At 44.6% G+C, this 141,005-nt stretch overlaps 2 protein-coding genes and 1 pseudogene across 7 annotated transcripts in view; all 3 read left to right on the top strand.

Moving 5' to 3' along the window:
- Positions 1-5,866, top strand: part of LOC112231400 (ephrin-B3) — a 58,462-nt gene extending 52,596 nt beyond the window's left edge. The window contains exons 3-5 of the mRNA XM_024398135.1: positions 3,438-3,530; positions 4,148-4,204; positions 4,320-5,866. Coding sequence (XP_024253903.1) covers positions 3,438-3,530; positions 4,148-4,204; positions 4,320-4,741 — 572 coding nt within the window. The 3' untranslated portion in view covers positions 4,742-5,866. The remainder of the gene's footprint in view (positions 1-3,437; positions 3,531-4,147; positions 4,205-4,319) is intronic.
- A 79,942-nt stretch (positions 5,867-85,808) lies between these two features.
- LOC112228164 (lysine-specific demethylase 6B) lies at positions 85,809-122,883 on the top strand. Of its 6 annotated transcripts, none has more exons than XM_042311356.1 (20): positions 85,810-85,889; positions 90,943-91,096; positions 104,918-105,041; positions 105,146-105,199; positions 105,297-105,519; positions 109,918-110,182; positions 112,773-112,928; positions 113,014-116,198; positions 117,921-118,047; positions 118,316-118,421; positions 118,534-118,739; positions 118,864-119,030; positions 119,147-119,215; positions 119,308-119,456; positions 119,547-119,661; positions 119,815-120,002; positions 120,172-120,313; positions 120,459-120,585; positions 120,863-121,039; positions 121,172-122,883. In XM_042311356.1, the coding sequence occupies exons 5-20, from the start codon at positions 105,389-105,391 to the stop codon at positions 121,193-121,195; spliced, it is 5,334 nt and encodes a 1,777-aa protein (XP_042167290.1). In that variant the 5' UTR covers positions 85,810-85,889; positions 90,943-91,096; positions 104,918-105,041; positions 105,146-105,199; positions 105,297-105,388; the 3' UTR covers positions 121,196-122,883. The 6 variants fall into 6 exon arrangements, 4 of the variants coding, with proteins under 4 accessions (XP_042167290.1, XP_042167294.1, XP_042167292.1 ...); XM_042311358.1 differs by having other exon boundaries at positions 85,825-85,889; positions 90,940-91,096; XR_006080681.1 differs by lacking the exon at positions 121,172-122,883 and having other exon boundaries at positions 85,809-85,889; positions 120,172-120,308; positions 120,863-120,999.
- Positions 122,884-130,609: 7,726 nt separating this feature from the next.
- LOC112231370 lies at positions 130,610-138,397 on the top strand (annotated as a pseudogene).
- Positions 138,398-141,005: the final 2,608 nt, after the last annotated feature.

The raw sequence follows: 141,005 nt of genomic DNA, 5'->3' as shown, positions 1-141,005 counted from the left end.
CTCTCTATCTCTCATTCTTTATCGCTTTTCTGTTTATATAGGGTTCTTACACCTCTCCTTCTCTCCCTCTTTGCACCTTTGCTTCCAATAGAGAGAGAGAGAGAGAGAGAGAGAGAGAGGATCCACATGAAAAAATACTATGGTATGAATACTATAGTATTCACTGTAGTGTTTTTGTGGACTAATACTGTCACGGATACTAAATACTGTTGTAGAATACTTAGTTACTGTAGTGTTGCTGACATGAATGCAGTATACTGTAGTATTAACAATTTACTATAGTATACAGTAAATACTGTAGTAAAAAAAACTATAGTAAACTATAGTAATTAATGTTGTGATATTGCAGACTGCAGAATTTACTGTAGTGCTTTTGCAGATTGTAGTATACTGTAGTATTTACCAGAGGTGTGGACTCGAGTCACATGACTTGGACTCGAGTCACATGACTTGGACTCGAGTCTGACTCGAGTCACAAATATGATGACTTGCAACTCGACTTTGACTTTAACACCAATGACTTGTGATTTAACTTGGATTTAACTTGGACTTGAGCCTTTTGACCCGATTGATACCCTACCCAAATATAAAAAAATATGCTAATATTAAAAATGATTTTAAAAAGTGTCCGGCGCTTCAACACTTCGTTTAACAGATTACAGTTTGAATCGGACAGCAGCCAATCAAATTGTGCCAGCTGAGAAAAAGCTACGTGTGGCAGTGCAGAGCAAGGGAATTCAGATGGAGCCTTTCTCATGGCTACCCATGTATTTCCATGGAAATATAAAGTTTATTTGGAGAGTAATACATATATAGATATTTTTAAAAGCATTCATGATTTGCGTAAATGTAATATACTAACTATTACTCTTGTTAAAAATATGAAATGGTATTACATTTGGTGAAGAGCACATTGTGACAACTCAAAGTTGAGGACTTGAGATTTGACTTGATACTTGTCGGTCTTGACTTGAGACTTGACTCTGACTTGCCTGTCTTGACTTGGGACTTGAGTGCTAAGACTTGAGACTTACTTGTAACTTGTAAAACAATGACTTGGTCCCACCTCTGTTATTTACTGTAGTGTTGCTGACATGACTGCAGTATACTTTAGTATTAACAATTTACTATAATATACAGTAAATACTGTAGTAAAAAGAACTATAGTAAACTATAATAATTAATGTAGTGATTTTGCAGACTGCAGAATTTACTGTAGTGTTTTTGTGGTCTGTAGTACACAGTAGTATTTACTACAGTGTTTTTTTGCAGATAATACAATAGTATTTATTAACTATAGTATTGTACGGTATACTACGAAATTCTATAGTAAGTACTACACATGATCTACAGTGCGTAATACAGTATTCTACAGTATAATACAGTTTACTGCAGTATACTACAGTAAACTGATTCAAGTCTGCAAAATCACTACATTGAATACTGTAGAATACTGTAGTATTTACTGTAGAGTTGCAAACATGACTGTAGTATACTGTAGTATTACCTATAGTGATTTTGCGGACTGTAGTATACTGTCGTATTTACTATAGTATTCTACAGTATACTACAAAAATTATATAGTAAGTACTACACATGTTTGAGGGATACTACAGTGGGTAGTATAGTATTCCAAATCAAATCAAACTTTATTGGCCACATGTGCCACGAATACAACAAGTGTAGACTTTACCGTGAAATTCTTATTTACAAGCCCTTAACCAACAGTGCAGTTCAAGAAGAAGAAAATATTTACTAAGTAGACTAAAATAAAAAGTAAGAATAAAAAGTAACACAATAAGAATAGAAATAACGAGGCTGTGTACATGTACATGTAGGTTGGGGTGAAGTGACTATGCATAGGTACCAAACAAACAGCGAGTAGCAGCAGTGTACGGGGGGGAGGTGGGGGTCAATGTAAATTGTCCGGTTGAGATTTTTATGAATTGTTCAGCAGTCTAATGGCTTGGGGGTAGAAGCTGTTGAGGAGCTTTTTTGTCCTAGACTTGGCGCTCCAGTACCGCTTGCCATGCAGTAGCAGAGAGAACAGTCTATAACTTTGGTGACTGGAGTCTCTGACAATTTTTTGGGTTTTTCTCTGACACCGCCTATTATATAGGTCCTGGATGGCAGGAAGCTTGGCCCCAGTGATTTACTGGGCCATTTACACTACCCTCTGTAGCTGCCATACCAGGCGGCGATGCAACCAGTCAGGGTGCTCTTGATGGTGCAGCTGTAGAACCTTTTGAGGATCTGGGGGCCTATGCAAAATCTTTCCAGTCTCCTGAGGGGGAAAAGGTTTTGTTGTGCCCTCTTCACGACTGTCTTGGTATGTTTGGACCATGATAGTTCGTTGGTGATGTGGACACCAAGGAACTTGAAACTCTCGACCCCTCGACTACAGCCCCGTCAATGTTAATGGGGGCCTGTTCGGCTCGCCTTTTCCTGTAGTCCACGATCAGCTCCTTTGTCTTGCTCACGTTGAGGGAGAGGTTGTTGTCCTGGCACCACACTGCCAGTTCTCTGACCTCCTCCCTATAGGCGGTCTCATCATTGTCGGTGATCAGGCCTACCACTGTTGTGGTTTTCTACAGTATACTACCGCTTACTACAGAATTCTATAGTAAACTGTAGTATTTTGTGGGGATATGTAATACCTTTCCTTACACCTTACCCGCTGGTGTTATGTAATCTATAGCCTCAAGCGATAAATAGAAGTGGTGGTTGATACTGTAGGAGGGTGTCATGTGGTCATGTGATGTGATTATGAGTGATGTGGCATTAAATGGCCACTAGTCTTGGTTTGGATTAATATGACTGGGTTGGTATTTAAACAGTCAGGGGATGTGGCTGGCTTGTTATTCCGACTGTGTCTGGGGAATTGTGTGGGCGATATGGGTCATGTCATAGGCATGGTTGTGGGATTGAGTTCAGTGTTTCTGACAGGGCAATACTTCTGGCTCCCTGCTCTGACCTAGTTCCCCTGACCAGAAGGCTCCACTGGTTTTAGTTTTTTTTTTAACTCAGTCGGGGTCTCAACTTACTGTTGCAAGTTAGAATGGTAGAATACACAAGGTGTAATTTTGACATGTGATTATGCATCAGCAGTTTTTCTCGTTATGTCAGTTACTTATAGTCACTCAATTAGCCCGCCAGCTATCTAAACTTCTTAATCATGGTCAAATGATCAACCGGGTGACCCCCATTGATTTTGTTAGTCAGTCTCACTCAAATATCACATTAAAAACTGCAAACATTTCTCTCCAACCTATGGCAAAATTTGTAGAATTGCACGAAATTAACTCTAAAACATGTATCTCCGCTGTTAAAATGTTTTGTTCGCAATGTTGTAGCCCTCAACCCCATCACAGTTGCCCATCCTTGTTGTAAGGTATCTATCTAACTGTAGTCTTCCTCCCCTCCTCTTCGTCTCTTAGCTACCTCAGATGGGACAAGGCAGGGACTGGACAGCATGAGAGGAGGAGTGTGTGTGACACGAGGGATGAAGGTGATTCTCAAAGTGGGACAGAGTGAGTATTTTCATCAGATATATTGTCCTTGATTTGGTTTCATATCAGTCATTCAATAGTTATCATCCTCATATAGATGAATGCACATGGGGTTTTCAATATTCTTGTAAAGGCCTTATATTCATAATATTCATGAAACTGCCATATGCCAAATCAAATCACAATTTATTTTAAGTGCATTTCAAGAACAAGTTCACTTTTTTGGAACAAACTTACCCCACCAGCAATATACTTACTCATGCTCGTTCTGCAGTTACAGGGTCACAGATAAAACATGAACAAAAGCACACAAAAAAAAAAAACTTTTGAAACAGCATCTTTGCTGTTCTTAACTGACTGGCTTAGTTAAATAAAGGTAAAAATGTAAAAAAAAATGAAAATATGTAATTGCAAAATGTTATCCCCAATGTTATATTCCATTTTGTTGGACTCAAGCAATATTTTCTGTGTGCACTTTCTGAGTCCAACAAAATGGAATATAACATTGTTATATACAGATTTGCTTAGAGAAAAGTGAATTGTCCTTTAACAAAAGCCTCAATTGTCAATACACTTTACAGAAAAGCAAATTCATAAAAATGTTTACAACCCTAAACCAACTGTATGATTCCCCATAGCTGCTTATGGCCTCCCACCCAAACCCAAACCAGACCCAAACCGCTTCCACCCCAAAGGTAAGTCAGTCTACAGTACAGTATCCAGAGGGAGAGGAAACTCACGTCACTGGTTTAATGATACAGTATTTACAGTATTAGTAAGTCATTGATCCTGATCTCTCTACCCTTACAGGGAATGGGACGATACCCAAGGCAGGTGGCGAGGGCGAGGGGAACAACGGGAACAACCCTCCAACCTCCTCTAGCGTGGCGGTGATCGCTGGAGCGGTAGGGGGCGGAGCCTTCCTCCTCATCGTGACCACAGTCATCTGTGTGGTGTGTTACCGCTGGCAACAGAACAAGCACTCTGAAACTCACCACCCCACCCTGACCCTGACCACCCTCACCCCCAAGAGGGGCAGCACCAGCGGGGCCGGCTGCTCCACCGGAGGCAACAACGGCTCAGAGCCCAGTGACATCATCATCCCGCTGCGGACTTCAGACTCGGCCTACTGCCCGCACTATGAGAAGGTGAGCGGGGACTACGGCCACCCCGTCTATATCGTCCAGGAGATGCCCCCCCAGAGCCCAGCCAACATCTACTACAAAGTATGAGAGAGGGACAGCCACACAGCCCGGCTGACATAGACATACAGGTGTACCAACACATAGACTGCTGTTTTCAACATAGAAATAAAACTGTCCCTCTAGCTCCCTCTACTCCCTCACTCACCCCAACTCCCTCTCTATGGCTGACTTTTTGGGATGGCTATCCTCAACCTCCTGCCCCATGGACTGTGCTGTACAGTGCTCTGACACTGTGGATGGATGGATGGAGGGGTGGTTGTCTGGGTGGGGGTATTGATCTGTTCCCTGCTGTGAACCCAATGATGGAGGTCGTGAGTCCTGGACATGTGGGCCATTATGCTGACGGACTGTGGCAGCGACTCAGTCCCCACCTCTCACTCAAAGGGAGGACAGTGGATATGAAATGTCAAACCTTTTCAAAGTGTTAGTGTGTGTGTTTGTGTGTGTGTGTGTGTGTGACGGAATGTGTGCGCGTGCGTGCGTGCGTGCCTACGCATAACCTGTAAGTCTGCTTGTGTTTGGTGTGTAAAACCAGTACCACAAGAACAAATATCAAAGCAAGATTCTGATTTCTACCCACTGTTATTATTTACAGATTGTATAAAATCATTATTTCATAACTCATCTGTAGATTTTTATATTTCCATTCAGATTTCTGTTAGACACAGTTTTTCTTGTATGTATTGTACTGTATGTTCTCTGTTTTAGAGTCTGGATGAGATCTAGGTACTTATTTATTTCAGTGTTTGTGTTTGTCTTCTCTTCTGTTATCCCATTCTCTCTCTCACTCTACAATGCCTTAGCATTGAAATAGTTCACTTTTCTGTATATAAAGTTTCACAGAGGAAGGAGGATAGTACAACGGTACAAAGTGGCGTACTCAATAAGAGGAAGAAAATGACAGTATTGGGAAAGTGTTTGAACAGATGAAGCCACAAACACTGTGATTCTCCCATACTGTGCCTCCAGATGCACATCCATAGCAACAGAACTGAAACCTTAACACAATGTATTGTTCATGTTGCTTCTCTACGCCCGCTGAAAGTGTTTTTTTTAGAGGTGAATTATCTGTTTGGTTTTGTTTCCCACACTGCACTGGTAACTGATGACCTGTGGTTGGCCGCAGGAATTAATAAAGGTGAAAAGGTCGGAGTTCATTGTTGAAATGACACAGGCGATAGTCAACATATACAGTTGAATTCGGAAGTTTACATACACTTTAGGTTGTCATTAAAACTCGTTATTCAACCACTCCACAAATTTCTTGTTAACAAACTATAGTTTTGACAAGTCGGTTAGGACATCTACTTTGTGCATGACACAAGTCATTTTTCCAACAATTGTTAACAAATAGATTATTTCACTTATAAATTCACTGTATCATAATTCCAGTGGGTCAGAAGTTTACATACGCTAAGTTGACTGTGCCTTTAAACAGCTTGGAAAATTCCAGAAAATGAGGTCATGGCTTCAGAAACTTCTGATAGGCATCATTTGAGTCAATTGGAGGTGTACCTGTGGATGTCTTTCAAGGTCTACCTTCAAACTCAGTGCCTCTTTGCTTGACATCATGGGAAAATCAAAAGAAATCAGCCAAGACCTCAGAAAAAAAATATTGTAGACCTCCACAAATCTGGTTCATCCTTGGGAGTAATTTCCAAATGCCTGAAGGTACCACGTTCATCTGTACAAACAATAGTACACAAGTATAAACACCATGGGACCACGGAGCCGTCATACCGCTCAGGAAGGAGACGTGTTCTGTCTCCTAGAGATGAACGTACTGTGGTGCAAAAAGTGCAAATCAATCCCAGAACAACAGCAATGGACCTTGTGAAGATGCTGGAGGAAACAGGTACAAAAGTATCTATATCCACAGTTAAACTTGTCCTATATCGACATAACTTGAAAGGCCGTTCAGCAAGGAAGAAGACACTGCTCCAAAACCACCATAAAAAAAGCCAGACTATGTTTTGCAACTGCACATGGGGACAAAGATCGTACTTTTTGGAGAAATGTCCTCTGGTCTGATGAAACAAAAATAGAACTGTTTGGCCATAATGACCATTGTTATGTTTGGAGGAAAAAGGGGGAGGCTTGCAAGCTGAAGAACTCCATCCTAACCGTGAAGCACGGGGGTGGCAGCATCATGTTGTGAGGGTGCTTTGCTGCAGGGGGGACTGGTGCACTTCACAAAATAGATGGCATAATAAGGAAGGAAAATTAGGTTGATCTATTGAAGCAACATCTCAAGACATCTGTCGGGAAGTTAAAGCTTGGTCGCAAATGGTTCTTCCAAATGAACAATGACCCCAAGCATACTTCCAAAGTTGTGGCAAAATGGCTTAAGGACAACAAAGTCAAGGTATTGGAGTGACCATCACAAAGCCCTGATCTCATTCCTATAGAAAATGTGTGGGCAGAACTGAAAAACGTGTGTGAGCAGGGAGGCCGACAAACCTGACTCAGTTACACCAGCTCTGTCAGGAGGAATGGGCCAAAATGTACCCAACTTATTGTAGGAAGCTTGTGGAAGACTACCCGAAACGTTTGACCCAAGTTAAACAATTTAAAGGCAATGCTACCAAATACTAATTGAGTGTATGTAAACTTCTGACCCACTGGGAATGTGATGAAAGAAATAAAAGCTGAAATAAATCATTATCTCTACTATTATTCTGACATTTCACATTCTTAAAATAAAGTGGTGATCCTAACTGACCTAAGACAGGGAATTTTTACTAGGATTAAATGTCAGGAATTGTGAAAAACTGAGTTTAAATGTATTTGGCTAAGGTGTATGTAAACTTCAGACTTCAACCGTATAGTACCATGTTGAAGTCCACCTGTCAATGTGATTCAGAACTTCCTTTTTCTGCTGGACCCTTTCAACACTTATGTGCACATACTGACTGCTATAGGTGAAATATCTCTTTCATTCTCTTCAAACATCTCTGTGGCTTTTAAACTCAGTCCTCAGGTCCCAGGACCACACCTCATACACAGACATAGATGTATTGTTTCATAAATGTTTTCATACAAAGTAACTGATTTCCACTGTAGTTGTTTTTATGTTGTATGATGGTTTCTATGATGTTGAGGTTCATAGTCAGAGCGTTGAAGGTAGTGACAGAGTGATGGGAAACATCACAGATCAGCTCCCGCTGGGTCTGATGTCATCTCTCTGTGACATTTCATCATCACTCTGGGACATTCTGGACCTCACATTGACATCACAACCCTTTAATAATATTGGACTCTGATTGGACTACAAGCAACAGCACACTACCTGAGACATGGCGGACAGACGCCTCTCACAAGAGAGGAAAATATAGATTTTTTTTGATTGCTTGAATAATCACGTAATGTCCTTGTGTTCCTTTCAAGACATTCAGCTTTCACAGGGACCAGCTGGACTCAGTAAGGCTAGTGTAATTCTGCCGTCCATTCTACCATACCCTGTGTACCATTTTCCATATACTGTAGTGTTTCATTTGGTTTCACCATCTTTCTCACCTGCTGTTTTCCACTCAGTTATTCTGTGGCAATAACCTAATCCAGAGAAGGAGGCGCTTTGGTTTTCACTTCAGAACTGAGGAGAGACAGATCAGACGTCGGTGAGACGAGGGATACTGACATGAGACATTTGTGAGACGAGGGATAATGTCATGAGACGAGGGATACTGTCATGAGACAATGGTGAGACGAGGGATACTGTCATGAGACAATGGTGAGACGAGGGATACTGTCATGAGACGAGGGATACTGTCATGAGACAATGGTGAGACGAGGGATACTGTCATGAGATGTTGGTGAGAAGAGGGATACTGTCATGAGACATGGGATACTGTCATGAGACGTTGGTGAGAAAAGGGATACTGTCATGAGACATGGGATACTGTCATGAGACGTTGGTGAGAAGAGGGATACTGTCATGAGACGTTGGTGAGAAGAGGGATACTGTCATGAGACAAGGGATACTGTCATGAGACGTGGGATACTGTCATGAGACGTTGGTGAGAAGAGGGATACTGTCATGAGACGAGGGATACTGTCATGAGACGTTGGTGAGAAGAGGGATACTGTCATGAGACTAGATGTGCTAGGTAGATTGTAAAGACCTTTTGAGATTGATAAGGCTGACTGTTGAGAGATTGCCAGGAGTGTTGTGAGATGATTAAGTGCAGACTTTGTAGGACACCATAAGATGGTTTATGTTACCTCCCTGGCCTCCTCTCTCCTGTACATTCCAGTTTTTGGGGGGTGGGGATACATAAAAACCTAAGTATGTTATAAAATTCTTGTCTCAAGTGTGTTTCTTTTTGAGCATTCATGTTGACACAAATTGATGTTCTTATGGGGCTCCTGTTCTCCCCTCTCACACACTGCATCTCTGTCTCAGTATGCCACCCTCACACACACACACACACACACACACACACACACACACACACACACACACACACACACACACACACACACACACACACACACACACACACACACACACACACACACACACACACACACACACACACACACACACACACACACACGGTCTTTGTTCTCACAGTTTGTTTGATCTGCAGTCTCATTTGGTTGAATGCTGCTAGGCAATAAAAGGGTGACATCATTGGTATTCGAATTGTCCAATGTCTCGTTATTTTTCTGTCCCCTGTCCGTGTGTGTGCGTGCGTGAGTGTATGCATCCTTTCTCTCGCACACACACACACACACACATCACATGCTAGACTGCCTCAACAGTTGGTGTCTAGCGCCCTGTCAAGTCTAAATACTAAATCAAGTGGGCATGTTGACAGGGGATAGTTAAAATCAGTGCTAACAAAACTAGGATGACCTGAAACAATGCATCCGCACCACTCTCAGTCTTTGCTGTCTTCTTCCATAATCAGCAGCACAGAGGCTTGTGGATAGGCAACATCTGACGGGCAGTGCTGTGATTGAGCTGTCTGTCAGACTATTAATAACATCTCAGAACAGAACAGCATCTCTACAACAACACAACAGTCTGAGACACCAGAAGGAACTCCATCAAACACTCCCAAACACTTGTCATGTAGCGTCTGTCATGAGGCTGCTGATGACAACAGATGTTTGTTTATCCAGCAGGAGGTAATTGTTCTATTTTGGTTGTCATTAGATTTGCTTCTCTTAGCATACACATCATTTTCAAGAATATAGATACACAGTAACATTGACGCTTTACCATCATTGTTATCTAGATACAACATGAGAGAGATAGATCAGGTCTAAACTGCCCAGCTGTAATGACCAGCTAATGACATGGCCATGTGGAGGAGTCTGTCTGTCCGGATGTCGTAGATACTGACTGTAGTGGTGGTGGGTCGATACTGACTATAGTGGTGGTGTGTAGATAGTTGCTGTAGTGGTGGTGGGTAGATACTGACTATAGTGGTGGGGGGTTGATACTGACTATAGTGGTGGTCGGTAGATAGTTGCTGTAGTGGTGGTGGGTAGATACTGACTATAGTGGTGGGGGGTTGATACTGACTATAGTGGTGGTGGGTAGATACTGACAAAAGTGGTGGTTGGTAGATAGTGGCTGTAGTGGTGGTGGGTAGATAGTGGCTGTAGTGGTGGTGGGTAGATACTGACTACAGTGGTGGTTGGTAGATAGTGGCTGTAGTGGTGGTGGGAAGAGAGTGACTATAGTGGTGGGGGTAGACAGTGGCTGTAGTAGTGGTGGGTAGATACTGACTATAGTGGTGTGGGTAGACAGTAACTGTAGTGGTGGTTGGTAGATAGTGGCTTTAGTGGTGGTGGGAAGAGAGTGACTGTAGTGGTGGGGGTAGATAGTGGATGTAGTGGTGGTTGGTAGATAGTGGCTTTAGTGGTGGTGGGAAGAGAGTGACTGTAGTGGTGGGGGTAGATAGTGGCTGTAGTGGTGGGGGATAGATAGTGGCTATAGTGGTGGGGGTAGATACTGACTGTAGTGGTGGTGGGTAGATAGTGACTGTATTGGTGGGGGGTTAGATAGCGGCTGTAGTGGTGGTTGGTAGATAGTGGCTGTAGTGGTGGTGGGCAGACAGTGACAATAGGGGTTGGGGGTAGTAATGGACTTTTGTGGTGGTGGGTAGGTATCAACTGCAGATTTGGGGGGTAGATAGTGACAATAGTGGTGGTGGGTAGACAGTGACTGTAGTGGTGGTGGGTAGATTCTGGCTGTAGTGGTGGGGGTTCGATAGTGGCTGTAGTGGTGGCGGGTAGATAGATGACTGCAGTGGTGGTGGGTAGACAGTGACTTTAGTGGTAGTGGGTAGATTCTGGCTGTAGTGTCGGTTGGAAGACAGTGACTGTAGTGGTGGTTGGAAGACAGTGACTGTAGTGGTGGTGGGTAGATAGTGACTGTAGTGGTGGTGGGTAGATATTGACTGTAAGGGTGGGGGTAGATACTGACTGTAGTGGTTTTGGGTAGATACTGATTGCAGTGGGTGGGGGTTAGATACTGTCTGTAGTGATGGGAGGTAGAAACCAACTATAGATTTGGGGGTTCGATAGTGGCTGTAGTGGTGGGGGGTAGATTCTGGCTGTAGTAGTGGTGGGTACACAGTGACTGTGGTGGTGGTGGGTAGATACTGACTGTGGTGATGTGGGGTTCGATACCGACTATAGTGGTGGGGGGTAGATAGTGGCTGTAGTGGTGTGGGTAGATAGTGACTGTAGTGGTGGTTGGTAGATAGTGGCTGTAGTGGTGGTGGGTAGATAGTGACTGTAGTGGTGATGGGTAGATAGTGACAGTAGTGGTGGTGGGTAGATAGTGGCTGTGGTGGTGGTGGTGGGTAGATACTGACTGTTGTGGTGGGGGTAGATAGTGGCTGTAGTGGTGGGGGTAGATTCTGGCTGTAGTAGTGGTGGGTACACAGTGACTGTGGTGGTGGTGGTGGGTAGATTATGGCTGTATTGGTGGTGGGTAGATAGTGGTTGTTGTGGTGGGGGTATATAGCGACTGTAGTGGTGGTGGGTAGATACTGACTGTGGTGATGGGGGTTCGATACCGACTATAGTGGTGGGGGTGGTGGGTGGTGGTGGGTAGATAGTGACTGTTGTGGTGGTGGGTAGATTCTGGCTGTAGTGGTGATGGGTAGACAGTAACTGTAGTGGTGGTTGTTAGACAGTAACTGTAGTGGTGGTTGGTAGATAGTGGCTGTAGTGGTGGTGGGTAGACAGTGACAATAGGGGTTGGGGGTAGTAATGGACTTTTGTGGTGGTGGGTAGATATCAACTGCAGATTTGGGGGGGTAGATAGTGACAATAGTGGTGGTGGGTAGACAGTGACTGTAGTGGTGGTGGGTAGATTCTGGCTGTAGTAGTGGTGGGTACACAGTGACTGTGGTGGTGGTGGGTAGATACTGACTGTGGTGATGGGGGGTTCGATACCGACTATAGTGGTTGTTGGTAGATAGTGGCTGTAGTGGTGGTGGGTAGATAGTGACTGTAGTGGTGATGGCTAGATAGTGACAGTAGTGGTGGTGGGTAGATAGTGGCTGTGGTGGTGGTGGTGGTTAGATACTGACTGTTGTGGTGGGGGTAGATAGTGGCTGTAGTGGTGGGGGGTAGATTCTGGCTGTAGTAGTGGTGGGTACACAGTGACTGTGGTGGTGGTGGGTAGACAGTGACTTTAGTGGTAGTGGTTAGATTCTGGCTGTAGTGTCGGTTGGAAGACAGTGACTGTAGTGGTGGTTGGTAGATATTGACTGTAAGGGTGGGGGTAGATACTGACTGTAGTGGTTTTGGGTAGATACTGATTGCAGTGGGTGGGGGTTAGATACTGTCTGTAGTGATGGGGGTAGATACCAACTATAGATTTGGGGGTACGATAGTGGCTGTAGTGGTGGGGGTAGATTCTGGCTGTAGTGGTGGGGGGTAGATAGTGGCTGTAGTGGTGGTGGGTAGATAGTGACTGTAGTGGTGATGGGTAGATAGTGACAGTAGTGGTGGGGGTAGATAGTGGCTGTGGTGGTGGTGGTGGGTAGATACTGACTCTTGTGGTGGGGGTAGATACCAACTATAGATTTGGGGGGTTCGATAGTGGCTGTAGTGGTGGTTGGTAGATTCTGGCTGTAGTAGTGGTGGGTACACAGTGACTGTGGTGGTGGTGGTGGTGGTAGGTTATTCTGGCTGGCTGTATTGGTCGTGGGTAGATAGTGGTTGGTTGTGGTGTGGGGTATATAGCGACTGTAGTGGTGGTGGGTAGATACTGACTGTGGTGATGGGGGTTCGATACCGACTATAGTGGTGGGGGGTAGATAGTGACTGTAGTGGTGGTGGGTAGGTAGTGGATGTAGTGGTGGTTGATAGATAGTGGCTTTAGTGGTGGTGGGAAGAGAGTGACTGTAGTGGTTGGGGTAGACAGTGGCTGTAGTGGTGGGGGGTAGATAGTGACTATAGTGGTGGTGGGTAGATAGTGGCTGTAGTGGTGGTTGGTAGATAGTTGCTGTAGTGGTGGTGGTTAGATAGTGACTGTAGTGGTGGTGGGTAGATATTGACTGTAAGGGTGGGGGTAGATACTGACTGTAGTGGTTTTGGGTAGATACTGATTGCAGTGGGTGGGGGTTAGATACTGTCTGTAGTGATGGGGGTAGATACCAACTATAGATTTGGGGGGTTCGATAGTGGCTGTAGTGGTGGTTGGTAGATTCTGGCTGTAGTAGTGGTGGGTACACAGTGACTGTGGTGGTGGTGGGTAGATTATGGCTGTATTGGTCGTGGGTAGATAGTGGTTGTTGTGGTGGGGGTATATAGCGACTGTAGTGGTGGTGGGTAGATACTGACTGTGGTGATGGGGGGTTCGATACCGACTATAGTGGTGGGGGGTAGATATTGACTGTAGTGGTGGTGGGTAGGTAGTGGATGTAGTGGTGGTTGATAGATAGTGGCTTTAGTGGTGGTGGGAAGTGGTGAGTGGTGGTGGGTGGTGGGGGGTGGGGGTAGATAGTGGCTGTAGTGGTGGGGGTTAGATAGTGGCTGTAGTGGTGGTTGGTAGATAGTGGCTGTAGTGGTGGGGGTAGATAGTGGCTGTAGTGGTGGTGGGTAGATAGTGGTAGTGATAGTGGCTGTATTGGTGGGGGTAGATGGGTAGATCTTGGATGTAGTGGTGGTGGGTAGATAGTGACTGTAGTGGTGGTGGGTAGATATGACTGGGGTTGGGGGTAGTATTTTGTGGTGGTGGGTAGTGGTGGGGGGTAGATAGTGACAATAGTTAGATACTGTCTGTAGTGATGGGGGTAGATACCAACTATAGATTTGGGGGTTCTGATAGTGGCTGTAGTGGTGGCGGGTAGATGACTGTAGTGGTGGTGGGTAGATAGTGACTTTAGTGGTGCTGGGTAGATAGTGACTGTAGTGGTGGTGGGTAGATAGTGACTGTAGTGGTGGTGGGTAGATAGTGACTGTAGTGGTGGTGGGTAGATAGTGACTGTAGTGGTGGTGGGTAGATATTGACTGTAGTGGTGGGGGATAGATACTGTCTGTAGTGATGGGGGTCTGTAGATGGGACCAACTATAGATTTGTGGGGGTAGATAGTGACTGTAGTGGTGGTGGGTAGATTCTGGCTGTGACTGTGACTGTGGTGGTGGGTAGATAGTGACTGTAGTGGTGGTGGGGGTAGATAGTGACTGTAGTGGTGGTGGGTAGATCTTGGATGTAGTGGTGGTGGGTAGATAGTGACTGTAGTATGCAGTGGTGGGTAGTGGTGGGTAGATATTGGATGTAGTGGTGGGGGGGATAGATACTGTCTGTAGTGATGGGGGAAGAAACCAACTATAGATTTGGGGGGGGGGTAGATAGTGACTGTAGTGGTGGTGGGTAGATAGTGACTGTAGTGGTGGTGGGTAGATAGTGACTGTAGTGGTGGTGGGTGGGTAGATAGTGACTGTAGTGGTGGTGGGTAGATCTTGGATGTAGTGGTGGTGGGTAGATAGTGACTGTAGTGGTGGTGGGTAGATATTGGATGTAGTGGTGGGGGTTAGATACTGTCTGTAGTGATGGGGGAAGAAACCAACTATAGATTTGGGGGGTGGCTGTATAGGGGGTGATAGTGGCTGTAGTGGTGGTTGTGGTGGGTAGATAGTGACTGTAGTGGTGGTGGTGGGTAGATAGTGACTGTAGTGGTGGTGGGTAGATTCTGGCTGTAGTGGTGGGGGTCTGATAGTGGCTGTAGTGGTGGTGGGTAGATAGCGGCTGTAGTGGTGATGGGTTGGAGAGATAGCGGCTGTAGTGGTGATGGGTAGTAGCGGCTGTAGTGGTGATGGGTAGATAGCGGCTGTAGTGGTGATGGGTAGATAGCGGCTGTAGTGGTGATGGGTGGATAGTGGCTGTAGTGGTGGTGGGTAGATACTGACTGGGGTGACGGGGGTTGACTGATGGTGGTGACTATAGTGGTGGGGGTAGATAGTGGCTGTGGTGGTGGTGGTGGTGGGTAGATACTGACTGTTGTGGTGGGGGGGGTAGATAGTGGCTGTAGTGGTGGGGGTGAGATTCTGGCTGTAGTGGTGGTGGGTACACAGTGACTGTGGTGGTGGTGGGGTAGATTATGGCTGTATTGGTGGTGGGTAGATAGTGGTTGTTGTGGTGGGGGTATATAGCGACTGTAGTGGTGGTGGGTAGATAATGACTGTGGTGATGGGGGGTTCGATACCGACTATAGTGGTGGGGGGTAGATAGTGACTGTAGTGGTGGTGGGTAGATAGTGACTGTAGTGGTGGTGGGTAGATAGTGACTGTAGTGGTGGTGGGTAGATAGTGGCTGTAGTGGTGGTGGGTAGATAGTGGCTGGGTAGTGTTGCGGGTAGATAGTGGTGATGGGTAGATAGATGGCTGTAGTGGTGGCGGGTATATAGTGGTGATGGGTAGATAGTGGCTGTAGTTGTGGGGGGTAGATAGTGGATGTAGTGGTGGGGGTAGATAGTGACTGTAGGGGTGGTTGGTAGATACTGACTGTAGAGGTGGGGGGGTAGATAGTGACTGTAGTGATGGGGGGTAGATACCGACAATAGAGGTGGGGTGTAGATAGTGACTGTAGTGGTGACGGGTAGACAGTGGCTGTAGTGGTGGCGGGTAGATAGTGGCTGTATTGGTGGTGGGTAGATACTGACTATAGTGGTGTTGGGTAGCTACTGACTGTAGTGGTGAGGGGTAGATATTGACTGTATTGGTGAGGGGTAGATATTGACTGTAGTGGTGGGAGTAGATAGTAACTGTAGTAGTTGTTGGTAGATAGTGGCTGTAGTGGTGGTGGGTAGATATTGGATTTAGCGGTGGGGGGGTAGATAGTGACTGTAGTGGTGGTCGGTAGATAGTGACTGTAGTGGTGGTCGGTAGATAGTGACTGTAGTGGTGGTGGGTAGATAGTGACTGTAGTGGTGGTGGGTAGATAGTGACTGTAGTGGTGGTGGGTAGATTCTGGCTGTAGTGGTGGGGGTTAGATAGTGGCTGTAGTGGTGGGGGTAGTAGTTGCTGTAGTGGTGGTGGGTAGATTGTGGGGTAGATACTGTGGTGGGGGGGATAGTGACTGTAGTGGTGGCGGTAGATAGTGACTGTAGTGGTGGTGGGGTGACTGTAAGAGATAGTGACTGTAGTGGTGGTGGACTGTAGTGGTGGTGGGTAGATAGAACTGTAGTGGTGGGGGTGACAGTGACTTGTGTGGGGGTGGCTGTAGATACTGACTGTATTGGTGGGGGGTAGATACTGACTGTAGTGGTGGTGGGTAGAGAGTGGCTGTAGTGGTGTTGGGTAGACAGTGCCAATAGTGGTTGGGGGTAGAAACTGACTTTTGTGGTGGTGGGTAGATAGTGGCTGTATTGGTGGGAGGTAGATAATGGCTGTGTGGTGGTGGGTAGATAGTGACTGTTGTGGTGGTGGGTAGACAGTGACTGTAGTTGTGGTGGGTAGATAGTGACTGTAGTGGTGGTGGGTGTAGGTGGGGGGTAGTGGCTGTAGTGGTGGTGGGTAGATAGTGGCTGTAGTGGTGGTGGGTAGATGGTGGTGGCTAGTGGTTGGGGGTAGAAACTGGGGTGGTGGGTAGATAGTGACTGTAGTGGTGGTGGGTAGATAGTGTCTGTAGTGGTGGTTGTAGATAGTGGGTGGGTAGTGACTGTAGGGGGGGTAGATAGTGACTGTAGTGGTGGGGGGTGGCTGTAGATAGTGGCTGTAGTGGTGGTGGGGGTCTGTAGTAGTGGTAGTAGATAGGGCTGTAGTGGGGGGGTGATAGGGCTGTAGTGGTGGGGGGTAGATAGTGGCTGTAGTGGTGGGGGGTAGGTAGTGGCTGTAGTGGTGGGGGGTGGTGGTGGTGGTGGGGGGCAGATAGTGACTGTGGTGGTGGGGTGGGGGTAGATGACTGTCGGGGGGGGTAGATACTGTCTGTAGTGGTGGGGGTGGGGGGTAGATAGTGACTGTAGTGCTGGGGGTAGATACTGTCTGTAGTGGTGGTGGGTAGATACTGACTATAGTGGTGGTGGGTAGATACTGATTATAGTGGTGGGTGGTAGATAGTGACTGTAGTGTTGGGGGTAGATACTGTCTGTAGTGGTGGGGGTAGATAGTGACTGTAGTGTTGGGGGTAGATACTGACTATAGTGGTGGGGGGTAGATAGTGACTGTAGTGTTGGTGGGTAGATACTGACTATAGTGGTGGTGGGTAGATACTGTCTGTAGTGGTGGTGGGTAGATAGTGGGTTGGGGAGGTGTCTGTAAAATGACTTTGGACGAGCAGAGGTGGGACACGGTTAACAATGGTGCCGGACACACAATAGGTCAATGAGATTTAGAAGACACAGGATAATCACACAGATTAGGGCCTAGGTTCAATCAGATGAAGTGTTAACCGGCGACAGCCGACACATATCTGATGTTTTGGCAGTGTCGGAGGTGTAACTGCGTTGGAGCTGTCAAATCGGTGAGCAGCTGCTCTTGATTATTGTCATGAAGCCACATCCACCCCACTCACGTTAGAAGTTATATAAAAATAATGACGCTCAAATTGAAAATCATTCAACTAAATTATTAGGATTTCTATCAGGCTAATGAAGGTGTTCAGATGTAGGATGTTAATTTGAGTCAGTTTGGTACAGCAGGAAAATAATCCTGCAACATCTGGAAATGTGAATTGTTATCTGGATTATAATTAATGGAAATGTTTTTGTAGGGGTTGATACATTTTTCGTTAAGTCAAATAAAGTCTGACTTTTTAAATTGGAAATTACAAACTTTGGAAGCCTTTTTAAACCTTGAATACTGTACACATTTGCATTTCATGCTGTGATGGAAAATTCTCAGCAACAAAATTGTGATCAAATTAAGATCCTACATCTGTAGATTACATCTCACATTCCTGTGTTCGAACTTGTAAACAAGGCTGCATGGGATTTCTCTTAATGCGACTCCTTGCAGCTAATGGCAAAGTCGGCTTTAGGTATAATGCCAGGAGCCGCTTGTGGATTTGACAGCTCTAACACAGTTCCACCTCAGACCACCAAAACAACCTCAATGTGGATGTCAGGAAAAGCGCAACTGATTTAATAGAGCCGTAGGTTGGTCATATCCTCCATCTGCTCCTCTGCTTGCTCTGCCTGGGTAGTCCACTGACAAACAGTAATACTCTGCCTGGATAGTCCACTGACAAACAGTAATACTCTGCCTGGGTAGTCCACTGACAAACAGTAATACTCTGCCTGGGTAGTCCACTGACAAACAGTAATACTCTGCCTGGGTAGTCCACTGCCAAACAGTAATACACTGCCTGGGTAGTCCACTGACAAACAATAATACTCTGCCTGGGTAGTCCACTGTCAAACAGTAATACACTCTGCCTGGGTAGTCCACTGACAAACAGTAATACACTGCCTGGGTAGTTCACTGGCAAACAGTAATACTCTGCCTGGGTAGTCCACTGTCAAACAGTAATACTCTGTAGTCCACTGTCAAACAGTAATACACTGCCTGGGTAGTTCACTGGCAAACAGTAATACTCTGCCTGGGTAGCCCACTGACAAACAGTAATACTCTGTAGTCCACTGTCAAACAGTAATACACTGCCTGGGTATTCCACTGACAAACAGTAATACACTGCCTGGGTAGTCCACTGACAAACAGTAATACTCTGCCTGGGTTGTCCACTGACAAACAGTAATACTCTGTAGTCCACTGACAAACAGTAATACACTGCCTGGGTAGTCCACTGACAAACAGTAATACTCTGTAGTCCACTGTCAAACAGTAATACACTGCCTGGGTATTCCACTGACAAACAGTAATACACTGCCTGGGTAGTCCACTGACAAACAGTAATACTCTGCCTGGGTTGTCCACTGACAAACAGTAATACTCTGTAGTCCACTGTCAAACAGTAATACTCTGCCTGGGTAGTCCACTGACAAACAGTAATACTCTGTAGTCCACTGTCAAACAGTAATACACTGCCTGGGTAGTCCACTGTCAAACAGTAATACACTGCCTGGGTAGTCCACTGACAAACAGTAATACTCTGTAGTCCACTGTCAAACAGTAATACTCTGTAGTCCACTGTCAAACAGTAATACTCTGTAGTCCACTGTCAAACAGTAATACTCTGTAGTCCACTGTTGTAACGGTCTGAGTGTAGTGGGTGAGGAGTCAGGCGCAGGAAGCAGAGAGTTCAGGGGAGTGCTATTTTAATGCACTGACACAAACGCTGAACATAAGCCAACCCTCACAAAAACACAGGGCGTACTGAACAAACAAATGCTCCAAACAGGGGGACTTAAACCGTCCAGGGAAAACCCACAAAATGGGAAAACACAAAACCCAATAGACGTGCACATAAGTACACCAAACAGACGATCACAATAATTAATCCCGCACAAGGAACCCTGCGGGCCGGCTGACTAATAAAGCCTACTACCTAACTCAAAACAGGTGCACACAATCAACACATAAGGAGGGGGAGGAAATAATCAGTAGCAGCTAGTAGGCCGGCGATGACGACCGCCGAGCGCCACCCGAACGGGAAGGGGAGTGTCCTTCGGTCGGAGTCGTGACAGTACCCCCCTTGACGCGTGGCTCCCGCAGCGCGCCGACACCGGCCTCGAGGTCGACCCGGAGGACGAGGCGCAGGGCGATCCGGATGGAGGCGATGGAAATCCCTCAACATTGATGGATCCAAAATGTCCCTGGTGGGTACCCAGCACCTCTCCTCCGGACCGTACCCCTCCCAGTCCACGAGGTACTGCAGGCCCCTCACCCGGCGTCTCGAGTCCAGAATGGCCCGTATCGTATACGCCGGGGACCCCTCGATGTCCAGAGGGGGAGGGGGGACCTCCAGCACCTCACCGTCCTGTAGGGGACCAGCTACCACCGGCCTGAGGAGAGACACATGAAACGAGGGGTTAATACGATAATAGGAAGGGAGTTGTAATCGATAACACACCTCGTTTATTCTCCTCAGGACTTTGAACGGCCCTACACACTGCGGCCCAAGCTTCCGGCAGGGCACGCGGAGGGGCAGGTTTCGGGTCGAGAGCCAGACCCTGTCCCCTGGTACAAACACGGGGCCTCACTGCGGTGGCGGTCAGCACTCCTTTCTGCCGTCCACTAGCCTGTTGAAGGGATTCCTGGACGGCCCTCCAGGTTTCTTTGGAGCGCTGCACCCATTCCTCCACCGCAGGAGCCTCGGTCTGGCTCGGATGCCACGGTGCCAGGACCGGCTGGTACCCCAACACACACTGAAAGGGGGACACATTAGTAGAGGAGTGGCGTAATGAGTTCTGGGCCATTTCCGCCCAGGGGATGTATCTCGCCCACTCCCCTGGCCGGTCCTGGCAGTACGACCGCAGAAACCTACCCACCTCCTGGTTTACTCTCTCCACCTGCCCATTACTTTCAGGGTGATAACCGGAGGTCAGGCTGACCGAGACCCCCAGACGCTCCATGAACGCCCTCCATACTCGGGACGTGAACTGGGGACCCCGATCAGAAACGATGTCCTCCGGCACCCCGTAGTGCCGGAAGACGTGGGTGAATAATGCCTCCGCAGTCTGTAGGGCCGTTGGGATACCGGGCAACGGGAGGAGATGGCAGGACTTAGAGAACCGATCCACAATCACCAGAACCGTGGTGTTGCCCTGAGACAGGGGAAGGTCGGTCAGGAAATCTACGGATAGATATGGCCGTTGTGGAACGGGGAGGGGTTGTAACTTCCCTCTAGGAAGGTGCCTAGGAGCCTTACTCTGGGCGCATACCGAACAGGAGGAGACATAAACCTTAACGTCCCTAGCCAAGGTAGGCCACCAATACCTTCCCCGAAGGCTCCCTACTGTCCTCCTCACCCCAGGGTGACCCGAGGAGGGTAGGACGTGAGCCCACCAAATCAGTTGGTCCCGAACACCAAGCGGCACGTACCTCCGCCCCGCCGGACACTGAGGAGGCGCTGGTTCAGCCCGTAACGCCCGCTCGATGTCCGAGTCCACCTCCCATACCACCGGTGCCATCAGCTATGAGGCCGGAAGGATGGGAGTAGGTTCGGTGGACCTATCCTCCGTGTCGTAAAAGCGGGACAGTGCGTCCGCCTTCACATTCTGGGAGCCCGGTCTATATGATAAAGTGAACCGGAATCGAGTAAAAAACATGGCCCACCTTGCCTGCCGCGGGTTCAGTCTCCTAGCTGCCCGAATATACTCCAGATTCTGGTGGTCGGTCCAGATGAGAAAGGGGTGCTTAGCCCCCTCAAGCCAGTGTCTCCACACCTTCAGAGCCCTGACCACCGCTAACAACTCCCGGTCCCCACATCATAGTTACGCTCCGCTGGGCTGAGCTTACTGGAGAAGAAAGCACAGGGGCGGAGTTTTGGTGGCGTACCCGAGCGATGTGATAGCACGGCACCCACCCCAGCCTCGGACGCGTCCACCTCCACTATGAATGCTAGAGAGGGGTCCGGATGCGCCAACACGGGTGCATCCGTGAACAGCGCCTTCAACCTGTTGAAAGCTCTGTCCGCCTCCGCTGACCACTGCAACCGCACCGGGCCCCCCTTTAGCAGTGAGGTAATTGGAGCCGCTACCTGGCCAAAACCCCGGATAAACCTCCGGTAGTAGTTGGAAAAACCCAAAAACCGCTGCACCTCTTTTACCGTGGTTGGAGTCGACCAATTACGCACGGCCTTACTGCGGTCACCCTCCATCTCCACCCCGAGGTGGAAATGCGATAACCCAGAAAGGAGACGGCTCGTTTGGAGAACACACACTTCTCAGCCTTGACGTATAGGTCATGCTCCAGCAGTCTACCAAGCACCTTGCGTACCAGAGACACATGCGCGGCGTGAGTGGCTGAGTAGATCAGAATGTCATCGATATAAACAACCACTCCCTGCCCGTGCAGGTCCCTGAGAATATCGTCTACAAAGGATTGAAAAATGGCTGGAGCATTTTTTAACCCATACGGCATGACGCAGTACTCATAGTGGCCTGATGTGGTACTAAATGCGGTTTTCCACTCGTCTCCCTTCCGAATACGCACCAGGCTATACGCGCTCCTGAGATCCAATTTTGTGAAGAACTGCGCTCCCTGAAAGGATTCCACTGCCGTAGCAATGAGAGGTAGTGGGTAGCTGAACCCCACTGTGATGGCATTTAGACCTCTATAATCAATACAAGGACGCAAACCTCCCTCCTTTTTCTTCACAAAAAGAAACTCGAGGAGACGGGTGAAATGGAGGACCGAATGTACCCCTGTCCCAGAGACTCCGTGATATATGTCTCCATAGCCAACGTCTCCTCTTGGGACAATGGGTACACGTGACTCTTGGGAAGCGCAGCGTTTACCTGGAGATCTATCGCACAATCCCTTCCCGGTCGATGTGGTGGTAATTTAGTCGCCTTCTTTTTACTAAAAGCGATTGCCAAATCGGCATACTCGGGGGGAATGCACACTGTGGGACCCTGGTCTGGACTTTCCACCGAGGTGGCACCGACGGAAACTCCCAGACACCTTCCAGAACACTCCTCTGACCACCCCTGGAGAACCCCTGTCTCCACAAAATTTTAGGATTGTGCCGGGCCAGCCAGGGAATCCCCAACACCACTGGAAACGCAGGCGAATCAATAATATAGAGACTGATACGCTCCCTATGATTCCCCTGCGTTACCATGTCCAGTGGGATTGTGGTCTCCTGACCACCCCTGACCCTAATGGCCGGCTATCTAGGGAGTGCACGGGAAAGGGAGAATCTATCGGCACAAGCGGAACACCTAATTTAATAGCAAGTCCGCGATCCATAAAGTTCCCAGCTGCGCCTGAATCGACTAGCGCCCTATGCTGGGAAGAGGGGAAAAAGTTAAGAAAAAAATCAAGACAAACATGTGACCAACAGGGGTTCTGGGTGAGTTTGGTGCTGACTCACCTGGGGTGATCGAGAAATGTTCCGCCTGCCATCTCGACTCCCAGACGGACCCCCAGCACCGATCGGCCGTGTGTCCTCTCCGACCACAGTTGGTGCAGAGGGAGCCTCCTCCTCCGGTACCCCTCGGCAAAGCCCCTCCCAACTCCATCGGAACAGGAGTGGAGGTGCTGGGTGGTGGAACACACAGGACCCTCTCCGAACGCCCGCGGGCCGCCAGCAGATTGTCCAGTCGGATGGACATGTCAATTAGCTCATCCAAGGAAAGAGCGGTGTCCCGACACGCTAGCTCCCTGCGGACGTCCTCCCGGAGACTACACCTGTAGTGGTCGATAAGGGCCCTGTCGTTCCACCCGGATCCTGCTGCCAAGGTACGGAACTCCAACGCGTAATCCTGGGCGCTCCTTTTCTCCTGCCGGAGATGGAATAGTCGTTCTCCCGCCGCTCAGCCATCTGGAGGATGGTCAAACACTGCGCGGAAACGGCGAGAAAACTCGGGGTAGTTCTCCTTCGCTGAGTCTGGGCCATTCCAAACTGCATTTGCCCACTCCAGAGCACGACCCGTGAGGCAGGAAATGAGGACATTCACCCTCTCCGCTCCCGAGGGAGTAGGTCTGACGGTGGCCAGGTACAGTTCTAGCTGGAGTAAGAACCCCTGACACCCTGCTGCCGTTCCATCATAGACCCTTGGGAGCGTAAGACGGAGGGTGCTGGAGTCAGGAGATGGGGAGTCCTGAGGAGGAGGGGCCGAAGGTGGAGAGAGGAGACCGCTTCTCTTCCATCGGTCCATTCTCTCCATCACCAGATCCATCGCCGTTCCAATCCGATGGAGAACGGTGGTGTGATGTAGAACCCTCTCTTCCATCGATGGGAGGGGAGTGGCTGTTGCTCCTGCTGACTCCATTCCAGTTGGTGCGGGATTCTGTAACGGTCTGAGTGTAGTGGGTGAGGAGTCAGGCGCAGGAAGCAGAGAGTTCAGGGGAGTGCTATTTTAATGCACTGACACAAACGCTGAACATAAGCCAACCCTCACAAAAACACAGGGCGTACTGAACAAACAAATGCCCCAAACAGGGGGACTTAAACCGTCCAGGGAAAACCCACAAAATGGGAAAACACAAAACCCAATAGACGTGCACATAAGTACACCAAACAGACGATCACAATAATTAATCCCGCACAAGGAACCCTGCGGGCCGGCTGACTAATAAAGCCTACTACCTAACTCAAAACAGGTGCACACAATCAACACATAAGGAGGGGGAGGAAATAATCAGTAGCAGCTAGTAGGCCGGCGATGACGACCGCCGAGCGCCACCCGAACGGGAAGGGGAGTGTCCTTCGGTCGGAGTCGTGACAACTGTCAAACAGTAATACTCTGTAGTCCACTGTCAAGCAGTAATACTCTGCCTGGGTAGTCCACTGTCAAACAGTAATACTCTGTAGTCCACTGTCAAACAGTAATACTCTGCCTGGGTAGTCCACTGACAAACAGTAACACTTTGCCTGGTTTCTAGGTTAACATTCCATCAGACCAACATGCCACCAGAGACACATAGGTCACACACACAGATCAGCAGCCCCCTAAGGAGACATGCCACATAGATCAGCAGCCCCCTAAGGAGACATGCCACACAGATCAGCAGCCCCCTAAGGAGACATGCCACACAGATCAGCAGCCCCCTAAGGAGACATGGCACACAGATCAGCAGCCCCCTAAGGAGACATGCCACATAGATCAGCAGCCCCCTAAGGAGACATGCCACATAGATCAGCAGCCCCCTAAGGAGACATGCCACATAGATCAGCAGCCCCCTAAGGAGACATGCCACATAGATCAGCAGCCCCCTAAGGAGACATGCCACATAGATCAGCAGCCCCCTGAGGAGACATGCCACACAGATCAGCAGCCCCCTAAGGAGACATGCCACACAGATGTGAACGCACACACACTCATCTGTTTGCTTAAACACACACATATTGAGATGAACATCCAACAGACAGAGTCTTCCATTTCGGCACACATTCAACCAGCTTGGATTCATGACATCAAAGCAGAACAAGGATCTAATGTTCTAAATGAATTAACCTAATAGTGACGTCTCGTTTATTCTGATTCTCTTCTGAATACCAGAGTTCTATTACTCAATATATTGTACCTTACCCTGTGTGATGAGTATTATCTGTCTAAACCAACCCACAACATGTATTTCAATTTCAGAAGCATTGCTCAAAATCTAAATGGTCTATAAACATATCATGTTGCATAGCCTTGTTATTAACTCTCTTCCTTCCCTCCCCCTCTCACTTATCTCTCACTCTCTTTTCTCTCTCCCTCCCACTTCTCTCTTCTCTGTCCCTCTCTAACTCTCTCTCTCCCTCTTTATCACTCTCTCTCCATCCTTTAAGACAAAAGGTCTATGTTTTGTGCTATGAATAAACTTCCAAACCCATCCCCCCTGTTTTGTTTTGATAGCCGTGGCCTTTGACCCTGCCGTTGGAATGTGCATGTGAGAGAAGATGGAGACAGATGGGGGAGAGGGGAGGGGAGGGTTCTCCACACAGCGAAACCTGTCAACCGAAGAGCAAAATCACTGTGGAATCTGACCAAAGGGGCACTGAGCTGTATCAAATGGGTGTGTGTGTGTTAGTGGTGTGTTAGTGGTATGTTTCGGGGGGGTTACATGGTGGATGTAATTAGAATGTTGTGACCAGTGACAAGCTATATTGTGGGGCCCCAGGCCTCTCTCCCCTCCCGGGCCCCTCTGGTACCCTCTGTTCAACCTCAGCACCCCTCCATGGCACCATGATGATGCACCACATCACATAGATGACTGCTGGTAATGTCTGCATTATCAGATTACTGAAGAGGAGATCAAAAGTAAAGTCACCCTGACAGAGCTGTGTAAAGCAGGTCTGCAGGTTATAAACACAATGCCCACCCTCTATGCCCAATGCACGAGCACACACACACAACCCGTCTGTATGTGTGTCTCAGATGTGCCCCCCCACCCCCCAGCCTGTTTGTCTCTGGTGTGTCTGTTTGTCCCACTCTATGCCAAGCACATCCACCCTCAAATCAAATCTACTCTCAAAGGTCAGTAGCCCCCGACAGCACAGACACGCAGAGCCTCACAACACCTTGCCCCAATACTCAACAGGCTCACTCATATCAGCCTGGATGTCTCACTCCATCTCACTCCCTCCTTTTCTCTCTCTTATTCACTTCTTCTCCCTCTCTCTCTCTCCTGTATGCAGTCTTCTCGTTCTGTCTCTCCTTCTCTGACTCTCTCTGACACACACACACACATACACACACACACACACACACACACACACACACACACACACACACACACACACACACACACACACACACTCTCTCTCTCTCTATCTCTTTCCTCTTCCAGCCTTAGAGGTAATAAGTCAATCAGGCAATCTCTGTTCATCTTTCTACTGTACTTTTAATGCAGTCTTACAATTGATTTAATTAAGGCTGACCTGTGACCTCATTAACCTTGTCTGCTCTGTCTCCGTCTCTGTCTTTGTCTCTGCTGTGTGAGCCACAGCTTTAGACTGAGCGGTAATTGCACTCATCAGATTGACACACGTTCCTCCTTTCTCCTCTCCTCTAATCTCTTCAAAGTGTTATGCCATGTGTATTCCCTTTTTACAAGCTGTGTGTGGGTGCATGCTTGCATGTCAGTGTGCTTGTGTGTATGTTTGTGTCTGACTGTGTGTTGATGTATCACTTCCTATGACACAGCTTTCTTTCACTGTACATCTCTCTTAAGCCTCCGTGTGTCTGAAAAGGCCACCATATCTTCCTATCACTCTCTTTCCTATCGTCCCCCATCATGTCTAGCATGCTCTGCTGTCTGCATCTCTCTTTCCTCTGTCACTCCCTCCATCTCTCTCTCACCTTCTTTCTCTGCTGTCTGCATCTCTCTTTCCTCTGTCACTCCCTCCATCTCTCTCTCACCTTCTTCCTCTGTCACTCCCTCCATCTCTCTCTCACCTTCTTCCTCTGCATCTCTCTTTCCTCTGTCACTCCCTCCATCTCTCTCTCACCTCCTTCCTTTTCATCTCTCTTTCCTCTGTCACTCCCTCCATCTCCTCTCTCTCACCTTCTTCCTCTGCATCTCTCTTTCCTCTGTCACTCCCTCCATCTCTCTCTCACCTTCTTCCTCTGCTGTCTGCATCTCTCTTTCCTCTGTCACTCCCTCCATCTCTCTCTCACCTTCTTCCTCTGCTGTCTACATCTCTCTTTCGTCTGTCACTCCCTCCATCTCTCTCTCACCTTCTTTCTCTGCTGTCTACATCTCTCTTTCCTCTGTCACTCCCTCCATCTCTCTCACCTTCTTCCTTTTCATCTCTCTTTCCTCTGTCACTCCCTCCATCTCCATCTCCTCTCTGCATCTCTCTTTCCTCTGTCCTCACCTTCTTCCTCTGCATCTCTCTTTCCTCTGTCACATCCCTCCATCTCCTCCATCTCTCACCTTCTTCCTCTGCTGTCTACATCTCTCTTTCCTCTGTCACTCCCTCCATCTCCTCTCTCTCACCTTCTTCCTCTGCTGTCTGCATCTCTCTTTCCTCTGTCACTCCCTCCATCTCCTCTCTCTCACCTTCTTCCTCTGCTGTCTACATCTCTCTTTCCTCTGTCACTCCCTCCATCTCTCTCTCACCTCCTTCCTTTTCATCTCTCTTTCCTCTGTCACTCCCTCCATCTCCTCTCTCTCACCTTCTTCCTCTGCATCTCTCTTTCCTCTGTCACTCCCTCCATCTCTCTCTCACCTTCTTCCTCTGCTGTCTGCATCTCTCTTTCCTCTGTCACTCCCTCCATCTCTCTCTCACCTTCTTCCTTTTCATCTCTCTTTCCTCTGTCACTCCCTCCATCTCCTCTCTCTCACCTTCTTCCTCTGCATCTCTCTTTCCTCTGTCACTCCCTCCATCTCCTCTCTCTCACCTTCTTCCTCTGCTGTCTACATCTCTCTTTCCTCTGTCACTCCCTCCATCTCCTCTCTCTCACCTTCTTCCTCTGTGTCACTGGTTCTATTAAAAGATGTCTGTTATTTTCTCCCTATATGACTCTTGAACAAAAAGAGATGCTCGTATGTGTTTTGTTTGTGGGACGATAAGAAAATACTTATACTTATGCAAATGAGAGCGAGAAAAGCTTGAATTCATCATTTGCATATATGTGTGTAGTTGTGTGTCTGGTCCATGTTTGTGTTTTTGCCTTGGCACCACAACCGTGGTTTGGGATTGAGTATGTGTGTGTGTGTGTGTGCGTGGCAGAAATGGTTTGGGAGTTTGCCCTACATTCTGTTCTAACCCAGTTCACTCAGCTAGAATGTTGTGCTCTCTGTCTCTCCCCATGGCACATCAGCAGAATTAGCCAAATGTGCCCAACTGAGCTCAGCACACCACTAAACTGTGTCAACTGAAGGGCAGCCATCCCTCCACACTCATACTCAGTGCAGCCACCTAGGACCTGCGTTAATGCGCCTGTGTGTGTGTGTGTTTGTGTGGTTTTTCTGTGATGGGCTTTCTTTGCAGTTCTTTACGTCCCCCTGCTGTCTTTGTTTGGTACTGTTACTGTCATTTGTCGCCCTACAAAATTACGCACAATGTCAAACGTGGATTCACACAATTATGACTCTATTTTCGGGTGGCGTTATGGCGGCGCTAGTGTTAAACTGGCACTTTCCAGCCCTCAGTTTCGGCAATTTAGCTGTCTTATATCAGCTCGCTAGCGCTCAGAATGGCGGGTGGGAATATTTTTGGAGAGTAGCCTAAGGTGTAGCCTAAGGTGCTTTTGGTGCCTGTTTAGAAACATAAAAAACGATCGTTTTTTACCATTTCGTTTATTTTGATAAGAAAAACAAGCATAGCCTCCCCTCCTCTCAATTAAGGTTTTGTTTTTGTCTGCCCAAAGCAATCGCAAACTAGTCAAGACTGTCCAGAAAGGGTTTGGCTCCTGAAACCGCTTGGAAATAAATCTTAATCACCAAAGCTTTATTAAAATATCACGTTTGAGAGGAGTATAACAGTGAACTCACATGGCCATCTATGCATTTTAAGCAGGCCCACATTATTTTAGCCATAGAGGTCCCGTTCTAGACGTTCGTAACCTCCCCCCTCCATGATTTACTCTGTGTCCATGCATATCATGAAACGATAGATGAGAATGTTTCTGCAACCTGTAAAAATGGCTTGTTTTCCCAAGCACATGTTCAAAACCCAAGCACTCCATTAGGCCTGCTTTAACGAAGGCCGGTTCACTTATGTATTTATTGTTGTTGTTGTTTAAAGAAAATTATGTATTATTTTTTGTTTAATTGTATTACAACCAAGCTTATTAGAATGATTCACCTCCCTGGTTTTATGGTGACAACATCCGTGGCGCGCTTGCAATGCAACTTCTGGAGATGTGTGAACGCGATCTGATCTGTAAAATGGTTCTGATTATGCTCAGAAACCCTAGGCCTATTGGGGAGCAGTATAACGCTGGTTGGACATTCTCCCTTTCTATTTATATTGGATATTTTTCCAGCTACTGTGAAAAGTGTGTAAAACCCTCCAAACCCTCCATAGGGTTTTAATCATATATGTCCACGGGAAGCAATTATGGTGCCAGGAAGTGTATTTGGGCCTATTTAAAACAAGTTGTTGTTTCGTTTTGTTAAGAATTTGAGTCGAATTATTCACTCTCTTTTTAGTTAATTTAATCTAGTTTATTTACAACATTTGGAATTTCCATGCTCAGCCATAATGCAATTTGCAGTAGGCCTAGCTCCTATATCCATGTGAATTATATGTATATATTTCAACATGCAATTACTTAGAACAATGAGGATTGCAAACACGTTCAAGTTAACATATTTAGCAAAGATGGGATAGGTCTACATTTAGTTATTTTGTGTCTGTAAACTGTGTAACAAACTATAACAGACTATCAATGGAATTGCTATTCATTCCAATACATAAAAGACCTTAAATACACAACTTGAAGCAACCACATATTTTGCCATGGAGCACATTCTGATTGGCCAGTGAGGGGCCAAGCCTCGACACACCCACAACTTGTTTATTCATCAAAACCCAGATCTTTCCACCAACGCCAGCGTCTTGACTGATAATTGTGCTTGTGAAAATAGCAAAAGAAAATCTGACACTCTGCTGAACCTTTTTTTATTCAACTAGGCAAGTCAGTTAAGAACAAATTCTTATTTACAGTGACGGCCTACCATGGCCAAACCCAAACCCAGACGACGCAGGGCCGGTTGTGTGCCGTTGGATGTGACTCCCATTCACTACATCTGTAGATGTAGTGCACATGAGGTTAGTGGAACATTAATTGGGGAGGATGGGATAGTGGTAATGGCTGGAGCAGAGTTGGTGGAATGGTATCAAATACATCAAACACATGGTTTGATGCCATTCCATTTGCTCCCAGCAGCCTCCACTGATGTAGGGGAGATTGGGGTAAATTGAGCCAAATAGGTAAGTTCAGCCACCCTTGTTTCTGGGAAACCATGCACAAATTGAATCGTTTAAACAAATATTTAGGAAGAGGTCATCATTTCATGGAATCTGTAATGGAAGAAACCACATGGAAAAAGTGCTAAGCAAGTTAGGTCCTCAAATTTTTTTTTACCAAGTCAAATTAATTTATTGTGTTAGAGGTGTCATGATGCTTATTTCTAAACCAAAGTAGATACTTTTAAGAGTGTTCTAAACATCACTTGGGATCTCTATAAGCTACAATATGAAGTCCTAAACCTAGCATGAAAGTGCATCCTTTTAGCTTTGTAACCTAATAGTCAAAATGTTTGCCTTGGGGTAAGTTGAGCCAATGGCCATGGGTTAAGTTGAGACAATTGTTTAGCCAATGGCATGTTGAGCAAATTGAAGTGTTTTCTTCCCAGGCATAATGCAAGGCATTATTTCTGGAATATGAGGTAGCAACAGGGCCTGGCATATGTTAAAACATTTTTTAAAGTGTTTCTTAGATGCGTTTTTCTGGATTTTTTTGTTGTTATTCTGTCTCTCACTGTTCAAATAAACCTACCATTAAAATTATAGACGGATCATTTCTTTGTCAGTGGGCAAACGTACATAATCAGCAGGGGATCAAATACTTTTTTCCCTGTAAATGCGGTGGTTCGCACTTTCAGTGTTGTGCAGATGCTGCTATCTATCCACGATTTCTAATTTAGGTAGGTTTTAATAGTCACAGTGGGAACAACATTCGCTATATACTTCCATGGATTCCGATTCGTAAGACCAGTGTTGAATAGACCTTAGCACGGGTACTTCTTATTTGAGTTTTTGCCTATAGGATGAGCAAAATGGAGTCATGATCTGATTTGCCAAAGGGAGGGTGGGGGAGGGCATTGTAGGCATCCCGGAAGTTGAAGTAGCAGTGGTCGAGTGTTTTAGCGGTGTGAGTACTACAGTCAATGTGTTGATAGAACTTCGGTAGCTTTTTCCTTAAATTTGCTTTGTTAAAATCCCCAAATACAATAAATGCGGCCTCAGGATTTGTGGTTTCCAGTTTGCACAAAGTCCAGTATAGTTCCTTGAGGGCCATCGTGTCATCGGTTTGAGGGGGAATATTCGCAGCTGTGACTATAACCGAAGAGAATTCTCTTGGGAGGTAATACAGTCTGCATTTGATTGTGAGGTATTCTAAGTCAGGTGAACAAAAGGACTTGACTTTCTGTATGTTATCACAATCACACCATGTGTAGTTCATCATGAAACATACTCCACTGCCTTTTTTCTTCACGAAGACTTCTTTATTCCTGTCTGCGCAATGTACTGAGAACCCAGCTGGCTGTATAGACTGGGACAGTATATCCGGAGAGAGCGGGCGGCAGGGTAGCCTAGTGGGAGCGTGTGACTAGTAACCGGAAGGTTGCGAGTTCAAAACCTCCGAACTGACAAGGTACAAATCTGTCGTTCTGCCCCTGAACAGGCAGTTAACCCACTGTTCCTATGCCGTCATTGAAAATAAGAATTTGTTCTTAACTGACTTGCCTGGTCAAATAAAGGTATAAAATAAAAAAAGAGCCATGATTCCGTGAAACAGAGTATATTACAGACCCTGATGTCTCTCTGGAAGGAGATCCTCGCCTTGAGCTCATATACTTTATTGTCCAGAGACTGAATATTAGCAAGTAATATACTCGGAAGCAGTGAATGGTGTGTACGCCTTCTGAGTCGGACTAGAAGTCCACTCCGAATAACTCTTCTCAGCCGACGGCGTCTTGGAGCAGCCTCTGGGATAAGTTAAATTGCCCTGGGGGTAAGAACAAAGGATCCAATTTCTGAAAGTAGTATTCCTGGTCGTAATGCTGGTGAGTTACCGCCGATCATCTTAAAGTTATTTCCGTCTGTATGTAATAACACAAAAAATAACTCACAAAAAAACTTGCTGAGGAGCTAGAAGCAGAGCTGCCAGGTCTGTCGGCGCCATCTTGCAATGACAATGCCCCCGTGTACAAAGTGAGGTCCATACAGAAATGGTTTGTCAAGATCGGTGTGGAATAACTTGACTGGCCTGCACAGAGCCCTGACTGCAACCCCATCGAACACCTTTGGGATGAATTGCAACGCAGACTGTGAGCCAGGCCTAATCACCCAACATCCGTGCCCAACTTCACTAATGTTCTTGTGGCTGAATGGTAGCAAGTTCCCACAGCAATGTACCAACATCTAGCGGAAAGCCTTCCCAGAAGAGTGGAGGCTGTTATAACAGCAAAGGGGGGGACCAACTCCATATTAATGTCCATGATTTTGGAATGAGATGTTCGACGAGCAGGTGTCCACATATTTTTGGTCCTTTAGTGTATGTAGATATCTTTTTATGGAAAGAATACTCTATTTCCCTTGACAGGGTGATGCTGAATGTAAAAACAATGGCTCAACATACCCCACTCCCCTACTAAATCATTGATACACAATTGTGTGTAAGAGCATCGAGTTTACCCACAGCTTTCAAAATAGGTTTCAGGCATAAGTCACAAAAACAGAGAGAGATTGGCAGGCACTGTGAGGGAGATAGGGACATAAAGAGTGAATGACAGACAGAGATAGAGAGACAGAAAAGAGACAGGAAAGGCCAAGAAAGAAACTGAGAGATTTATATCAGCCGTTCAACCGGCAGCCGTTTGGATTCTATGACTGCCGTTCACCTGGCAATGGCATAGACAAAAGCTTGGTAACCTTGGCAACCAGATGTGTCTGTCTATCAGTCTGAGAGGAAAATTGGTAGGGGGTGATGAAGAGTGTGAAACAGAGGGGTCGAGAGGGAGAGAGACAGGACTCACAATTAGAAAACACTTCAGTTAAAAATGTACAACAAAACAAAGCCATCTCTTCATCTCTTCAGGTCCACCTCTTCAGCCTCTCTCTCTCTCACTCAATTTTTCTGATAGGTTGTTTTTCGATTACTGAAGGGGCTGTGTTTGTTACACTGCTGCAGGCTGGAGATGTCCGGTCTGAGTGAACATTTTTAATGTTTGATGAGACAAATCATCCTTGTGGGGATGATTGGCATGAAATCCATTGAACAAGCAGCCCAAGGCAGAGAGACGGGAACAGACACACAGGTTTCTTTCTGCCCTGTGTTTGAATGTGTCTTTGTCTATAGTAGATGAGTCTGTCTATTTGCCGGATGGGCCTGTCTAGGTAAATCTGTCTGTTCTTGTGTCTGTCTGTCTGTCTATATCTCTTTCTCTGTCAGTCTCTCTCAGCCCCTTGGAACAACTGTATTCCCACTGCTCTGCACTTTGCTTCAACCCCACATTTCCTGTATATATTGCTAATTCATGGTCTCTAAATCATTGTACCTATCTTCAAGTAATGGTGGTGCTTTGGCCTTAAAACGTACAACACCTCCAGAGGATTTAGTACAGTGGCAGGATTTAGTACAGTGGCAGGATTTAGTATAGTGGCAGGATTTAGTACAGTGGCAGGATTTAGTACAGTGGCAGGATTTAGTACAATGGCAGGATTTAGTATAGTGGCAGGATTTAGTACAGTGGCAGGAGTACAGTGGCAGGATTTAGTACAATGGCAGGATTTAGTATAGTGGCAGGATTTAGTACAGTGGCAGGATTTAGTACAGTGGCAGGATTTAGTACAGTGGCAGGATTTAGTATAGTGGCAGGATTTAGTACAGTGGCAGGAGATGCAGTGAGAAAACTGTGACCTAAAGCACTTCACTAAAGTTTCTATTACACTCAGAGACTGGAGATGTCTCACACAGATAGTTAAACAAGTCCTGAAAGAGAGAAAAGAAAGAGAAAGAGAGAGACAATATTGGAAAGAAAGAAATGACATTTTCTCTCTGCTTCACTTCTTTGCTCTCCTTATCTCACACTCCAGAGTGATTATTTACTGTTGGGCATAAAAAAGACTGCATTTCTCACAGGGCTGGGAGAGAGAGAGAGCGAGAGAGAGAGAGAGAGAGAGAGAGAGAGAGAGAGAGAGAGAGAGAGAGAGAGAGAGAGAGAGAGAGAGAGAAGAAATAACTTAACAGCAGAGAGGAATAAAAGAGAGAGAATACATTGCATGGAGGGAAAGTGTTCATTTCTTTACAGTGCTTCTCCACACAACAATACAAGTAGCAGACAGGCGAGAGAAAGAGGGGGGAAGCGGGGGAGGTGGATGTCAATATTTGTCCTCTAGTTCTACTGGTGGTGACAGACACATTACACAGTGTCTGAAGCCAACTCAATAACCCAGTAACACACACACACACACATAAATACACACAGCCATGTATGCACACTCGCTCGCTGTCACACATGCCCACACACACACATACACACAGACACACCGTTGCCATGCCCTCGCCTGCCTGTACAGTCTGTGAAAGAGATTCTTTGAGGATGACCTCCACCAAACAATACCTGTGGAGGAGGAAAGAGGTATCCTGCTAAAATGAAAATACAATTTTAAAAGCATTGAACCATCTCTTAGAAGAAAGTGACATCGTATAAAACCTACTGTATTTCTTTCCACAACCACTACACATGTCAGATTGAAAACAGAGACTTACTGAACACACATACATGTACCGTATGTAAACACACTTCAAATCTGTACTTCAAAATCTATGATACTCCCCCACTTAACATACTGCTTGACTAGTTGGGCCCAAGCTTGTTGTACAACATTAAGACCTATTCAGTCTGTCTACAAACAGGCTCTCAAAGTGCTTGATAGGAAGCCCAATAGCCATCATCACTGTTACATCCTCAGAAAGCATGAGCTCCTGAGTTGGGAAAATCTTGTGCAATACACCGACGCATGTCTTGTATTCAAGATCCTAAATGGCCTGGCTCCCCCTCCACTCAGTATTTTTGTCAAACATTAAACCCAGACATATGGCAGCAGATCCACAAGGTCTGCCATGAGAGGTGACTGTATAGTTCCCTTAAGGGAAAGCACCTTTGGTAAATACGTTTTCTCTCTGAGAGCTTCCCATGTCTGGAATACACTGCCATCAGACACACATAACTGCACCACATATCACACTTTCATAAAATGCTTGAAGACATGGCTAAAGGTCAATCAGATTTGTGAACATGGTCCCTAGCTGTGTGTTGCCGCTCTCCATGTTGTCTGTTGTCTGTAGCTTGTGAGGTGTGGAAACACTTTGTTGCTTTTATGAATTTTGTCTTGCTGCTTTTTGTTCTATGTTGCTCTGTCTGTATGCTACGTCTTGCTTGTCCTATGTTGCTCTGTCTGTATGCTACGTCTTGCTTGTCCTATGTTGCTCTGTCTGTATGCTACATCTTGCTTGTCCTATGTTGCTCTGTCTGTATGCTATGTCTTGCTTGTCCTATGTTGCTATTGTCTATATTGTAATTGTTTTTAATAACCTGCCCAAGGACTGCAGGTTGAAAATTAGCCGGCTGGCTAAAACCGGCACTTTTACTGAAACGTTGATTAATGTGCACTGTCCCTGTAAAAATAAAATAAAATAAACTCAAACTCACTATCACTCATACTGTGTAATCATCTTTCTCTCCTCTCTTTTCTCCCTCTCTTTCTTGCTCTGTCACACACTGTCAATTCAGTAGAAACTAATTTCTTACCATCAACAAAGCAGCGCCCACCTGTTCAGTTCTCTATAATTGATATAGGTTCAGCAATTAGAGTCTCTTGAACAATTAACACAGACAGGGGGAGATCCACATGCAAATTGGAGTGCACATCCTACAACCATGCCCACAGTTCATTTAGCGTCATTATGGAGGCCCTGCGGCCATATTGTTCTGGGGGAAGAGTCGGCTGTCTGATGTATTTCAAAGGATCTGTTTGTGTTTAGAGGGGGTGTGTGGCTGAGGGTGAGCAGCAGTAGGCTGTTTTATCTTGGGGTTAAAAGAGAGAGGAAAAGGGGCATGGGGAAAGACTAGAGCTTTCAGCCAGTCAATGATTATTAGCATCTCCTCTGGCATCTCGCTTCACTGAGAGCACATTTGTAGAGACATCAGAGTGCTCCTCCATATAGTACAGTACTTGTGTTAATGGAATTACACTGCTATGAAGCCAATTAGTAGAAGCAGCATGTACATGAAAACTGTGTGTGTGTATGTTTGTGTCCCCAGGAGGACAAGACTATTTTAGGCTTAGGGGTTAGGGTTAGAATTAGGGTAATGGTAAGGGGTTAGTGGTTAGGTTTAGGGTTATGGTTAGGGGTTAGGGAAAATAGGATTTTGAATGGAAATCAATTTTAGGTCCCCACAATGATAGAAGAGAAAAACTGTGTGTGTGTATGTGTGTGTCCATGCGCGTGTGTGTGTGTGCGTGCATGTGTGTTATGACATAACTGATTCGTAGGGTAATGAGTACAATGAGTGTGGCCCCTAAGGAGTCCAAAAGTATGATGGGGTCTGACGACCATACTGGCAGAGAAGGAAGAAAAAAAAAGAAGAAGACTGCACTAGACCCAGCCAGGCATCACAATGCCCGCCCCCGGCTCATTGCAACCAATTACACACTTCTCTGCAACATGAAGAGATTTGGCCTCTGGATTAATCGGACCAATTGGAGGTCTGTCCCCAGTACTAATGGGGCCAATTAAACCAGCACCTGGTTTATGGTTACTAATCAGCCTGTTAGGACTTTTCATAGGCTTTTTTCACCATTTACTGACTCCTACAGAAAAGGTCAACGTTACTTGTCAAATGTAGAGTGTCAGTGCTTGACATCCTCGCACAACACCAAAGGCCATGTCTTGTTAAATATCATTACGCAACTAGCAGTCAGGAAGTGGTTCTGCTCTACAATCCTGTAAAGGGTAATGGTGATGATCATGAAAAGCACTGCAGAGGAAGACTATGTGAGAAACAACATTAAAGGGCAACAATATGCACGAGGCTCCATTTTAGCTAAAGCGAAGTGACAGCTGAGAATATATCAGATTTGTGCTGGATGTGCTGAAGTGGATGCCGGCAGATCCAGATTTGGACGGTGGTTGAGTCAATCCCCAGCAGACACAGATCTGGTCTGGCTTTACGGACCTATTAAATCAAACATTTTGTGAATGCTGATGTCAAATGTGTCCATGAGGATTTTGGTTAGAGTGACTCGAATGAGAAGAAAACATTGTTGAGATTGCAGAGAGAATGTTAGTGTTGTTTCAGGGCGTTTTGTTTCAAAGGACGCAGGAAGAGTGTGTGTATATCTGTATGTATGCTGTGTGTATATCTGTATGTATGCTGTGTGTGTGGGCATCTATGAGTTCCTCATCTGACATTGGTATGTATAACATGAGAACAGATTTTTCCTCTCTAACCCCCCATTCAGCTATGCATTATTCATTTCTATGTGTGATTTCTGAGGTGCCACATGGGTATGAATTATAGATTATTAGGAGAAGTATATTAATAGAACACAAGAGACACAGAATAAATGTTTCCAGGCTGGATTTGAATATCCAAACACTCCATATGACCTCACTGAGGTGTTGCATACCATATGACCTCACTGAGGGGTTGCATACCATATGACCTCACTGAGGGGTTGCATACCATATCACCTCACTGAGGGGTTGTCAGGACCCGGTTACAAACTCGGGTCTCCGGTGTGAGAAACAGTCACTTAGCAAACTGAGCCACTAATAGTCGGCAGAACCCAGAAGATGAGGCAGACACAGCAGTACTTGAGACAGTGTTTTAAGAAAGTAAAAAGGAAAGTACTTCATGCAAAAATATAAATCCACAACATCAAAAGTAATTCAAAGAGAAAAAGTTAATCCTCCAAGTGAAAAGGTAAATCCACAAGGTGGTAGGTACAGCAGGAAAAAGCCTCAAAAGATAATCAAAAATAAATAACCGAGAACAAAAACAGAGTACCACAAGAGAGTCCAACTGGCGTAACAAATGTTCACAGCATCACTGGGGCTGGGTGCTAAACATTCAAACACAGAGCAAAGAACTGAGGAAAACTAAGGCTTTAAATACATTCAAGGGAAACGAGGCACAGGTGCAAATAATAACTGGAAACAAGGGAAAACAAAAGGGTCAAAAAAGCACAATGGGGGCATCTAGTGGCCAAAACCGGAACAATCCTGGCCAAATCCTGACAGGTGTTGCATACCATATGACCTCACTGAAGTGTTGCATACCATATGACCTCACTGAAGTGTTGCATACCATATGACCTCACTGAAGTGTTGCATACCATATGACCTCACTGAGGTGTTGCATACCATATGACCTCACTGAGGGGTTGCATACCATATGACCTCACTGAGGGGTTGCATACCATATGACCTCACTGAAGTGTTGCATACCATATGACCTTACTGAGGTGTTGCATACCATATGACCTCACTGAGGTGTTGCATACCATTTGACCTCACTGAGGTGTTGCATACCATATGACCTCACTGAGGTGTTGCATACCATATGACCTCACTGATGTGTTGCATACCATATGACGTCACTGAGGTGTTGCATACCATATGACCTCACTGAGGTGTTGCATACCATATGACCTCACTGAGGTGTTGCATACCATATGACCTCACTGAGGGGTTGCATATCATATGACCTCACTGAGGTGTTGTATACCATATGACCTCACTGAGGGGTTGCGTCGTTTATTTTCTCATCAATCTACACACAATACCCCATAATGACATAGCAAAACAGTTTTTGGGGGGGAAATTTATAAAAAATTCAGACCCTATGCTATGAGACTAGAAATTGAACTGCATCCTGTTTCCATTGATCATCTTTGAGATATTTCTACAACTTTATTGGAGTCCACGTGTGGTAAATTCAATTGATTGGACATGATTTGGATATGCACACACATGTCTATATAAGGTCCCACAGTTGACAGTGCATTTCAGAGCAAAAACCAAAGCATGAAGTTGAAGGAATTGTCCATAGAGATCCTGCAGCATTGAAGGTCCCCAAGAGCACAGTGGCCTCAATCATTCTTAAATGGAAGAAGATTGGAACCACCAAGACTCTTCCGAGAGCTGGCCACCCGGTCAAACTGAGCAATCAGGGGAGAAGGGCCTTAGTCAGGGAGGGACAAAGAAAACGATGGTCACTGTGACAGAGCTCCAGAGCTCCTCTGTGGAGATGGGAGAACCTTCCTGTAGGACAACCATCTCTGCAGCACTCCCCCAATCAGGCCTTTATGGTAGAGTGGCCAGACGGAAGCCACTCCTCAGTAAAAGGCACATGACGCTTGGAGTTTGCCAAAAGGCACCTTACGACTCTCAGACCATGAGAAACAAGATTCTCTGCTCTGATGAAACCAAGATTGAACTCTTTGGCCTGAATGCCAAGCGTCACGTCTAGAGGAAACCTGGCACCATCACTACGGTGAAGCATGGTGGTGGCAGCATCATGCTGTGGGGATATTCTTCAGTGGCAGGGACTGGGAGGCTAGTCAGGGTTGAGAGAAAGATGAACGGAGCAAAGTACAGAGAGATCCTTGATGAAAACCTGCTCCAGACCGCTCAGGACCTTAGACTGGGGCGAAGGTTCACCTTCCAACAGGACAACGACCCTATGCACACAGACAAGAAAATGCATGAGTGGCTTCAGGTCAAGTCTCTGAATGTCCTTGAGTGGGCCAGCCACAGCCTGGACATGAACCCAATCTAACATCTCTGGCGAGATCTGTAAATAGCTGTGCAGTGACGCTCCCCATCCAACCTGACAGATCTTGAGAGGATCTGCAGAGAAGAATGGGAGAAACTCCCCAAATACAGGTGTGCCAAGCTTGTAGCACCACACCCATGAAGACTAAAGGCTGTAATCGCTGCCAAAGGTGTTTCAACAAAGTCCTGACTAAAGGGTCTGAATACATTTTCAAAAAAACTGTTTTTGCTTTGCAATTATGGGGCATGTGTGTAGATTGATGAGTTGGAAAACACTATTTAATACATTTTATAATAATGCTGTAACGTAACAAAATGTGTAAAAAGTCAAGGGGTCTGAATACTTTCCGAATGCACAGTAGCTTCTCCTACCAGCCTCCTCTGGTCTCTTTGTATCTGTCTCTCCAACTGACTCTCTTCCTTGTGTCCATGAATAATTTAAACAGGCCAGTCACTGTTTCTTTTTGGAGAAAAAAGAAGAGCTGTCCCTAGCCATGACATATTCTATTAAAAATGTTTTAGTCTTTTTCATCGGATGCTTTGGAAATACACCAACACACACACACAGTCTCATTCTCTCACACACATACGCACACACACAATCTCTCTCATGTGAAATCACACACATTTAGGGATGAATCCTAACCCCACACCACCACTGAGTACTGGGAGATGGGACATGAGCGAGTGAAACTGATGCTGTGGCTGGTCCCGTGCTGGGAGAGGGAGGTGTTTGAGCATGCAGGTCACCCGGGGGTCCATAGGGGCCCAGCCCCAGTGTGTGTCTGCTGTGGGGCTAGCAGCTCCCCCTCCTTACCCCTCACCAGCCCATCTCTCCGCCGCCTTTAGGAAAGAGCTGCAGGGATGAAACACAACTGAAGCTTTTGAAAAAAGGACTTTGAAATATGAACGATCTCAGCAGACTTGTTTGAAAAATGGGTTTCGAAATAAAAAGAAGGATGGGTAATACTTGCTGAGAGTAGCCTGGTCTTCTACGAGGGAGTCCTACACTCTTAGAAAAAAAAGGTACCATCTAGAACCTGAAAGGGTTCTTCAGCTGTTCCCATAGGAGAACCTTTTGAAGAACCATTTTTGGTTCCAGGTAGAACCCCTTTGATTACAGGTAAAACCCTTTTGGGTTCCATGTAGGACACTTTCCACAGAGGGTTCTAAATGGAATCCAAAATAGTTCTACTTGGAACAAAAAAGGGTTCTCCTATGGGGACAGCCAAAGAACCCATTTGGAACCCTTTTTTCTAAGAGTGTATGAGCCCTGTACAGGGGTCTCGTTCACATATTTAGACATTTATCAACTGTTAAATGAGATATGATGGGTTGTGTGAAAGCAGAAAGAGGCACCGTGAATCTCAATCCCCAAAGTGATCATCAATCCCCACAGTGATCATCAATCCCCACAGTGATCATCAATCCCCACAGTGATCATCAATCCCCACAGTGATCATCAATCCCCACAGTGATCATCAATCCCCACAGTGATCATCAATCCCCACAGTGATCATCAATCCCCACAGTGATCATCAATCCCCACAGTGATCATCAATCCCCACAGTGGTCATCAATCCCCACAGTGGTCATCAATCCCCACAGTGATCATCAATCCCCACAGTGGTCATCAATCCCCACAGTGATCATCAATCCCCACAGTGATCATCAATCCCCACAGTGGTCATCAATCCCCACAGTGATCATCAATCCCCACAGTGATCATCAATCCCCACAGTGGTCATCAATCCCCACAGTGATCATCAATCCCCACAGTGATCATCAATCCCCACAGTGATCATCAATCCCCACAGTGGTCATCAATCCCCACAGTGGTCATCAATCCCCACAGTGATCATCAATCCCCACAGTGGTCATCAATCCCCACAGTGATCATCAATCCCCACAGTGGTCATCAATCCCCACAGTGATCATCAATCCCCACAGTGATCATCAATCCCCACAGTGATCATCAATCCCCACAGTGATCATCAATCCCCACAGTGGTCATCAATCCCCACAGTGATTATCAATCCCCACAGTGATCATCAATCCCCACAGTGGTCATCAACCCCAACAGTGGTCATCAATCCCCACAGTGATCATCAAAGAGCCTTCATGAAAATAGTTAGATATGCGTTCAACAATGAACACAGACTGTGTTTCTGCGACAGGATGGAGCAGCTTTGATGAAATCCCACAGGAGGAACTGTACCTCTCTGATGGGTGCCGCATCAAGGCTTCTGTTATGAAATACGGTCGTCCTCAAGAGGATTTCAATGTCATTTGTTTTATTTCCTGAGCCATAAGAAAGTTCCCTTCAGCCTGGGGAAGGGTTTCACTGCGAAAAAGCCACAGCCGTGAAAGGTGAAACAGGTATACAATAGACAGAAATTCAGACTGGTGTCTGATTACTACTTTAAGGGACAACACTAGTGCCATGGTTACAGTAAGTGATGTGTGATGTGATGACTGTGATGACCTACTGCGAGTAAGATGGCGCCAGAGCAGAAGGCAGACGTTTTACGTGCCCCCAACCGATTGTGTTTTTTTTGTTTGTTTATCTGCTTTGTTTGTAACTTATATTTTTACTCTTTTTGTACATAATGTTGCCGCTACCGTTTCTTATGACCGAAAATAACTTCTAGACATCAGGACTGAGATTACTCACCACGGACTAGCAGAATCCTTTTTCTTCTTTCAGGACTCTGACGAGCCCGAGGCGAAGGACATACAGCTCCCTCAGGAACAGGCCCTGACCCCAGTGATCTGTGTGAAGAGAAGGCGGAGAAAGAGAGCCCAGAGAGCGGGCTGCCTTCTGAGAAGTCGGAGGCGATCGAATAAACCCCCACTTCCCTCAATTCTGCTAGCAAAAATGCAATCTTTGGACAATAGAATGGACGAGTTACTGGGAAGATTAAACTACCAACGGGACATTAAAAACTGTAACACCTTGTGCTTCATGGAGTCGTGGCTGAACGACGACAATATCAACATACAGCTGGCTGGTTATACGATGTACTGGCAGGATAGAACAGCGGTCTCTGGTAAGACAAGGGATGGCGGTCTATGTATTTTTGTAAACAACAGCTGGTGCACGATATCTAAGGAAGTCTCGAGCTATTGCTCGCCTGAGGTAGAGTTTCTCAGACCCCACTACCTCCCGAGAGAGTTTTCATCTATATTCTTTGTAGCTGTTTACATACCACCAAAGTCAGAGGCTGGCAGTAAGATAGCATTGAATGAGCTGTACTCCACCATAAGCAAACAAGAAAACGCTCATCCAGAGTCTGCGCTTCTAGTAGCCGGGGACTTTAATGCAGGGAAGCTTAAATCAGTTTTACCAAATTTTTATCAGCATGTTAAATGTGCAACTGGAGGTAAATAAAACTCTGGACCACCTATACTCCACACACAGAGATGCATACAAAGCACTCCCTCACCCTCCAATTGGAAAATCTGACCATAATTCCAACCTCCTGATTCCTGCTTACAAGCTAAAATTAAAGCAGGAAGCACCAGTGACTAGATCAATAAAAAAGTGGTCAGATGCAGCAGATGCTAAGCTACAGGACTGTTGCTAGCACAGACTAGAATATGTTCTGGGATTCCTCCAATGGCATTGACGAGTACACCACATCTGTCATTGGCTTCATCAAAAAGTGCATTGATGACGTCGTCCCCACAGTACATTTCCAACCAGAAGCCATGGATTACAGGCAGCATCCTCACTGAGCTAAAGGCTAGAACTGCCTCTTTCATGAAGCGGGACTCTAACCCGGTAGTTTATAAGCAATCCTGCTATGCCCTCCGATGAACCATCAAACAGGGAAAGCATCAATACAGGACTAAGATCGAGTCATACTACACTGGCTCTGACGCTCGTCAGATGTGGCAGGGCCTGCAAACCATTACAGACTACAAAGGGAAGCACAGCCGAGAGCTGCCCAGTGACACGAACCTACCGGACGAGCTAAACTACTTACTATGCTCGCTTTGAGGCAAATAACACTGAAAAATGCACAAGAGCACCAGCTGTACCGGAAGACTGTGTGATCATGCTTTCCGCAGCCGATGCGAATAAGACCTTTAGACAGGTCAACAATCACAAGGCCGCAGGGCCAGACGGATTACCAGGACATGTACTGCGAGCATGCGTTGACCAACTAGCACGTGTCATCATTGACATTTTCAACCTCTCCCTGCCGAATCTATAATACCAACATGTTTTTTAAATGTATTTTTATTTTACCCCTCTTTTTCTCTCACCAATTTCACGGTATCCAATTGTTTAGTAGCTACTATTTTGTCTCATCGCTACAACTCCCGTACGGGCTCGGGAGAGACGAAGGTTGAAAGTCATGCGTCCTCCGATACACAACCCAACCAAGCCGCACTGCTTCTTAACACAGCGCGCATCCAACCCGGAAGCCAGCCGCACCAATGTGTAGGAGGAAACACCGTGCACCTGGCAACCTTGGTTAGCGCACACTGCGCCCGGCCCGCCACAGGAGTCGCTGGTGCGCGATGAGCGCGAATACCAACACGTTTTAAGCAGACCACCATAGTGCCTGTGCCCAGGAACACTAAGGTAACCTGCCTAAATGACTACAGACCCGTAGCACTCATGTCCGTAGCCATAAAGTGCTTTGAAAGGCTGGTAATGGCTCACATCAACACCATTATCCCAGAAACCCTAGACCCACTCCAATTTGCATACCGCCCAAACAGATCTACAGATTATGCAATCTCTATTGCACTCCACACTGCCCTTTCCCACCTGGACAAAAGGAACACCTATGTGAGAATGCTATTCAGTGACTACAGCTCAGCGTTCAACACCCTAGTACCCTCAAAGCTCATCACTAAGCTAAGGATCCTGGGACTAAACACCTCCCTCTGCAACTGGACCCTGGACATTCTGACAGGCTGCCCCCAGGTGGTGAGGGTAGGTAGCAACACATCTGCCACGCTGATCCTCAACACTGGAGCCCCCCAGGGGTGCGTGCTCAGTCCCCTCCTGTACTCCCTGTTCACCCACGACTGCATGGCTAGGCACGACTCCAACACCATCATTAAGTTTGCAGACGACACAACAGTGGTATGTCTGATCACGGACAACGACAGGACAGCCTATAGGGAGGAGGTCAGAGACCTGACCGGGTGGTGCCAGAGTAACAACCTATCCCTCAACATAACCAAGACTAAGGAGATGATTGTGGACTACAGGAAAAGGAGGACCGAGCACACCCTCATTCTCATCGACAGGGCTGTAGTGGAGCAGGTTGAGAGCTTCAAGTTCCTTGGTGTCCACATCACCAACAAACTATCATGGAACAAACATACCAAAACAGTCGTGAAGAGGGCACAACAAAGCCTATTCCCCCCCAGGAGACTGAAAAGATTTGACATGGGTCCTCAGTTCCTCAAAAGGTTCTAAAGCTGCAACATCGAGAGCACTGGTTGCATCACTACCTGGTATGGCAACTGCTCGGCCTCCGACAGCAAGGCACTACAGAGGGTAGTGCGAACGGCCCAGACTGGGACCAAGCTTCCTGCCATCCAGGACCTCTATACCAGGCGGTATCAGAAGAAGGCCCTAAAAATTGTCAACGACTCCAGCCACCCTAGTCATAGACTGTTCTCTCTGCTACCACATGGCAAGCGGTACCGGAGCGCCAAGTCTAGGTCCAAGAGGCTTCTAAGCAGCTTCTACTCCCAAGCCATAAGACTCCTGAACATCTAGTCATCTAGACTATTTGCATTGCCCCCTCCACACCACTGCCACTCTCTGTTGTCATCTATGCATAGTCACTTTAATTAACTCTACCTACATGTACATACTACCTCAACTAACCGGTGCCCCCGCACATTGACATTGACTCTGTACCGGCACCCCACTGTATATGTTGTTCATTTTTACTGCTGCTCTTTAAGTACTTGTTACTTTCAACTCTTATTTTTATCCGTATTTTTTTGAAACTGCACTGTTGGTTATGGGCTCGTAAGTAAGCATTTCACTGTAAGGTCTACACCTTTTGTATTCGGCACATGTGACTAATAGCATTTGATTTGATTTGATGTGTCCTGTAATACTATCCCACTGGGCACAGATGTCAATTCAACTTCTATTCCACGTTGGTTCAATGTCATTTCATTGATTCAGTGGGATGGGTCTCTGAGGAGAGCAGGTTCATACTGCCTCAGGATGTTTACTTTCATTTGTAGTATTTACTCAGATTATCCCTAAAGTGGGCTGGCGTCTGATTAAGCTCCATTTGTTTTATATAATATAAACACAAAAGGGAGAGGAGTTTGGCCCATTAAAAAAAAATATATGTTTCATATGGATTTAGAATATAAACTTCAAAATTATTTTATGAATTCATACGAAGCCCAAATGAAAGCGAAAAGCTTTTTTAACTGTTTGCATCAGCACCAGAAACCCACTCACCAGTTCCTCTCCAGAGATGTCTGCATATTACATCAACATTAGCCAGCTGCTATTGGCTGTGGGCTGGGTCACAAGTATTGACCATATTTCAGTCTGCTACACTGACCCTCTACTCTCCTCCCATCCCCTCTCCTTCTCCTATCCTCCCATCTGCTCTCCTTCTCCTCTCTCCTCTCCTCACATCCTCTTTCCTTCTCTTCTTCTCCCATCCCCTCTCCTTCTCTTCTCCCATCCCCTCTCCTTCTATTCTCCCATCCCCTCTCCTTCTCCGCTCTCCTCCCAAACCCTCTCCTTCTGCTCTATCCTCTCCTCTCATCCCGTCCCCTCTCCTTTTCTTATATTTCCCTTCTCCTCCCATCCCCTCTCCTCCTCTTCTCTCCTCTCCTCCCATCCCCTCTCCTTCTCCTCTCCTCACATCACCTCTCCTTCTCTCTCTTCCCATCCCCTCTCCTTGACCTCTCCTCTCCTCTCCTCCCATCCCTTCTCTCCTCACCTCCCATCCCTTCTCTCCTCTTCTCTCATCCCATCCCCTCTCCGCCTCTTCTCTCCTCTCATCCCCTCTCCTTCTCCTCACCTCCCATCCCTTCTCTCCTCCTCTCATCCCATCCCCTCTCCTTCTCTTCTATTTCCCTTCTCCTCCCATCCCCTCTCCTCCTCTTCTCTCCTCTCCTCCCATCCCCTCTCCTTCTCCTCTCCTCACATCACCTCTCCTTCTCTCTCTTCCCATCCCCTCTCCTTGACCTCTCCTCTCCTCTCCTCCCATCCCTTCTCTCCTCACCTCCCATCCCTTCTCTCCTCTTCTCTCATCCCATCCCCTCTCCGCCTCTTCTCTCCTCTCATCCCCTCTCCTTCTCCTCACCTCCCATCCCTTCTCTCCTCCTCTCATCCCATCCCCTCTCCTTCTCTTCTATTTCCCTTCTCCTCCCATCCCCTCTCCTCCTCTCCTCTCCTCCCCTCTCCTCCTCTTCTCTCCTCTCCTCCCATCCCCTCTCCTTCTCCTATCCTCCCATCTGCTCTCCTTCTCCTCTCTCCTCTCCTCACATCCCCTCTCCTTCTCTTCTCCCATCCCCTCTCCTTCTATTCTCCCATCCCCTCTCCTTCTCCGCTCTCCTCCCAACCCCTCTCCTTCTGCTCTATCCTCTCCTCTCTTCTCATCCCATCCCCTCTCCTTCTATTCTCCCATCCCCTCTCCTTCTCCGCTCTCCTCCCAACCCCTCTCCTTCTGCTCTATCCTCTCCTCTCCTCTCATCCCGTCCCCTCTCCTTCTCTTCTATTTCCCTTCTCCTCCCATCCCCTCTCCTCCTCTTCTCTTCTCTCCTCCCAACCCCTCTCCTTCTGCTCTATCCTCACCTCTCATCCCATCCCCTCTCCTTTTCTTATATTTCCCTTCTCCTCCCATCCCCTCTCCTCCTCTTCTCTCCTCTCCTCTCATCCCCTCTCCTTCTCCTCTCCTCACATCACCTCTCCTTCTCTTCTCTCTTCCCATCCCCTCTCCTTGACCTCTCCTCTCCTCCCATCCCTTCTCTCCTCACCTCCCATCCCTTCTCTCCTCTCATCCCATCCCCTCTCCTCCTCTTCTATTTCCCTTCTCCTCCCATCCCGTCTCCTCCTCTTCTCTCCTCTCCTCCCATCCCCTCTCCTCTCCTCTCATCCCCTCTCCTTCTTCTCTCCTCTCATCCCCTCTCCTTCTCCTCTCCTCACATCTCCTCTCCTTCTATCCAGATGGGCAGTCTGTCAGAGGATGTTTTTAAACCATGTAGTCTTTATTCCATCTGATGAGGAAGGAGACACAGTATGCAGAGTAGTCTTTTTTTATTTCACCTTTATTAAGCCAGGGAGTCATGCTGAGACCACAGTATCTTTTTCAGTTGATCCCTGCACGAACACATCAATAAACAATCATGAACTCTACATATCTATATCCACATCAATTACACAATACATGAAAAAGCTAACACAAAGTATGCAGAAGGTCAGAGACATCTGTAATGGTTCCTGTGTTCATTTACTCTCAGACTGCACAGCCTCCTTGTCTCTAAGCCTCATCAGCCTCTCTCTGAAATAATGATTTCAGACACCTACTTCTCTCATCAGGTTTTCTCCTCTTATTTTCTCCCCAATTAAAAAACTTTGGCTTGTTTTTCCGTAATTACAAAGTTGAGCACCATCTTCTCTCTGGCTATCCAATTACACCAGCCAAGCCAGTGTAAGCCCTATAACAACAACTGCACTGGTTCCTGGAAAACATCTTCCTAAGGCTGATTTGTTTACTCTAAACCTGAAAAACAGCTATTGTTTAAGCAAATGCACCACAAAGTCAGAGGATTTAAAGAACTTAAAAACACAATAGCTATGATATCGTATTGCTGTGTTGCCGTATACATGTAGGCTGACTTGGCTCAAAACATGAATATCTATCACAGTATCTGCCATTACGTAACATATGAAAACACAAGAACAAATCACTAGAACTAGATCCATCGGATCAAAGAAGCCTCAGACTATATGAGTCACCATATGTGGGTGGTCATGTATTTAGTATTGATGGTGTTAGTAGTTTTCAGGCCACTTATCCTCCTCTGTTTGCCGAAGCGAGATTTCCACAGGGCCTCATAGTGACTGGCTTACTCTCCCCTCTACAGATATACAGGGAGATATATAAATGGGAATTGATTTTGTGAGATTGCCGGGGACCCCCACTACAGCTAGGCTCCTAAACACACTCCCTTGTGTCAACATGAATAACACCAGGGGAATATAATACATGCCTGCAAACACACAGTCATACAACCTTACACACACTCATGCAATGGCCTACTGCCCACTGTAGCTCCTCCCAGCTGCCCACTCCACTGAGGCAAGGAAACACTGTCACCACCGATAAATCCACGATAATTGAGAATTTCAATAAGCATTTCTCTACAGCTGGCCATGCTTTCCATCTGGCTACCCCTACCCCGGTCAACAGCCCTGCATCCCCCACAGCAACTTGCCCAAGCCTCCCCATTTCTCCTTCATCCAAATCCAGATAGCTGATGTTCTGAAAGAGCTGCAAAATCTGGACCCCTACAAAGCAGCCAAGCTAGACAATCTGGACCCTCTTTCCAAAATTGTTGCAACCCCTATTACTAGCCTGTTCAACCTCTCTTTCATATCATCTGAGATCCCCAAAGATTGGAAAGCTGCCATGGTCATCCCCCTCTTCAAAGGGGGAGACACACTAGACCCAAACTTCTACAGACCTATATCTATCCTACCCTGCCTTTCTAAGGTAGGGTAGTTAACTAACAGATCACCGACCATTTCGAATCCCACCGTACCTTCTCCACTATGCAATCTGGTTTCCGAGCTGGTCATGGGTGCACCTCAGCCACGCTCAAGGTCCTAAACGATATCATAACCGCCATCGATAAGAGACAATACTGTGCAGCTGTATTCATTGACCTGGCCAAGGCTTTCGACTCTGTCAATCACCACATTCTTATCGGCAGCCTCAACAGCCTTGGTTTCTCAAATGATTGCCTCGCCTGATTCACCAACTACTTCTCAGACAGAGTTCAGTGTGTCAAATCGGAGGGCATGTTGTCCGGACCTCTGGCAGTCTCTATGTTGGTGCCACAGGAATCAATCCTCGAGCCGACTCTCTTCTCTGTATACATCAATGATGTCGCACTTGCTGCTGGTGAATCTCTGATCCATCTCTACGCAGACAACACCATTCTGTATACATCTGGCCCTTTTTTGGACACTGTGTTAACTAACCTCCAGATGAGCTTCAATGCCATAGAACTCTCCTTCCGTGGCCTCCAACTGCTCTTAAATGCAAGTAAAATTAAATGCATGCTCTTCAACCAATCGCTGCCTGAACCTGCCCGCCCATCCAGCATCACTACTCTGGACGGTTCTGACTTAGAATATGTGGACAATTACAAATACCTAGATGTCTGGTTAGACTGTAAACTCTCCTTCCAGACTGACATTAAGCATCTCCAATCCAAAATTAAATCTACAATCAGCTTCCTATTTCGCAACAAAACATCATTCACTCATGCTGCCAAACATACCCTCGTAAAACTGACTATCCTAACGATCCTTGACTTCGGCGATGTCATTTACAAAATAGCCTCCAACACTCTACTCAGCAAATTGGATGCAGTCTATCACAGTAGCATCCGTTTTGTCACCAAAGCCCCATATTACTACCCACTACTGCGACCTGTATGCTCTTGTTGGCTGGCCCTCACTTCATATTTGTCGCCATCTCAGCTCACTGGTCACCATAGCAGCACCCACCCGTAGCACGCGCTCTAGCAGGTATATTTCACTGGTCACCCCCAAAGCCAACACCTCCTTTGGCCGCCTTTCCTTCCAGTTCTCTGCTGCCAATGACTGGAACAAACTGCAAAAATCACTGAAGCTGGAGACTCATCTCTCCCTCACTAACTTTAAGCACCAGCTGTCAGAGCAGCTCACAGTTCACTGCACCTGTACATAGCCCATCTGTAAACAGCCCATCAAACTACCTCATCCCCATACTGTTATTTATTTTGCTCCTTTGCACCCCAGTATCTCTACTTGCACATTCATCTTCTGCACATCTATCACTCCAGTGTTTAATTTCTATATTGTAATTATTTCACCACTATGGTCTATGTATTGCCTTACCTCCCTTATCCACACACACTGTATATAGACTTTTTCTATTCTATTATTAAACTGTATGTTTGTCTATTCCATGTGTAACTCTGTGTTGTTGTTTGTGTCACACTGCTTTGCCTTGGTCAGGCCACAGTTGTAAATGAGAACTTGTTGTCAACTATCCTACCTTTTTTAATCAGGTAAGTTGACTGATAATACATTCTCATTTACAGCAACAACCTGGGGAATAGTTACAGGGGGATGAATGAGCCAATTGTAAACTGGGGATTATTAGGTGACCACAATGGTTTGTGGGCCAGATTGTGATTTTAGCCAGGATACCAGGGCTAACACCCCTACTCTAACAATAAGTGCCATGGGATCTTTAATGACCTCAGAGAGTCAGGACACCTGTTTTAACATCCCATCCGAAAGAGAGGGCAGTGTCCCCAATCACTGCCCTGGGGCAGTGATTGGGGAAAGAGTGCCTCCTGCTGGCCATCCAACACCACTTCCAGCAGCATCTGGTTTCCCATCCAGGAACTGACCAGGACCAACCCTGCTTAGCTTCAGAAGCAAGCCATCAGTGGTATGCAGGGTGGTATGCTGCTGGTAGCATGCTACTACCTGGTTAAATAAAGGTGAAATAAATCAAATAAAAATCCAAACTTGCTTCCATTCAGTCGCAAGAGCATTAGTGAGGTCAGGCACTGATGTTGGGCGATTAGGCATGGCTCGCAGTCAGCGTTCCAATTCATCCCAAAGGTGTTCGAGGGGACTGAGGTCAGTGCTCTGTGCAGGCCAGTCAAGTTCTTTCACACTGATCTCTACAAACCATTTCTGTATGGACCTCTCTTTGTGCACAGGGGGCATGCTGAAACATGACAGGGCCTTCCCCAAACTGTTGCCACAAAGTTCGAAGCACAGAATTGTCTAGAATGTCATTGTATGCTGTAGCGTTAAGATTTCCCTTCACTGGAACTAAGGGGCTTAGACCGAACTTTGAAAAACAGCCCCAGACCATTACACCTCCTCCACCTAACTTTACAGTTGGCGCTATGCATTTGGGCAGGTAGCGTTCTCCTGGCATCCGCCAAACCCAGATTCGTCCATCAGACTGCCAGATGCTGAAACGTGATTCATCACTCCAGAGAATGCGTGTCCTCTGCTCCAGAGTCCGCTGGTGTTACACCACTACAGCCGAAACTTGGCATTGCGCATGGTGATCTTAGGCTTGTGTGTGGCTGCTTGCCCATGGAAACCCATTATGAAGCAAAAAATTGAATAGTTATTGTGCTGATGTTGCTTCCAGGGGCAGTTTGGAACTCGGTAGTGACAGTTGCAACAAAGGACAACACAATAACAGCACATACAACCAACCAGGGCAGCTCTAGCAGGGCAGAAATTTGATGAACTGACTTGTTGGAAAGGTGGCATCCTATGACAGTGCCACATTGAAAGTCACTAAGCTCTTCAGTAAGGCAATTCTACTGCCAAAATTTGTCTATGGAGATTGCATGACTGTGTGCTCGGTTTTATTTACCTGTCAGCAAAGGGTGTGGCTGAAATAGCCGAATCCACTAAAAGCCGAATCCACTAATTTTAAGTAGTGTCCACATACTTTTGTTTTCGGGAAGTATTCAGATACCTTGACTTTTTACACATTTTGTTACAGCCTTATTTTTTTAAATCCTCATCAATCTACACACAATACCCCATAATGATAATGCAAAAACAGGTTTTCACAACATCTCCTATACACTTCCAGATAAACTCTGTCACCTTAACAGCCTATTCGTCAATGTTATTCTCGGAGGCTACCCGCTGGTCAGACCAGCGTTGAATTGTCCTTAGCACGGATACTTCCTGTTTGAGTTTCTATCTCAGATTTGCCGAAGGGAGGGCGGGGAGGGCCTTGTAGGCATCCAGGAAGTTGGAGTAGCAGTGGTCGAGTGTTTTAGCAGCGCGAGTACTACAGTCAATGTGTTGATAGAACTTCGATAGCGTTTTCCTCAAATTTGCTTTGTTAAAATCCCCAGAAAAAATACATGCGGCTTCAGAATATGTGGTTTCCTGTTTGCTTAAAGTCCAGTGAAGTTCTTTGAGGGCTGTCATGGTATCGGCTTGAGGGGGAATATACAGTGGGGCAAAAAAGTATTTAGTCAGCCACCAATTGTGCAAGTCCTCCCACTTAAAAAGATGAGAAAGGCCTGTAATTTTCATCATAGGTATTTTTCAACTATGACAGACAAAAAAATCCAGAAAATCACATTGTAGGAATTTTAATGAATTTATTTGCAAATTATGGAATCAGTTCAATTGCCCTGGGGGGTACAAACAAAGGATCCGATTCGGGAAAGTCGCATTCCTGATCGTAATGCTGGTAATGCTGTTTGTGAAATGCCTGCCAGTCAACTAATGGAGTGTATCTGTCTTCCTCTCTCACTATGACAGCTTCATTGGCTTTATCAATTAACCCTCTACTGAATCTTTTGCTCTCTATATGTATCTATATATCTATATGTTTGCTCTCTATATGTATTTCTTACTCTCTGTGTCTACAAGCTCTCACAGTCTCAAGTCAAAATTAGAAGTTCATCCATGTTTCCCAAACGTCAAATTTCTAAGTTGTTCCGAACCTCAAATTTGTAAAATGTTGAAGTTTAAGTTTAGGCATTAACTCACAATTCTTAAGGTTAGGCATTAACTCTGAATGGTTACTGTAAGGGTTAAGGTTTGGGATAAGCTTAAAATAGCTAAAACAACTTTCTATCGCTGGATTCAAATATGCAACCTTTATAATCAGTGTCACAAACTTACGCAAATTATGGTGAAAATAAGTATTTGGACAATAACAAAAATGTATCTCAATACTTTGTTATATACCCTTTGTTGGCAATGACAGAGGTCAAACCTTTTCTGTAAGTCTTCACAAGGTTTTCACACACTGTTGCTGGTATTTTGGCCCATTCCTCCATGCAGATCTCCTCTAGAGCAGTGATGTTTTGGGGATGTTGCTGGGCAACAAGGACTTTCAACTCCCTCCAAAGATTTTCTATGGGGTTGAGATCTGGAGACTGGCTAGGCCACTCCAGGACCTTGAAATGCTTCTTACGAAGCCACTCCTTTGTTGCCCGGGCAGTGTGTTTGGGATCATTGTCATGCTGAAAGACCCAGCCACGTTTAATCTTCAATGCCCTTGCTGATGGAAGGAGGTTTTCACTCAAAATCTCATGATACATGGCCCCATTCATTCTTTCCTTTACACGGATCCTGGTCCCTTTGCAGAAAAACAGCCCCAAAAAGCATGATGTTTCCAGGTATATGGTGTTCTTTGGATGCAACTCAGCATTCTTTGTCCTCCAAACACGACGAGTTGAGTTTTTACCAAAAAGTTATATTTTGGTTTCATCTGACATTCTCCTAATCTTCTTCTGGATCATCCAAATGCTCTCTAGCAAACTTCAGACGGGCCTAGACATATACTGGCTTAAGCAGGGGGACACATCTGGCACTGCAGGATTTGAGTCCCTGGCGGCGTAGTGTGTTACTGATGGTAGGCTTGGTTACTTTGGTCCCAGCTCTCTGCAGGTCATTCACTAGGTCCCCCCGTGTGGTTCTGGGATTTTTGCTCACCGTTCTTGTGATCATTTTGACCACACGGGGTGAGATCTTGCGTGGAGCCCCAGATCGAGGGAGATTATCAGTAGTCTTGTATGTCTTCCATTTCCTAATAATTGCTCCCACAGTTGATTTCTTCAAACCAAGCTGCTTACCTATTGCAGATTCAGTCTTCCCAGCCTGGTGCAGGTCTACAATTTTGTTTCTGGTGTCCTTTGACAGCTCTTTGGTCTTGGCCATAGTGGAGTTTGTAGTGTGACTGTTTGAGGTTTTGGACAGGTGTCTTTGTGACGACCCTCCCACTCTGTCTGCCGTATTCTCTCTTTATTGTTTCCTTATTAGGATGCTGGTGGGCGGAGTTGGGAGGGTCGTCAGCTACATGGGAAACACCTGGGCCCGGTGTCTCCCAGGATAAATACACCACTTCCCCATTCATGGAGGAGACTCTCTCCATGCAGACACTTTGATAGTTTTTGTTGAGTTTCTTGGTGGTTTTTGGTTGTTTGCCTTAGCACCTTTCAAAACCCTGCATTATCACATTCATGCATGCGAAACACTCACTTACACTACTGATTACATACACCATTGTATATGTTCCTTAGTTGCTTTAGTTAATAAATATATATTTTGTTACTCATCTCCACGTTGTCTCCCTTTTGTTACGGGCTTTGAGCCGGTTCGTGACAAGTGGGGGCTCGTCCGGGATATTTGAACTATTGTGTGGGAGACCGTGGAGGTACGTGTTTGGTTTGCATATTGTGTTTGAGTTTGATAGGCCCATTATTGGTTGCCTTTGTTGTTTGGTTTGTGTGCTGCGTTGGAGAGAGTATAATGGTTAGTTTCCAGGCCCTGCCTAGCCTGGAAACTCTTGTTCTACTTTCTGTTGGGATGTCAGTCTGAGGTGAGTAATCGGCTGTGTACCTCAGAGATTTGGGTAGGGTAGTGGAACTTGCTACCCGGAGCTATAGCCTTTTTTCCCCTGATAGGCTTAGCGTCATGTTTCATTTTTTGGAATCTGTTGGGCATGGGTTAATGTTGTTTTTGTGTGGTGTCTGTGGACTGAGCAGTTGTCTCGAGGGCACATCCGTGGCTTGGTGGAATTTGCCAGCATGCTGGGGAGTTTTTCCTTGCCAGCGGACTGCAGTTGTAAATTCCCACCGCAAATCTGCACGAAGACTAGGGTTGAGTTATTGTAGGTTTTGGGGAAGCTCCGTATCTCATCTCTCTTCTGTGGTGCTCAGGGTGATTGTCAATTCTCGGGTTGTGGTCTGGTGTGCTCAGCAGAGGGGAAGAGCGAGAATTTTTTTTGTGTGACTATGGCGTCTTATGTAGATGAGTTCATTCGCTTTCCATCGGAGGAATTGTTAGATTTAGGTACTAAAGAACAGCTGTTGAAGGTCGCTGAACACTACAAGGTTGAGATTAGTGATAAACGTCTAAAGAATTCTATTAGGGTGATATTGAAGGCCAATCTGATGGAGAGTGGTATTCTTGAAGTTACCACTGGGCCAGCCTCTGCTGAGGATTTGTCGTCTCCCCATAACGTTACAATGGCCATTCCATCGGTTAGTCCTAGTAGTCTTCTTTTTGAACAGCAGAAAGAAGTGCTTCTGTTACAGCTGGAGCATAATCGTGAGAAAAGAAAGAATACGGCAGACAGTGGGAGGGTCGTCAGTCTTTTATACTGATAACAAGTTCAAACAGGTGCCATTAATACAGGTAACGAGTGGAGGACAGAGGAGCCTCTTAAAGAAGTTGCAGGTCTGTGAGAGTCAGAGATCTTGCTTGTTTGTAGGTAACCAAATACTTATTTTACACCATACACCAATTTTCAAATAAATTAATTAAAAATCCTATAATGTGATTTTCTGGATTTTTTCTCCTTTTGTCTGTCATAGTTGAAGTGTACCTATGATGAAAATTACAGGCCTCATCTTTTTAAGTGGGAGAACTTGCACAATTGGTGGCTGACTAAATACTTTTTTGCCCCACTATTTTCTTTTCATTTAACAAAAAGTCGTCTGTAGTTCCAGTAGTTGGCTGCATCGCTACATGGCAGGAAAGTAATGAACTACTGAAAACACTACCAAAATTTCAATGTAGTTAAAACTACCTCCAAACTACCGTAAAATGTAGTTAAAACTACCTCCATACTACCGTAAAATGTAGTTAAAACTACCTCCATACTACCGTAAAATGTAGTTAGGGACAGATCGAAATGTATAGAATGGTTACCTGGAGGCAAATGGGGGGTCATGCTTTCTCAAAGTCAGTCAAGGGGAGGGTTTAGTATTTTTTTTAATCTAGTCCAGGGGAGGGTCATCATTCAATTTAAATATTTCTCAGTGTTTTATAATTAGTTGCTTATTAGCCTATATATCGATATGTGCCCGATACCACCCCTCATCTGATTCTCAGCTGGGGCTATATCAAGTGTGCCTATAGGCTATTTAGTGTGGTCTCAATCAAGTGTGCCTATAGGCTATTTAGTGTGGTCTCAATCAAATGATCCATAGCCTATAGGCTATGAAGTGCATTCTCAGAGAAGCACAGAGCAAAGTTAGATTTCTAAGATAGCTGCAGGGATGGTGTAAATAGGCTGCATTAGACATGGCAAGGGATATTCCAACCCTGAGCAAGCCCTGGCCTGCTCTACTCTTGCTGATCAAAAACATTTTAGTGTACTGCCTAACCAATGGCTGTGCTGTTTAGGGCTACAGTGGGAGTTCAGGAGGAGAGTCAAAGGTTTCTACATAATGTGTTTATTTATTAGGCCTAGTCCATAACAGTCTAGACTATAGCCTATGTTCTGTTCAACTTGCTACTACTATAATTGATTGTTTCTTGCCCATGATATATTTATCAGGGTTATTGACCTCACAAATCAGAAATGGAAAGTTCATTGTGCTGAAAGTAGGCAAATTTGAGTTGGCATAATTCATTTAAACCATCTTCATTTTAATTAGACTTTGCAAACAACAAGAGGGCTTTGTGCTGGAGCCTGTTTCTTCCTATTTAATGAAAAAGAGGGAGGCCTACCTGTTTGACAGAAGAAACTAGACTGCTGCTACAGTATATCCATACATTTGTCTGTGAAGGGCTGTTACGTTAAAACCAAGACTCAAATTAGAGGGGTATGAGAGGGTATGCCATATGTCTACTTTTATTAAAGTAAATGGCAAAAAGCACAGGCCTACCCCTAGTTAGCTTAAGATTTAGAAGAAAACCAAACGGATCCGATTATCTAAAGTAATCTACAACAGCACTTTGGTCCGCAATTCTTTATGCTAGAAACAAGCTGTAGGCAAAAATCCCCGGGAAAGTCGTGACTCCGATGCATATCGGGATATCATTGTTTTCTTTCTTTGACATCGAGGCTGACTTTGATTGGGTATTAATCTAATTCTGTCAATATCAATTGATTAAGCTATTCACTTTCTCAACAAAGGAAGATGGTTGAAACCCAGACAGCTTTTCAAATTATGTAGAATTGCATGACATTATTATGAGATAATATTTTATCAGACCTCCAGATATGAGGATAGATTCATGCAATGCTTTTACTAGAAATGAGGTCTTTCCACCCCTACTCTTGTCCACGGTGGTCTGCGAACCCATAACCTTCTGGCCCACAGCCGTGTGTGCTATCAACATTCCTGCTTTGCCATGTAATACTTACAGGAGGAAGAACAATTTATAAAACTGCATACTGTATCTAAGGCTCTGGCCTGTTAAAGAAGTGACAGTAAACGGCAAACATGTTCTCTGCTATCCACTTTGTTTTAGATATTATCTTGGGTATAGGGTAGGGTCAATTCTTCTTTTTTCAAGCGTTCAGGGAGGGTTTAGGTCAAACATTCTTCACTGAAGGGAGGGCCATCTGTTTTCATTTCATAGAGGTCCGATTTTCTCCATGTAACCCTTATTCTAAATAACGTTCACTTTCTTACTAGTTGAACTACATGTAGTACACTACTCCCCAACACTGGATACATCCCAAAGTCATTCAGCACTCAAAGGGTGCTCAGTCACTGTGAAGCTTCAGTCAGAGTCCGGAGGCTGGCCGTTGACAGACTAGCAGGATGAATACTCTCAGAAAGATATGCTGAGTTGCATCTTTGATGTGCAAAGACACGCTCCCTTTTCTGTTCGTTGTACCCGTTAATCGTGTAAACGCTTTGGCAAAAACACCACGTCCGTCTGCTGTGAATCAAGAGGAATTGTCCAATTGAATCGGAGTGAATTGGATGAGATGGCTGAGGCGTGTCATGTGTCCACACAGCCAACGGGACCTGAACAGGGGTGCAATGCCCTGCCGCTGCATCCATCCATCTGTCAGAGTCTCTCTGATCACCTGTCCTCAAACAACACTCGCCCAAACATCAAGGCTTTGTCCTCTACTGTTGCATGGGCCAAAACCAGTCAAGGACAAGCCAAACTTCCGTATTTCAACAATGACAGAACTAGTAACACGTGCATGTGTGTGCGTGCGTGTGTGTGTGTGATTGATTTGTTTTTTGTAAGTCAGTAAGGTGTAATTCATTAATTTGATTTCTGCAATTACACAGGGTTTTCATGATTCATTATTGAGTTTGTTTAAACATTACTTGGTCCATAAAACTGCAGTAGTGTAACGACCGTTGTTGGAAGGATGGTCGGACCAAGATGCAGCGTGGGGTAGGTTAATCATTTTTATTTATGATAACCGGCACAAAACAAGAAAGAGTAACAAACGTACAGCTTTGCAGGGCTAAAAAAGCAACAATACAAAATCAAGATCCCACAAACAACAGGTGGGAAAAGGCTGCCTAAATATGATCCCCAATCAGAGACAATGAAAGACAGCTTGCCTCTGATTGGGAACCATACCAGGCCAACATAGAAAAGAAAAAAACTAGACTACCCAGCCTAGTCACACCCCGACTAAATCAACATAGAGAATAAAAGGCTCAATATGGTCAGGGCGTGAAAAGTAACCTATACTACATCTTAAAAATATTAAAGTTCTGAACATATTAGATTTTCTTCTGAAAATGAAAAGTTTGTGAGGTTGTTTTGATTTTGGAATGTGATCTCTCTTCATCATCATAACTTGTTCCCTCTATAATCATCTCTCTATTACTATAACAGGAATATATGATATCAGCATTCTCACAGTATAGTGCCATTTGTGTAGAATAAAGAGAATGGATACCCTTTGTCCTTAAACACCAGACCTAAAGTTGCCCTGCGGTTCAAAGAATATACTAGTAACATGCTGTACTGTGATGCACTGTTTGGAGTTTAAATAATAGATTGTGTTGTTCATTGATGCAAAAACTCTAAGATAAGGGACTGGAGACAACAAGAAGTGTTGATTTCCCTCAAGTTAGAGGTTGCCTACATGGTTACCAGCTATGTTCCACGCAGTGGCGATTTTAGCATGTAAATCTTTGTGGGGCAAAAACAACAAATAAAAGTGGGATACATGCCAGCAAAGCCACCACACCACAACACTAAACAATACATTAATTGCACTATAACGGTGACAAATGGTGCCCACAAACTGTTAGGGCCTATATAAAGCTGTCCCAACATCTTACCACTGCTACACCTGGCTATCAGCGGATCCTTGTCTGGCAGCGAAACAGTTTATTCAGTCTCATTTACTGCCTTAAAAAAACATAGCTTATATGGCTGACTTGCTTAAACAAATGTGGTTTCTAATGTCAATTGACATGTACAAACTATGGCATAAGGGGACGACAAGCAGATAACAGGCAATCCGAAATTTCGAGCGAGCTCGGACGGACGCAGTGAATATAACTATTTGTTTAGCACTTTTGAAATGTACAGCGACAGAACATTGGCCATTTTACAGTGTTCTCCCTGTACACCAAGTCAGAACCGTAGGATAAATAAAGGGGGAATAAAGGCAGACAATGAAAGCGCTTACAAAATTTTATGATTACATTTCTCTAAAACAGGTTATAGGCTACATGTGCACCACCAAGTCAGAACAGTAGGCAAAATAAAAAGGTGTAAATAGACAAAATTATTAGGGTGAGGCACATGGGCTACTAACTGCTTACTACACAACATATACTTAGTATTACTTTCTTATCTACAGTATACATATCTCCCTGGCATATTACATCATTCATGCAACAGCATACAAGACATTTTTGGACTTTGTTGTGCTCACTTGAACAGGAACGTGGCACGGCGGTCCTTCATGGGCAAATGTCATCAATGCCTGGCATTCTCTGGATTTATGGTGCTTTCAAGACAACTGGAAACTCTGAAAAAAAAACAAGTTGAATCATGATGACATCATTGATCTTCAGGTCGAAGCTCTAGAAAGAAGCCCGAGTTCCCTACTTACAATTCCGAGTTGGATGACCGTTCAAAACTCAAGCTCGTTTTTTTCCGGAATTCCCAGTTGTCTTGAACTCACTGAAGTTCTCAGTTCTGACAGGATGGCCAATTTTGAATTTGTATGATTTAAAACTTGGAAAATTGACACTTAATCCAAGATTAGGGAACTAACAACCACTCCACTGAGTAGAAGGCTAGTGATTGCTTTGCAATGCTTGCAGTTAGCCATTGTCACGGATTCCTTCCAAACCACTCATTGTTGAATTTGCGATTTCCAACTTGTTGTGTAATGTTTATGTTCCAATGGCCGATGAGCACCGATACTTTTATCTATAATTTCTCTTCATTATTTCTCTTCATATGACGAGGATTAAAAAGGATTTGCCAGTAGATTGTTGACTTGATTCATGATGATGACTGCTAGCTAAGATTTTGAAAGTATAACGTTGACATGATCAGTCCAATCAAAGCTACTGTAGGTATAATGTGATTTGACCTCATTTTATCTGTGGCCAATGACCTTGAGCCTTCTTGAATGGGCACTTCTAATGTAACACTATGGCAGCACCCAAGGGGCTTGCATTTTCGAGGTCTACCCATAGACTTGGTGGTGATGTACTGTCCACGCGAGTGACAGAACACTGAGCCAATCATGGCACAAGTAGAGAACACCTACGCTCCGTATTTTCTGCTGGCTGTCCCACCCCCACAGAAAGCACTGAGCTAGACTGAAACATCTGCATTTTGGAAAGAAAGTAAAAAAGAGACCATGTTTGTGTGCAGCTTTACTAACTCAATGCTGATTTTTTTTATTTTTTACATTGTTTCCAAACTGATATGTGACACGTATTAATGGCAAATTAAAATAAAAAACACTCAAAATGTGGAGCTCAAAACAGGTGGGGTTGCCGTGAATGACGGGTCACCACTGGTTCCAGGAATAGTTCATGGGATGGGTTGTGTTATCGCTAGTGAGCTACCAAACACATGGCTGGTGAACATGATTTCTATATTCCTATCTCTCTCTATATCTCTCAATCCCTTATCGCCATTCCTCATTTTATGCACAGCCCTTATCCATCATTCTCCTTCATCCAGCTCTCATTCACCTTTCTCTGTCTGTATCCTTATTCCTCGCTTTGGGCTTGGTTTTCTTTGCACCAATTTGATAACCTGACAACCTCTTCTAATCCTAAAAGCCTAAAGGATTTTGTACTACCAACATAAACACACAAATACACAGTCAAACATTCACACAAATAAATCATGCACCACACCAACAAACAAACACACACACATGCTCTCACACTCTCAAGCACAGACCATACAATTTTGACTAAGATGGCAGCCATCCACAGACCTGCAGGACCCCTAGCTAGGCCAGAGAGGAAGAGGCAAAGTGAGAATGGTTATCTCTCGCCAAAATGTATCCAAAATAAACACAATGCGTTTCTCTGGGCTTAATATGCAGGCCTGCCTTCTCGCCTTTGGGACAACAGCTCCCATTGTTTGGGCGGAGACCCATATACAGATCTCTGGCTAGGCTAATTCAACCTAGTGGCAGCCTGTGGTGATGTCTTAGAGAGAGGGAGACTGGAAGAGGCCAGGCATTCTGTAAGGCAGTAATCCTAGAGTTGGGTAGCGACAGAGAAAAAGAATCCATTACTTTGGGCTGGGCTTAACCCCAATCCAAATCCCTAATAATTACACTTGGATGGACTCACATTGGATCACTAAATGTGGGTAACTGCAACTCTTTCTGATTCATATTAACCCACACAGGGGCATTGTATCCTTTCACAGGGATTATACTGTATTGAATTAAAACTGGACAGTTATACAGTACATTGAGCGGGCCTCCCTCTCTCCAACACAAACACACAGTATGCAAATCACCTGGCCGATGTCTTGCATACTAAACATCTCTCCTTATTGATAAAAGGAGTTAAAAACCTGTTTTTGATGCAGAGGACAAATATCTTTGTGTGTTTCTGAGTGGCGCGTATAGCTGTGGCAATTTAACATCTGTGTGTGGAGCTGAAAGAGTGTATGAGTGTGCTGTGCAGTGGGTTTGATGTGGAGAGAGTTAAGCGTTTGGATGTGGAGAGCTCCTCTAAAGCCCTGGCTCCCGGCTGTTTCCAATCCGCTGCAGTTTCTCTGGATGCCAGCGCAGGCAGGCCCGGGCCAGGCAAGGAAATCAATACCAAACGTCAGCTCCAAATAAACCTGGCACTGGACATAATCGACTGTCACACTCTCTCTCCCCAGTCACTTTTCATTTCAATATTTCTCCCAGTATTTGCCTTTCCCTGACATCTGCCAAACTCTTTCTCTGCTTGCCCCGATGTCTGTTTCTGTGTCTCTGTTCGTATGTGCCCATCTACTTTTCTGACTTCCTCCAATTGATTTCTGTCTTTTCATTTCCTGTCTAAGAGGGTTAATATTTGCTGAGGTTTCAATAACCGGGATTTGTTGGATTATCCCCCCTGAAGGCCGAATTAGAGAGGCTGTGGCTCCCCCATATAGATATGTCTGATGTAATCCTGGCCACTCACAAATGGGATGCAGCCCCTCCGTCGCAGATATAAAAAGGTATATTTAAGATGGTTTAAGACAATCATCCAAATCCCGGTGCGTCTGCTACTCATATCCAGGCTGATAAAGGGCTAAATAGAAAGAAGTGCTGTTGGAGAGCAGAGGAGTCGTCCCTCAGCCTGCAGAGAGTGTCAGTAATTGGCTTGGAAAAATTGTTTAGGGGAGCGGGAGCCCGAGTGTGTCTCTAGGTGGATGGCAGCCTGCAGCAGCTGCATTCATATGGTAACTGGTCCAATGAGCCTGATCCAGGGAGGCAGTTGTGCACATCAAGCATTTCCTTTCCTATCTATTCAGCCCAAATGTTGGTTTTACAGCAGGTTCATTCAAGGGCAGGCACTCGTCTTGTCTCCCAAACCCACAGCAGCTCTGTTAGGAAGGACCATTGGCTCTAGCCGTTGCTCTGTTAGGAGCCTTGGATCCAGGCGAGTTCCAGCATGAGTTTCAAATCACCATGGAGCTGTAGCCTTGGAAATGATGACCACACAGAGCACCATGAAGCCTGGGCTTGACCTTCTCAACTGGTATGGACACATGTCCACAGGAAAGGTATACTCTGTCTTGACATGTGGAAGTGAACATTCATATTCATACATTACTCATTATTCATGAATGCTCTACTACACAATGATGTTTTGGCAGTTGAGCATAATTCATACCACAAGACATCACAAGATATCATGTTCTGTCAAAATGTTGCACGAGTCAGCAGCTTGGAAACAACATGAACACGATCATCTCCCTAGCCAGGGTCAGAGAGCTGTGAAGATGAGAGAAAGAAGATGAAAATATTGTCCATTTAAGAACACTTTGTTACTCAACACAGTGGAGTTGAGACGGGAATAGAAATCATGTGTATTTGCTTCAGTGTTTAGCATGGTACATAGGGGTTTCCAGGAAATGTTCCTACCAATCAGCAGCAAGACCTTTCACAAGAGCAACGGAAAGTCTGACCTCAACAACAACCACAGCAGACAGAGACAGTCAGAGAGTTCTTTCCAGAACCCATGCCCAGCCAGGGTTCAAATTCCTGTCCTAACTAACAGCCCTAACTGACCTTGCGCTATAATTGGTGTATTCGATGATTGGATCTACAGTCTAATATCAGCCATAACTTTCATGTGTTCTCTTTGTGCTACTGGGGTAAGAGGATATTAAAGGGGAGCTGTAAAAGCATTCTAAAAACAATGAGGCAGCGCTGGTGGAAAAGAATACCTGCCGCATTCATGCCTGCAAGAGAGATGTAACAAGACACACTGGGTCATAATAACGGAAGGATGATGATGATTGATGATGATGATGTTGCTGACGATGAGGAGGATGAAGGAGCGACAATAATGGGTTTCTACCGGTTTCTGTGATAATCTCTTTCTAAGAGGCATAAACGTTCAAATTGAGGATGCCACAAACTTTCCCTCACGGGCCAACTACTGTCTACTCAAAGTGTAACATTGCCTCCTGGTGTTTAGAATGAGCACCACATGACAGGTAAACACAGTGCCTTCAGAAAGTATTCACACCTCTTGACTTTTTCCATATTTTGTAGTTACAGCCCGAATTTATGTTGTGTCACTGATCTACTGTACACACAATACCCCATAATGTCAAAGTGGAATTTCGTTTTTAGAAATGTTATTTCACATTATCAACCACATTATGACCATCCATAATAAGTATACTGTCCTTAGTAGAGCATACCTGTGGGAATGTGAATATATGCAGTGTGCTGTGAATATCTTTGAGGGGAGGCTGTGTGTGGAGGGGAGGTTTGCATGTAACATGCTCAGGTTGGATAACATGTAACATGAGGTTCTGTATGTTGTCTTCATCAATGTCTCTTCTCCCTATGTATGAGTTGTTTGCCTGTGTGAGTGCCTCGTCTGTGCTGGAGGTCAAGAGTGGGTCTCTATGCTGAAGATGCTGTTTCTCTCATTTCCTGAAGCATTTGGTATTCTCCGCTCCACACACTGCCATGACGACGGCAGCCCTCCAGACAGCCAGCCTATGGGGTCTCAGTATCTCACTAGAATAGCCCACTGCTAGCTTTTTGACCTCCGCTGCTAAAACACACTCACGTGCTACATAATGCAAATGAGGCCATTATTAGGCTAAACTAATTTCCTCAAAAGTGACTGTTCCACTTATCCCTGAGCACAGTCCTCCTTGGACAATCAAATGCGCTCTCAGACTGTTGCTTTAGAGAGTCGTGATACTTTAGACAGTTATGTCCTGCTGGCTGGGCTGCAACACGTTTTATGTATGTCTTCACTGAGCATTCACTGTTGTCATGTCAAGATTATGGTATGATGTGTATTCCTGGATACAAACTTCAATGAAGGAAATTTGAATACTAATAATTACAGTTGGCATTTTCAGGTTATTTGAAAACCCTGTTTTGCTTCTACAGTTTTTTAAAAATCAGGAGTACATAGGCTCTCTCTATGTACTCCTTAACTATAGCATGTTGAATTGAGTTTCAATTGGAAGGACAATTGAAAAGGGAATAAGTGATGTGGTGTGACAGGGTTTGTGTGTAATACTTCTATAGAGGAAAAATACATCTTAGAATTTTGATTGAAATTCAGGCATCTTGTGAATAAGGGAATGTGTGCATTGCCTTCAAAGTGAAGTAACCTGAATTCCATTTTAATTTAATTGACCTTGAGATAGAAAATGAATAGCCAACAATTATCACCCTCTATGTAACCTGTTATAGCATGGGCATTGCCATTGAGGGCTTCCACCATTTTTAAAGTAGTCAACTGGGTGGAGATTCCTATGGAATGGGAGCAATCAGCCAATGATCACAGCAGTCTGCTTTTTTTTTCACCCCTTTTTCTCCCCAATTTTGTGGTATCCAATTGTTAGTAGCTACTATCTTGTCTCATCGCTACAACTCCCGTACGGGCTCGGGAGAGACGAAGGTTGAAAGTCATGTGTCCTCCGATACACAACCCAACCAAGTCGCACTGCTTCTTAACTTCTTAACACAGCGCGCATCCAACCCAGAAACCAGCCGCACCAATGTGACAGAGGAAACACTGTGCACCTGGCAACCTTGGTTAGCGTGCACTGCGCCTGGCCCGCCACAGGAGTCGCTGGTGCGCGATGAGACAAGGATATCCCTACCGGCCAAACCCTCCCTAACCCGGACGACGCTAGGCCAATTGTGCGTCGCCCCACGGACCTCCCGGTCGGGGCCGGTTACGACAGAGCCTGGGCGCAAACCCAGAGTCTCTGGTGGCACAGCTGGCGCTGCAGTACAGCGCCCTTAACCACTGCGCCACCCGGGAGGCCCACAGCATTATCTTCTTCTTCAAATTGGGTGCTATGCTTTGCAAATAGCTTTAACGCCGCCATCTAGTGGCAACAAATGAATGACACAAGAATGTGTTATGTACTCCAGAAATGCAGGTGGTGGTAAAATCACCAAAATAATATGTATGCATTTATCAAACACAAAAGAGAAGAAAATTGATATGACCTGCCAGTGTGCACACAGATGCCATAATGGGACCGATATAATGATTATTTCTCTATCTAACTCTGTGGGGAGGACACTCTTTCATTCGCCTACTAACTGAAATTATATTCTCCTCGACCACTTATCAGTTTCCGGGTCATGGAGGAGCAAGGACTAAGTAGAGGATTGTCTTCTTCCCAAATTAGAATTTCACAGGAACAGAATTGCAGCTGTATCTGTCCAAGTCACCAGCCATAGTCTGAGAAATAACATTCAAGTTTGTAGCTGACAATCCTTTTTCAGTCTTGGTGTGTTTGTAAGTGCTAATTGTGAGTATTCTAAGTACAACTTGTTTTATGGCTGTGTGCGACTTGGAGACAGCCAGCAAATGCTTTTCTTGTGTTTTGTTTTGTATTTATACAAATGCCTTATTTATTGCATGAACATTTTAGCATTTTAAACCTTTGGCAGGGTTTGCACAATGTTCTTAAAAGTACTTGAATTTGGCACTCTGAAATTTAAGTACTGCAATACATTGAAAATCTGACATTTTATGAAGTTGGTACTTGAAAAGTATTTGAATTAAAATGAGTGGAGAACAGAAAATGATCAAATATGTTAACATGAAAAATGTATTGGTATTGCAAATTAATTTCCAGGCAGACTGCCGACTATTATTTCCTCACGTGTTTCGCGATGTGGTTGCCAGGAGATCCCACTCATTCCACCTACACTGCCACTCAGCTAGGCAGGTACAGAACTGGCTGGCTGTATACTTCCGGCCCTTCTTTGGACACTGTGTTAACAACCCTCCAGGCAAGCTTCAATGCCATACAACTCTCCTTCCGTGGCCTCCAATTGCTCTTAAATACAAGTAAAACTAAATGCATGCTCTTCAACCGATCACTACCTGCACCTACCTGCCTGTCCAACATCACTACTCTGGACGGCTCTGACTTAGAATACGTGGACAACTACAAATACTTAGGTGTCTGGTTAGACTGTAAACTCTCCTTCCAGACCCATATCAAACATCTCCAATCCAAAGTTAAATCTAGAATTGGCTTCCTATTTCGAAACAAAGCATCCTTCACTCATGCTGCCAAACATACCCTTGTAAAACTGACCATCCTACCAATCCTCGACTTTGGCGATGTCATTTACAAAATAGCCTCCAATACCCTACTCAACAAATTGGATGCAGTCTATCACAGTGCAATCCGTTTTGTCACCAAAGCCCCATATACTACCCACCATTGCGACCTGTACGCTCTCGTTGGCTGGCCCTCGCTTCATACTCGTCGCCAAACCCACTGGCTCCATGTCATCTACAAGACCCTGCTAGGTAAAGTCCCCCTTATCTCAGCTCGCTGGTCACCATAGCATCTCCCACCTGTAGCACACGCTCCAGCAGGTAGATCTCTCTAGTCACCCCCAAAACCAATTCTTTCTTTGGCCGCCTCTCCTTCCAGTTCTCTGCTGCCAATGACTGGAACGAACTACAAAAATCTCTGAAACTGGAAACACTTATCTCCCTCACTAGCTTTAAGCACCAACTGTCAGAGCAGCTCACAGATTACTGCACCTGTACATAGCCCACCTATAATTTAGCCCAAACAACTACCTCTTTCCCAACTGTATTTAATTTGTATTTATTTATTTATTTTGCTCCTTTGCACCCCATTATTTTTATTTCTACTTTGCACATTCTTCCATTGCAAAACTACCATTCCAGTGTTTTACTTGCTATATTGTATTTACTTTGCCACCATGGCCTTTTTTGCCTTTACCTCCCTTATCTCACCTCATTTGCTCACATTGTATATAGACTTGTTTATACTGTATTATTGACTGTCTTTTACTCCATGTGTAACTCTGTGTCGTTGTATGTGTCGAACTGCTTTGCTTTATCTTGGCCAGATCGCAATTGTAAATGAGAACTTGTTCTCAACTTGCCTACCTGGTTAAATAAAGGTAAAATAAATCAAATAAAAAAATTAATTAGGCGTCGCCAAACTTCACAATTAATTGGTTTTTGCCAGACCCATCCAGGGACGAATTAAACGCCGTTTACTCACCATTTTTATTTTGTTAATTATCGTGTACCCACTTATTGCGTTCACACCGTTGATCAACGATCAGAAGGCTGCTTGATCAGATATATAACCCGCCTATACATCTGCGAACTAGTGGAATCATGAATAATTTCTGTATGTTCGTTATGTTCCCCTGCTCCCTCGTATTTGCCTTGTTAGCAGCGCATTCACTTACCATTCTGTCCTGTCCAATGGGAAACTGCCCACGACATAGGCGGAGAAATTAAACAGTGTACAACTGGTCGCTGATATTTCAGTCAGATGTCTACCTAGCTAGGTAGCTAGCTATAACTAGCTGGCTAAAGCATGAAGTTAGAAACTAATGTTGAACAGGGCCTGACCTTTACAGGAGCAGTTAACTGAAATGAAGCTAGCTTTAATCAAAACATGGGCTACTATAAGTTCTCATAACAAAATACATTTTCTTTATAGAGAGTGGTGAGTCCGGCTGCAATGAAGAAGGCAAAAGAGTTACGCAGAGAGGGGGCGCATTGACGCAAGCAGGGAGAGCGGTTAGTAGGAAAGTGGTTCAAATCAAATGTTATTGGTCACATACACATATTTAGCAGATGTTATTGGTCACATACACATATTTAGCAGATGTTATTGGTCACATACACATATTTAGCAGATGTTATTGGTCACATACACATATTTAGCAGATGTTATTGCAGGTGTAGTGAAATGCTTGTGTTCCTAGCTCAAACAGTGCCATAGTATCTAACAATTCACAACAATACACACATTTAAAAGTCAAAGAATGGAATTAAGAAATATATAAATATTAGGACGATCAATGTCGTAGGGGCATTGACTAAAATACAGTAGAATAGAGTATATACATATGAGATGAGTAAAGCAGTATGTCAACATTATTAAAATGACTGGTGTTCCATTATTAAAGTGGCCAGTGATTCCATGTCTTTGTATATAGGGCTGCAGCCTCTAAGGTGCAGGGTTGAGTAACTGGGAGGTAGCCGGCTAGTGATGGCTATTTAACTGTCTGATGGCCTTGAGATAGAAGCTGTTTTTCAGTCTCTCGGTCCCAGCTTTGATGCACCTGTACTGACCTTGCCTTCTGGATGATAGGGGGTGTACAGTGACTCAGGTGGTTGATGTCCTTGATGATCTTTTTGACCTTCCTGTGACATCGGGTGCTGTAGGTGTCGGGCACCCTCTGGATTGCCCTGCGGTGCAGTTTCCATAACTGGCGGTGATGCAGCCCGACAGGATGCTCTCAATTGTGCATGAGAAGGAATAAGAGCATCTGCTAAATGACAAAAATATACATGTATTAAAATGTAAGGGATTTACTGTATATCGGGATCTACAATTAGGCTATAAAATGTAGCATATTCATTAGTTACATGCAATGTCAATTTAGCCTATAACTTGAACTTCACTTGAAGTTAAAGGGAATTGGGAAATAAGAGGAATACAGAATTGACACACACACACACACACACACACCCATTGTTACCTTTCGTTTATGTGATGCAATATGGATTATTGTCCACAAGGTGGGGATATCTGTACATGGATATAACAACCTACTTTTGTGTCGAGGAATAGAGTTCAATTTTATACACTTACATGTAGGTCTGTTTAGTGTAAATAATATATTATGGATTATTGTCTAATTTAGATTATTTATTTATTCTCAATTAATGGTTGTAATTTAACTACATTTCTCAGTCACTGGTCATTGACCAGTTGAGCCATATTTCTCAAATCAGATACTGCTGTAGATAGTGTATGTTCAGTCAGTGGAATTCTAACCAGGTGTCAATCTAGTACTTCTCTGTATGTTTGTCATATCAAATGGACTCCAGGGTGGTGATCAGTAGGGCTTGGAACAGACATGAGGCTTCGCCATTGTGCCCTCCTGAACACGACCCATCTCTCTATGTGTTACTCTCTGATTAAATTAACAATGCAATGTTTGCTCTAGTGACCCAGGCCTGCCCAATCCTGGTCCTGAAGGGCAGAACACTTCTGGTTTTTGTTTCTACCTGGAAGTTAATTGCTGTCACTGTGTGTCCCAGGTCTGAAATAGTCCCTGATTAGAAAGAGTGGATGAAAACCAGACGCGTTTTGGGCACTCCAGGACCAGAATTGGGAAGCCCTGCTAGTCAGTTGCATGCTATTGACACATGCTAATAGGTTTTTATTTTCTCTTGACAGTGCATGGCAGGTAATGAGAGGTGAAAAATGTCTCAGCTTTAGTATACACTCTATAAGACACCTACAATCGAGTAGTGCGTTCTGTTGGCCAATAGCAGAGAGCGATGCATAGCCTTCAGGATGAGATAGGTGTCCAAATCTGCTAAGCCAATGGGAAGGGATGTATTATCACAAGTTAAAGTGATACTGCAAGATTTAGAGATTTAAGTATTTTTGTATTTTTTTACCCAGAGTCAGATACAAATGGTATCCATGAGTTTGTCTCTGCATGCAGTTCAGAAATGATTGAAGTTAGCATGTCGTTAGTTTAGTGCAATTACTGGAAGTCTCCAAGCCAGCTCCTCTCAAAAGCAGGGAAATAGACCTTCTAACTACTTCAAAGCTGGGTGGTTAGTCCTTTATATTTACAAAGCTACACATAGTAATTAATATTTTATACATTTGTTCATTTGACTGATAATCATAAGAAATTACATTCTATCCACTCCCTCATTCTTTCCCTGTTGTCGCATAGATTTATAGAGATCACGTTATGGCGTCTGTGAGCTCATGGGCAGAGCTATTGAGACAGATGCAACGTTGCTCTACAGATGCTCTATCCCCAAAGACAAACCTAAAATGTCATCGCTCAGAAGAAAAGGGAACTAACAAAAGGGTCACTTATACAAACAAACAAAAAAAGAAGGGTTTTTATAAGTGTTTCTGAAAAAAATAATAAGTTGCCAAAACAACTAGCAAAGGGGTCGTAAAAGACACCCACCATGGGTGCCCACTAAAAGACACCCACCATGGGTGCCCACTAAAAGACACCCACCATGGGTGCCCACTAAAAGACACCCACCATGGGTGCCCACTAAAAGACACCCACCATGGGTGCCCACTAAAAGACACCCACCATGGGTGCCCACTAAAAGACACCCACCATGGGTGCCCACTAAATGACACCCACCATGGGTGCCCACTAAAAGACACCCACCATGGGTGCCCACTAAATGACACCCACCATGGGTGCCCACTAAAAGACACCCACCATGGGTGCCCACTAAAAGACACCCACCATGGGTGCCCACTAAATGACACCCACCATGGGTGCCCACTAAAAGACACCCACCATGGGTGCCCACTAAAAGACACCCACCATGGGTGCCCACTAAAAGACACCCACCATAAACTAAAAGACACCCACCATGACACCCACCATGGGTGCCCACTAAAAGACACCCACCATGGGTGCCCACTAAAAGACACCCACCATGGGTGCCCACTAAAAGACACCCACCATGGGTGCCCACTAAAAGACACCCACCATGGGTGCCCACTAAAAGACACCCACCATGGGTGCCCACTAAAAGACACCCACCATGGGTGCCCACTAAAAGACACCCACCATGGGTGCCCACTAAATGTGCCTCAGAAAAGATCAACTGAAGGAAAAACCCACTCAAACTTAGGATAGAGAGTAACAAAGAATATGGACCAAACTAAACAGTGGAAAACACCAGACTCAGGCTTTGTTTAGCTACCTAAAGTGGAAAAGCTGTAAATTGTCTCCTCTCCAACTAATGTGCTAGGCCAGCAGGTCTTAAATATCAGCTGGGCCTGCACAGGTGAAACACACCCTGACTAACAAGGTGAATCCAGTCAGTGCGCGCCAATGTGCTTCAAAGAATGGCGCTGCAAGGGATAGATGGTATTTTGTGTTTTTTGGGGGGCTGATCTTTAACTTTTGAACATAATGTTTCCGGCATCCTTTCCTATGACCGAAAATAGCTTATGGACATCAGAACAGCAATCACTAACCTCGATTTGGATGAAGATTTCTACTTCAACAAGTCAGTGGGGCAAGAAATACAAGAGCATCAGTGAGGCCGGGCACATATGTTGAGCGATTAGGCCTGACTCACAGTCGGCGTTCCAATTCCTCCCAAAGGTGTTCGATGGGGTTAAAGTCAGAGCTCTGTGCAGCTCAGTCAAGTTCTTCCACACCGATCTCAACAAACCATTTCTGTATGGACCTTGCTTTGTGCACGGGGGTATTGTCATACTGAAACAGGAAAGACCTTCCCCAAACTATTGCCACAAAGTTGGAAGCACAGTATTGTCTAGAATGTCATTGTATGCTGTAGCGTTAAGATTTGAAAAACCTTGAAAAACAGCCCCAGACCATTATTTCTCCTCCACCAAACGTTTAAAGTTGGCACTATGCATTGGGGCATGTAGCGTTCTCCTGGCATCTGCTAATCCCAGATTCGCCAGATGGTGAAGCGTGATTCATCACTACAGAGAAAATGTCCCGTTCTGTGAACTTCTGTGGCCTACCACTTGGCGGCTGGACCGTTCTTGATCCTAGACGTTTCCACTTCACAATAACAGCACTTACAGCTGACCGGGGCAGCTCTAGCAGGGAAGAAATTTGACGAACTGACTTGCTGGAAAGGTGGCATCCTATGACGGTGCCAAGTTGAAAGTCACTGAGCTCTCCTGCCAATTGCCTATGGAGATTGCATGGCTGTGTGCTCAATTTTATATACCTGTCAGCAACGGGTGTGGCTGAAATAGCCGAATCCACCAATTTGAAGGGGTGTCCACAGACTTTTGTATATATAGTGTATCTTGATTAGATAAGTATTCAACTCCCTGAGTCAATACATGTTAGAGTCACCTTTGGCACCGATTAAAGTTGTGAGTCTTTCTGTGCAAGTCTCTAAGCTTGGCACACCTGGATTGTACAATATTTCCCCATTATTCTTAAAATACATCTTTAAACTCTGTCAAGTTGATTGTTGGTTGACAGCCGTCTTCAAGTCTTTCCATAGATTTGAATGCCGATTTAGGCCACAACTGTAACTAGTCCACTCAGGACTATTCAGTGTCATCTTTGTAAGCAACTCCAGTGTATATTTGGCCTTGTGTTTTCGGTAATTGCCCTGCTGAAAGATGAATTTGTCTCCCAGTGTCTGTTGGAAAGCAGATTGAACCAAGTTTTCCTCTATAATTGTGCCTGTGCTTAGCTCTATTCTGTTTCTTTTTATCCTAAAAAAACTTCCTAGTCCTTACCGATGACAAGCATACCCATAACATGATGCAGACACCACCATGCTTGAAAATATGAAGAATGTACTTAGGGATGGCTTGTGTTGGATTTGCCCCAAACATAATGCTTTGTATTCAGGACAAAACGTTCATTTCTTTGCCAAATTTTTTGCAATATTACTTGAGTGCCTTATTGAAAACAGGATGCATGTTTAGGAATATTTTTATCCTGTACAGGCTTCCTTCTTTTGACTCTGTCATTAATGTTAGTATTGTGGAGTAACTACAGTGCTGTTCATCCGTCCTAAGTTATCTTCTATTTTAATTTTAATTTTAATTTCTTTAATTGTTTTATTTCACCTTTATTTAACCAGGTAAGGTAGTTGAGAACAAGTTCTCATTTACAACTGCGACCTGGCCAAGATAAAGCAAAGCAGTGCGACAAAAACAACAACACAGAGTTACACATGGGATAACAAACGTACAGTCAATAACACAATAGAAAAATTAGAGAGATTAGATTAGAGGTAAGGCAGTAAATCGACCAAAGAGGCGAAATAATTACAATTTGGCATTAACGCTGGAGTGATAGATGTGCAGATATAGAGATACTGGGGTGAAAAAGAACAAAAATAAATAATATGGGGATGAGGTAGTTGGGTGGGCTATGTACAGATGGGCTATCAAAACCATTAAACTCTAACTACTTTAATGTCACCATTGGCCTCATGGTGAAATCCCTAAACAATTTCCTTCCTAATAATTGCACCATGTGCAAACAAACCGATATTCAATGTGTACTTTTTTTACCCATCTACCAGTTGGTTCCCTCCATTTGGAAAACCTCCCTTGTCTTTGTGGTTGAATCTGTGCTTGAAATTCACTGTCTCGACAGAGGGACCTTACAGATAATTGTGTTTGATGTACAGAGATGAGGTCCTCATTGAAAATCATGTTTAACACTATTATTGCACACATAGTGAGTCCATGCAACTTATTATGTGATTTGTTAAGCACATTTGTACTCATTTATTTAGGCTTGCCATAAAAAAAGAGTTGAATACTTCAAGACATTTCAGCTTTTAATTTATTAATTTGTCAACTTTTCCAAAAACATAATTCCACTTTGACATTATGGGTTATTGTGTGTAGATCAGTGACACAAAATCTTAATTTAATCCATTTTAATTTCAGGCTGTAACACAACAAAATGTGGAAAAGTCAAGGGGTATGAATAATTTTGAAAGGCACTGTATATACATAATTTATGAATTACATGGGTTTTGTTTTTCTAAGTAAAGCTCAGAAGATTTGAAACAGAGGGAACATTTCACTTTTTATACAGAAAGTATTCAGACCCCTTTTTGTTGTGTTACAGCCTGAAATTAAAATGATTTAAATTAATATTTGTTGTCACTGATCTATTTTATTCTAAAATTAATTAAATACATTTTTTCCTTCATCAATCTACACACAGTACCCCATAATGACAAAGCAAAAGAAGGTTTAGAACATTTAGCTAATTTATTCAAATTAAAAATTGAAAATTATATTTACATAAGTATTCAGACCCTTTACTCAGTACTTTGTCAAAGAATATTTGGCACAGATTACAGCCTCAATTCTTTTTGCGTAGGACGCTGCAAGCTTGGCACATCTGTATTTGGGGAGTTTCTCCCATTCTTCTCTGCAGATCCTCTCAAGCTCTGTCAGGTTGGATGGGGAGCGTTGCTGCACAGCTATTTTCAGGTTTAAATACAGGCTATGGCTGGGCCACACAAGGACATTCAGAGACTTTTCCCGAAGCCACTCCTGCATTGTCTTGGCTGTGTGCTTAGGGTAGTTGTCCTGTTGGAAGGTGAACCTTCACATCAGTCTGAGGCCCTGAGAGCTCTGGAGCAGGTTTTCATCAAGGTTCTCTCTGTACTTTGCTCCTTTCATCATTGCCTCGATCCTAGTTTCCCAGTCCCTGCCACTGAAAAACATCCCCACAGCATGATTCTGCCACCACCATGCTTCACCGTAAGAATTCAATCGTGGTTTCATCAGACCAGAGAATCTTGTTTCTCATGGTCTGAGAGTCTTTGGGTGCCTTTTGACAAACACCAAGCAAGCTGTCATGTGCCTTTTACTGAGGTGTGGCTTCCTTCTGGCCACTCTACCATAAAGGCCTGATTGGTGGAGTACTGTAGAGATGGATGTCCTTCTGGAAGGTTCTGCCATCTCCACAGAGGAACTCTAGAGCTCTGTCAGAGTGACCATTGGGTTCTTGGTCACCTCCCTGACCAAGACCCTTTTCCCCAGATTGCTCTGTTTGGCCGGGCGGCCAGCTCTAGGAAGAGTCTTGGTGGTTGCAAACTTCTTCCATTTAAGAATGATTGAGGCCACTTGTTCTTGGTGACCTTCAATTCTGCAGAAATGTTTTGGTACACTTCCCCGGATCTGTGCCTTGACACAATCCTGTCTCGGAGCTCTACAGATAATTCCTTCGACATGGCTTGTTTTTTTCTCTGACATGCACTGTCAACTGTGGGACCTTATATAGACAGATGTGTGCCTTTCCAAATCACATCATTCAATTGAATTTATCACAGGTGGACTCCAATCATGTTGTAGAAACATATCAAGGATGACCAATGGAAACAGGATGCATCTGAGCTCAATTTTGAGTCTCATAGCAAAGGGTCATTTTAATGCATTTGTAAAATCCTGTTTTCTCTTTATCATAATGGGGTATTGTGTGTAGATTGCTGAGGATTTTTATTTAATTTATCCATTTTAGAATAAGGCTGTAACGTAACAAATTGTGGAAAAAGTCAAGGGGTCTGAATACTTTCCAATGGCACTGTATTTTCTTATTATACTTATTCCCTCGGGACAAGCACCAACAAACCTTACATATCCGATACGGCAAAACATGCAGCCAAACAAATGATCGCCAGGTCTCACTGGCTGAATATAATTTATATTGTCTGCCCACCCTCGATAGACAATCAACCACCAAATTAATTGCCACGGACATGATGTGTTTCAAGGGGAAACTCCTTCAATATCAGACCCCAGCTAAGGAGTCAGCGATTTGTGGAACTAGTCTTTAGCAAGAATACGAGAGGATTATGATTGGTATAGACCACTAGAGGGATAGAGACCTTGCCTGATGACTCAAATTGAATTCTTCCGCATCTATATCGTTCTCTACATACTTCAGTCTGAGACTTCCATCATTGAAGTCGTTTACGGTGATGTGTCAAAATTAGTTTTTTTTTAAACTAATCAGTATCAAAGCCAATGACAATTTTAAAAAATGCCCCTTTACCCACCTGTGTTCTGGCTCTGGCCCAACCCAACAGTTTCTGGGACCAATCAGACACTCTAAATGTTATGGGGAGTGGAACCCAAGAGCAGACTCAGCCGAGAATCTGAGATTAAGTAGCCAAAAGGTATTTGACACACAGGGGGAGATGGAGTGCAGGTCACGGGAAGCGGGTTTCTGGAAACCAGGTGCGGAGGCTGAGACGAGAGGGGTTGAGACAGGGTAAGCAGGTCCAGAAGGGAATCCAAGGGAGTAGTAGAGTGGGGAATCCAGGATAGAGTAGCAGGATGACGAGACGTGGGACTAGAGACAGGGACTGCTCAGAGTCTGAGCGGGCAGAATTGTAGCAGAGAGGAAAACAGGCACAACAGCATCACACAAAGAGAATGGGAGAGGGTATTGGGGGAGTGGCGGCAGGAGCAGATGTGACAGTAGTACCCCCCCCCCCTACGGGCACCTGACCAGGCTTATCTGAGTGTATAGAAATCCTGTATGAGGGAGGGGTCCAGAATGTGATGGCAGGGAACCCAGTATCACTCCTCAGGCCCGTATCCCTCCCAGTCCACCAGGTACTGCCAGCCACGACTGAGCACGTCCATAAGCCGCCGGATGTTATAGATATTCATCGACGAGCCGAAGGGGTGGAGGAGCTGCTGCAGGAGGAGACGGGACTGGAGCAGAAAGGTTTAAATCAGGCATACATGGAAGGTAGGATGGATCCTGAGAGAGGCTGGGAGTTCAGGCACACCGCAAAGGGGTTAATGACAGTCAATTTCAAGGGGACCAATGAATCGCGGGGGAAAATGTATTGGATGTCACCTTCAATGGCAGGTCCTTCGATGAGAGCCATATGTTTTGACCCGGGGTGTAGACTGGAGCTGAGGCCCGGCGACGGTTGGCTTGGGACTGGATCCTGACGGAGGCACGAAGGGCAGCCTGGGCCTTCCTACAGGTACGGTGACAACAGTGCAGATGGTCCTGGACAGAAGGAACCACAACCGCTTGGGCGGGGAACAAGGGGGGTTGGGAACACAGAGCACACTCAAAGGGTGAGATACCTGATTAAGCATTGGTGAGGGTGTTGTGGGCATATTCAACCTAGGGTAGGGGAGCACTCCAGGAGGAAGGATTAGCAGAAGTCACGCAGCGTAGGGCAGTCTCCATCGCTTGGTTGGCCCGTTCGGTCTGGCCGTTGGTCTGGATGATGATATCCAGAAGAAAGACTGACATTGATACCAAGAATTGAAAAGAAGGATCTCCATACCTGGGAGGTAAAATGGGGTACTCTGTCAGAAACGATGTCAGTGGGGATGCCATGCAGACAAAGCACATGAGATACTAACAGGTATGCAGTCTCCCTGGAGGACGGGAGCTTGGAGAGCGGAATGAAGTGAGCCATTTAGGATAACCTGTCAATAATGGTGAGGATGACGGAGTTACCATTAGATGGGGGAAAGCCAGTGACGAAGTCCAGAGCTATGTATGACCAGGGGCGACTGGGTATGGGAAGAGGAAGGAGCAGACCGGAAGTGGCTTTAGTGGAGGTTTTGTTCCGGGCACAGATCGGACAGGCTGAGACAAACTCCAGGACATCTCTCCATAGTGGGCCACCAAAAGCGCTGAAGCAGGAAGGTGAGGGTCCGGTTCATACCAGGGTGACAGGTGAGGTGGTCCCACTGAAGAACATCAGAGCGACCACAATCTGGAACAAACAGAGCATTACTAGGACCGTTACCAAGGTCAGGCTGGTTCTGCTGAGCCTGGCGGATACAGGACTCAATCTCCCAGGTGACGGCGGCAACAATGCAGGTGGATGGCACAATTGCTTCTGGCTCGGTACCCATGTTATCGGTGGTGAACTGGCGAGAGAGGGCATCAGGCTTGGTATTCAAACCGGGCAATAAGGGAGTGTGAAATTGAATTGAATCTAGTTCAGACGTTTGGTGGTCTGGATGTAGGACAGGTTTTTAATGGTCAGTCCACCCGATGAAGGGGGTTACAAAGCCCTCCAGCCAGTGATGCCATTCCTCCAGAGCCAGCTTAACTGCCAGGAGTTCCCAGTTTCCAATGTCAAAATTCCCCTGCAGGTGAGAGCTTACGGGAAAAGAATGCACATGGGTGGACCTTCAGATCAGAGGGGGAACGTTGAGACAGAACCTACCCCGGTGTCAGAGGCATCCACCTCCACAATGAACTGGAGTTCTGGGTCGGGCTAAATAAGGACTAGAGCAGAGGTGAAGCGGCGCATGAATTCCAGGAATGCTGCCTCAGGAGTCCAGTGGAACGGAGTGGGGGTGGAGGTGAGAGTGGTGAGAGGTGCAGCCAGACGGCTGTAGTTGCGGATGAAACGTCTGTAAAAATTTGCCAACCCCAGGAAACGCTGAAGCGGCTTCAGGTTGGAGGGCGCAGGCCACTGACTGCCATGACCTTGGCGGGGTCCATACGTAACTGTCTCTGTGCAATAATATAACCCAGGAAAGACACTGTGGCAGCATGGAACTCTCATTTTTCAGCTTTAACAAAAAGCTTATTCTCCAACAGCCATTGAAGAACATGTTGCTGGTGAACCTCAGGGTCCTTGGGGAAAAAAAATCAGGATGTCACCTAAATAGACAAAAACGAAGTGTCCAATCACATCCCTCAGCAAGTCATTGACTAGATTCAGGAAAACAGTAGGGTCGTTAGTAAGACCAAAAGGCTAGACCAAATACTCAAAACGACCAAGTGGTGTGTTGAATGCAGTCTTCCACTCGTCCCCCTCTCTTATGCGGACAAGGTGATAGGCATTCCGAAGGTCGAGTTTGGTAAATGCCATGGCACCATAGAGGTGGGCAAAAGCAGAGCTGATGAGTGGCAAGGGGTACTTGTTCTTAACAGTGATATTTTTCAGCCCGCGGAAGTCTATGCACGGCCTCAGTGACCCATCCTTCTTCACAAAGAAAAACCCAGCACCCACCGGGGAGGAAGATGGCTTGATAAGTCCTGCAGCCAGAGAATCCTGGATGTACCTCTCCATTACCTCTTGCTCGGGACGAGAGAGGTTAAACAACCGGCTACTGGGGAGAGGAGCACCAGGCTGGGGGTTAATGCCGCAGTCATACGGCCAGTGATGCAGCAGCGACAGGGTGTGGTGCTTGCTGAACACAGGAGCTAGATCGTGATACTCGGGAGGATGACAGGTCCGGAGGTGCTGGAATGAACTGGGGCACAGACAAGACAAGGGGAAGGGCAGAATAAACTATTAGAGTGACAAAATTAACTCAGTGGTTACCTTTCCGGCGGTCCAGTCAATCTGTGGGTTGTGTAGCTTTAACCAAGGATGGCCAAGAAACAGTGGGGAGCAAGGACAGTCAATTATGTGTGAAACGGATCTTTTCCAGAGAGATGCAAGATGACAGGGACGTTTCTCACAGACACAGGCGAGGAGCTGTCCATTGAGAGTGTTGGCATCGAGGGGTGATGCAAGTGGGACAGTGTCCAGGCTCAACTGGGTAATAACACCTTGGTCCAGGAAGCTCTCGTCAGCACCCGAATCGATGAGAGCAGACTTGTGGCAGAGCCAGGCTTTTCCTCTGCCACTCAAGGTTGACTTCAAGCACGGGTCTGGGGGAAGATGAGCAAGCGATTTGGCTCAACAGTATATCCCACACTACCGCCGAACCCCCTCTTTTGCTGGACGCAGGGGACAAGTGTAGAGAAAGTGACCAACCGGACCACAGTATAGGCAGCTCCTAGCGCCGATTCGTCGTTGCCTCTCCTCTGGAGAGAGACGGGCCCGGCTGAGATGCATGGGTTCAGGATCTGGATGAGCCTGGGGATGGGATGCAGTCAGAGAAGAAGGACAAGGCACTGAAGCAGATTTTATGGAACATGCAACACTACCTACCCTGTCCCTGATGCTCACGGAGACGGTTGTCGATGCGGATAGCGAGAGAGATGAGTTCATCAAGTCCATCAGGCTCATCCCTGGACACCAACTTGTCATTGATGGTCTCAGTAAGCGCGTTACGGAATGCTCCCTGAAGGGCCTCCTCATTCCAGCCGCTCTCAGCGGTGAGGGTGCGAAACTCACATGCCATCTCAGCAACACTATGGGGGCCTTGACGGAGGGACAGGGGTCATTTAGCCGCATCCTTACCGCAGACCGGGTGGTCGAAGACTTTCTTTATCTCCTCCGTGAATCTGGATTAGGAGAAGCAGATGGGGGACTGTCTCTCCCACACCGCCATGGCCCAGAAAAGTGCTGCTCCACGAAGGTAGCCAATCAGAAAGGAAATCTTGGCCCGTTCGCTAGCATAAGAGTAGGGCTCAAATAACTACTGAACATTGTACCAAAACAGGCTCTGCAAGATCCGAGGTTGCCATCGTAACGCTCGGAAATCGGAACAAACGGCTCCCGGAGCGGAGGAGAAGGACTTGGAACTGGTTGAGAGCTCGGGACGAAGGTTCGACCCTGTAGGTCAGACAGGCTCTGTGAAAACTCCTTGATTTGCTCCAGAAGGGTCTTCAGGGCTTAGTCATGTTGCTCGAGCAGGGCGCCTTGGCTGACAAGGTTTTGGTGGAGAGTAGTAGAGTCTGCTGGGTTCATCTCTTCAGTCAGATCGTACAGTTTTGCGGAGTGGAACAGGGGAACCCAAGAGTAGACTCAGACGAGGAAACTGGGATGAAGTAACCAAGGTATTTATTGACACACAGGGGGGAGATGGCGTGCAGGTCAGTGGAAGCTCGGGCGGGTTGCTGGAAACCAGGTGCGGAGGCTGAGGCTGGAGTGAGAGGGGTTGAGACAGGGTAAGCAGGTCCGGAGGGGAATCCAAGGGAGTAATAGATTGGGAAATCCAGGACAGAGTAGCAGGATGACGAGACGTGGGACTGGAGACAGGGACCAGAGTCAGAGCGGGCAGAACTGTAGCAGAGAGGATAACAGTGTCAGGCAAGGAAAACAGGCACAACAATATCTGAATAGTAACAAACAGCTAGAAACGTAGATTGACTGAACAGAGATTACAACCTGGCAGCGTGGAAGTGACAGGGCTGAGTATTTGTAGAGGTCTTGATTATGGAACAGGTTGCAGCTGGTGGGGATCTGCTCTGACTCCAGCACACCTGTCTCCGCCCACACATTCACACACACACAAAGAGAGAGAGGGAGAGGGAGAGAGTACTGGTGGAGTGGCAGCAGATCAAGGAGACACAGGATGAGCAGTAGAGGGCGTTGCAGGAGCAGATGTGACACTAAAATGGATTTTCATTCTAGAAATCATCAGATGTAATCAGATGTAGTCCAGACTGATTGCAGAGAAGAAACTAGCGTCATGTAGCATTTGGCCAGAGCAAGGAGTTTGGGTAGTCAGGCAAGTAGAGACCGACACATAAACCACAAAGGGATGAAGAGCCAGGATTAAACATTAACATATTAATAAAATATTGATTACTGTGTATAGCTTTGTAAGACGATAAATGACCAACCACACAGCTTTGCAGTAGTTTAAATGTATATTTCTCTGCTTTTGAGAGGAGCTGGCTACTGTACCGATAGACTGCAAGCTATTGCGCTAAGCTAACAATATCCTAACTTCAATAATCTCCAAACTGCTCGCAGAGACATAGAAATGGTATACATGAGTTCTTCTGACTCTGGGTAAGTAGAAAACTACCTACATCTTGAAATCTCGCAGTATCCCTTTAAACAGATAGCTCAACCAAATTATGAATATTATAGTCAAATAGTCTATGATTGTGTGAGCCACATTCCTGTGTACACACACAGACACTATTTGCATCCTTTAGCATTGATGACCAAAATAAACAAATCCATGAGAGTAAATGAAGCAAGCTCTCATTTGCATTCACAAATCATCTCTTGCTACAAGTATCTATTCTTCAATTACTACAACATATTCACCTCCACAGATTCATAATACTGTGTCTGAATTCACAGCATTTTACCATCCACATTATGCAGCCACAGCACGGGAGCCACTATGCTATATGCAGTATGTATAGTGTATACAAATAAGTAGCCACTGGATTTGCTTTTCAAGATGGCCAAGTGGTCGAAAGGGACACATACCATTCAAGCTGTGTGTATGTGTGAGTGCCAGGGTGAGGGTCCATGTTACACAACTCACACATGGAGAGTGTAATGTTCAGTTTCCATGGTGAAAATGGAATCCAGCTCTGCGGCAAGGCCTGCTGATTGGCTGATATGCCCACTTGAGGTTGTGCTGTGAGTAGATGGCTGGCCAATAGGGTAGAGACAGTATTGGGGCTGTTGCTAAGGGGAGTCAGCTGGACTCATTGGAATCTACGCTCTCTCTCTCTCTCTCTCTCTCTCTCTCTCTCTCTCTCTCTCTCTCTCTCTCTCTCTCTCTCTCTCTCTCTCTTCTGTGTTTTTCACTGACTCTCCCTCTCTCTCTCTGTCCTTCAGGCGGTATGTGTCTATCTACTACTCTTACTCTCTCTGTGTCTCTGGTGTATTGGTTGATTGTGGGTGAGGTGAGGAGAAGGGGCCAGTGAGAGGCAGCTCTAGAGGGTATGGGCTGTGAGTCATGTAACCAAGACCCTCCCTACATAAACCCAGTGCCCCCTGCCCCGCCTCCCCCGGACCATGTAGAAGTCACCTGACATCCTGTGGGTCCAGTGCTGCTGGCCTGGTCAGCCGCCCTCTACTACTTATTTGTCATCCCTCATTTCAATGTCTGTCTGCCAGAGCCAAGCACATAATCACCTCTCTCCGGATGAATCACACAGACATACATTTCTACACAGCCATCAGAGGACAGTCTGTGCAGCCTTCTACTTTGCCAGTATGAATCTATATTCCTCCAGTATATTGTCTGCAAATGATTTATTGTGACATATGTAATGTCTTACCCTCTGACATAATTGAAGTCCCAGTCATTAGCTTCCCATGGCACTTTGTTGCTCTCGTGTGGCACTTTTGCATGGAAGGTTTTGTGAGCTCACGCAGTAGTCGAGACAAGATTCAGGGCATGTGAATCTTATGTTTGGATGAAAAAGGGGTCCTGTGTGGCTCAGTTGGTAGAGCATGGTTCTTGCAACAACAGGGTTGTGGGTTCAATGCCAATGGGTGACCAGTATTAAAATGTATGGCCTCACTACTGTGAGTCACTCTGTATAATAGTGTGCTAAATGACTAAAATGTAAAGTGCTTGTCTCATATAGTATGGAAGGAGAGAGTTAGTCCCTCTGATTGGAGCACAATACAACTGATTCCAGCACTTGAATATAGTAAGGGAACAGTAGGAGCAGTGCTGTCACTTCTTTAAATAAATGTATTGATGGAAAGCTTTACAGTTGTCATTATGGAGGATGCTGTATGATTTGGGCAATATCTGCCAGAGAGAAAATGGAGTCTTTGCTACCTCAGTGTGGTGGTTTAAAAATAGCTTCTAGTTCTGTTGGCTTTATTCCAAATCCACACACACACCCTCTATCTTTCATTGGTGAAGTTCATTTTGCATGTCCCGGTGCCCCAGGTGGGAGGAGATTTCAGTTAAGGACCAATGGAATGGTCTAAAATGAACAAACTTCTCCCACCCGGGGCACCAGGCAATGCAAAACGAACTTGCCGACTCTGTCTTTGTCCCCTCCCCCTTTTAATGTTGGATGATTGAGAGGAGACCCTCCTTCCTCATTGGCCGGTGTGAATTAAATGGCGGTGTGTGGCCCCGCCCCTCCGGTCTCTGCACGTGGATCAGTCTGGTGTTAGAGCCTGAGCATCAGAGAGGAGAGGAAACCAGGAGAAGAGGAGAGGGACGAGAGAAAGAGGAGAGGATTGGGGGAGACGAGGAGGAGGACAGAGGAAAAGGGAGAGGAGCCAAGGTGTGAAAACAAAGGAAATAACAGGTAAAACAAGAAATGTGTGTATGTGTGTTCAGTAGGTGAGCAATTGTGTATGCCTTTTTGCAAATATTGTTATGGTACGTCTATTGGTGTTTGTGTGTTGGGACATGTCTGTAAGTCTGTGTTCATATCTGACTACAGCACAATGCACAAACTGTAGCTTAATGTGTACATACTGTATTCTGTCTATGTCTGCAGATTGTGCAGCACAGTTAAACATGCACACCCACACACATGCATATACACACAGGCCCACACACACACTGTACTTAAACACAGTCAGCTGATTTGTCTCTAAGCCTCTGTTTAGACTCAGGCATCGACTTGTACTTTATAGCAACTGTGTTTTTGGTCTGTGTTGATGAGTGTGTTTGGTTGCTGTGACACGGTAGTAAAACAGAGATAGTAACATTATATTCCCGTGCTGGAGGTGATTAACATAGTGTCAATAGAAAGCTTTCCGATAGGGAGTGCTGCTTGCCAGTTTATGGCTAAAAGGTTATGGGGTTAAAATGAATTGGATATACCCAGTGTATTGTTCAGAAGTTTAATGACAATGCAGGCCTTTTAGATTCAAGCTTGCCAGGGGGTTTCCTAGTGTGCACAGCCCAGACAGGGAGCCTGATAGTGGGCTAAAGACGCTGGTGTCTTCCTTGTGCTAAAAATGGTTGGGCATCGTTGACCTACATTTAGTGCAGTATTTATACAGTACAGTGACTCACTCTCCTCTGGTGGCTGCAAATAGAATGAGTAAAGAATAGCCTTGTTTCCCCTCGTTAAACCACAACAACTCACCCACGTGGATACTAACACCCTAACACACACTCTGGGCATCAGGGTGTGTTTCTTCTGTGTCCACCACTGGTTACCAACCAGTACACCCAACCACTTGACCATGGTGATTCTATTATGAGGTTAATGTTCAGCACACACACCAGCTGTCTGTTTTAATTTCCTCCCAAATAGGTTCCAGGTGGTCAGATTTGTGTGGGTGTTTGTGTTTCATTGCAGGAATTTAGTGGTAAATGTTTGTATTTGTTATTAGAGGCTGGGGTTAGAGGTCAGTAGGCTGATATTTAGAGGTCAGGGGTGAGGGGTCAGTGTGATGGCTGTCTGAGGACACAGCCCCTCCACCCCCTGCAGTGTCACAGATCATACAGTGCCTGCCCTGCCAATACATGTTCCTAGTGATTATCACCATGACAACCAGCCATTTGGATGTACTCGCCCAGACACACTTTCTCTGACACGTTAACACACACACAGACACGCTCACTAACACACAACCACACACACTCCTTCACTGTTGTCGTCTTTGAAATGCCACCTGGTCTGTTGGTGTTCTCGCCACCTGGTCTGTTGGTAAAAAAAGACGCTCACCTCCGTCCCCCCTGTTCCAAGCCTGCAGTGGTACATTCCAGTACCCCTCTGAGGTCTGTGCTTTCTGGAGCATACAGAGGAAGAAGCCTCCATTTTGGAGAGAAGGAGAAGGTAGATGTGGGAAAGAAGGGGACGGAGAGCAGAGCTGTAGAAAGTTATTTTTAGAAAAGCAATTTATATTAATGTCCTGCTTTCTGCTTTGTGTCAACTCAGGTCAACATCAGCCTTTACATTGTCTTAAAAACATGGATTACCTACAGTAGGCTACATACATATCAGTGTTTGTGGTGTCGAGGGTGTATGTGTCAGTTTGTCTGTTTGCTACCGTGTCCGTCTGTATTTCAGGCTGATTTGTGTAGTTATGTATTATAGGTCTGACTGAGAAGTAGGGGGACAACATTTCAGTACATTTTCCAAAATTCCCAGGTTTTTCAGAAATCCCAGTTGGAAGAATCCTACAACCAGGATTTCTGGAAAACCTGGGCAATTTGAGAACGTTACCAGAATGTTGCAACCCTAAGTGCTGAGAAGTGAAAGCCCTCACTTTCCCAGCTCTCTCTCTGTCAGTTTGTTCTATTTGTGTAGGTGTGATCAGAGCCAGGTGTGGTGTGGTGGTGCAGCTCATCCCCCCCATATAAGATAGTATCATTGTGGTTCCTGCACTGACTGTAGAGGCTCCGCCATGTTCACCCACACAGAGGGAAAAACATCTGCACTGGGTTGCTATGCCACCAGCAGGCTGATACAAACACAGTGTGTCAGTGTAGCGTAACAGGTGAGGATTATTGCTGTATTGGAATCAGTTGTCTCTGCCTCTTTGGTTGAGGGACACTACTGTTCTTGAGTCATTTTCAGAAAAGTTCAAAGCCAGGGTTTGACATTTTGCTTTAACCTCAACATTTCTGCAAACTTTGAGACTATTGTCTATTGAGGCAACTAAAATAGGAGATTTGAAAGCACTTCCATTGGCAGATGTCTATTGTGCTCAGTGTTATTCTGCACCATAGCTGGTTGGTCACTGAGGCCAACATGTCTTCCAGTATAAACTAATTCTGAAGGAGTGGGATGGTCAGTCTCACCCCTGGAGCTGGCACCTGACTTGAGAGAAGAGATAGGAAGAGAGGAGAGGGGGAAGGGGCAACAAAGCCTCCTTCACTCACGCCGCCAAACTTACCCTAGTAAAACTGACTATTCTACCGATCCTCGACTTCGGCGATGTCATCTACAAAATAGCTTCCAACACTCTACTCAGCAAACTGGATATAGTTTATCACAGTGCCATCCGTTTTGTTACTAAAGCACCTTATACCACCCACCACTGCGACCTGTATGCTCTAGTCGGCTGGCCCTCGCTACATATTCGTAGCCAGACCCACTGGCTCCAGGTCATCTACAAGTCCATGCTAGGTAAAGCTCCGCCTTATCTCAGTTCACTGGTCACGATGGCAACACCCACCCGTAGCACGCGCTCCAGCAGGTGTATCTCACTGATCATCCCTAAAGCCAACACCTCATTTGGCCGCCTTTCGTTCTAGTTTTCTGCTGCCTGTGACTGGAACGAATTGCAAAAATCGCTGAAGTTGGAGGCTTTTATCTCCCTCACCAACTTCAAACATCTGCTATCTGAGCAGCTAACCGATCGCTGCAGCTGCACATAGTCTATCGGTAAATAGCCCACCCAATTTTACCTACCTCATCCCCATACTGTTTATATTTATTTACTTTTCTGCTCTTTTGCACACCAGTATCTCTACCTGTACATGACCATCTGATCATTTATCACTCCAGTGTTAATCTGCTAAATTGTAATTATTAATCTGCTAAATTGTAATTACGCCTACCTCCTCATGCCTTTTGCACACAATGTATATAGACTCTCTTTTTTTTCTACTGTGTCATTGACTTGTTTATTGTTTACTCCATGTGTAACTCTGTGTTGTTGTCTGCTCACACTGCTATGCTTTATCTTGGCCAGGTCGCAGTTGTACATGAGAACTTGTTCTCAACTAGCCTACCTGGTTAAATAAAGGTGAACTAAAAATAAAAAGGGATGGAGGAGGGAACATCTAGATAGTGGATGAGGAGGAGTTGACTAAGAACAAGGTTATTCAGGAAAGGAATGTAACTGGTTTAGTAGTGTGGTTGAATAATAAGTCATTGGAGCAGGGCTTCTTGCAGCAGTGGGGGAACTTCAGTTCTTTATGAACATCTATAGGCCCACATCACAGTTTAGAGGCGACTTATCCTCTTAGATATTTATCTTTCCAGATGTTAATAGGAGATGCAATTAATAACAGATTTTAGACTTTTTTCCCTTTTCATAACCCACATAACACAAGCCACATAACACAACCCACATAACGACATCTGAACTAATGAATGGGTAATAATAATGGGAATGTCATAATATCATTGACACTCGTATCTCAAGGGTCATTTACACACACACACACACACACACACACACACACACACACACACACACAGAGAGAGTGTCAAAGATATACACAATCACACTCCCTCTGCACTGAAATCCACACGCTAATTGAAAAACAAGTCAGCCGCCAGAGCATACAAACCTTCCTTATGCTTTCATTTCCCTAGAAACTGGTGTATGCATGCACAAACACACAGACATACACAAATGTACACACACACACACACACACACACATACACACACACACACATACACACACACACACACAAATAGCAGGGGGGTGCAGACAGTCAGGTGCAGCCTCACACACGCACACACACACACACACACACAAGCACACAGTGAAGGAAAGGTGTCTCTGTAAAGCAGAGTCTTGATCTTGACTCTGGGGTAAATTATATCATTTGTTGCCAAGGATACAGGATGAGAGAGAGTGTGAGAGAGGCTGACATGTGGTGAGATATTGAGAGGCAGACATGTGGTGAGAGAGTGAGAGGCAGACATGTGGTGAGAGAGAGAGGGAGAGAGAGACAGACATGTGAAAAAAGAGTGAGAGACAGACATGTGGAGTGAGAGACAGACGTGTAGTGAGAGACAGAGACAGACATGTGGAGTGAGAGACAGACAGACATGTGGAGTGAGAGACAGAGACAGACATGTGGAGAGAGAGACAGAGACAGACATGTGGAGAGAGAGAGAGAGAGAGAGATATGTGGAGAGAGAGAGAGAGACAGACAGACATGTGTAGAGAGTGAGAGACACATGTGGAGAGAGAGAGTGAGAGAAGGAGTGAGGTAGACAGGAATTAGTCTTGTTGAATGGGGCTGGAATAGGAGATGTGACGAGTCGTTATGTGAGTGGCCAGAGAAAGGAAGGCAAAAATAAATTAAATCCGACTGGTTGGTCAAAGGGGGCAGGGCCATCCTCACTCTCGCTTCTCTCACTCTTCCTCTCTGCCTTCTCTACTGAGCCATTCCTTCCCTTTCTTTGTCTGTCTACTGAGGGGAGAAACGCCAGAGAAAACGGTGTTTGTGACAGAGAGGGAGCGGGAGAGAAAGAGGGAAAGAGAGGGGGGAGAGGGGAGGACAAGAGAGGAATGACAAGATGGAAGAATGGAATGGCAATACATACCTTCTTTTCAGACAATAACCCCTTTCATGTCCTCACATCTGTGTCCTACCTGACAGTGGTTTCTCCTCCCTCTCTCCTGTGCGTGTATGTGTGTGCCGGCTAGCAGAGGTAGTGGATGCCCGTTCTGTTTAACAGGACGTCAGACTGAAGCTGAAGTGGGCTGCTGTCTCGCTCTCCCTGAGTGAGTGGCATCTTCACACAGCTGGGACCAGAGAGACTGTCTCCCCCTCTCTCTCTCTCTCACAGCACTCAGCAGCAAGGTAAGACTAAAATGCTCCTTCTCCTCTCTCAAACACACACACTGGCAGGGGGTCACAGTAAGAGACCGAGGTTGCCCCGGAGAGGGATATGTATTTCTCTGGTGACAGAGACACCAGTTACCGTGGAGATATAGTAAGGTTTGAGGACAGTGATTTCTCTGGTGACAGTGTCATGGATGGAGACACTAGTCTTCTTGGTGACAGACACAGATGGAGGGCTGCAGACTGAAGCGACTGACTGACTGACTGTCCCTCTCTTTGTACTGCTGGAGATACTAAAGATGAAATGTGGAGCCACCCCCTTCCTCCACCCTCCACTCACCCAGCTATACAGTACACTTCTCCATTTGTCTTATGAAATGCCCATTCTCTCTCTCTCTGACTCTCCTTCTACTCCCTCTCTCTGCATTGGAAACACAATTCCTGCATGTGTGTGTTAGAGGTCATGTGTGAGACACGGCTTGGGGTAGAATAGTAGTGGGGGAGTACAGATAGAGGCATTTGTGGAGGAAATGGAATCATTATTGATTGCTATGGTGATCTCAGGCACCAGGCAGGAAGCACTAGAGACACGCTGACCATTGCAACTCTGTATACTGTATTGTGTGTGTCATGTGGACCAGACATAGATGAGATACACTACATGACCAAAAGTATGTGGATACCTGCTTGTTGAACATCTCATTCCAAAATCATGGGCATTAATATGGAGTTGGTCCCCTCCTGTGCTGCGAAAACAGCCTCCACTCTTCTTGGAAGGCTTTCCACTAGATGTTGGAACATTGCTGCGGGGACTTGCTTCCATTCAGCCACAAGAGCATTAGTGAGGTCGCGCACTGATGTTGGGCAATTAGGCCTGGCTTGCAGTCGGTGTTCCAATTCAGCCCAAAGGTGTTCGATGGGGTTGAGGTCAAGGCTATGTGCTGGCCAGTCAAGTTCTTCCACACCAATCTCGACAAACCATTTATGTATGGATCTTGCTTTGTGCACAAAGGAATTATCATACTGAAACAGAAAAGGGCCTTCCCCAAACTGTTGCTACAAAGTTGGAAGCACGGAATCGTCTAGAATGTCATTGTATGCTGTAGCGTGAAGATTTCCCTTCACTGGAACTAAGGGGCCTAGCCCGAACCATGGAAAACAGCCCCAGGCCATTATTTCTCCTCCACCATACTTTACAGTTGGCGCTATGCATTGGGGCAGGTAGCGTTCTCCTGGCATCCGCAAAACCCAGATTTGTCCATCGGACTGCCAGATGGTGAAGCGTGATTCATCACTCCAGAGAACGTGTTTCCACTGCTCCAGAGTCCAATGGCGGTGAGCTTTACACCACTCCAGCCAACGCTTGGCATTGCACATGGTGTTTTTGGTCTTGTGTAAGGCTGCTCGGCCATTGAAACCCGTTTGTGACCAACCGCCTTGATTTGGTCTTATGTAGCAAAATTTGAAATTGTCTTTTTTACATTGGATAAAAGCAGAGACACAGAGCTACAAAATGGTATATCATACACTGTATTTGAGGAACAATGGGAAAGTAATACTGCTTTGAAAATTGATAAACTTGTAACCTCACTTTTGAGAAAAGGGCCTTTGAATGTTTCAGCATCGTTTACACCCTCTTAAGCTTTAGCCCCACCCATCTCTTTAAGGGTTGATCCGAGCGTTCTGTCCTAACAACAACAGTCTAACAACAAAGCTAACATTGGCTAGCTTGCTAGCTACTTCTAGATACAAATGAGAGAACAGCTAACTGACCATTTTACTCACCCTTGCAGAGTTGGTTAGGCTGTTTTTATGTTATCCAGAGCGTTGGTGACTTTAACTGTGCTGCTGGCAGCAATTTACTTTTTTTGCCAACGTTTACTGACACCGGCCATATTCATTGGGTGTTGAGCATTCGTAAATTCATCAGTTATTCTGCGCTCTGGCACACTCAGATGAGAGTGCTCTGAAATCGGAGTAGATAGCCAGAGCAAATTTACCAGCTACGTCGATCAACAGTTGTCGCAGTGACAGTCTATTGAAATGGTTACTTGCATAGTGGAGTCTTTTGTTAAGACATGTAGCTAGCTTGCTAGGTCAAAATGAACCATAATCCCAACTCGTGATGTTACTACCCTGTATTAATCTGCAGGTAGCTAACCAACCAGGTTCAATGTTAGCTAGCTAACATGAGTCTATAACTAGCAAAGCAAATGGCTTTGAGATACGAATAATAAGATCATACATGTAATGTTAGCTTGCAAGCCCGCCAGCTAATGTTAGCTAGCTAGCTAACAGTATACTAACTTGAAATGAAAACGACTTTCTGTCATAATTAGAAATGTCTAATATCTGAAAATGTAGCTAGCTAGACTATCTTACCCTTATACATCATGGATGGATGCCTCTCCCTGTCACAAATGCCATGGTTGCCCTTAGTTTGAAGATGTAATCCAGAGACAGCTGTTTTCTCCATCTCCTTAGCTATCATACTTTAATTCCACTGATTTCAAAACTTGGTCCTTCAGAAAGTGGAGAGCAACACGTATGCAGTTCTACTATGCAATACTTTAAAAAAAAGAAGCTGTGTAGACAGGATTACCTACACATACTGACCAGCTCAAATAGACAGAAGTGTGTTATATTGCAGACCAATCTGAACTCATCTCTCGGCATGTCCAGCCCATTCATTATCTCAGCGAAATCATGGCTAGCGGGAAGATTGCTGTCTTTTTCTGTGGCTAATCCAACTAGGCTCATAATTTAACAATTTTATTCGTATTTACAGATGGCATACAAGTCTGTTATTAAGGCACATGAAAGTTCACATGTTCCAGAAGGCATTTCTGCCAAAAAACACATTTTGGTTAAAAAGAAAGTGAAGTAGTGACCCGCGACATACGCCTAGTTACCTGAAACGAGTCACATTTCATGACGCTCCGGACGAACAGTTGTTGTGCTGACGCTGTACTCCGTAGTGAGTGTTGCAACCAAGGACAGACTAATTTTACACGCTACGCACTTCAGTACTGGGCGGTCCCATTCTGTGAGCTTGTGTGGCCTACCATTTCGCGGCTGAGCCGTTGTTGCTTCTAGACATTTCCACTTCACAATAACAGCACTTAGGGTTGACTGGGGTAGCTTTAGCAGGGCAGACATTTGACGGACTGACTTGTTGGAAAGGTGGCATCCTATGACAGTGCCATGTTGAAAGTCACTGAGCTCTTTTGTAAGGCCATTCTACTGTCAATGTTTGTCTATGGAGATTGCATGGCTGTGTGCTCGATTTGATTCACCTGTTAGCAACAGGTGTGGCTGAAATAGTCTAATCCACTAATCTGAAGGGATGTCCACATACTTTTGTATATACAGTGTATGAGCGGTCTATCTATCATGTATTTTGTATAAACAATACATTCTTTATTATTCTAAGTGTGTGTGTGTGTGTGTGTGCATTTGTTTGTGTGCATAATGTTTCTGTGAGAGACAATGCACAGTGCTGCATACTGGTAGCTGTGTGAGAGAGGGTTAGTGTATGTGTGTATACAGTGTTTGCTGTATATTGACAGCTACAGTAGATGAGTAAGCAAAGTCTATTCTCTGCCTGTGGACACAAGGAGGATGTAAAAATAGCTATTTTTCCCCTACACCCTCTCACCCCCTGAATTAGAGAGATTTCCTATGTGCTGACATACTATAATCCCTCTGTGGTCTCTCTCACACACACACACACACACACGTGCACACACACATACATGCACGCACACACACTCCATAGACAAACATTGGGGCAGCAGGTAGCCTAGTGGTTAGAGCGTTGGGCCAGTAACCAAAAGGTTGCTGGATTGAATCCCCGAGCTGACAAGGTAAAAATATGTCGTTCTGCCCCTGAACAAGGCAGTTAACCCACTGTTCCCCGGTAGGCCGTCATTGTAAATAATAATTTGTTCTCAACTGACTTTCCTAGTTAAATAAATAAAAAATACATTAAAAAAACACACACAGGGCTGATATCATGTTACCACTCTTGATGCCCCTCTCACCTGTCCTCCTTTAGTTGTCCTAATTCATTAATGGCACAAGCCTGGAGGCAGACATGTACCTGTAGACTCACTAGATCTGACATACATTATGGTGAAGAATGCATCCATGGATCATAGATCTCTAGAAGTGCTAGATTATTGGATATGTAACTTGGAAGAACACTATAGAATCAAGATATTATAATGCATAGTTGCAGCCCTCACAAACACTCTGACCATATATTTGATAACTTTGTCTCATAAAATGTTCTGAGTTCTTGTTCTACCTAAAGTCTATATCGCTTTGGGCAATTCGACGGTAACAGAATTACACTTTGACTCAGATCTTTCACTTTAAAATGTATGTCAAACAAAAACCATTGATTTCAGAGTTTAACAAACCATACAACTCTATGCACAAGGACTACTTTGAGCAGCCCCCCCCCCCATCCATCCATAACCCCTGCTTGAAAGAGCGATTGTCCATTCATCAGAATGAAGTGCACAGAAGTTGGGGGAGGGGTGTGGCTGATTGAGTGGCCAGACAAGTGAAGGAGCAGTGGAGAAGGAAGGAAGGAAGGAAGGGAAGGAAGGAAGGAAGGAAGGAAGGAAGGAAGGAAGGAAGGAAGGAAGGAAGGAAGGAAGGAAGGAAGGAAGGAAGGAAGGAAGGAAGGAAGGAATTAGTGTTTCTGGCTGCTTTACACAATGAGTACAATGTGTGTTTACTCTGATTCACTGAGTCACAGGCTAGTTCCCTGGGTCGGAATATTAGGGTTTTACTGATAATAAGGCAGCATGTTTACCTCAATTTGACTTGACTCCAAACACGCATTCGCAAACACACACACGCATGCAAGCATACACACACACTCGCACACACAATTGTATTAATTGAGCAGATCCTATGGATGGGCAGCGCTTGAAGTTATTTATTCAGTGTATAAGAAAAGTAGTGAAACCATAACAGGCAAAACTGGCATTTCAGTTTAGCATCATAGTATCTAGGGATAAGAGAAAAGGATGAGGATTAAGAGAGAGAAAGGAGAGACTCATTCAAAGGTAGGTCAGACATGGGCATGGCCACACACAGCTGACTGGCCTTGTTTTCCCTTGTCATTGCAACTACTGTACCAAACATCTGAATGGAATGGAGCTGATTTGCAAACCACAATTTAGTCAGAGAGATAATTTAGGACATGTAATAACTTGCAATGTACAGCTGTCCATATGGAACATATAAGAGACAAATGTCTTATGTGCATGTGTGTTTGCATTGTGCTTTAGTACAGAGTAGTATTATCATTATTATAAACATCATAACATCATAGAGCTTCAATGCCATACAACACTCCTTCCGTGGCCTCCAACTGCTCTTAAATGCAAGTAAAATTAAATGCATGCTATTCAACCGATCGCTGCCCGCATCCGCCCGCCGGTCTAGCATCACTACTCTGGACGGTTCTGACTTAGAATATGTGGACAACTACAAATACCTAGGTGTCTGGTTAGACTGTAAACTCTCCTTCTAGACTCTTTCCAAATTAAATCTAGAATCGGCTTCCTATTTCGCAACAAAGCATCCTTCACTCATGCTGCCAAACATACCCTCATAAAACTGACTATCCTACTGATCCTTGACTTCGGCGATGTCATTTACAAAGAAGCCTCCAACACTCTACTCAGCAAATCGGATGTAGTCTATCACAGTGCCATCCGTTTTGTCACCAAAGCCCCATATACCACCCACCACTGCGATCTGTATGCTCTCGTTGGCTGGCCCTCGCTACATATTCGTCGCCAGACCCACTGACTCCAGGTCATCTATAAGTCTTTGCTAAGTAAATCCCCGCCTTATCTCAGTTCACTGGTCACCATAGCAGCACCCACCCGTAGCACGTGCTCCAGCAGGTATATTTCACTGGTCACCCCCAAAGCCAACTTCTCCTTTGGTCGCATTTCCTTCCAGTTCTCTGCTGCCAATGACTGGAACAAATTGCAAAAATCACTGAAGCTGAATACCTATATCTCCCTCTCTAACTTTAAGCATCAGCTGTCAGAGCAGCTTACCGATCATTGCACCTGTACATAGCCCATCTGTAAATAGCCCACCCAAATACCTCATCCCCATATTGTTATTCATTTATTTTGCTCCTTTGTACCCCAGTATCTCTCTTTGCACATTCATCTTCTGCACATCTATCACTCCAGTGTTTAATTGCAAAATTGTAATTATTTCACCACTATGGCCTATTTATTGCCTTACCTCCATAATCTTACTAGATTTGCACACACTGTATATAGACTTTTCTATTGTGTTATTGACTGTACGTTTGTTTATCCCATGTGTACCTATGTTTTTGTTTGTGTCGCACTGCTTTGCGCTATCTTGGCCAGGTCGCAGTTGTAAATGAGAACTTGTTCTCAACTGGCCTACCTGGTTAAATAAAGGTGAAATAAAAATAAGATTAAAAAAATGGGAAAGTCATTTTCACTTTCAGATAAAGTACATTCATACACACACGTTCTCCATTTCTGTTGCTGTCTCACACATGCATATTCCATCTATAAATTGCAAATCAGCTCTGCCCCCTTTTCTCTCTACCTCCCTGCTATCTCTGTGGCCCTCTTTATGTCCAGACTAGAATGGTTGGAGACTAAAGCGGTTGCTATGATCCGTCCTCTTCAGAGAACCAGGCAGGCAGGCCTTTATCAGTGGCTGGCCACAGGCTGCAGTTGCTGCTGGGAGTTGGTGATCAGAGAGGGGCTGGATGCAGGGTGCAGGTCTGGTTGACTGGTGATAAACTGCCTGCCTGCTCACCCCAAACAAACTACTGTTCCAGCAGATTAGGAGGCAGACACAGAGAGAAAGTGAAACAGAAAAGGAGAGAGGAGAGGATAGTGTTGTGTGTGTGTAGCTGCAACTAATTTCTTTGTTGTTATTAAAGTAAAGCTGATCTTGGACCAGTGCCTAAAGGTAAGTAGGCGTGTGGACGATAGCAGTTATAATGTGTACCATTGTAGGGAGTTGTAGTGCAGTGTTGGAGGTGCATTAACATGTACAGTGGTGCAAGTAAATTACTTTTACTTGAGTATATTTTTGGGCTATCTGTACTTTACATTATGTAAGCGGACCAAGTATCTTGAGGTTGCTCTAAAGCGGAAAGGTGGAATAAACGAGTCAGGTAGAGGTAATAGTTCATTAATTAATTCTTAATTGAACAAAGTTCTCTTGAGGTATTTCTTTCTTCTTAAACACTACAACACAATCAAGGATTATCTCCCAAGGAAAACACAAATCTTCTTTACAAGAATAAGGAACATAAGGAGAGTATCTTTAAACTATAACACAAATCATGGGTGTGTCACCGCCTTAACGATCCGTCCGTGGAGAGGTCCCTTCGGGTGGTGGTCCGGATCGAGGTAGTTTGTCCCCTTCATCTCCCTTCTGAAAGGTACGTCCTCTCCCTTGGAGAAGCAAACACTCTTTTCTTTCTCCCCCGTCTGCCAGTTCCCTCCTCTCTCTTGTAGGGAGAAGAGAATAGCTCATTAGTACCATCAGCTGTGCTTAATTGCCTCTGATCACCTTGACTCACATGCTGGGCTGTGCTACTGTCAGTGGGAGCAGCCTGCCCTCTGGTGGTCCTTCCACATACCTCCCCCCTCAGGACTGGACTGGAGGGTCGGGCACCAGACGCACCATCTTGGTCGCGCGTCTGTATTCCCATCTGGCTATTCTGTTGTTATTGTTTCTCTTGCTGGCCATCCACGCGAGGGGAGCATGGTCAGTAACGAGGGCAAACCTACGCCCGAGTAGGTGGTACCGGAGATAATCGAGGGCTCACTTAATGGCTAGGCCTCTTTCTCTACGGTAGCATATCTCTGTTCCTGAACACTGAGCTTCCAACTTATAAAGAGATAGGCCTCTCTGCTTCGCCTTCACCCTGAGCTAAGACGGCGCCGAGCCCCGTATCTGAGGCGTCTACTTGCACAATGAACTCTTGGGAGAAGTCAGGAGCATGTGGGACGGGATCTTTTAGTAACTGGAAGACGTCTTCCGTCTGGTCCTTCTTGTTAACTTCTTGCGTCGAGCCATCCCGGATCCGGGATCGTGAATACAGCCTCAAGCTCATTACCATAACGCAACGTTAACTATTCATGAAAATCGCAAATGAAATGAAATTAATATGCTAGCTCTCAAGCCTAGCCTTTTGTTAACAACACTGTCATCTTAGATTTTCAAAATATGCTTCTCAACCATAGCAAAACAAGCATTTGTGTAACAGCTAGCGCAGCTAGCGTAGCATTTAGCGTTAGCATCAGCAGGCAACATTTTCACAAAAAACAGAAAATCATTCAAATAAAATCATTACCTTTGAAGAACTTCAGATGTTTTCAATGAGGAGACTCTCAGTTAGATAGCAAATGCTCAGTTTTTCCTGAAAGATTATTTGTTTAGGAGAAATTGCTCTGTTTGGTGCGTCACGTTTGCGAAAATTCAGTCTTCAAAACGCCAAACTTTTTTCCAAATTAACTCCATAATATCGACTGAAACATGGTAAACGTTGTTTAGAATCAATCCTCAAGCTGTTTTTCACATATCTCTTTATGATATATCGTTCGTTGAAAGCCTCCTCTCTCCTCTCAATCACTGGATGACTGCATGCAGCTTGTAGATTACGCACCAATTTAGACAAAGGACACCGGGCGGACCCCTGGTAAATGTAGTCTCTTATGGCCAATCTTCCAATGATATGCCTACAAATACGTCACAATGCTGCAGATACCTTGGAGAAACGATAGAAAGGGCAGGCTCATTCCCGGCGCATTCACAGCCATATAAGGAGACAATGGAAAACAGAGCTTCAAAAATTCTGCCCATTTCCTGGTTGAAGTTTCATCTTGGTTTCGCCTGTAGCATGAGTTCTGTGGCACTCACAGATAATATCTTTGCAGTTTTGGAAACCTTAGCGTGTTTTCTTTCCAAAGCTGCCAATTATATGCATAGTCGAGCATCTTTTCGTGACAAAATATTGCGCTTAAAACGGGCACGTTTTTTATCCATAAATTAAAAGAGCGCCCCCTATATCCAAGAAGTTAATCCCACCACAGTGTCCGATTTCAAAAAGGCTTTACAACGAAAGCAAACCAAACAATTGTGTTAGGTCATAGCCAAGTCCCGGAAAAATACAGCCATTTTTCCAGCCAAAGAGAGGAGTCACAAAAAGCTGAAATAGAGATAAAAGTAATCACTAACCTTTGATGATCTTCATCAGATGACACTCATAGGACTTCATGTTACACAATACATGTATGATTTGTTCGATAAAGTTCATATTTCTATAAAAAAATCTTTACAGAAATACCCATAATAAACATTGAATAAAGATGCAACTACTAGGCACGGAATTATAGATACACTTCTCCTAAATGCAACCGCTGTGTCAGATTTCAAAAAAGCTTTACTGAAAAAGCACACCATCCTATAATCTGAGTACAGCGCTCAGAGACCAAAACAACCCAAACAGATATCCGCCATGTTGTGTAGTCAACAGAAGTCAGATATAACATTATAGATATTTACTTACCTTTGATGATCTTCATCAGAATGCACTCCCAGGAATCCCAGTGCCACAATAAATGTTTGTTTTGTTTGATAATGTCCATAATTTATGTCCAAATACCTCCTTTGATGCGCGATCACTAGGCCCAGATGAAAAGTAAAAAAGTTCAGTTACAGTCCATAGAAACATGTCAAATGAAGTATAGAATCAATCTTTAGGATGTTTTTAACATAAATCTTCAATAATGTTCCAACCGGAGAATTCCTTTGTCTTCAGAAATGCAATGGAACTCAAGCTAACTCGCGCGTGGCCAGCTCGTGGCTCTCTGGCAGACCTCTGACTCATTCCCCTCTTATTCGCCCCCACTTCACAGTAGAAGCATAAAACAAGGCTCTAAAGACTGTTGACATCTAGTGGAAGCCTTAGGAAGTGCAATTTGACCCCATAGCCACTGTGCATTCGATAGGGAATGAGTTGAAAAACTACAAACCTCAGATTTCCCACTTCCTGATTGGGATATTTTTTTCAGGTTTTTGCCTGCCATATGAGTTCTGTTATACTCACAGACATCATTCAAACAGTTTAGAAACTTCGGAGTGTTTTCTATCCAAATCTACTAATAATATGCATATATTAGCAACTGGGCCTGAGTAGCAGACAGTTTACTCTGGGCACCTTATTCATCTAAGCTACTGTCGTGTCTTTGGCTATGCCGGATTAAGTGATATGACATGCTATTCTATAAAATAATTTATCTGTAATTAAGATTACCTGATTGAGCTAATCATGTAAATGTAATTAACTAGAGAGTCGGGGCACCACAAAATAATATTTATAGAGCTGTTATCTTCCGAATATCCCTAGAAAATGTCCCTATTCATGAAAATCACAAATTGAATATATTGAGACACAGCTTAGACTTTTGTTAATCACACTGTCATCTCAGATTTTCAAAATATGCTTTACAGCCAACGCTAGACAAGCATTTGTGTAAGTTTATCATGGCATAATGCTATGCTAGGCTCTGCTAACAGGAGGCAACATTTTCACGAAAATAAGAAAAGCAATCAAATTAAATCATTTACCTTTGAAGAACTTTGGATGTTTTCACTCAGGAGACTCCCAGTTAGATAGCAAATGTTCCTTTTTTCCAAAAAGATAATTTTTGTAGGCGAAATAGCTCCGTTTGTTCTTCACGTTTGGCTGAGAAATCGGTCACTACAATGCCAAACTTTTTTCCAAATTAGCTCCATAATATCGACAGAAACATGGCAAACGTTGTTTAGAATCAATCCTCAAGGTGTTTTTCACATATCTATTCGATAAAATATCCACCGGGACAATTGGTTTCTCATAAGAAGCGATTGGAAAAATGTCTACTTCGGTACTTTACGCAAGATATTCTGCGGGAGCCATCATGTGACCACTTGCTCAATGTGGTCCCTTACGGCTATTCTTCATCATAAATGCGTAAAAAGACGTCACAATGCTGTAGACACCTTGGGGAATACGTAGAAAGCGTAAGCTCATTCGTAGCCCATTCACAGCCATATAAGGAGTCATTGGCATGCAGCGCTTTCAAAATATGGGGCACTTCCTGATTGGATTTTTATCTGGGTTTCGCCTGTAACATCAGTTCTGTTGCACTCACAGACAATATCTTTGCAGTTTTGGAAACGTCAGAGTGTTTTCTATCCAAAGCTGTCAATTATATGCATAGTCGAGCATCTTGTCGTGACAAAATATCCCGTTTAAAACGGGAAATTTTTTTATCCAAAAATGAAAATATTGCCCCCTAGTTACAAAAGGTTAAAGACCTAGTAATATTTTACATCAATAGCAGTCAATATTAATCGTCACCTTAATTCAGTCTCATCTGAAAGTTGTAAATTCTTGGTTATCTTCACGAACCCTGGCTAACAAGTTGAATCAGCGATACAAAATTGGGTTTAATTATTTATTTACTAAATACCTAACTAATCACACAGAATTACACATACACAGAATTAATCATAACTTGATTACAAATTACGTCATAAAGGAAAACGTCCCTAGTGGGCGGAACAGATATGACAGCTTGTTACACAAAAGAAAAGGGTCTGGGTTTGAAGGAAGAAGTTGTGCTATCATAAATACAGTATCTTATGCATTCTAAATTACCGTCCATTTGGAAAAGGAAAATGCAATAAATATTTACTCTGAGATGGAAGGCCGTATTGCCAAACCGAGTCCTTTGTCCTTTGAAGAATGTCTCTGGTGGTCAATTGGATACGTTGCAGTAACGTCGTTGAGACGGGATACTCTGTCTGTTCCTTCCTAACCCTCGTTTGCAGCTGCTGTTGCTAACTCAATGGCTAGGAGGTATCACTTCTGTAGTGAATAAGAGTTCAAAGTTCATACCATTCACAACCAAAGCTCACGCTGATGTTGGCTTCGTTCTGTAGTTATTATCTGAACCATTCTGACATCGGACGTCGTCCTCACATCCTCGGAACAGGAGGTTATATTGTCGTCAAGGCTTTCTATAGGAAGGGAGAGGAGGGCGTGTTTGAAAAGTTTTATAACCCATGTCCCTTCACAGGGATGGGCCACTGATTGAGCAGAGCCCTAACCTTCTGAAAACCCAAATCTCTCATTTGGAAGCTAAAATTACATTTCCTCTCTTCACCAATAATTCTATATTCAAACATTTAAATTGAACAACAATTCCATGTGAATCCGATAACTCTGATGTGTAGACTTTCCACTGTAGAGTTTGTCATCTTATTATTGATGAGAATGTCTCAGATGACAACCGAACTGACATCATATTCATTAAGTACCACCGCATATGTTCAGTTGGTTGGTTTACCAGAATATAGTTCATTTCCCCCCATCTTCTGATGTTCCCAGAATCTCTATGTTAACCAAGGGGTTTGCAAATGTAACATCAGTAGGGTAGAGAGAGGAAAAAGGGGGGAAGAGGTATTTAGGACTGTCATAAACCTACCCCCAGGCCAACGTCATGACACTACTCAATACTGCCCCCAGCCATAACAAGTTAATTAGGAATTTGAAATTATTTATACTTTTACTTTTGATACTTAAGTATATTTAAAACCAAATACATTTAGACTTTTACTCATTTAGTATTTTACAGGATTGTTTTCACTTTTTTTATTAAAGTATCTTTACTTTTACTCAAGTATGATAATTGGGTGCTTTTCCCACCACTGACAGTGTAGAGCCCTCAAACTCAACTCTGGACCTCGAAGCCAGTTCCACTGCATTTTTTCATTGTTCCCCTCTAATCAGGGACTGCTTTAGACCTGGGACACCAGGTGTATGCAATTAAATATTAGGTAGCACAGAAAACCAGCAGGCTCTGGACCTCGTAGGGTAAGAGTTGAGTACCCCTGGTGTAGAGACTCTGTACAGAGACTGATTGTCAAGCATGATGTGGCTCATGATTGATTTCTACATGTTGTTTTTGTGGTTTAGAAACGGAACATTATTTTATAGTTTAGCAACTGAACACTGAACAGTCTTTCACCCTTTCTCTCTCTCTCTAGGTTGTGAATTAGAGTTAGTATAAGAAAGACAGACGGGTTGTGTAACCCTCAGTTTTATAGTGGAGGGCTTTCCAGACACAGACCAAGTGTGGGGAGTATTTCTACCTCTGTGTACAGTACATTTTATTCATTTAGCAGACACTCTTATCCAGAGCGTCTACAGTTAGTATATTCATCTTAAGATAGCTAGGTGAGACAACCACATATCACAGCTAGTAAGTACATTTTTTCTCAATAAAGTTAGTGCTAGCAGGAAAAAAAAACATTTTAAGTTTTTGTTTATTTTACAGTTGTTTTTTTACTGTTTGTGTCCATGTCAGTCATTCGTCTTGCTTGTATACTAAAGTGTGTGTTCATGTCAGTCATTCGTCTTGCTTGTATACTAAAGTGTGTGTTCATGTCAGTCATTCGTCTTGCTTGTATACTAAAGTGTGTGTTCATGTCAGTCATTCGTCTTGCTTGTATACTAAAGTGTGTGTTCATGTCAGTCATTCGCCTTGCTTGTATACTAAAGTGTGTGTTCATGTATGTTTGCTCATGTTCTATCTTAACTCATTATTCTGTAGATCCGTTGCTGTGTTTATAGATACAGTATTTCCAATTATTAACTTCTGAAAATCTGTTCCCTGAAGTTCCTAAAGCAGTTGTGCGAGTGTATATTATGTATGCATGGTGTGTGTTAAGTGTGTGCTTGTCCTTTCTCAGGCTGGATGTATCACCCAGCAGAGCAGTATTCTGGCCGTAACACCAGGGACTCCTACCCTGCTGGAGGACCTTCCAGTGGAACATGGGCCCTCGTCAACAGTCGCCCCTGGGGCCCTCCAAATAGGTGAGCTCTCTTCTTGCACCACTCCCTACTGACCCAATCACAACCCTTCTTCTTGTTCTGTAGTCTGTGCTGAGCCAATGGTATCCCTCCTTTCTCTACTGTAGGTTCAATGGAGGAATCAACCAATCTCACCACCTAAACAAGATTTATTCAGACAGGTGAGTGAAACATCTCAATTGTTCAGATCTTACATTGTGTGTAGAAAGTCCACAGTCACCCTAATGTAGTGATTCCTTCTTTCTCTCTGGAACATAGGGGGGGCAGGCCACCCTTCCATGCCCAGGGCAGGGGCCCTCAGCAGGACCAGAGATTAGCACCACGACCCTGGGACCAGAAGGACCAGGCTTATGAGACCCATGGCTGGCACCAGGACTCCCCACGGTCATTTCACAACCATGGTCGCAACCAAGGGGGCAACCAAGCAGGACCTCAGGAACCCTTCACCAGCTGGGACTCCTACAAAAACCAGCCTACCAGGGTGAGATGGGAATAGGGCAGCACTCTATAAATACTGTACATAACTATTTTTATAAACTGGGCGATTCGAGCCCTGAATGCTGATTGGCTGACAGCCGTTGTATATATCAGACCATAAACCACCGGTATGACAAAACATTTATTTTTACTGCTCTAATTAGACTACCGTTCAAAAGTTTGGGGTCACTTCGAAATGTCCTTGTTTTCTATGAAAACATACATGAAATTAGTTGCAAAATGAATAGGAAATATAGTCAAGACGTTGACAAGGTTATAAATAATGATTTTTAATTGAAATAATAATTGTGTCCTTCAAACTTTGCTTTCGTCAAAGAATCCTCCATTTGCAGCAGTTACAGCCTTGCAGACCTTCGGCATTCTAGTTGTCAATTTGTTGAGGTAATCTGAAGAGATTTCACCCCAAGCATCCTGAAGCACCTCCCACAAATTGGATTGGCTTGATGGGCACTTCTTACTTACTGTCATGACGTTGGCATGGGCGGTAGGTTTATGACAGTCATAAATACCTCTTCCCCCCTTTTTCCTCTCTCTACCCTACTGAGGTTACATTTGCGAAACCCTTGTTTAACATAGAGATTCTGGGAACATCAGAAGGTGGGGGGAAATTAACTATATTCTGGCAATCCGATCAATTGAACGTATGCGGTGGTACTTAATGAATATGATGTCAGTTCGGTTGTCATCTGAGACATTCTCATCAATGATAAGATGACATAAACTCTACAGTGGAAAGTCTACACATCAGAGTTATCGGATTCACATGGAATTGTTGTTCAATTTAAATGTTTGAATATGAAATTATTCGTGATTAGATTAAATGTGGGTTAGCTTCTAAAATGTGAGATTTGGGTTTTCATAAGATAGGGCTGCTCAATCAGTGGCCCGCCCCTGTGAAGGGACATGGGCAATAAAACTTTTCAAACATGCCCTCCTCTCCCTTCGTATATAAGCCCTATATAAGCCCTTGACGACAATATAACTTCCTGTTGCTTCCAGTATGGTTCAGATAATAACTACAGAACGAAGCCAACATCAGCGTGAGCTTTGGTTGCGAATGGTATGAACTTTGAACTCTTATTCACTACAGAAGTGACACCTCCTAGCCGTTGAGTTAGCAACAGCAGATGCAACAAGGTTTAGGAAGTAACAGACAGAGTATCCCGTCTATCACCCAACGACGTTACTGCAATGTAACCAATTGACAACCAGAGACTCGGTCAAAGACTCGGTTTGGCAACACGGCCTTCCATCTACCACCAACCTACCGAAGCGCAGCTCAGAGTAAATATTTAATGCATTTTCCTTTTCCAAATGGGCGGTAATTTAGAATGCATAAGATACTGTATTCACGATAGCACAGCTTCTCCCTGTGTCCCTCAGTCTTCCCGCTCTTTCACTCAAACCCAGCCCTTTTCCTTTGTGTAACAAGCTGTTATATCTGTTCCGCCTGAAAGGGACGTTTTCCTTTATGACGTCATTTGTAATCAAGTTATGATTTAATTATGTGTATGTGTAATTCTGTGTGATTAGTTAGGTATTTAGTAAATAAATAATTTAACCCAATTTTTGTATTGCTGATTCAACTTGTTAGCCAGGGTTCGTGCAGATAACCAAGAATTTACAACTTTCAGATGAGACTGAATTAAGATGACGATTAATATTGACTGCTATTGATGTAAAATATTACTAGGTCTTTAAGAGTTTATTCGGAAGATAACAGCTCTATAAATATTATTTTGTGGTGTCGACTCTCTAGTTAATTACATTTACAGGATTAGCTCAATCAGGTAATATATATATATATATATATATATATATATATATATTTTATAGAATAGCATGTCATATCACTTAATCCGGCATAGCCAAAGACACCATACGGTCAAGATGCTCCCACAACAGCTCAATAGGGTTGAGATCCGATGACTGTGCTGGCCACTCCATTATAGACAGAATAGCAGCTGACTGCTTATTCCCTAAATAGTTCTTGCATAGTTTGGCGCTGTGCTTTGGTCATTGTCCTGTTGTAGTAGGAAATTGGCTACAAGTAAGCGCTGTCCACAGGGTATGGCATGGCGTTGCAAAATGGAGTGATAGCCTTCTTTCTTCAAAATCCCTTTTACCCTGTACAAATCTCCCACTTTACCACCACCAAAGCACCCCCAGACCATCACATTGCCTCCACCATACTTGACAGATGGCGTCTTTTCATTTTTTCTGCATCTCACGAATGTTCTTCTTTGTGATCAGAACACCTCAAACTTAGATTAGTCTGTCCATAACACTTTTTTTCCAGTCTTCCTCTGTCCAGTGTCTGTGTTCTTTTGCCCATCTTAATCTTTTATTTTTATTGGCCAATCTGAGATAGGGCTTTTTCTTTGCAACTCTGCCTAGAAGGCCAGCATCCCGGAGTCACCTCTTCACTGTTGATGTTGAGACTGGTGTTTTGCGGGTACTATTTAATGAAGCTGCCAGTTGAGGACTTGTGAGGCATCTGTTTCTCAAACTAGACACTCTAATGTACTTGTCCTCTTGCTCAGTTGTGCACCGGGGCCTCCCAGTCCTCTTTCTATTCTGGTTAGAGCCAGTTTGAGCTGTTCTGTGAAGGGAGTAGTACACATCGTTGTACGATCTCTTCAGTTTCTTGGCAATTTCTCACATGGAGTAGCCTTCATTTCTCAGAACTTGAATAGACTGACGAGTTTCAGAAGAAACTCTTTGTTTCTGACCATTTTGAGCATGGAATCGAACCCACAAATTATAATGATCCAGATACTCAACTAGTCTAAAGAAGGCTAGTTTTATTGCTTCTTTAATCAGAACACAATTTTCAGCTGTACTAACATATTTGCAAAAGGGTTTTCTAATGATCAATTAGCCTTTTAAAATGATACGTTTGGATTAGCTAACACAACGTGCCATTGGAACACAGGAGTGTTGGTTGCTGATAATGGGCCTCTGTACGTCTATGCAGATATTCCATTAAAAAATCTGCCGTTTCCAGCTACAATAGTAATTTACAACATTAACCATGTCTACACTGTATTTCTGATCATTTTGATGTTATTTTAACCTCTAGCGTCGGGCAATCCCGTATCCGGGAGCGTAATCATAGCCTCAAGCTCATTACCATAACGCAACGTTTCCTATTCATGAAAATCGCAAATGAAATGAAATAAATATATTCAAACACAAGCTTAGCCTTTTGTTAACAACACTGTCATCTCAGATTTTCAAAATATGCTTTTAAACCAAAGCTACACAAGCATTTGTGTAAGAGTATTGATAGCCTAGCATAGCATTAAGCCTAGCATTCAGCAGGCAACATTTTCACAAAAACAAGAAAAGCATTCAAATAAAATAATTTACCTTTTGAAGAACTTCGGATGTTTTCAATGACGAGACTCTTAGTTAGATAGCAAAATGTTCATTTTTTCCAAAAATATTATTTGTGTAGACGAAATAGCTCCGTTTTGTTCATCACGTTTGACTAAGAAAAAGACCGGAAAATGCAGTCACTTACAACACTGAACTTTTTTCCAAATTAGCTCCATAATATCGACAGAAACATGGCAAACGTTGTTTAGAATCAATCCTCAAGGTGTTTTTCACATATCTATTCGATAATCTATCAGTGGTGGCAGTTGGCTTCTCATCAGAAGCAAACGGAAAAATACTGCAGCTGGAGATTATGCAATAATTGCGACGGAGGACACCAAGCGACCACCTGGTAGATGTAGTCCCTTATGGTCAATCTTCCAATGATATGCCTACAAATACGTCACAATGCTGCAGACACCTTGGGGAAAACGTGGAAAATGTAAGCTGACTCCTAGCTCCTTCACAGCCATATAAGGAGTCATTGCCATGAGGCGGTTTCAAAAAATGCGGCACTTCCTGATTGGATTTTTATCTGGGTTTTTTCTGTAACATCAGTTCTGTGGCACTCACAGACAATATCTTTGCAGTTTTGGAAACGTCAGAGTGTTTTCTTTCCAAAGCTGTCAATTATATGCATAGTCAAGCATCTTTTCGTGACAAAATATCTTGTTTAAAACGGGAACGTTTTTCATCCAAAAATTTAAATAGCGCCCCCTATATCCAAGAAGTTAAGTGACCCCAAACTTTTGAACGGTAGTGTACATTGGTAACCAGTTTATAATAGCAATAATGCACCTCAGGGGTTTGTGGTATATGGCCAATAAACCACGGCTACGGGCTGTATCCAGGCACTCCTCGTTGCGTCATGCATAAGAACAGCCCTTATCCATGGCACATTGGCCATATACCACACCCCCTCGTGCCTTATTGCTTAAATATATTACATCCTTTTTATGATTGATAGCATTACTTTAATAATGATAATTGTCTCTCCCAGTATGGGGGTCCCCACCAGCACCATCTGCCCAGAGACCCCCAGAGACCTGGGATCCCCAGCAGAGAGGTGGGCACCTTCAGATCGCTCCAGGGCCTTCCCGGGCAGGATGATGGACCAGGAACTAGGACCATGGAAGCGCCCGGCCTCCCACCATCACAACTACCACCGTGACCAACTTCCACACCGCTCCCCACCCTCACAGCATCCCCCCCCTCCCAGGGAAGACTGCCCTGCCAAAAGGAGCAGGAGCTCTTGTCCTGAGCAGGTTAGTCACCACCTATTCTCTGTTAACCCAGAAGTAAAATCTTCCATAATATGTTAATTTGGTCAGCTGTGTGATTAACTTCTTGGTCTATACGTATTAGAAATCAAGAGTTCTGGGCCTCCCGAGTAGCGCAGTGGTCTATGGCCGAACCCGGGCTGTATCACAACCGGCAGTGATCGGGAGTCCCATAGGGCGGTGCACAATTGGCCCAGAGTCATCCGGGTTAGGGAGGGTTTGGTAGAGGGGCTTTACTTGGCTCATCGTGCTCTAGCGACTCCTTGTGGTGGGCTGGGCACATGCAGGCTGAACTCGGTCGTCAGTTGAACAGTGTTTCCTCCGACACATTGGTGTGGCTGGCTTCTGGGTTAAGCGGGCGGGTGTTAAGAAGCGCGGTTTGGCGGGTCATGTTTCCAGGACGCATGACTCAACTTTCGCCTCCTGAGCCCGATGAGACAAGATCGACATTGGGGAGGAAAAGGGGGTAGAATACAAAAATAAACTAAATCGAAGTCTCCTCCCTCGCAAAAGGATCCATGTGGGTACTCGTGCAAAGCACTCAAAGCGCAGCAGTTTAATAAGCACTGCCTTGGCCCAACCTGATACGTCCATATAACCAGTAGTAAAAACCCAAAGACCGAAATGACTGCAGCTTGTTATCTCACGCATCCCATTGAGTCTCGGCAGATTCTTCAGTCTACACACAGAATCTGCCCAGGGGAGATTAGTCGCCACCTGAACTAGTGATCATAACATTTCACCTCTTCCTTGGCCATTCTCCCTGTGCCTGTGTTTTCCAGGAGTGGAAGGTCCCCCACCACAGCTAGTTCTGCTATTAGTGCTTGAGAAATATGTTTTCTCTAACCTGATCTAGGATCAGATGGCTCTACTGCTAACCTTAACCACTAGGGTAATATCTATCCAGTGGCAATTTTAGCATATAAATCTTGGTGGGGCAAACCCCCCCCCAAAAAAATGTGTTGATGCATGCCAGCAAAGCCACTACACATCACAATACTAAACAATACATTAATTGCACTACAACGGTGACAAGCGGTACCCACAAACTGTTAAGGCCTACATAAAGCTGTCCCAACAGCAGAGCTGTCTTTTCAGCCCCATGGAGTGAATCCTTACCACCACTACACCTGGCTATCAGTGGAGCCTTGTCTGGCAGCGTAACAGTTAATTCAGCCTTGTTTACTGCCTTTTTTTAAAACATAGCTGATATGGCTGACTATATCTCCATGGCATATTACATAATTTATGCAGCAGAATATAAGACATTTCTGGACTCACTTTGTTGTGCGTACTTCATTGGCAAATTTTGTCATAAGAGAAAGATTTCCAATTCCAAGTTGGATGACCGTTAAAAATGTATTTTTCCAGTCTGACTTCCCAGCTGCAATGCTTGCGGTTAGCCACTGTCACCGATTCCTTCCAAACAACTCATTGTTGAATTTACGATTTCCAACTTGTTGTGTAATGTTTATGGCCGATGAGCACCGACACGTTTTATCTATAATTTATCTTCATTATTTCTCTTCACATGACAAGGATTAAAAAGGATTTAGTAGATTTGTCTACTTGATTTATGATGATGACTGCTAGCTAAGATTTTGAAAGTAAGATGTTGACATGATCAGTCCAATCAAAGCTACTGTAGATATCATGTGATTTGACGTCATTTTATCTGCCATCATTTTATCTTGCCAGCAGCATACCACCCTGCATACCACAGCTGGCTCGCTTCTGACGTTAAGCAGGGTTGGTCCTGGTCAGTCCCTGGATGGGAGAACAGATGCTGCTGGAAGTGGTGTTGGAGGGCCAGTAGGAGGCACTCTTTCCTCTGGTCTAAAAAATATCCCAATGCTCCAGGGCAGTGATTGGGGACACTGCCCTGTGTAGGGTGCTGTCTTTCGGATGGGACGTTAAATGGGTGTCCTGACTCTCTGAGGTCATTAAAGATCCCATGGCACTTATCGTAAGAGTAGGTGTGTTAACCCCGGTGTCCTGGCTAAATTCCCAATCTGGCCCTCAAACCATCATGGTCACCTAATAATCCCCAGTTTACAATTGGCTCATTCATCGCCCTCCTCTCCCCTGTAACTATTCCCCAGGTTGTTGCTGCAAATGAGAACGTGTTCTCAGTCAACTTACCTGGTAAAATAACGGATAAATAAATAAATCAAATCTGTGGCCAATCCTTCTTAAAGGGGACTTCTAATCTAAGTCTATGCAGGACCCAAAGGGCTCACATGTTCGATGTCTACCCTTACTAAAGGCTGGTGACATAGTGTCCCCATGAGTGACAGAACAGAGTGAACAGAGCCAATCACGGTGCAATACTCCTATTTTCTGCTGGCCTGCCCCACCACCACAAAAGGCACTGAGCTAGGCTGAAACACCTGCATTTTGGAATGGAAATCTGCCCCACCTGCCCTGAATGATGTGTCGCCACTGTATCTATCTGATCCTGGAACAGTGGTTTGAAGCAACTCTGAGTGATATTTATACAATAGCACCACCTTCTGGCAGGGTTCAAATATACATCACCAGGATACCGACTGTTATTACTGTTCTCTCTCACCAGCCCTCTCACCGTGGATCAATGCATCTACCCGGCCCAGACCGGCACCAATCACCACCCCACTACCCCCCTTCCGAACAAGGCTTCTGGAAACAATCATATGACAGACCTGGTCCTCGCACCCATGCTGACAGGAGGAGCTTGTCTATAGAGTTACAAGTAAGTCAGTTAATAGCCAATGAAATTCAAGAAAGCCATGCTTTATTAAAGACTATGAACCATCCTCTCTCTCTCATTATTTCAGGAATCCACCAAGTCAGGATTAGGGAGTCTCAAATACAGAACACATCATTCTACCCATTCTCCAGTTCCCCAGGCCCTCTTCAATGGTCAAGACCCCCCTCCTTCCTCCTATGCCCGCCACCCTTCTCCAGCCCAGCCCAGTGGCAACAGAAGACCCCCCCACCATGGATTCAGAGTGGAGGTGGATGGCCAGTCCCAGCACCCCTCCTCACCAGCAGATCGCACCGGCGTGCCTTACAGCCAGCACCTCCACCACCAGCATCCCACATCACCCCCCTCAGTACCTCAGCACAGCCCCCCAGCTCCACGCTCCCACAGACAGCAAAGGGATCAGACCCCCTCCCAGCCCTCTGCTACAGAGCCTCCCCACCGCAACAGCAACCACAGAGATGGATGCTGCACCACCCTGAGCTCCTTCAGCCCCTCTGGCCTCTCCAGCTCCACCACTCCTTGTAAGGCCAGTGGGAAGAAAGATCCTCTTCCCAATCAGAGGAGCCCTGACATTGGCACTGACACACCTCACAAACGGGGACCAAGGACACCCTCGCCCAGTCCCACACCTCCCCCTCTCTCTGCCTCCCCCACATGGCTAGGCTCAGGCGCTCAGAGGTTAGAGATGAAGCCTAGCAGGGCCTCAGAGCCTCAGACCCCACCCAGCTCTCCTACTGTCAACAACAACAGACCTACTGGCAACAGGCCAGACCTGCAGCCTCACAGACACAAACAGACAGAGAGGAAACATAAGGAAAGGAGAGCAGAAAGAGGTGAGGAGGGAAAGAGGGAACAGAAGAGGAAGATGGAGAGGAAGATGGAGGAGAGGACAAGGAGAAAGGAAAAAGAAGAGAAAAGTGGGGATGGGGTGAAGAATAAAACCCATAAAGGTGAAGAAGGGAGGGACAAAGTGGAAAGGAAAAAGAAAGAGGAAGAGAGGAAGACAGAGAAAAGGGAGAAGAGCCTTAGGGAAAAAAAGATGGAAAAAGCAGAGAGGGGATCCTCAAAGTCCCTATGTAAATCATCCCTCCCTCCGTCAGTATGTCCTTCATCCCCTAAGTCTGGATCTAAGGTTCCAGGGACGCCAGGTAAGCCAGGCCAACCCTCCCAGACACCATCCACCCCTGGCAAACACATACACAGGGAGAAGGCCCAAGAAAGAAGTGGAAAGTCCCATGAGCACAGCTCTCCAAATAGCTCAGAGACAATCCCACTTGTTGGCCCGCCTGCAGCCTGTCCCAGTCAACCCACACCCTCCCCACATCCATCCAAACACAAAAAGTCAGAGAGGGGAGGGACCCTAAACAAGTCAAACCCAACTCAACCCAAATTCCCAGTCAAGGTCTCACCACTACCAGTCTGTCCTCCACTCACTACCACTCACACTACCACCAACAACAACAACATCAGCACCAACACGACCAATAAGACCCGTAATACCAGTCCTCAGCCCACCAGCCCTTCAACATATTCTAAATGCAGCCCAGGGAGGAAGGCTGATTTGACCCCCTCCACACTCTCATCCAAAACCCCAGCAACTCCCCCTATGGCTGGGTCAGGGGGATCCATCCAGATCCAGACAGAGACATGGGGTGTTAGTCCAGAAGGCGGGGTCCTGCGGGCCCCAGATCTCCAACCTGCGGCGGGGGTGGGCAGTGTGGAGGAGATGGGAGACAACCCCCCTGCCAGCCCCCCTGTTCTCAGTTGGCAAGGCTCCCCAGCATCAGCCCTGAGTGAGGAAGAGGAAGAGGAGGGAGGAGTGATGAGGAGACCTGTCCTGCAGCCCAGCCCAACCCACGGCCCGCCCCTCTCACCCCCCCATGGGAACTCAGAGGGGCTCAATGAGAAGGCCGAGGATGTCGGTGAGGGGAGGGGTGCTGATGACCTTCGCCATAGCGACCTGGCCAAGCTCTATGGCTTGCCTGATACTCCCAATGGAGTGGAGGAAGAGGAGGAGGAGGAAGAGGAGGACAGTGGTGGGGACACATCGCCCAGCTCTCTGCCTCCCCGTCGGCCACACCTTCACCAGACAGGAGTGGCTGATGTCTTCAAGTCTTTGGCCTCATTCCTGGGGGGCCAGAGGTACACATATCGCGGCGGTCCGTTTGGGCGTCCTCCTCCTAGCTCCATGGGAGGAGTGAAGTACTCTTCATCCCTCGCCATGGATCCCGAAACCAATTGTCAGGACCAGCAGAACCCCTCCCCCACATCCAACTCCACCACGCCCCCAAGACTCACTAGCGAATCATCCACTCACACTACCTCAGATCCGCTTTCCAAACCCCGGCCTCCTTTAAACCTCGACCAACCACAGCTCTCCGTGGGGGAGCGCACAAAACAGAAGCATGCGAGATTGGAGGAGATTCTGAATGAGAGAAAGAAAGAGAAGACTAAGGGTGTAGACAGTGGGGAGACGGCCGGGTCTCTGAGCGCTGAGTTTAGACTGACAACCACACACCGGCTGCCTGCCACCACCAAGGAGGAGCGGGGACAGAGGGAGGCACGCAGGCAGACAGACAGAAAGAGGGAGCCAAGCGGTGCGGATGGAAACAGAGATGGGGAAGGGAAGAGGAAGAGAAGAAAACAAGATAACAGCGTCAGCAGTCATCAGAGGAGTGGAGGAAATGAAAAGAAGAACGTGGAAGAAAAGTGTGACAGAAAGTCAGCCTCTATAACGCTGTCCTCATCTACACCTCACCCCAGTCGCCTAGCCAAGCAGCACAAAGACACTAAGAAGAGCCGTCCCATTCAGGGGAACCTTGGCCTCCAGAGCAAAGACATCCAGGGACAGAAAGACAAGACGCACACAGGAAACACTGAGCAGGGGGCACAATCAACAGAGATGAAGAATGAGAGGCGCAGTGAGCCTCAAACCAAGACGTCCACACCAGGCAGCAACCCAGACATATTGGCAACAGCATCCACCACCAGCTTTATCAACACCTCCTCCCCTTCCCCCACCCCGGCTGCCTCTGCTGCCCCAGTGAGGAGGACCCCCTGTCCCCTGGCTGCTGCTGATTTCCTCAAGCTGAAGGCTCTGTCCATGGGCTCTCCCAAGGAGCTGAAGATCCGTCTGATCAAGGTGGAAAGTGGAAACCGAGAGACGTTCATCGCCTCCGAGGTCGAGGAGCGCAGGATCCCACTAAGAGAGGTCGGCATCAGACACACAGCCAGCGAGGTCGTCAGGTCCTGCAAGTGAGTACACGGTACATGTGATGTACCGTACCAGTCAAAAGTTTGGACATACCTACTCATTCAAGGGTTTTTCTTAATTTTTACTATTTTCTACATTGTAGAATAATAGTGAAGACATCAAAACTATGAAATAACACATATGGAATCATGTAGTAACCAAAAAAGTGTTAAACAAATCAAAATATATTTTAGATTTTAGATTCTTCAAAGTAGCCACCCTTTGCCTTGATGACAGCTTTGCACACTCTTGGAATTCTCCCAACGAGCTTCACGAGGAATGATTTTCCAACAGTCTTGAAGGAGTTCCCACAGATGCTGAGCACTTGTTGGCTGCTTTTCCTTCACTCTTCGGTCCAACTCATCACAAACCATCTCAATAGGGTTGAGGCCGGGTTATTGTGGAGACCAGGTCATCTGATGCAGCACCATCACTCTCCTTCTTTGTCAAATAGCCCTTACACAGCCCGGAAGTGTGTTTTGGGTCATTGTCCTGCTGAAAAACAAATGATAGTCCCACTAAGTGCAAACCAGATGGAATGGCGTATTGCTGCAGAATGCTGTGGTAGCCATGCTGGTTAAGTACACCTTGAATTCTAAATAAATCACTGAGAGTGTCTCCAGCAAAGCACACCACCACCTCCATGCTTCACGGTGGAAACCACACATGCGGAGATCATCCTCGTCTCACAAAACCCGGAGTTTGGAACCAAAAATCTCTCTAATATGACTCATCAGACCAAAGGACAGATTTCCACCAGTCTAATGTCCATTGCTAGTGTTTCTTGGCCCAAGCAAGTCTCTTATTATTATTGGTGTTCTTTAGTAGTTGTTTCTTTGCAGCAATTTGACAATGAAGGCCTGATTCACGCAGTCTCCTCTGAATAGTTGATGTTGAGATGTGTCTGTTACTTAAACTCTGTGAAGCATTTATTTGGGCTGCAATCTGAGGTGCAGTTACGTACTGTAATGAACTTACCCTCTGCCGCAGAGGTAACTCTTCCTTCCTTTCCTGTGGCGGTCCTCGTGAGAGCCAGTTTCATCATAGCGCTTGATGGTTTTTGCGACTGCACTTGAAGTAACTTCCAAAGCTCTTGAAATGTTCCGTATTGACTGACCTTCATGTCTTTAAGTAATGATGGACTGTCATTTCTCTTTGCTTATTTGAGCTGTCCTTGCCATAATAGAACTTTGTCTTTTACCAAGTAGGGCTGTCTTCTGAATACTATCCCTACCTTGTCACAACGCAACAGATTGGCTCAAATGCATTAAGAAGGAAAGAAATTACACAAATTAACTTTTAACAAGGCACACCTGTTAATTGACATGCATTCCAGGTGAGTACCTCATGAAGCTGGTTGTGAGAATGCCAAGTGTGCAAAGCTGTCATCAAGGCAAAGGGTGGCTACTTTTGAAGTATCTAAAATCTAAAATATATTTTGACACATATTTGTTTAACACTTTTTTGGTTACTACATGATTCCATATTTGTTATTTCATAGTTTTGATGTCTTCAGTGTTATTCTAAAATGTAGAAAATAGTAAAAAATTAAGAAAAACCATTGAATGATTAGGTGTGTCCAAACTTTTGACTGGTACTGTATATTTACTACCAAGACATTTCATTGGAGGAAGAGAGGTTTTGGCACAAAACAATGAAAAGTGTATTTAATTCAATCTTATTGAATTCTCCCACTTCATCTGTCTCTTTCTCTGTCTGTTTAGGGGGGCGAAGGTGAACGGGAAGTTTCGGGAGTCCTATCTGCTCCCTGCTTTCTCTGTCAAGCCTGTCCTTAGCACCAACACACCCATCCCACGAGAGAAGCTCAACCCCCCCACACCAAGCATCTATGTGAGTCCACACTCTGGGGGCGCTGCACTGCGGCTGACCCTATGCACCAACCTGTCTGTGTGGGTGTCTTGGGGGGGGGGGTGTTAAAGCAACAACAAAAAAACATGCAGCTCTATGTCTTATGACAATAGACCATAAAGTAATCTTCTTCTTCTTTTTCCCCCCTCTTTTCTTCTTCATTCTCATATCCATTACTCATGTATCAGTTCTGTATTTGTGCAATGCCCAGTTGATGTATTCCTGTGTTGTCCTGTGTGTCTGTGTCCAGTTGGAGAGTAAGAGAGATGCCTTCTCCCCAGTCCTCCTCCAATTCTGTACCGACCCCAAGAACCCTGTCACTGTCATCAGAGGCCTGGCTGGATCACTACGACTCAGTGAGTTTGCCAATTTCAATTTTTCTCAGGGCCAAAAGTTAAAACATCAACATAATTTATCATCTACTCACTATACTTTTGTCTCTCTTTCCTCTCCCTCCCTCTCTGTCAGACCTGGGTCTGTTCTCCACTAAGTCTCTGGTGGAGGCCAATGCAGAGCATGCTGTGGAGGTGAGGACCCAGGTACAGCAGCCTGCTGATGAGAACTGGGACGCTACTGGATCAGCTCAGACCTGGCCCTGCGAGAGCAGCCGCTCACACACCACCATCGCCAAGTACGCTGCGTACCAGGCCTCCAGCTTCCAGGAAAGCCTCCAGGTTGTGGATGAACACACACACACACACACAAGTATCACACACAGAAACACATAATGCTTACATATACCCCCCCCCACTTCCTCTCTTTGCCCAGCTAAGTTCATGTGCCTAAATGTGTCTACAGGAAGAGAAGGACAGTGAGGATGAGGATGAGGATGAAGAGAAGAAGACTCTGTCTTCTGACCCATCAACCAACCCTGCATCTGGCACCAGCAAAACCAGCCCTACTGTGGTTACTAGCAAAGCAACTCCTACCAAAGTTGGCCCTACCCCTATTGCTAACACACTCAGGTCACCTCATAGTATCCACAGCATACTGTGCAGTCAACTCCTTATGAAATCAAATACAATACTTTTAATCAAAATAATGTTCTGCCGTTATTAAAGACAATTCCTCTTTCCTATAGGCCGGAGGCGAAATCAACTGGGAAGATTATCAAATTCGGCACCAACATCGACATCTCTGATCCTAAGAGGTGAGATTAGCTTTACATGTGGTTGATTGTTTTAGACAGGGCTAAGGACACCCTTCGAGAGGAAGTGTTAAGTGTTTGACATGTGTTACCAGGTGGAAGCCCCAGCTGCAGGAGCTGCTGAAGCTACCAGCCTTCATGCGTGTGGAGTACAATGGAAACATGCTGAGCCACGTGGGACACACCATCCTGGGCATGAACACCGTCCAGCTCTACATGAAGGTCCCCGGCAGCCGTACACCTGGTCAGTGTCTGAGTTATATTGGTGTGTGTTTATATGCATATTACATGCCTCGGTCCATTGGCTTAAATATCTCTGTATGTCTGTTTTCAGGCCACCAGGAGAATAATAACTTCTGCTCTGTGAACATCAACATCGGGCCGGGGGATTGTGAGTGGTTTGCAGTCCATGAACACTACTGGGAGCACATCAACAACTTCTGTGAGAAGTGAGTCATGGTTCTGTTTTCGTGTGAGGGTCTGTTTTCAAATTAGTTAAGCATTTTGAGCTGTTCTGCTCATTGAAAGGCATAACAACAGTGACTCAAAGGGATTTGAACCAGCAACCACCACTTTGTTACCATCTCTACTCCCTCCTTCAGGTATGGAGTAGACTACCTGACTGGGTCCTGGTGGCCTGTTCTGGAGGACCTGTACTGCTCCAACATCCCCGTGTACCGCTTCATCCAGAGACCAGGGGACCTGGTGTGGATCAACGCAGGGTCCGTCCACTGGGTGCAGGCTGTGGGCTGGTGCAACAACATCGCCTGGAACGTGGGACCTCTCAACTGTGAGTTACTAGCAGTGTCCAGCAGGACATAGATAGGAAATGGGTGCTGGGTCATACACAGTGCAGCTACTGTATCTACACTATCCTTTACCTCATTCAAATTCATATCAAAATCCTTTTGTGTGCTTTTCTACTGTAAAGTATGTGTGTGTCGTCTTTGCCCTTGCAGCATACCAGTATCAACTGGCTCTGGAGCGTTTTGAGTGGAATGAGGTCAAGAAGGTCAAGTCCATCGTTCCGATGATCCATGTCACCTGGAATGTAGCCCGCACTATCAAGATCACCGACCAAGAAACCTACAAGATGGTCAAGTGTGTGTGTGTGTGTGTGTGTGTGTGTGTGTGTGTGTGTGTGTGTGTGTGTGTGTGTGTGTGTAAATGTCCCTCGTCATCTATCTAGTATGAATGTCTGTTTCTTGCTACACCTTACCTCTCTCTCTCTCTCTATCTCTCTCAGACATTGTCTCCTACAGTCCATTAAGCACATTCAGATTCTGAGAGACCAGCTGGTTGCTGCAGGGAAGAAGATCTCTTATCAGAGCCGTGTGAAGGACGAACCAGCCTACTACTGCAACGAGTGTGACGTAAGTCCCTCTCAACAGCCTGTGGATCTATGCTTGTATCCGCCCACCTGCTATGAACTACCATGACCCGAGCGTCTTACCAACAGCCTGTGGATGTATGCTTGTATCAGACCTGCTATGAACTACCATGACCCGAGCGTCTTACCAACAGCCTGTGGATGTATGCTTGTATCAGACCTGCTATGAACTACCATGACCCGAGCATGTTACCAACAGTGTGTTGGTGTATGCCTTTGGTTATTTCTGCAGTGAGTGATTGTGTTGTGTCTGTGTGCAGGTGGAGGTGTTTGACCTGCTGTTTGTAACTAGTGAGTCTGGCAGCAGGAAGACCTACATGGTGCACTGTGAGGACTGTGCCCGGACCGTGTCCAAGAGCCCCTCGCTGGCAGGAGTAGTGGTGCTGGAGCAGTACTGCATGGAGGAGCTGATGAGAACCTATGACAGCATCTGTGTGGTGAGACACACACACACACACACACACACACACACACACACACACACACAAGTTTTCTATGTGCTATGAAGTTATGTCCATCATATTTACCCCCCTTTCTGTCTGTCGTCTTCTTCTTCTTTCTCTCTCCAGACTCCATCACCCTGCTCCAAGTGAAGCATCCTCCCTGTTGTCTGGCAGCCATAACCAAAGCTCCTACTTAGTGGCAGCACAGACGTTGTCTTCAAGGAATACTACTACTGCTAACACTTGGTGAACAGCCAACCATGTTTACTCAGTATTGTTTACATCACAATAAGATATCGGCCATCAGCCATCAGCCAATTGAATTCCAGCTCACTGTTGTCTTCCCCTCCTACCAGCTGCTGATTGGACTTGAGTCTTGAGATAGAATGACTAGACTGGTACTACTATTTGTTAATAAAACATGTCAGACAACTACAGAAAATGTGAACATTGTTAGCACTGGAAATCAGGTCTTAATTAAAACGGACACTGCTGTGATTCAAAAGCGTCAAGTAGCCGGTATATGGTGCATTAATTCAGGTACTTTTATGCAAATCCAATGGAACTTTTTTACACCAATCTAGTTATTCTATGTCCATGAATTTACCGTGTTGCTATGGTAACAGCAGGGGAATTGCTTCACAAGCAAAGTAGCTGATAGTCTCATTGAAATCCCATTGTTTTGGTTTGGTTTTCTATTCAGGTGAACTCTGACATTTGTCATTCCTGTCTGTATACTCTTTGGGGTGCTATTTCCATTGTATTTATTCTGACCTAGATATTTCAAAAGTTTTACCAGCCTAAAGGTACACCACATTGGCCTTGTGAACTGTATTTAGATGAAAGGAAATTAGAAAATCAAACATGCAGGCACAACTTTCTAAAGCATTAGGAATATTCATTTAAGAAATTGTAAACATTTCTCTGAAATACGGGTTAACTAGAACTAGAGGACTAATCTGGTTTCACTCTTTGTTGGAAATCTGGTGTGTTTTAATGTGATTTTAGTTTTTGCATAATAATCCTAAATAATGTTTGGTAGAGAGAGATGTGATTGCTACAATTCGCCCTAAAGAAGATCCCCTTTATCTTTTGCTTTTTCTAATGGGATCATTCTCCCAGTTTTTTACCTCTTTTTTTGGTTGCTATCTCCTTTTCTGGATTACAGAGAAAATGAAGAATTGTAAATTGTGACTTTATTTATACTTGTATATGTTTGTTTTCTTAAATGTATTTATTGCATATTGATGGTGCTTCTCTGGGGACACCAGATATTTTTAAGGTTTCCTATTGTGGGTGTACGGGGAAGAGCAAACAGGGGGAGGTTGGATTTTCATGGTGCTCAACCCCCTCTTGCCTCGTCACCTCCTCATTAACTGTGTATAAATGATCTATGAATATAAGTCAATGAATATAACTTCAACCGACAGGTTGGTGCTTAGAACCGCGTCATTACAATTACCGGTAAACTAATAGAATGATGTCTTTGTACTGTATCTAACTGATAAACACAATACCTTTTTCAACTTTTTTGCATTGTACGAAATTCATAAAATTGTGAAGCATTTGTGATTGGCAGTAGTTGTAGTTTTAGCCACATTTAAATGAGACTGATGTGTAGTGAGGTTTGGGTTCCTTCAGTGTTCTGTCCTCATGAGTATAATTTCAAGGTTGTAATCTTGCTCCTCATCCACTGACTGTTTTTATTTGAAGCTGTGCTGTTTTAAAACATCATAAAAAATATCTTACATAGACCAGACCTTTCTTAAACACTCTGTGATTTTTCTGTGACATTATTGTGAGTATTATTGATACAATAAAATGTTTTGAGAAAAGTTTATTGTCATCGAATTTGTGTAGCTGCCTTGGTGAGAGGCCTGGATAGTTTTTGAGTATTGTGTCTGAGCTGATAACTTATCTTAGAGAAACATTTCAATGGAGGGAGATTTATTTCATCCCTAGAATCTACCCCACTCTTCATTCCCTGCTGATGTTAATGCCTAGCCACCCATCATTTCTTCTGTCATATCATTCTTCTCTTCCTGCACTTTGCCTGTTTTATTACAGTACATCAACCATAATGTCCTCCATTACACACAGAATGTTAGTGTTTGGATTACTGGTGAATTTAGAGCAACTTGAAAGGGTTTATTCCCAGTTACTAAGGAAGAGAATGTTACTAACATGCTGGTAAAGATGTATCTCTCCCCCACTAATCCTGCTGTGTTTTGCCAATGTCCATTTTTTTCTTTGTTACAGGCATGGGAATAAAACACCTCTAGTTTAAAGAGGATGCAGGGACACCTCATCCTAGAGAAACAGATAGAGCAGTGGATATCCTGGTTCCAAGGACAGGAAGACTGGCCTTCCTCCTCTAACAACCCTCTAAACCACAGGTGTCAAACTCATTCCACGGAGGGCCGGGTGTCAGCAGGTTTTCATTCCTCTGTTGCACTTGACGGATGAATTAAGGTCACAACTCCCCACACCTGGTCGTCTTAATTGAAAGGAAAAGCCAAAAACCTGCAGACACTAGGCCCATCATGGAATGAGTTTGACACCCCTGCTCTAGTTGTTCATCATACACATACAGTAGGGTCCAAAATGATTAACTCCCTTGATAAAGACGAGCAAAAATGACAGTATAAAATAAATAACTTAAATACTAAGCTATATTCTATGCTCACAAATATTTGGAAATGTGATTATCTTATACTCAGAGAAAGAGATTTTGTTTAACATGTGATCTAATTTTTTCAAAGTAATATTAGGGTAAAAATGATTGACACCCCTGCTTTCAATACCTTTCAATACCTCACCTTCTGAGGATAACAGTACTGAGCCTTTTGGAGAACACATTGGGATGGATCTTAGACTATTCCTCCATACAGAATCTTTCCAGGTCCTTGATATCCTTTGTCTGTGCTTATGGACCATCCTCTTAAAATCAAACCACATGTTTTTAATGGGTTTCAAGTCCAGAGACTGAGATTCCCATTGTAACATTTAGATTTTGTGACCATTTAAACATTTCTTTGTGCATTTTGATGTGTGCATTGTGGTTATTGTCTTGCTGGAAGATCCACTTGAGGCCAAATTTCAGCCTCCTGTGAGAAGCGTGATAGAGTTCATGATGCTGTTTACTGTATTATCTGGGATCTACATCTGTTTATATTAGTTACTGTGCTGTTACTAAGCAGTAATGCATTACGGCAGTGTTACGTTACTACACCTAATAGGAAATGCACATGCGCACTGGGGTGCCGGGAACTGTAGAGCACGAGGGGTTTTGACTAAACTAAAACTAACTGTACTCCCGTCTCCTGCCTGGTCATTTCTCCACAACACAAATATTACATTTACCTTAGCAAGGACCAGTGGAACCAAAATCACCCCATAACATTAAAGATCCACCACCATTTACAGTAGGTATATTGGATTCTTCACTGTTTATGCATTCTCATTTCAATGCCAAACCCACCACTGGTGTGTGTCGCTGAAGAGCTGTATTTTCACGTCATCTGACCGACACACCGTTTCCAATCTGTTCCAATGCATTTTAGCAAACTCCAGGCATTTAGATTTGTTGGATGACAAGATTATTATGCTCTTTGGCTACGAAATCAGAATACAGGAGCAGACAATAACCACAGACCTACTGTAAAATATGGTGGTGGATCTTTGGTGGTGGGGCTATTTGCTTTCACTGGTCCTGAGGCCCTTGTCTGTTATTTTTTATAGCATACAATATAGCTCAGTATTTAAATTATTTATTTTATACAGTCATTATTGCTCATCTTTATTAAGGGTGTCAATAATTTCGGTCCCACTGTAAGTCTCTCTCTCTGACACAGACACAGACACACACACACACACACACACACACACACACACACACACACACACACACACACACACACACACACACACACACACACACACACACACACACACACACACACTCCTCTAGGAGGGCTGCAGCACTGAGGTAATAGCAGCTACACATCGAACAGAGGGAAAACATATATCTCCATTATTCTCTGAATCCTCTCAGGATTTCCCCCTACATTCCTGCTCTGGCTGGTCTTCCACACTCCTAAAGGCTTTTTTTAATCACCCCTCTTTCTACTTCTTCTCTAGTCCCTCCTTCATCCAATCACCCCCTCTATCTCCAGAGAGAACGCCTATCTGCCCTTTTAAGAAATAAGTAAATAAACAAACACACAGCTCTGACTGTGATAAAAGAACAGGGGGGAAAAAAAATAAAAAATACACATTTTCCCCCTTTGAACTAAACCCCCACTGGTCTCTTATCAGTCTGGCGAACCTCTCCTCCCGCAACATCACTTTGTTCCTCCCCATCCACATTTCCACTTTGTTTTCTGAACCTGGTGTTCTATTTTTCATCAGGAGGGACAGTCCCCTTTCCTTCTCGATCTTTAAAACAACCATGTCTTATATGACTCAGGCACTGCCCCTACTTTCTACACAGCTCTCTGTTCATTTGTTCAGTTCTGTTGTGCCTTGGGGTCTGTATGCTGTAGCACTATGGGAATGTGTGTGTCTTATCTTTGTGCAGTCAGTGTGTTCACTCCCCATCATCTAGATCTCACTCATTATCAGATAGGAATGTACAGATCTGTCTTATGTAAGAAGCTAGCCCAGAAAAAATGTATGCATGTTCTGAACATGTGGGTGCCAGGGTAGCCTAGTGGTTAGAGCGTTGGACTAGTAACCGGAAGGTTGCAAGTTCAAACCACCTTGCTGACAAGGTACAAATCTGTCGTTCTGCCCCTGAACAGGCAGTTAACCCACTGTTCCTAGGCTGTTATTGAAAATAAGAATTTGTTCTTAACTGACTTGCCTAGTTAAATAAAGGTTCAATAAAAATGTATAGCAAGTATAAAATACACATTCTGTATTGGTTTATCTTGCAATGGAGAGACAGTACAAAACCTTTTGACAGTTTATTAGATATGGATGTTGATAATGGCAGCCCCCCGTACCTCTCTGATTCAGAGGGGTTGGGTTAAATGTGGAAGACATATTTCAGTTGAATGCATTCAGTTGTACAATTGACTAGGTATCCCCCTTTCTCTTTCCATCTTATTACCATCTCACAATATTACAAATACATTCTTTGAAATGCTTACATTTACCAACATTTAGGTTCAGAAAATTCCACTCTGTTTGTTCTCTTGTGTTTAGGACATATTTTATAATCCAATTCTTCTTCTTTTATGAATGAGGTAGTAGCTAGAGGATGTAGTAACGGCAGCTGAAGGTAGTGGCTAGTGGTTGTAGTGACTACAGCTGAAGGTAGTGGCTAGTGGTTGTAGTGACTACAGCTGAAGGTAGTGGTGAGTGGTTGTAGTGACTACAGCAGAAGGTAGTGGTGAGTGGTTGTAGTGACTACAGCAGAAGGTAGTGGCTAGTGGTTGTAGTGACTACAGCAGAAGGTAGTGGCTAGTGGTTGTAGTGACTACAGCAGAAGGTAGTGGCTAGTGGTTGTAGTGACTACAGCAGAAGGTAGTGGTGAGTGGTTGTGGTGATTACAGCAGAAGGTAGTGGCTAGTGCTTGTAGTGACTACAGCAGAAGGTAGTGGCTAGTGGTTGTAGTGACTACAGCAGAAGGTAGTGGTTAGTGGTTGTAGTAACTGCAGCAGAAGATAGTGGTTAGCGATTGTAGTAACTGCAGCAGAAGGTAGTGGTTAGTGGTTGTAGTGACTGCAGCCTAATGAGGTGGTTAGCAGTTGTAGTAACTGCAGCAGAAGGTAGTGGTTAGTGGTTGTAGTGACTGCAGCAGAATGTAGTGGTTAGTGGTTGTAGTGACTGCAGCAGAAGGTAGTGGTTAGTGATTGTACTAACTGCAGCAGAAGATAGTGGTTAGTGGTAGTAGTGACTGGGGCAGAATGTAGTGGTTAGTGGTTATAGTAACTGCAGCAGAAGGTAGTGGTTAGTGTTTGTAGTGACTGCAGCAGAAGGTAGTGGTTAGTGGTTGTAGTGACTGCAGCAGAAGGTAGTGGTTAGTGGTTGTAGTGACTGCAGCAGAAGGTAGTGGTTAGTGGTTGTAGTGACTGCAGCAGAAGGTAGTGGTTGTAGTGACTCCAGCAGAAGGTAGTGGTTAGTGGTTGTAGTGACTGCAGCAGAAGGTAGTGGTTATGGGTGTAGTGACTGCAGCAGAATGTAGTGGTTGCAGTGACTGCAGCAGAAGGTAGTAGCTAGTGGTTGTAGTGACTGAGGCAGAAGATAGTGGTTAACAGTTGTAGTGACTGCAGCAGGCGGTAGTGGTGAGTGGTTGTAGTGACTGCAGCAGAAGGTAGTAGTTAGTGGTTGTAGTGACTGCAAGAGTTTTGGCAACTCTCACCCGTCTCCTTATCTATTCAGATAAACACTTTCTCCCCCTCTCTCCTCCTTCCCTTCCCTCCCTCTTCCCCCTCCCTACCCCCCTACCCCCTCCCCCCCTTCCCTCCCCTCCCTACCCCCTCACTCCCCCTTCCCTCCCCTCCCTACCCCCTCCTCCACCTTCCCTCCCCTCCCTACCCTCTCGCTGCCCCTTCCCTCCCCTCCCTACCCCCTCGCTCCCCACTGGGTCCAAGGGTTATCAGTGTAAACCCTCCTGTTTCCCCGCCCTTTCCAAACACCATCACCAACGTCAAACACTCCCAAGCTGCCTCTCTGTACCCACCAGCACCACAGCAGCCCACAGACACACACCCAGAAGAGAGGAGACAGATAGGAAACAGAGGAGAGACAGACAGGAGACAGGGGGAGACTCAGTGACTAACCAAACTGGAATGAAAGTGAGGAAACAGCGCGGCAGGAAACGAAGAGCCAGAGCCTAGCAGAAAAGCAATATTTGCCTTAACTGTGCAGATCGTAGAATTTAACACAAAGCAAAGGGACAAGAGAGTGACACCGACTGAGACCTTTGCAGACACAAAGCATCTGCTGAATACCTGGAGTTTCAGAAACACCAGGATATATCTGAGAATGACGAAGGTCTAAACTCTCATCATCAGGGTATAAACCTCCACCTGGTCAATGTCATCAGTCTGACCTCAAGATCTGGATGTTCATGTGGTGGAGACCTACCTCTTCTTCTCTTGACGCGCATTCTCAGAGAAGGAAGACAGGTTAAAGAATAGAGTGTATTCACATCTTCTCTTACTGCTACTGTGAGAGTCGAGAGACAGAGAGACAAATCCTCAGAACTGCTCCACCAATCACACAGTGAGTAAACACATCTCATTGTAATCGTTATGGGTGTCCAGGGATGGAGGGACATGGAAACTCAAACTAAACATCCTAACAAAGATCATAGTGAACTTTTTTACAGCTCATAGGGTTATTGCTTCTAGAGCATGTTCAATTGAAGTTTGGGTGTGATGAGAAGTTTAGCATTTTGTATTGTATTACCAAGACCGTTGACTAACCTTTTGGGCTCATGAGTGGCGCAGCAGTCTAAGGCACTGCACCTCAGTGCTGGAGGCGTCACTACAGACCCTGGTTCAATTCCAGCCTTGATCACAACCGGTTGTGATCGGGAGTCCCATAGGGCAGTGCACAATTGGTCCAGTGTCGTCTGAGTTAGGGGTAGGACATCTTTTTTGGAATAGGGGGCAGCATTTTCACTTTTGGATGAATAGCGTGCCCAAACTGAACTACCTCCTACTCTGTCTCAGATGCTAATATATGCATATTAGTATTAGTATTGGATGGAAAACACTCTGAAGTTTCTAAAACTGTTTGAATGATGTCTGTGAGTATAACAGAACTCATATGGGAGACAAAAACCTGAGAAGAAATCCAAACAGGAAGTGAGAAATCGATTTTCAAAACAGTGCCTATTGAAATCCCTGTTAGATATGAATGTGCTTGCACTTCCTAGGGCTTCCACTAGATGTCAATTCAATTCAAGGGGCTTTATTGGCATGGGAAACATGTGTTAACATTGCCAAAGCAAGTGAGGTAGATAATATACAAAAGTGAAATAAGTAATACAAATTTACAGTAAACATTACACATACAGAAGTTTCAAAACACTAAAGACATTACAGATGTCATATTACGTATATATACAAATCAAATCAAATCAAATTTTATTTGTCACATACACATGGTTAGCAGATGTTAATGCGAGTGTAGCGAAATGCTTGTGCTTCTAGTTCCGACAATGCAGTAATAACGAACAAGTAATCTAACTAACAATTCCAAAAAAACTACTGTCTTATACACAGTGTAAGGGGATAAGGAATATGTACATAAGGATATATGAATGAGTGATGGTACAGAGCAGCATAGGCAAGATACAGTAGATGATATCGAGTACAGTATATACATATGAGATGAGTATGTAAACCAAGTGGCATAGTTAAAGTGGCTAGTGATACATGTGTTACATAAGGATGCAGTCGATGATATAGAGTACAGTATCTACGTATGCATATGAGATGAATAATGTAGGGTAAGTAACATTATATAAGGTAGCATTGTTTAAAGTGGCTAGTGATATATTTACATCATTTCTCATCAATTCCCATTATTAAAGTGGCTGGAGTAGAGTCAGTGTCATTGACAGTGTGTTGGCAGTAGCCACTCAATGTTAGTGGTGGCTGTTTAACAGTCTGATGGCCTTGAGATAGAAGCTGTTTTTCAGTCTCTCGGTCCCAGCTTTGATGCACCTGTACTGACCTCGCCTTCTGGATGACAGCGGGGTGAACAGGCAGTGGCTCGGGTGGTTGATGTCCTTGATGATCTTTATGGCCTTCCTGTAGCATCGGGTGGTGTAGGTGTCCTGGAGGGCAGGTAGTTTGCCCCCGGTGTTGCAACGTACGTACGTATATATACCGTGTTGCAAAGATGTACAAATAGTTAAGGATACACAAGGGAAAATAAATAAGCATAAGTATGGGTTGTATTTACAATGGTGTTTGTTCTTCACTGGTTGCCCTTTTCTTGTGGCAACAGGTCACAAATCTTGCTGCTGTGATTGCACACTGTGGAATTTCACCCATAGTAAATATGGGAGTTTATCAAAATTGGGTTTGTTTTCGAATTCTTTGTGGATCTGTGTAATCTGAGGGAAATATGTGTCTCTAATATGGTCATACATTGGACAGGAGGTAATGAAGTGCAGCTCAGTTTCCACCTCATTTTGTGGGCAGTGTGCACATAGCCTGTCTTCTCTAGATGTCACAGTCTTTAGATACTGGTTTTAGGATTCTACTATAAAGGAGGGGCTCATAAGAACTATTTTAGTGAGTGGTCTGGCAGAGAGCCTCGGTCTCATGACACGCGCTCCCGACAGAGTTTGCTCTTGTTCCAATGCTTTTCTTCAGAAAATGCAATTCTCCGGTTGGAACCTTATTGATGATTTAAGTTAAAAATATCCCAAAGATTGATTGCATACATCATTTGACTTGTTTCTACGATCTGTAACAGAACTTTTTGACTTTTTGTCTGGAGGAAGTGATCGCGCCTCATGAAGATGGATTACTGGGCTGAACACGCTAACAACAAGTGGCTAAATGATGGGCTTTATGGAACTTTATGGAACAAATTTATTGTCAAACTGGGATTCCTGGGAGTGCCTTCTGATGAAGATCATCAAAGGTAAGTGAATATTTATAGTGTTTTTATAGTGTTTATAGTGTTTTTTCGAACTAATGTTGACTCCAAAATGACGGAGTTTTTTTTGGCTGAATTGGGTACTGAGGGCCCTGACACAGGGGTTGCATAAAGGATAAGTCTATCTTTAATTCTGTGAATAACACTTGCATCTTTTATCAATGTTTATTATGAGTATTTCTGCAAAATCACTGGATGTTTTGAAATCAAAACATTACTGCACGTAACGCGTCAATGTAAACTGAGATTATACATACATGTATTGTGTAACATGATGTCCTATGAGTGTCATCTGATGAAGATCATCAAAGGTTAGTGATTCATTTTATCTATATTTCTGCTTTTTGTGACTCCTCTCTTTGGCTGAGAAAATGGCTGTGTGTTTTTTTGACTTGGCTATGAGCTAACATAATCATATGTTGTGCTTTCGCTGTAAATCATTTTTGAAATCGGACACCATGGGTAGATTAACAAGATGTTTATCTTTCATTTGCTGTATTAAAATGTTTAAAAATACTTTATTGGAAGGTTTTTAATACACCCCTTCTTTGCTTGGTTCATATGAAGACTGAATGGAAAAGTAACTATTTCTGTAACGGCTGTTGGTGGAAGAAGGTGAGGACCAAGGTGCAGTGTGGTACGTGTTCATATTTCCTTTTATTAACTGAACACTAAATACAAAAGAACAAGAGAATAAATGAAAACCGAAAACAGTCCTGCATGGTGCAAACACTGAAACGGAAAACAACTACCCACAAACACAGGTGGGAACAGGCTACCTAAGTATGGTTCTCAATCAGAGACAACGATAGACAGCTGCCTCTGATTGGGAACCATACCAGGCCAAACACAGAAATATAACGCACAGAACAAAACATAGAATGCCACCCCAACTCACACCCTGACCAAACTAAAATAGAGACATAAAAAAATAACTAAGGTCAGGACGTGACAATTTCAATCCATGAACCCTTTTTCCCATGATGTTCTATGAGAGGTTATACATGCTGGTCAAACCTGCACATGCTACCTTCATCTTAATAACAACAGTTATAGTATCAGATGAGATCTGAGGACATGTGACCATGACACATTGTGCCTGAGGTCCCACCCCACTGCTAAAGTCAACTGAACATTTATGAAAGTTTGGTGAAATAAATGAAATAACCCATTACAATGATCAGTTTTCAGTTAAAATCCAATCAACAAAAGGATGTTGACGTTTAAAATTAGCGGAAGAAGGTTTCTTAGATGGGGGTTTTGAAGAGGGTGGGGGGGTCTCATTGTTCTGGGTCTGTAGTCATCCAGGAGACTGGGGGTGGGGCCAAGGGAAGTCCATTTCCTCCCTACCAGAGTTGTGTAGTTATCTGTGTTTACTTTCTGCACCTCTCACCACTGTACTTTAGGAAACTTAGCTACCCTCACTTTAATGCAATGACATTCAGAGGCTTATATTTCAATCTATTATTGAAATAGGGGCATGCCAAACAGATTCCTGTGTGTAAAGGGGATCCATTTTCAGGCTCCCCATCTATCTACTGTCATGGCCAAAAGTTTTGAGAATGACACACAGTTTGCTGCTTCAGTGTCTTTTGATATTTTTGTCAGATGTTACTATGGAATTCTGAAGTATAATTACAAGCATTTCATAAGTGTCAAAGGCTTTTATTCACAATTACATGAAGTTGATGCAAAGAGTCAATATTTGCAGTGTTGACCCTTCATTTTCAAGACCTCTGCAATCCGCCCTGACATGCTGTCAATTAACTTCTGGGCCATATCCTGACTGATGACAGCCCATTCTTTCATAATCAATGCTTGGAGTTTGTCAGAATTTGTGGGGTTTTGTTTGTCCGGCCGCCTCTTGAGGATTGACCACAAGTTCTCAATGGGATTAAGGTCTGGGGAGTTTCCTGGCCATGGACCCAAAATATCAATGTTTTGTTCCCCGAGCCACTTAGTTATCACTTTGGCTTCTGGCAAGGTGTTCCATCATGCTGGAAAAGGAATTGTTCGTCACCAAACTGTTCCTGGATGGTTGGGAGAAGTTGCTCTCGGAGGATGTGTTGGTACCATTTTTTATTCATGGCTGTGTTCTTAGGCAAAATTATGAGTGAGCCCACTCCCTTGGCTGAGAAGCAACCCCACACATGAATGGTCTCAGGATGATTTACTGTTGGCATGACACAGGACTGATGTTAGAGCTCACCTTGTCTTCTCCGGACAAGTTTTTTTCCGGATGACCCAAACAATCGGAAAGGGGATTCATCAGAGAAAATGACTACCCCAGGCCTCAGCAGTCCAATCCCTGTACCTTTTGCAGAATATCAGTCTGTCCCTGATGTTTTTCCTGGAGAGAAGTGGCTTCTTTCCTGCCCTTCTTGACACCAGGCCATCCTCCACAAGTCTGTGCCTCACTGTGTGTGCAGATGCACTCACACCTGCCTGCTGCCCTTCCTGAGTAAGCTCTGTACTGGTGGTGCCCCGATCCCACAGCTGAATCAACTTTAGGAGACAGTCCTGGCTATTGCTGAACTTTCTTGGGTGCCCTGAAGCCTTCTTCACAACAATTGAACAGCTCTCCTTAAAGTTCCTGATGATCCGATAAATGGTTGTGTCATGAAGTTGGCCTGGGGGTAGGTTTATGACAGTCATAAATACCTCTTCCCCCCTTTTTCCTCTCTCTACCCTACTGATGTTACATTTGCAAAACCTTTGGTTAATATAGAGATTCTGGGAACACCAGAAGGTGGGGGGAAATTAACTATATTCTGGTAATCCGACCAATGAAACATATGCGGTGGTACTTAATGAATATGATGTCAGTTCGGTTGTCATCTGAGACATTCTCACCAATGAAAAGATGACAAACTCTACAGTGGAAAGTCTACAAATCAGAGTTAACGGATTCACATGGAATTGTTGTTCAATTTCAATGTTTGAATATGAAATTATTTGTGATGGGATGAAATGTGATTTTAAAATGTGAGATTTGGGTTTTCATAAAATAGGGCTCTGCTCAATCAGTGGCCCGCCCCTGTGAATGGACATGGGCTATAAAACTTTTCAAACACACCCACCTCTCCCTTCCTAAATAAGCCCTTGACGACAATGTAACCTCCTGTTCAGAGGACGTGAGGACGACGGTCCTATGTCAGAATGGTTTAGATAATAATTACAGAACGAAGCCAACATCAGCGTGAGCTTTGATTGCGAATGGTATGAACTTTGAACTCTTATTCACTACAGAAGTGACACCTCCTAGCCGTTGAGTTAGCAACAGCAGATGCAAACGAGGGTTAGGAAGGAACAGACAGCATATCCCGTCTATCACACAACGACGTTACTACAACGTATCCAATCGACCACCAGAGACATTCTTCAAAGGACTCGGTTTGGCAACACGGCCTTCCATCTACCACCAACCTACTGAAGCGCAGCTCAGAGTAAATATTTATTGCATTTTCCTTTTCCAAATGGGCGGTAATTTAGAATGCATAAGATACTGTATTTATGATAGCACAGCTTCGCCCTTTGTTCCTCAGTCTTCCGGCTCTTTCACTTTCACCCAGCCCCTTTTCTTTTGTGTAACAAGCTGTCATATCTGTTCCGCCCGCTTGGGACGTTTTCCTTTATAATGTAATTTGTAATCAAGTTATGATTTAATTATGTGTACGTGTAATTCTGTGTGATTAGTTAGGTATTTAGTAAATAAATAATTTAACCCAATTTTGTATTGCTGATTCAACTTGTTAGCCAGGGTTCGTGCAGATAACTAAGATTTTGCAACTTTCAGATGAGACTGAATTAAGATGACGATTAATATTGACTGCTATTGATGTAAAATATTACTAGGTCTTTAAGAGTTTATTCGGAAGATAACAGCTCTATAAATATTATTTTGTGGTGCCCGACTATCTAGTTAATTACATTTACATGATTAGTTCAATCAGGAAATATTAATTACAGAGAAATTATTTTATAGAATAGTATGTCATATCACTTAATCCGGCATAGCCAAAGACACGACAGTTGAATTAGGTGCAATCTTACTGGCAGCAATATCCTTGCCTGTGAAGCCCTTTTTGTGCAAAACAATGATGACTGTACGTGTTTCCTTGCAGGTAACCATGGTTGACATAGGAAGAACAATGATTCCAAGCACCACCCTCCTTTTGAAGCTTCCAGTCTGTTATTCGAACTCAATCAGCATGACAGAGTGTATTCCAACCTTGTCCTTGTCAACACTCACACCTGTGTTAACAAGAGAATCACTGACAAGATGTCTGCTGGTCCTTTTGTGGCAGGGCTGAAATGCAATGGAAATGTTTTGGGGGGATTCAATTCATTTGCATGGCAAAGAGGGACTTTGCAATTAATTGCAATTCATCTGATCAGTCTTCATAACATTCTGGAGTATATGCAAATTTCCATCATACAAACTGAGGCAGCAGACTTTGTGAAAATGTATATTTGTGTCATTCTCAAAACTTTTGGCCACAACTGTACAGTGCCTTCAAAAAGTATTCATACCCTTTGACTTTTTCCACATTTTGATGTATTACAGACTGAATTTAAAATAGATTAAATTGAGATGTTGTGTCGCAGGCCTACACACAATACCCCATAATGCCAAAGTGGAATTGTGTTGTTTAAACATTTTTACAAATGAATTAGAAATGTAAAGCTGAAATGTCTTGAGTCAATAAGTATTCTTCCCCTTTATTATGGCAAGCCTAAATAAGTTCAGGAGTAAAAATGTGCTTAACAAGTCATATACAAAGTTGCATAGACTCTCTCTGTGTGCAATAATAGTGTTTAACATGATTTTTGAATGACCTCCTCATCTCTGTGCCCCACACATATAATTATCTGTAAGGTCCCTCAGTTGAACAGTGAATTTCAAACACAGATTCAACCACAAAGACCAGGTAGGTTTTCCAATGCCTCACAAAGAAGGGCTGCTATTGGTAGATGGGTTAAAAAAGCAGACATTGAATATCCGTTTGAGTATGATGAAGTTATTAATTAAACTTTGGATGGTGTATCAATACACCCAGTCACTACAAAGATACAGGTGGCCTTCCTAACTCAGTTGCCGGAGACGATGGAAACCTCTCAAGGATTTCACCATGACGTCAATGTTGACTTTAAAACAGTTACAGAGTTTAATGGCTGTGATAGAAAAAAACTGAGGATGGATCAACAACATTGTAGTTACTCCACAATACTAACCTAATTGACAGAGTGAAAAGAAGGACGCCTGTACAGAAGAAAACATGCATCCGCTTTGCAATAAGGCATTAAAGTAAAACTGCAAAATGTGTATGTGGTAAAGAAAGGAACTTTATGCACTGAATACAAAGCGTTGTGTTGGATTTGCCCTAAACATAACACATCACTGAGTACCACTCTTCACATTTTCAAACATGGTGGTGGCTGCATCATGTTATAGGTATGCTCAAATTGTTTTAATATTAATGTGCAAGTACTGTACAATACAGGTGTACAAAGCTCTTAGAGACTTACCCAGAAAGACTCACAGCTGTAATCGCTGCCAAAGGTGATTCTCACATGTATTGACTCAGGGGGTTGAATACTTATCTAATCAAGAAATATTCATGTTTTATTTCCATATTTTTTTTGTTATACAAATGTTTAAAAAGTTTTTCCACTTTGACATTACAGAGTATTTTCTGTAGATCATTGACAAATGATGACAATTAAATCCATTTGAATCCCACTTTGTAAAACAACAAAATGTGGAAAAAGTCAAGGGGTGTGAGTACTTTCTGAAGGCACTGTAACTGCAAGCACTATAAGGCTCCCTAACAGAAGAGCAGTAACAGGCCTGCGCTATACCACTTGGCCCATAATTAACTGCACTACCACTAGCAATGATGATTATGAAATTGTATGACAGACACATAAATTACTGAATTAATAACACTAATCATTTTGTTTTCCGAAGGCCTAGGGAGGATGAGTCTGCCGAGGAACCGGACCCTGGAGAACGGCATCACCCAGCTGCATCACATTAACAATGGGGAACATCTGTCTTCACTGCAATTCCACCTCCAGAACACAGGCTCTGTGACCTCTGTGCCAGGGTCGCCCACGGGGGGGTCAGGGGTGGTGGTGCCACCCCCGTACTCAGTAGCGGGCAGTGTGGCGGGGGCTACGGACGCCCCTCTGGAGCTGAGAGGCTCTCTGGACTGCTGGGCGTGCTCAGTACTGGTGAGGGCTCAGAACCTGATCATCGCGCTGGTCAACAGTACGCTGGTCAGTATCGTGTTCGGAACCAATCATGACCCCAGCGCTGGTCATGGTTGTGTTTGGCTTCCTATGTCACTCTACGGTAAGACTGACATCCAGGAAGAAAGTCTGTGTGTGCCAGAAAGAGATAGAGGGGAGAGTCAGAGACGTACAGGGAGAGAGAGCATGAGTCCTGACCTGAGCATTGCTGTGTGACACATAATGAGTAGTTTTAAAGTGTGTGTGTGTGTGTGTGTGTTAGATGGTTTCACACCATTAACCATTTCTCGTCCCTCTCGTCCCCAGGTGCAACCCAATGGCACGTCCCTGTACTGTTCAGACCTGCTGGATGATGGTGGCTGTGTGGCCCTGCTGGTGGTGGGCTTCATCCTGGTCACCCCCCTCCTGGTCCTGGCTCTGGCTACCTACTGTCGCCTGGCCCGCCACCTCCAACTGGGCCTCTGTTTCATCCCCTACAGCAGGGCCGTCTTCAAGAACCTGCCTGCCTCGCACCAACGTGGAGGAGGCTGCTGCGGCCAGCATGGGGCCTCAGAGGGAGAGGGCAAAGGCAGTGTGTGGGTGTGAGGGGAGGGATATGTTGACCCTAACCAATGATGCAGGGTCAGATAACATTTTCTTCCCTCTTAAGGTTAAGGTTAGGATTGGGGATCAAGTAATCTGATCCTAGATCTGTAGATAGAGGCAACTTCTACCTTGAGCAGGGAGGGAAGAAATGTGAAGGAAAGGAAAAAACAGGGCATGAGGGTAGTAGGGAAAGTTGAGGTGTGGACTCATGGAGATTATGTTTATGGACACAGTTACAATATGCCTATGAGTCTTGGGGTGGTGGTGGTGTGGAGGTGGATCTTACAATACACTGGTTTGTAGATTGCAGAGAGCAAAGGTGAAGCTGTAAAAACATAAGTATGCTACATGAAGTACTATCAAATACCACCTTAACTACACTGCAATTATTTGTTATTATGTTTGTTTTTTATGTTGAATTATCCTGCACTGTTAATCAATTATGTTTGTTTAGAATACAATATTTCCATTATATCAGAAAAGGTGTTTTGTCTTCTAGAAATAACTACAAGACAATCAGTTTCTCTCTGGCATGAAATGACAACATCTCCCTCTAGTGGAGCACGAGATTCCAACTGCCATTACATCACCTCACAAACCTGTGGGTTACCAAGGCTACTATCTCTCTGATGCCATATGGCAGCTGTCAAATGTTGACTCTTTAATCAAAGTTTTAATGACATATTAATTCCAAGTAAGAACATCATAGAAATATGTTATACAGAATAAAAACGCTTTTATAGCATAACTTCACTCAGTAACTGGAAGGGTTTGCTTGTATTCACTTGTCTGGCTTGAGTAGAATGATGACATTTGTAGAAAATTTTACCCTGTGGAGATACAATAAAATGTTTTACATAGTGTGGGTAAACACATCATCTTGACTGACTAACATTGCATCCCTTGCCAATTGGATCACCATGTCCTTGTTTAACAGTTTAAAAAAGTGTTGGGGAGTAGTGAAATACATGTATTTACATTTTTAACTACATTTTGCAGTAGCTTGTTGTTGGTAGTAGAACTAACTACAATCTTGGTAGTGTTTTCAGCAGTGAATTACATTTTTGCCATGTAGTGGTGTAGCTAAGTAGGACTACTGGAACTACACACTATACTTTTTTGCTCAAATAAAATAAAATATGGGTGAAGTAGGCAAGAATTTCGTATATCAACAATTCAAATTATTGATATAAAAAATGCAAGTATTGGTATAAAAAAAAATACAATTATTGATATCAAATATTCTATGAATATGTGTTAAATCGGCTTTCCATACCCCAACACTGTAAGAGAACACAGCAACAATTCACTGGAAATCTATTAACTTCCATGCCAAGTTGCCAACACACGCATACAGTAAATGCAGGGGCGGGGTCAGAGGGCAAGGGAGGCTTGTTTTGTGTTGTGGCCACACGCTGAAGGATTATCTATTTAAAGACGCGGAGTCGACAGTGGAAAATTTCCATGCTCTTGCTGTATCAAAGGGAGAGTGACAGACGCGCTACAAGGCAGGTTGCCTATACACCATCATTTGTCAGGGGAATGAGCTCTGACTGCCTCGAGACATCAAACCGGAAGCAAATTATACAATTTCTAGGAGAATTCTAAAGAAACAAACTCACTACAAAACTCACTATAAATTCATACCGTTTTGATCTTTGATTTCCAGGTGAGTTATAACCACTTTTACTATTCAATAGCGCCAAGACGTCCTTGGCGTTTTCAATATTTAGTTTTCACATTTAGTATTGTGTTGTTATAACCTTTTGTATTGATTGTCCTATGTGAAGTCGTTGATATGGAACCCACTTTGTAGCCTCATTAGGCCAAAATGATGTCAGAATTGAGGGCACAAACTGAAATGGATGTAGGAAAACACTCACGCTGTAAAAACTATTGGTCACAAAACCCGGAGAAATGAAGGATCATGTAATAATACCCTGTTGGTCACTAAATCCGGGTACAAGGACCACGTAAAAACGGTTGGCTCGTTTGCCCTCTCCCCTCTGAGCTGTTGGATGTGAATGCCCTCACCCGCTATATACTTACAGTGCCTTGCAAAAGTATTAATCTCCCTTGGCGTTTTTCCTATTTTGTTGCTTTACAACCTGCAATTTGAATGGATTTCATGTAATGGATTTCATGTTTGGGATTTTATGTAATTCATGTAATAAGATCTGGTGCAACAAATTACCTTCAGAAGTCACATAATTAGTTAAATAAAGTCCACTTATGTGCAATCTAAGTGTCATATGATCTGTCACATGATCTCATACAGTGGGGCAAAAAAGTATTTAGTCAGCCACCAATTGTGCAAGTTCTCCCACTTAAAAAGATGAGAGGCCTGTAATTTTCATCATAGGTACACTTCAACTATGACAGACAAAGTGAGAGAAAAAATCCAGAAAATCACATTGTAGGATTTTTAATAAATTTATTGAGGGGGGTGAATACTTTCGGAAGCCACTGTATAACTGATTGGTTTGGTTCTGTCCTCTATAGTGCTGTCCAGTTAGAACATGATGTTGAGGCCCATCACTGTACTTTTGATAGTCACCACCACTCACAGACACAGCTGTTTCCTTTTGAAGATGTTTATATGATTCTGGTAATGTGAATTACTTTGAATCTTATTGTTGTGGTTCTATAAGACAAAGATATGCACACATGGAAACAGTATTATCTAAGGGTTATAACTATGCAATACACATATTTCCACATATTGTTACCTTGTAGCCTTATTCTGAAATGGATTACATTTTTTTAAATCCTCAGCAATCAACACACAATATCCTGTAATGACAAAGCGAAAACAGGTTTTTAGACATTTTTGCAAATTGATAAAAATGTACTTACATAAGTATTCAGACCCTTTGCTATGAGACTCGAAATTGAGCTCCGGTGCATCCTGTTTCCATTGATCATCCTTGAGATGTTTCTACAACTTGATTGGACATGATTTGGAAAGGCACACAAATGTCCGTAGAGCTCCAATACAGGATTGTGTCAAGGCACCGATCTGGGAAAGGGTACCGAACAATGTCTGCAGTATTGAAGGTCCCCAAGAACAAGTAGCCTCCAACATTCTTAAATGGAAAAAGTTTGGAGCCACCAAGACTCTTGCTAGATCTGGCCGCTCAGCCAAACTGAGCAATCAGGGAAGAAGGGCTTTGGTCAGGGAGGTGACCAAGAACCCGATGCTCACTCTGCCAGAGTTCTTCAGTTCCTCTGTGGAGATGGGAGAACCTTCCAGAAAGACAATCATCTCTGCAGCACTCTGCCAATCAGGCCTTTATGGTAGAGTGGCCAGACGGAAGCCACTCCTCTGTAAAAGACACATGACATTTGGAGTTTGCCAAAAGGCACCCAAAGACTTTCAGACCATGAGAAACAAGATTCTCTGCTCTGATGAAACCATGATTGAACTCTTTGGCCTGAATGCCAAGCGTCACGTCTGGAGGAAACCTGGCACCATCCCTACGGTGAAGTG

Source organism: Oncorhynchus tshawytscha, linkage group LG33 (genome assembly GCF_018296145.1).
Source record: "Oncorhynchus tshawytscha isolate Ot180627B linkage group LG33, Otsh_v2.0, whole genome shotgun sequence".
Lineage (NCBI taxonomy): Eukaryota > Metazoa > Chordata > Actinopteri > Salmoniformes > Salmonidae > Oncorhynchus > Oncorhynchus tshawytscha.
Note: the sequence above shows the minus strand (reverse complement) of the source record. Positions and strands in the feature narration are given on the sequence as shown.

What these genes read in the sequence shown, in the direction of transcription:
- LOC112228164 (XM_042311356.1), top strand. Translation starts at nt 105,389, where the DNA reads ATGAGACCCATGGCTGGCACCAGGACTCCCCACGGTCATTTCACAACC. An exon ending in CCCCGGCAGCCGTACACCTG is followed by an intron (nt 119,457 to 119,546) that starts GTCAGTGTCTGA and finishes GTCTGTTTTCAG; the next exon opens with GCCACCAGGAGAATAATAAC. An exon ending in ACTACTGCAACGAGTGTGAC is followed by an intron (nt 120,586 to 120,862) that starts GTAAGTCCCTCT and finishes GTCTGTGTGCAG; the next exon opens with GTGGAGGTGTTTGACCTGCT.